Raw genomic sequence first — 144,179 nt, 5'->3', positions numbered from 1 at the left:
AGGAAAGTTACCCTTATGATTAGTTGCACTCACATAATGCAATGTCTGATTGCTAGTCCCTGTCCTCCTTTGCATCTCTGAGGGCTTGTTTTGTGTCTTAATGCCTCATAAATTATTTTCACTGGAAGATCATCAGAGAGTGCAAGAGATAGAGAGAGAAAGTCCCAGATAAGGTGACATAATTGCTTTCTCTGCAGGGTGAGCTTTAGTATAGCTGCCTAGTCACTGGCATCGTTTAAAATTCTGTATAAAAATCCTCACTGTCAACAGAAGAAAAAGAGAAAAACAAATATCTGGCATAAACTTAAATATTTCAAAATAAAGGGAACCAACAAAATAAGTGATTGGGCAAAAATAGTTGGTTGACCCTTCTGAGGGTATCATCAAACATATGTGAAGATATGGTACTGGATGCGTCTGCTGGTGCTATCATCCAACTTCTGTTTAATAGGCTCTGGCTAGAATGCTCATGCAGGAAGTGGGAGATCTAGGTTCACTGTTCTCCATAACTTGAGGAAGGACTCAAACTCATGTTTCTTACTTCCCAACTGTGTGCTTTAACCATTAGTCTAGAGGCAGGGCTAGATAGGGGCACTCTTTAAAGTTGTGTGAAATTTCACCTGCTGTTTTGTTTTGACACTGTTTCAACTCATTTTTGTCACAACCCAAGGGTGTGATTTTGTGTGTGTGCGCTTTGGCACTGCTAAATTATTTCCCGCCACGAGGAGCTTTCTTTGCAGGGTGCATTTCTCAGTTGCAAAAAGAAAACCCCGGTGCAAAGAAGTTCCCGCCATCCACATGCAAATTTGTGTCCCACTATTGGCCAGTTCTAAATTATTCCCACGTGGCGGCTAGCGATTGGCTTGCTAGCCGTATAAGAGGCTTGAGCGGTCTCTGCCCAAGTTGGAGGACTCCACAACCATCAGGAGAAGGAGGACTTCACGTCTCGTGAAGATCTCTAAGCGCTGCGGAGCCTATCGGACCCAGCGTGTACCTTGAGAAGGCTATAGGGGTCTGATCAACCTCTGGCCTCTCCCCATCGCCAAACGATCCCTCGACGAACCCCTTCCCTGCGCACAAGTTCCACGGAGCCTAGCAAACTTTGTGTGAGTGTATCCAGAGCTCTTCTCTGAGTTGTTTTCTTTGGTTGACACGATGGGCTCACGTTTTTAGAGCCTTCAACCGGAATGGGCTAGAGTTCGCGTGGAAGGAACTCTTGTCCGCTTTTCTTCTTTCCTGTCTGTAACTGCAACTCAAGCAAGTTTTCCTGCCTGCACCGCAACCGTCTACGGTGTAAGTAAAATAATCTTTAATCAACCGCTACGCGTCCGTGCCTAATTCTAGTCCGCTGGCCTGCATTCCCCGACCCGCGTGCCAGGGCTGCTGGCCACAGCCCGCCGCGCGCCCCCGAGGGCCTCGGAGTGCTCCCGGCCCACACAATTTTGAGCTTGAAACAGCAAAATCAAAATGAAACAAAGGGCTTTGAAACAGCCTCGAAATGAAATGAGGGCAGTCGAAATGTTTTGAAACTTTGGAAGTATTTTGAGTTTCAAAGCTGAAGCTGGGCTTGCCTGCAGGGAAACAGAAAGTAAGGAGAGGGAGTGGGAAGATGGGGGAAGGACTGCTCTGATATTGACTGTGACTGTTTGGCTGCCTGAGGTGCTGCTGGTGATACTGTGCTGCTTACTAAGTTTTTACCTGTTGTCATTTAAAGTGGTGGACTGATCTGAAGCTGTAGGGGAGGTGGAGACCTCATTAGGGTACACTACCATGTCATGTAGAGGCCCCAGCGTCAGTGAGGGCATGCCTTAACACGCACACACAGTCACACGTCATGACTTTTGCTTGTCATCAGCTTGAGGTGCACTTTCCCAGAAACCCTAGTACCTATCTCCTTGAATCCTGGCAGACTTAATGGCCTCAGCAGGGGCTACCATGACTGCAGTTTTCACCCTGCTGTGCCTTAACACACACGTCACATGAGCTTTGCTTGTCAGCAGCTTGAGGTACAGTTTCCCAAAAACCCCTGTACCTATCTCTTTGAAACTTGTCAAACGTTGTGGCTTCAGCAGGGGCTACCATACTTGCTGTTTTCACCCCCCTGTGCCTTCACACTTACAAGTGACACAAGTTTTGCTTTCAAGATTTTGAGGTGTAGTTTCCCAGAAACCCCTGCACCAGTCTCCTTGAACCTTGGCAGCTTTTATGCCTTCAGAAGGGGCTACCATCTCTGTTGTTTTCATCAAAATCTGACAAAAACTGACAGTTATATACAGTTTTGAGCTTCCCCACTATAACCTATGGGTGAAATGTGGAAACAGCATCAAAACGGTTTTGATGAAACGAAATAGAACAGTGCTTCAAATGAAATGAAACTTGAAAAATGACACTGTCCCATTGAAATGGTGAAAAGGAAGTTGAAACAAAATGGTGCTGTTTTGCACAGCCCTAGTACTGTTTACTGATCCTGTTGAGACTGTGCTACTGTGGGTAATAGAATCAAGTTCATGGGGACAGAAAGAAAAGTAGCAAGATGGGACCAGGCTCTGTAATAAACAATGCCCCTGGGTGGGCAAGTCCTGGCTTCTAGTCTTTGCTCCAGAGACTATTTATGCATTTTGCTTTAAAAAATGTCATTAGCTAAAATACATTAACACTGATGGAACTGGAGCAAAGGTGAGACCCAGGGAAGGACTCTCTACTACAGATGTCATGGTCCCTATAATTTGTTTTGTCTCTGGCCCTGTGAATGTTGTGCTCTGAGCTGCACATTCTTTAGGCTCACTGAAACATCTAGCTAAACAAGTTGATGAAACCTCTGGTTTGAGCAATAGCAAAACTCTATGCACCTAAACAAATGTATTGGCTATGATTAGGCAATTTCAGCCTTTAAATGGTCAGGTAGGAAGACAAATGGTATGGACAACAAATGGCTCCTACATTCCAACAAAAGTGCAATGTAAGTACCTCAGTGCTTTTTTTTTTTGGGGGGGGGGGGAGGGGGATCTTGCTTTAAGAGGGCCTGATGTCTACATTCTGAGCTATAGCATTTTAATTCATCATCCACATACCTCATCCACCTCTCTTGTATTTCAGAGTACCTAAATTCTATGTAAGCAAGGCAAGAAATCCTAGCCTGTGATTTATCTGGAAGTGTCACAAGTGTTCACTAGTATAGACAAGAATAGGAATAGCTCAATCTGCTTATTACTTCAGAATAATTTATTAGGAAATATTTTTTGTCAATTGCAAGGTGTCACACAAGGACTTCCTAAATTAGAGGATTTTGCTCATTCTAAATGGATTCTAGGTCTTCCCTTTGTTATCTTCTTGTCAGCTTTTTAGAGACATTTGCAGAATTTTTAAGAATTCTTTAGGCCTCTGGTATTTTACCTTCTGGCCCTGCAGGTCAGATGAGTGGCAAGGGGTCAGTCCACAGGCTGGATCCCACACACTATTCCATTTGCCAGCCTGACCACATATGTTACCTGATCCTGCATACCAGATCCAGGCATACACTGACCCAATCCCATATTCCAGATCTGGTCATGAGCTGGCCTGATCCCATGTGTCAGGTCCAGCTACACATCTACCTGATTCTGTGTATCAGACTGGGCTTCATGCCAGCCTGATCCTGGGCACTGAATTGAACCACAGAGTGCTAGTTCCAACATGGACTGGTGATCTAGCATGCAGGGCCACATTGTCCCACCTTCAGGGCTTCCCACAGGGTAGGAAATTAGACAGCAGGGGGAGCAGGAATGGGGCACAATTTATGCTGCCACAGCTTCCCTGCTGCCAAATTCCTAGACCTATCAGAAAACTGTAGGCTGGATGACATGGCTCCACAGGCTGTATTTGGCCTGTGGGCCAGGGGTTGACCACTACTGCTTTAAGCCAGTTAATTTGTTTTCAGCTTTCACATAGAAGGGACTAGTCACCAAATGACAAACAAGCTGATTAAAAATGACCAATCATCATTATCCTTTTGGTTTTCAGAATACTGTATTCTTCTTGCATTGGTATCGAGGCATTTAAAGTGTTCAGCAGATGGACACAATGGTCGTGTCCACATGAGCGCTCAAATAAAACGAGCATTTTAAATAAAATGCGAGGGAAAGGAAAGTAAAACAAAATCAGTTTTAACTTAAGATTGTGGGGCTGTAGCTTAGTTTTTTAATGAGTATAGCAGAACATGCATGATAGTGGGCACATCTACTTGTTCGATTAATTCAAAACAATAGATTTCAGTGCATATCTCAGTGGAGTTTATTGCTCCTGGGTGCTGTCAGGATGTAGCACATTGAGCTGGCAGGGGGCCCAGGGTTTCAGTATGCCAGCCCAGGCCTGCTCTGACCTGACTCAACGTGCTGCAGAGTGGGTGACTGGGGCATAAGGTTGCTTCAGTGCAGGGATAGCTGGCAGGCAGCCCCTACACTGAAGCACCCTCTGGCCCCAGCCAACATCTGCACGTGCATTGTTGTGTACTAAAATGCTCCATTGCTGTATATTACTTGTATTTACAAATACTACCCTGAGGCAGAGATTATTAGTTTACTGTGCCCTAATAGGGGCACATGTATAGACCCTGAGACGTTTACTGCAGAGCTAATTAGGCAGCTCTGCAGTAAACATCTCATGTAGACATGTCCAATGACACTGCTCAGAAGATGCTGCTGCTGTTTGTATAATTACACCTGCAGGCTAATTTTAAAAGTTAGTTTCCTTATCAGTTTTATATTTTATAATCACACTGTAACTGTACCTAGTGCAGAAATTACTGCCCCTAGCATAGAAATGAGGAGATCCTTGTCCCAGAATATATGATTTCTGGTTCATACTCTATTTATATACCTGATTATGCTTAATTTGATTTTTATTTTGAGAGCTTCAAATTTCCCTGGGATCAGTCTGTATTCTTTCAGTTATGCTTATTAATAATGTGACCATTCTGATATATTATCCAGGTTGATGAGAGTAGTACAAGAGCAGAAAATGCTCTAAACGTTTCTCTATTTTCCTTTTGAACCAGAAAATAGGAAAAAGCTGTATAGTTATATGAACTGATTTGAGTTCCTGTAGTCTAGATAGTTGGCTGTATAGCTCTTTCTTTCGTATTTATCAATTTTTAACTTGCTTATTCCCATGGTATCTGAGTGCAGTCATCTGAAAACAGATTTTTAGTCTAAGCCTTCAGAATCAGGCTGCAAGTAGTGCATAGTTTATTTTAACACAAACTCCATCAATATTGACTGTTTTTTCCTCCAGACAAAACTAAAAAAGTTTAAACCTGCGTAAACAACAACAAGGGGTCAGTCTGAGACCAAGGCAATGGTTTAATTCTTTAACTATTTTTTTAAAGTGCTCCCAGCAACATTTTTTTGGGATGGGCCACTACAATTAAAAACATCACCAAGATACAGTATAATAGAAATAACCTGAATCATTTGATGTCTCTAAGAATGGGTATCCAAAAATTTAACTCAATTTACCAGCAAAATAAACAGAAAATTTATGTTCGAGCCTGGATTTTTCTAAACGATCTAGGGGAGTTAAATAATGTAGCTGCCCTTGACTTTCAGGGGCAGTTGGGCATTGTGATTCCCTTTGAAAATCTTAAAAGATGGAAAATGCAAAAGGTCAGGCAGTTAACTCTAGTCCATTTTCACCTTGTGTTTAATTTGTCAGGCCTACTTTACACGCAGGCTTCATATACACTCAAATATTGCAATTTGGCATATGATTTTTAGTGATATAGTTATTAAGAGACAACCCATAGGATGGCAGGAAGACAAAGGACAGCCACTTTCCAAATCTGCTTTCTGTTCCTTCCTACTAACTTCCAAAACTATTGCAAATAAAATCTAGAAGGAAACATGACTAAAAATAAGCCCAGCATACTCAACTCTCCATACCTGTATGCACTATGCCTACTTGAGTAATCTATTTTTTCAGAAGCCAGGATATTCTACCTTTTAACAAGGTCTTATCAGGGGTGACTTGAGAAGAACAGCTCCTTGCAATTACTGTTTCACGAGACAATAGACTTACGCAGAGTGAGACATCCGCTTGCTGAATGTGAGCCTTGCTTGCGAAGCTGGAGTGACCTCTCTAGGGCACAAAAGTGTGGGCAGTGTACATGGAGACACTGAGCAGCCCACATACCAGTGTCCTCCTCTCAGGCTTTCTGGTTTAATCCAAAGAAAAGGCAGGCATCAGTGCATTTGGAACCAGCTTGGTCACAGGAGTACCCAGAGCAAAGGAGATCATTCATTTGTCCATCTATCAGGTCTCCACTCCTAGACTGGCTTCTGACCAGGGTTAACCAGTCCTGTAGCACTGGGTTTCCACTGATTATCACAACTGGACAGGGAAGGCTATCCTTTTCTCCAAGCTATTCCCCTGCATTTCAGATAATCCTCATTTTCTTTCAGTTTGATCCCCATTTTCTTTCACTTTACCTCCTCTTATTCTTGTACATCCACTGAGATAATGATTTATACACATGCTCTTTTATCCCTCCAGTCATCTTGAATTAGTGTGTTCTTTTACTCAAGCTCAGCCATATTGAATCAGTCACTCAGTCATATCACATCAGATTCAGGCTGAGCAGCCAGGCATATTTACTTCCAGACATACTCCCCCTCATATTTCCTGACCTGTTTGCTTACACGCGTTCATTACTGCTTAGCCTTTAAGCAGCAGCACTGAGGAGCTCTAGGGAAAATTCACAGAATTACTTTATCAAAACTATCTTTTACCGAGTAATTTTTCTGAGGCTCTGATGAAGTACAGACTATTTTATTTTTATCTCTTTTGAGGAGTGGTAAACAAAGTGGAGGAAATGCATTTTCCAATTCCCTTTTCTACTTGTATCGCTTAGTGTCACACATATTAACTTTGACGGTGAGAATACTAGCTTTGTCCACAGGTGACTTTGTGATAGTACAGAACCTTGCACAACTGGAACCCGATTCTGACTCGAACTCTGTGAGCACTAGTGTAATATATCAGTGCTAATAAAAAAGGGTAAAGGTTTATCTAAGCCAGGTGGCACACCAGACTAGCAGGGTTAAGGCATACCAATATCTGTAGTCATTTGTATACAAAAGAGTGATTTGGCTACCATCACATCCAGCTGCTTTGACTCTCCAGACTGGATGACCCACTTATGCCTCAGTTGTCTGTCTATGGGCAGCACGAGCCAGAGCAAGACTTCAAACTATGACTTTGGATCCACAGAGAAACCCTCGAACTACTCTGCTTCTGTCCCTCTAAAGTAAATAAATAAAATATTATCAAGAAAGCTACTTTTTTATTCCTGAAAATGTAATCATTTTCTGTTGGTTGATAATGTTTTGAAATGCTCCAAGTCTCCCCCTCATCCTTCCTTTATACCAGCAAAATAATAATAAAACATCTAAATGGTGGAGTTCACTGCCTGCTGCTGTCTAGCACTGCAATGTGCAGAGATGCAGGCCATATGATTGTTGTCCTTCTTTCATCCTTGTGAAAACAAGATGTGTTTTGTGTGAGAATGCTAATTTGCTGTTCTGCTGTTTGGAAAGGATTTTTCCTTCTAAAAGAAGAAATCACTGCAGATGCATGGCACCAATTGTCTTTGTAAAGGCATATCCCAATATATTTTCACTCATTCCAGTTATTGTGTGTACATTTCTTTGAAGTAGCTACTGTGATAGGTGGCAACTGTATGCTAGATTTCAAATCAGCTAAAAGCATAAAATTTTTATTAAATATAATATAACTCGTACCACATTTAGCAGCTGCAGAAGCAGCAGTGATTGGTGATATTTGGCAACTAAAGCCTCTGAAAGCTGCTATCATTTTTCTCTGTCTTGTACTTTGTTCATCTATTTCATCCTGGTAAATGCTGTGATCACATCCATTCACCGTCTTTTGGCATCCTTCATTTCTCTTCTCCATCCGTGGCTGCTATTCTGTGACTTAATTTTGTCCATCGCATGTCCTGTTTTTGAGCTAGCTATGCTATTTAACAGCAATTACTTCTCTAAATATCACTGATAAATAATCTCTTAGTGTTTGATATAAACCCATCCATTGATCTTCTTGACACTCCTTGAAATACCTAATACTTCTTACATTTCTCTATGCTAAAAACATTCTGTAGAGATCTTTATTTCTGCTCTGTGCATCACTGTTAGCAGGATGAATTTATTAAATACCCAAAGAGAGACCAGACTGATTCCTTCAGAAAGTTGTGGAATTTATAGGTGCATTCCACCCTGGTCTTGTCCTTTGATTTTTCTTTTTCTCTAGACCTGTACTCTATTTTCCCACTAGCTACTCTGGGCACATGCATTACTGTTATCTACAGCTTTTGCTAGAGTTCCTTTCAGCAGAATGCAGTATTTCTGATCAGTGCATCTACATTATATTTACTTGCTTCGTGTTCATAGCTCAACCTTTGTACTTCCTTGCTGCAGCTCTCTTATTGTGAACATTAATCCCCCAAGATTATCTCATCTGATATAAACACCAAGGTATCTATATATCCCAAGTGTGTAAACCTTTTGTCATTTTTATTCCATTTGTAGAAAGCTTCATTCAGACAGGCAGTAAACAACTGAGGTGGCATGGTATTTCTCATTGCCTAACTTTTCTCCTTATATTTATTTGTCTATTTTCTGCCTTTCATTGTCGGGCATCATCAGGACAATTAATCACTGATGTTAGCTCCAGTAAATTTCCGGTACCAAACCAGGATGCTTCAAATACATATTTTATAGGATCATATAAGAAAATCACAACCAACAGATTTGCTTGGGTAAGAAAAGCTGTGATTTAAGCCAGTACGTGAGGACCAAGTACAGATGTTACACTTTTACTGGTATGAGTTCAGAAACCTATCTATACCCATAGTAGAACAGAAGTTTGGCGCACAGGCTGGTTTAAAAATAGGAGACCCCAATCTAAGATTTGCAACCCACCCCCAAAGGATGAACATGTGTGCTGTTTGTAGCCATTAGTATGTGTGGGATTATGCCAGGCCCTGAAGCCTTATATAAGAGACAAGTTGCAAGGACCACTGCCAAAGCCAGTCTTTATGGGGATGTTCCTGGCTAGTACATTTTTGTAGCACTAGCTTTCCGAAAAGCTGTGTGGATTACCTTTAAAATGTCAACCATGGGGGTCCAAAAGGGGCACGGAGTGGTAGAATGGGGTAAGGAGTGATAGAATGAGTGCAAGGCAATGGTTGGCTTGTCTTCTCATTACTTAAATTTGAAGTGGTGGCACTTTCAACGAAATACGTAAGCTACCTGGTCTCCAGGAAAAATTCTAAATGCATTCCCCTGAATTCCTCCTGTGGTTCCACGACACCTATTTTCCTGGCAGCCAGATACTAACCAAGTTCCTTAAGCTTCTACATCTTCACTGACTGATGTTCAGGGAACCTGGTTTTCTTTGAATTAAACCTCCCCCCCCCCCCCCCAATTTTCAGTTAAAAAAAGTAACCCCAAATCCACATTTTTCCATGATTTAAATGAAACACCATTTACATATATATATATAGTGGTGTTTCATTTTCGTGACAGAAAAATGTGGATTTGGGGTTATCTTTTTTTAAACCAAAAAACAGGGATTTTTTTTTAAATCAGAGAAAACCAGGATTCCTGCTGATGTTCTTCTGCAGATGTCGATGCTCAAGACAACAGTATTTCTCAGCTCCTTAGGAGCAACTCTTTTAATCTTTGCTTAGCCAATTGATGCTAGAGAAGGCAATCCTTGTCTGTGCTGTCATCAAAACAATCCTCTTTTTTATGAAGTCAGTAGTGAATTAGGGCATTTTTTACTGTGATTTCACTAATAGACTAAAAATGACTGGATACAAGTATACTTGGTACCTTATGAGAACATTAGTAAAACAATGTATTTGTAATAACAGCAAAAAAGGCCAAAAGGATTGCAAAGTATCCACGGGTTTTTAATTTCTTCTTGCCACAGAATGAACCAGCTTAATTGGTCAGCAGCTACAGGGGCATGCAATAAAAATTGTCCAAGCAAGCTGGTTATGTATTGGACTGTTTTCCTGGGACTTTTTAAAAATTGAAATATCTATTCCTGTCCCTAGACGCTTATTAAGACTCTAATTAATCAAAAAATAACTGATTGACTTGGTATACATTATTTTTTCCATTGCAGCTACTAGATATTTGTTGTTTCTTGGGATAACTGGATTATGTCAAGCAGAAGCACTAATAACTGTTGCTAAAAAAACACCTCAAAGCAGGCTAAGATGTGTAAAAAGCCACAGGAAGAGGCTGTAAAATCATTGCTATTATAAAACAGGGGTCTTCTTTCTGCTTGATGGGGATTTTGCCATTATGCCAGACAGCAGTGGTCAGAAACTGGTGAACACCCCTTATAAACTTATAGGTGGCCATCAGATCGCCCTTGAGCCTGTGCTTTTCCAGGCTAAAGAGTCCCATAGCTCTCAGTCTGTTGTCATAAGGTCTGTTTTCCTGACCTCTGATCATGTGTGTGGCTCTTCTCTGGACTCTCTCAAGCTTCTCTACATCCTTTTTGAATTGTGGGGCCCAAAACTGGATGCAATACTCCAGCTGCAGCCTCACCAAGGCCAAGTACAACAGGAGAATGATGTCCAGGGATTTACTTGAGAAGCATCTATGGATGCAAGCCAGTGTTTTGCCAATTCCCCAGCCAGAAGATCGTAGTGGACCCGAGGCCACAGTTGGCCCTATTTGCTAAGAGGTGATCATGGGATACCGGATTAAAGGCTTTTTTGAAGTCAAGATATATGACATCAATCTCCTCTCCCTTGTCCAGGTGATAGGTCAACTGGTTGTAGAAGGAAACGAGATTGGTCAAGCAAGATCTACCCACAACAAACCCATGCTGGGTATCCTTCATGATATTGCTGTCAGCTAGTCTGTTAAGGATGGCCTCCTTGATAATCTTTTCCAAGATCTTGCCCAGGATAGAGGTCAGGTTGATGGGCCTGTAGTTTGCTGGATCCACTTTCCTCCTTTTCTTGAAGATAGGCACCACGTTGGCCTTCTTCCAGTCTTTGGGCACTACACCAGAGCGCCAGGAGCTCTCAAAGATCCGTGCCAGGGGCTGGGCTATGATGCTCACCAGCTCCCTGAGTACCCTGGGGTGTAGATTGTCAGGGCTGGCTGACTTGAAGGTGTCCAACCTCTCAAGGTGTTCCTTCACAAGGTCAGCATTGATGGAGGGCAGGAAATCTCCCTTACCCTGGCCTTCCTGTCCTGTAATGGGCATGGGTGTCCCGTGGGACTGATGAAAGACTGATGCAAAGTACCCATTTAATAGGTTGGCTTTTTCTCGGGCATCGGTTGTCAGTTGTCCCATCTGGTTTAGAAGGGGTCCAATGTTGTCCTTGCTTTTCCTCCGGCTCCCCCCATATCTGAAAAAGGACTTTTTATTGTCCTTGATACTTGTAGCTAGCTGGAGTTCCGTTGCAGCCTTGGCTTTCCTGGTTCGCTTCCTGCAGGTCTGGACCAGTGCGGAATATTTCTCCTTGGAGGTGACTCCCATCCTCCATCTTTTGTATGCCTTTCTTTTTAGCCGCAGGAAGTCCACTAGTTCCCTGGAGAGCCAAGGGGGCTGCTGTGCCCTTTTGCTGCCTTTCTTCTGAGACAGAATAGCCTGAGCTTGTGCATCAAGGATCGCTCCCTTGAGAAACAACCACTCATCCTGAACTCCCCTCCCCTTGGGGTTGTGGTCCCTTAGGGCTCACCAACAAGCCTCCTGAGCTTGTCAAAATCAGCTTTCCTAAAGTCAAGGACTTCTGTATTGCTGACTGACTTGCCAGCTTTACGGTGGATGGTGAAGGTGATCAGCTCATGGTTGCTGTTGCCCAGCTTCCCATCGATCGTTAGGTCACTGATTAGGTCATCCCTGGTTGCCAGTCCCAGGTCAAGCAGCTCTTTACCTTTCATTGGCCTGTAGACTTCTTGAGTCAGATAGAGGTCATCCATGCATGAGAGGGAGCTTTGAGACCACTCGGATTTAGTCAAGTGCTCTTCCCACGAGATGTCTGGGTAGTTGAAGTCTCCCATGACAACCATGGATTGGGAACATGCGGCCTCAGCCAATTCCTGGGCGAACTGCTGGTCCAGCTCTTGACTTTGGGTTGGAGAGCTGTAGTAGACTCCCACCATCATGTCCCCTGTGCCGTGTTCCCCACAGTTTTTAACCCAGAAGGTCTCCAGCTGTCCACCCTGGTTGCCAATATCAGCTTGCAGGGACACATAGCTCTCCTTGACAGAGAGCTACACCCCCGCCCCTTTTGTCTACTCGATCTCTCCTGTACAGGGTATAGGTATCTATACCCATGGTCCAGTCATGGGTGGAGTCCCACCAGGTCTCCATTATTCCTATGATGTCATAATTATTTTTGTTAAGCAAGAGTACAAGTTCCTCCTGCTTATTCCCCAAGCTCCTGGCATTTGTGTACAGGCAGGAAAGTGATCCCTCCCCACAGGCCCAACAGGTGAATGTCTGTTGGGTTGGGGAAGGTCAGTCTAACTCATGGTGCTTTATGTAAAGTGCCATGAATTTGTACAAGGACCTGCATGTCTGTCAGAGCCCTTAGAGTTTCTTCACTTCAGCTCCATTCCAATTCCTTTGAAAGGTCCCCTTCTTTCACCTCTTCTCCTATCCTACCCTCACTGTTCCCATTTCTATTCACTATTCATCTTTTTCTCTTTGTATCCTTCTTTGCCTTCCTTATAAATATACTGCATCCAAAAAATCAAAAACAATGCAGGTACTGAAACAACAGAACAGCAACAAAAACAACAAACAGTCATAGAACTGTGTTGTTTGCACCCTGCTTGTATATTCATCGCCAACCCTTCATCCAACTTACCTACACTGACTGCAAACTCTTCAGCGGTATTATTCTGCCTGCACAACATTTAGCACAACCAAATCCAGATCTCATTTTGGGTTTCTACCTACACCAGCAATACAGCAATGTTCTTATTAACAATATGAAAGCAGTGTGACTATCATATGCTAAATGCAATACAACAGAGCAGTGTAAGAGTCAGTGGCCACATCTACATTGGCATTACTACATAGTACTGTCACCACACAGCTTTTTTCTGATGCTACTGCGCAGTAGCAATGCAGTTAGTGTTTCGTGTAGACACACCCTGTAGGAAAGATAGGGAATGGGTCAATAATGAAAGTTAAAAATCTGGCCTGGTGCAGGGTATTGTTTTGTCTTCTCCTGTGAGTAGTTAGAAAGTGTAGATTGTATGTTGTTCAGGGCAGTGACCATGTATCCATGATTATTCTGTAAAGTGCCAAGCACATTCTTAGGGGCTATACTAAATAATAAAAACAACATTCCTAAAAGCAGTACAAGAGAACTACTTTCAAACTAAGTTATTTATTGTTTGCATAGCATAGGCTTCCATATACTTCCTTTGAGTTTTTCTTTTAAATTATATTGTCTTTGATAATTACATTGCAGGAAAAAGGAAACAATATTGAGCTGACTATAGTGCAAATGTAAGCTAACCTGTAATAAATGAAGCCTTTCTCCAATATGTATTCCCTTTACAGCATCATCTTTACCAGTTTATATGAGGCTGCTGTGCTTGGTTTCTTCTATCCTCAGGTAAATTACCATTGAACAATTGAAGTTCAAGGTCAAAAATCAATTAAATGGAAATTACAGTTTTTTGCTTAAAAAGTTCAAGCAATATTTTAGACTACAGGTGTCTTAGGTGATGGGCCATATGGGTTAATCAGCAACTAGTTTTCTTTCTGGTCATGATTCAAATCTGCTATAAGCAGAGAAAAAACGTGATGAAAGTTGCACTTATAGTCATTGACAAAGCTGTAGGGGAACAGAGGAGGAACAGGGTGGCAGGGAGCACTCTTGAGAACTTACAAGAACCTCTTGATACTGCATGCCACCACCATCATATTTTCTGCAATGCAGTTTACTACACCAGCATGGCATACATTTTAAAAGTACTTGCTTTGGCCTTCTGCAAGATTTTCACTAGTCCCCCAGCCCTCTGCCTATTTAAAGTATTATAAGCAGAACACTGCTCTATACAATCTGATATAATGTATAAACTTATAAATACATATATGAAAAATCTGGAATTACTGAAAATCCAGCATTTTTTAAAACTACACTCCATCGGTGAGTAGCGGTGGCCGGTCCCGGAGCAGTGGAGGGAGAAGCTTGCATGTGGTAGCTGCCACTGCCATCCACCATCCCACGCCGCTGCTCTGCATGCAGCCGCCACTCCGGGACTGGCCGCCACTAACCCCCACCCTCACCCCTGGTCCAGGACCAGCCACTGCTCTGGCTTCAAAAATCCAGAATTTTCACATTTCCAGCAGGTGCTTGGTCCCAAGCATGCCAGATACATGAGGTGTTATACTGTATTTATCTGATATACCACACATTGGATATATTTTTCAGGAACAATGCACATGCTTTTGCAGCAACTACATCTATCATAAGGATGTTTTCCAGGTGAACCTTGGTGGTTGTTGTAAAAAAACCCTCCTAATTTAAATGACCTCACTCTTCTCCATGCACATTCCAGCCTGACATTCCCACCTATTGTTTCTGCAAGCACATTTAGTTATGGGACATCTGTGATAACTCTAGTTACAACGATCAATATCTTTAATTGTAAATGCAGTATGAAAACATTCAGGGCATCCACATTTAAGAGTCATGGGAATGATCCTTAATGTATTGCTTGTTTTGAGGGGGAACTGCATCTAATACAGAGTTTTCTGGAGGAAGTGTAGGAACTCTTATCTTCCATGCAAATTTAACTTAGAACAAAATATGCAAATTGTTTTCAGAAGTGTCCATAGCAAATATAACAGATTGGCATGGGGTACTGTAACTACATTTTGACTATCTAATCTGTAAAAATAACCTTTCTGTTTAAAATAAAGGGTCCAGCAGTACACCTTCTAGCATTTTTTGCATAGATCATCCTCAAATATTGTGTATAATTTTATTTAACATAAATACCTACATATACATTTTAAAGGTAAATCACACAACTTTTGTTTATGATCTTAGGCATTTAGGGACAAGTGCTAAACTCAGTGCAGAGCTCTGCTAATTGGACTGGGCTTCTGGACGTTATCTCACAGGGGGATGAAATCTTCCCAGACAGCCTGTGGAATAGCAGCATAACTTCCACACAGTAGTCACTGCAATACATAGTATAATCCATAACATTTAATGAAGCACAAAATCAGAACAAGAAGATTAAACAATATCGATTTTTGGAATAACCACTATTTATAAAAATAAGTCTTGTTTAACAAATAGCTCATCAACTCATCCCATAGACATTAGAAATACACCATAGGCCAAAATAAACTCACCCTACCATGATACCTTACTTACATAAATAAATGAGTTTGAAGAGTGAGAGAGGCGGAGCAGAATATGATCCAGTTTAGTAAATATTAAAATTATTGCTGATGCCATAGTAACTGTAGGCAATTGATTCTCATCTGAAGGTTTCTTGTGTGTGCAGGAGATATTGTGAGGTTCATTTTTGTTACTTTTTGTCAGGTGGTCATTTGGAAAATTATTGAGGAGGTACATGATGCAATATTTTCAGTCTCCTTATGTCACCCTGTTGTGTATGTTTATGTTGTCTGACTCAGATGATGCAGTTCAGTGCCTCACCCAATGTCTGCAACAACTAACCAAAATTCCCTATGTGGGATGGGGCCACATGGAGCTAATACATGTTTCCCTTGTTTTATGTGGGTTCTTTATATGCAAATTTGCTCTTATGAAATGAGCACATTTAAACCCATAATTTGTTATATGTGAGGTAAATTCGCTCTTATGTGATCAGCATAGACCCCCCCCACCCAAGCAGATAAGTCTGTGGGGGAGGGGAAAGGGCTGTGGCCCCACTCACCCCAGTCCTGGCTGCAGTAGCTTTGGGAGCTGCTGAGCTGCACTGTGCTCCGCTTGTCCCCCCCATGCCTAGCCTCACCCCAGCTCCTGGCCTGCACTGTGCTGTGGTGCAGGCAGCTGGTGTCGACTGCTCCCAGGGCCACTCCAGCATGGGTTGGGAGCCCCGGGCAGTGCAGGGTGCAGCATTCACCCTAGCCCCAGCTGCAGCAGCCCCAGGAGTGACCAGCATCAGCTGCCTGCAGCCACTGGGCTGTGCTGTGCCCTGGTGCAGGCAGCTGGCATTGGCCACTCCCCTGGCTGCTGCAGCAGGAACTAAGGTGAGTGGGGACAGGCAGAGCCCTGGGGGGGTTCGGGACATGGTGCAGCCCAGCAGTTACAGGCAGGTGGTGTTGGCTGCTCCTGGGGCTGCTGCAGCAGGGACTGGAGTGAGTGCTGTGCCTCTTGCCACCTGGGGCTCCGCTTGCCCGCACTCACCCCAGCCCATGCTGGAGCAGCCGACACCAGCTGCTTGGACCATGGCATAGCACAGCCCAGGAACAGAGGTGAGTGGAGACAAGCAGATCCCAGGCATGGGGGACAGGTGGAGCATGGTGCAGCCCAGCGACTGCAGGCTCTCCCTCTTCACCATGGGAACCTATCCCTATTTGTTACATTGTAAAGTGGGTTCGCTTTATGCAAATTTGATTTATGCGCCATTCTCCAGGAACGCATGTATAACATAAATTGAGGGAAATCTGTATGTGTTCTTTTTCATAGTTTTGACTCCTAAAATCTGGATTTTTTTGAGGGAAGAGTTTGTTGAGAACAGAGTAGTCCCACTCTAGTATCCAAAATATTGCATTTAGGTAGGTAGATTTGTGCCTCTTTCCTTTGTCTCATTAAGGAGACATTGGATATCAATAGCAATAATTACTTAGCCTTTGTTAATTTAATTAACTGCACTATATGAAGCCACAGGACTGTGTCAGAGGCTTATTACCATATTACATGCTCTAAAATAAGACATTTGCCTTGTTTTTGAAAGGCAGAACGAAGAAAAAAGATTTGTCCTTTTACTCAAGCCATTCAGAATTACTTTCCTCATTAAAGACACTCACCCCAAATTTCAATGTCTAATTTTTGGGGGAAAGGTGAGAGCAGTATGTGAATAAATATTTTTTTTTAATTTTACTTAAGTTTTAATAAGAGAAGGTAAATGTAAGAAAACAAGTAGCAGTAATGATAGATAGCTAGGTGTCCCACTATTACAGTTATAGCTGTAAAGAAATCTTCGGAAAAATAAGTTCAGCATATTTGTTTATTTTTGTTGGGGGATGGGGCAATATTGTGAAATGTTAATAATTTTACCAGAGTGTAGAGAATGAAAAATTTGGTATCCATTGCTCCTTTTTATATGTGGGCAAAGCTGAAGTTGACTTGGTAAAAAAGCCATTCTAGTATTTTTCCACATCTTACATTATTCCACGTCTTCCACCTTTCTATTATTCTCGCCTCCACCTAGGAGAAAAGAAAAACTAGAAAAAGGAATGGAGGAAATAAATTGGAGGAAAATAAATTGGGAGATGTATGAGACTGTGAGAAAAGAAGAGACAGTGGAAACAAAAAAAATGGAAAAGTATAGAAAATAAGCTAGGAGCATATGAAAGAAGGGAAGATGTATATTTTTCAAAGAAAAAGGGGAGCCCTGATGCGGAAGAGAAGACTGAAATCAAATAGCCATTGTAACTAGGAGACTCACTGTAACTATGTACACAACCACCAACACCATTTCTGAATCATCCTTATGGGATGAACCGCTAAACTCACCATCCATTTACATGATGACCTCTTTACTCCTACAATGAATTACAATCCTGATTAAATACTAATATAACTCCTTACTCCTCCAGGAAAAAAAAAAAAAAGAAGAAGAAGAAGAAATGAAAGGGAATGTTTTGGAGAAGAAAGACAGCTGGAGCTGAGAACAAAGGCACAGTAAGAATCTAAGAGCTACTTGATGCATCAAACTTGAGCACCCCTCCCCCTGCCAAATATGAATTCTGGGGCATAAATAAAATTATACAGCATCTGCCCAAGTGGAAATATTATTGCTCTCTAAAAATATATCATAGGAGGTTGGGGGGAGTGAAGTTAGTAAACAACAGGGAGGGAGAAGAACTATTTACACTGAAGGACAATGGTAGAATAGGAGCAAATGGGTATTAACTGTTCATGAATAAATTTAGGCTGTAAATTAGGAGATTTCCAATTTAGAGGAGTTGGAGCTATTGAGAAAGGGAAGTGCTGAGCAATATTTTAGTTTGGAACAGTTTTCTGTCTGAAAAAAGAGACCTAACTTGTTTTGAGATGGATCATGATAAATATAAGAAAGAGATTACATTCACTTGCCTGTCTGGATTAGCAGGGAACTAGTGACCTAGGATGTTTCTTCCAGTCCCAGGTTCCTTTAACCCATGGGTGGGCAAAATATGGCTCATGAGCCAAATCTGGCCCACCAAGGGATTTTGTCTGGCCTGCAGCAGGTCCCTCAGTCCCATCCAGCCCAGGCATGAGGGGCAGCCCAGTAGGGCTGTGCGAAGCTTCGGTCCCTGATTCGATTCGGTGACCGAATCTCCAAATCCAAATTGAATCAGGAAACCCTTTAATCTCTCCAAATTGAATTGGAACCCTCTGAATTGATACAGAGAGATTCAGCAATTTGGGCATAGGCATGGCTTTAAATGTTTTTTCTACACATCTCAAGGTAGCAGGTGGCTCGGGCAGATGGGGCAGATGGAGTGTCCCACAGGAGCGAGGGGGGGCTCCCCAGCGTGCTTGGCAGCAGACCTGGAAATGAACCAGAAACACTTCCGGTCCACTTCCTGGTCCACTGGGGAGCACATGGGGGACCCCCCTGAAACCCTCTGGCTCAGCAACTGGTGCCTCCTGGGTCCAGGGGGGGTACCTGGGGTCCCCTGTGAGCCATTGCCGGGCGGTCAGGTGTGGAGGGGCCCCCCAGCATGCTCCCCAGTGGACCTGGAAGTGGACCAGAAGTACCCCCTGCACTTCTGTGGGATGCTCCATCCGCCCCAGCTTCGCAGCATTCATGAGCCATGCCTGGTACCTTGAGGTATGTAGAAAAAACATTTAAAGATGTGTCTATGGCTGAATTGCAGCTTCTCCAAATCAGCATTGAATCTTCAGATTTGGATTCAGCTGAATCGAATTGGGACAGTGATCCGAATCAACGAATTGAATCAATGTCCCCGATTCGGGCCGAATCCGAATCAAATACGGCCCGTTTCACACACCCCTACAGCCCAGGCCATGGTGTATACGGCTGGTTCTGCCACTCCCAGGCACATGGCAGGACTGGGGCAGCATAGCGGTCACACTCCATTTCCCAGCAGCCCAACAGTGGTAGCAGCTCATTCTGACTGCCGTTCCTCGACCCAACCCTGCTGACTGGGCAACCCTGTCTATCCACCCTACGCCCACCCCGGGGGTGTGGGACCCACGTGGACAGAAAGCTTGGTCAGGTGACTAGGATGGGGTTGAGAGCTAGCGGGAAGCACTGTCCAGGAGTGAAATGGGAGGGTGGGTCTGGGGAGACCCTGGGATCTTGGGATAGTGACAGCATGGAGCTAGGGCCCAGGGCATAGCTACAGTCCACTGCTCTCATGCCTCTGAAATGGGCACCGGTTCCATGGGCAGGAAGGTGCAGGAGTGGATCACAACTCTGCCCCAGCCCCAGCTCCACACTGTCATGACCCCAAGATCCCAGTCCCAGCCCCAGATGCAGCACCCCCACCACACAGCCCTGGTCCACGGCTCCATTGCATTGACCCAGCAGAGAGCTCCCTGCCCATGTGACTCCTGGCCAGTCTGCATGGAGACCTTGGGATCATGGGGCAGTGACAGCATGGAACTGGGGCAAGGGCTGGGGCACAGGCCTAGTTCTGAGGACAGGGATATGTGGGGAGTACATCATACCTTTGCCCTGGCTTTGGCCCCACACTGTCACCACCCTGTGATCCTGGCCTCGCCCACCTGTCCTGTTTCTGGCCTGCCTGTGGTTCCTTCCCACATAGGGAATTTTGGTGAGTTGTTGCAGACATTGGCTAACATGGAGAAAATTGCCTCTTTCTAAATCCTAGGCCTACTTTTGTTTTGTAGCAGAACACATTGATACTGCCACTTTTTAAAAATAATCTTCAATGATTAGAAATTCTAAAATCTCTGATCAGTTAAAAGAGATGGATATGAGGTAAGCTGAGAAGGACAGTACTTGAGATGGCCTTGTGCCATCCCAGGATGCACATCTGTCACAGCAGAATGCATTTTTGGTTTGTGCTAACACCGTGAAGTAAAGCCGAGCAAATGTAAATGAACATGGTACATGCTTAAAGAACACCCTGTGCACCAGACCATGGAGAGAACTACAATGAACGCTTTTTACATGAATTCCGAATACAGTAGTAGATATTAAAAGTAATCATTTGCAGGACTCCTGACAGGTGAAATACAGTAGCAAAATGAACCCATTTAAAGAAACACCTGAAAAATAAACTGTACATTGCAAAACAATATATATTTCACATAACAGGAGGGGAGTCTTTAATGAAAATCAGTTTTGTGCAACATGCCTCTATGTAGAATAAGTTTCTACTGTACTCTGGCTTTAAAAACATTATTCACTGCCTCCCAGTACAAAGCCCCAGCAGGCATGCACTTGGCTAACAAGTGAAGAACTCTGCCCCAGTTTTCCATAATGCATTCATGAAGGGATTTGTAACAACCAGTGGTTACTGCAGCAGAAAGACTAAAATGTTGTACCATGGCATTTTTGAAACCGACACAAAAGTTCAATCACTACAGCTCTTACGGCCTAATGATGTGCTATAAACACTGGCATATTACTAATGAGGTATAATCCATGCTCAAAGCAGCTGCTTATTAGAACTCATAATTTCACTTTTATATACTCTTGCTCTTCAGGCTAAAACTATTGATTACAGAATCTTCTATTGATGACTCAGCCTCACTGTAGTAAGCACTTTGCCCCCTGTAGTACTTAATTTACTGAGATTTATTTCTTCATCAATCTGCCTACCCACTTCTTCTGATTGGAGCAGCTGTTGTCTAAGCATGTGTGGTGTGGCCGTGCATGGCAAGGAGGTCATTCACTATGTAGTCTTGGATGTCAAGGACAGCAAAGAAAGCAAGCTGGAAACTGCAGAGAGCACCCAGTGGTTATGTTAAAGTTGTCTAACTTAAATAAGGGAAATGTCATTGCTAAATGTAATGCTCATTGCTTTAATGTGAAGAACAGCACAACTTCAGTCCCAATATAACTTGTCAGAATTTACATCCACTCCTATCCTTATTTCTCTCTGCAGCCTGGCAGACATTACACTTATGATGCTGTTAACTTGTTAATTGTGCCATAAGTAATAATACTGCCAGACAACTAGTGGGAAAAGGAGAAACCAGCCACAATAATATTCCACATCATCTGCACCACACGGCTGTCAGTCTGCTGGTGGACTCTTCCTATCATCGGCACTCTGAAAAACACACAATGCACCCCTATCGCACAGCACCCCTACCTATGTGTGGGGAGGGCATTAGCTGATGGGATACCTGGGAATTGGCGGGCATAAAGGATGGTATCAAGAGCCAGTCCCTGATACCATGCTTCTCATTGCATCCTTTGACTGTCTGGGACTCCCACCCACCTGTTGAGTGATTGAGATCTGATGAATCTTATACTAAATCCAAAAAAATCCCATGTCCTGCCACGCACATGCTTGGGATACTGTCTGAAACTATACCTCTAGTTGGCACTGAACAGAATTCAGAGGAAGGAGTCCACGGCTGGCAGATATGGCAGGATGCATGATTTTTAGGATCCAGAATAAAATTAATCACATCCCAATTATGCAATTAAATTAACATCAGCCAGTGGCCTCTGTTCAAATTTGCCATTCTATAGTCCTCCTCCTTTCTCGGTCCCATTTCTCTTTCCAGTATTTCACAAACTCTTCATCCTGGCTTTCAGACCTTTACTCTACATAGACCTCCTTCTGTCTTTTTAAATTTTTCTCCTTATTAAACATACCTGTGACCTCAAACCCAGGTGGGAGTCAGAGGAAAAATACAATGCAGGAGATTATGTCCACATACATTACATAAGAAAAGATGCACACCCACCCACACATACATACACAGAAATAGATGTCTTTAATGTTTCTAGATTAAATTTAGACCCTTCCCTTGGGCTCTCTTCTCCAGATGCATCTCCGGAGTCAGAAGAGGCAGCTAGTAAATCCCTAGAGAAATGTTACAATACACAGAATTATAGGAATACTGTCTGATTTTGACATGCTTCATTAGTGCAACCTCAAATAGCTCAGAAATCTAAGAGTTGATGGATAGCTGCTCCTCCAAAAGTAGTTACTGGAATTTCTAGCTATCTTCTTAAGTAACAGAATAAGAGTAACATTTCCTTCCCAAGGGAAGATTTGGCCACTACTCACAGCTGTAAGAAATCAGGTTTCAGTAAGACATTATTGACTAAAAGCAATGTATGGAAAGATATGATCAAGTTTGGGCATACTGTAAGTATATCGTTGCCCACATTAGCTTACAGTCATCAATTTTTATTGGATCAGCTTTATTTTAAAAAAAGGAGAGGCTAACAAATAGCATAATATGATGTAACAATAGGAGGAAACAGTCCAGATTTCCTGAAGCAGGGGGAATAACTTTTTATGACTAGGGACATACTTAATTTGCAGTTTCACAGATTTCGTAGAAACCACAAAATCCAGGATTGGTCGTGAAATCCACGAAATCCACAAAATCCACAAAAACAAAATTAATAAAAATGAAATGTTGGCTCCCCAGCGGGAGCCAGGAGTCCTCACTGCTGGCATGGGAAGGCACCAGCAGGCAGGGTGGCACAAAGGGCAGCAGACAAAATGGCGGCTGCCCCCTTGTCCCTCTTCCTCCCACTGGGACCTCTCTGGCAATCAGTGCCAAGTGGAGAGAGGTGGCTCAAAGGGCAGCCAGCAATCAAAATGGTGGATGCCCCCTTGTCTCTCCTCCCCTCCCCCCTGCCCATGGCTCCCTTGGCCAATCGGTGCTGAGTGTGGGGCTGCAGCAAAATGACCACAAAATTGGCTCTGCATGCCACGAGAGGACTGAGAAAAACATTTTGTCTGATAGCAATTTAAATAGGTCACTGTTTATCCACTTCCTTATATTTTTCCAGGCCTCTCCACTGAGCAATGCATCCAGATCAATTTTGCTCTTTCAAATAAGGAGGGCTTACACATAAAATGTACATCTGTCTTAGATTAACCCTGGAGAAAACACTGCACATCAGGTGGCATGTTTTCCTTTTTCTTTTTATGGAGTAGATCCACTGTATTGTAAATATCTTGAGTACCTGTTACCTATCCTGAGCACATAAATATATCAAAAGATGTGGAAGCATTGCAATCTCTTCTGATTGGTAATAGAACAACAACAAATACAGAAGTCCAAGTGTGATCAACAGAAAAATCTAATATAGAAAATCTTTCCAAGCGCTGCAGAAAGAAGTACTGAATTAAAGAAAATTGGGCCAGTGATATTCCTTTAAAATTTCTTAAAAAAGAGCCTTTTTTCCCCCCCAAAGAGATGAAATATATGCCTACAGAAACTGATATATGGAAGTTATATAAGTAATAGATTTTTTTTTCCATATTGTGCGGAGGAGGACTCTTTCATGAACCATTATAAATGTGTCCCTTTTATATATTTCAAATCACTCACAAAAATAACCTCAGATGCACTAGTTGCACACATATAGAGCAACTATCTCTTCTGCACAGCTGTTTCACATCTGATGGCTATGTATCGTTACATCTTTTATTTTTGTGGAAAAATGAGGTTTGAATCATGGTATAAAGCAATGTGTTGGGATATCTGTATCCAAATTTTAGTCATGATGTTCATAGGGGATACCTGGAAAAAGTATTCTCAGCCCAGGAGACCCATTTGGGTCCTCTTAGTGTTACTGTAATACAAATAAATAATAATGATAAAAAATGAAGTCGAGAGAGTCCTATCCACAGCCAACCTAAATATTTAAGAGTTTGATTGGCAATCTATTAAAAATCCAAATAAACCTAGAGGATCACCAAAGTCCAGAAGTACTAGACAAAGGCATGTAGTAAGTCTATAGTCCTGGAAATGTGTATCCCTTATGACTGCTAGGGACTTACAGCCACCACTGCAAGTAAGGTTAGCTAACCCATGCATAGCTATCCAGACATCTAGGTGCCATCCTGAACTGAACCTCTGAACCTTTGTGGTTTGCCACAGCTCTTGATAGATTCACTTTAAAGCAATCAATGGAAGAGCATAAAATCCATCTCCTAGGGCTAGAGAAGATGAAAACATAAGGAATGATTTCCTGCTTGCTTAATTACTTATTTCTGTTCCTCCCTTAGTGGGTCTGAAATCCGCTGATTGACACTTGAGAGTTTACTTCTCCAAATGAAACAAAGAATCCCTTAGTTCTGCAGCTCAACAGAAACAACAAAAAACTGGAATTGGATTTTTTTTCCCTAAAATTACTCCTTACCTTTATGCTTCCCACACAAATAGCTGTGATATTGTAAATATGACAAGCTCCTCTATGTGAGCTGAATTAATTGATTAGGAGCAAAATAGCTATGTGGGCTGTCCTAAATTGGCTTATTAAGGATTCAATAGCTAATTGGCTGCACAGTGGGACAAAAAGAGGAGGAAGAAAGACACACAGAGAGAAATACATGTTTGTTTGTGGAACAGTCAGTGGGCTTCTGGCCAGGGCAGGCTGAAAAAGACTAAGAGCTTGGGATACTGTGTGAAACTATACCTCTAGTTGGCATTGAACAGAATTCAGAGGAAGGAGTCCACGGATTCAAGAGTCTGGAACCAACTCAGTTGTGGTTCAAGAGTTTCTTTTTTATGCCTAGATTACAAATGCATTATAATAATAATTAACAGTAATTTATACTGGTTTAGCTCCTTTAAGCTAATGATTTCTGAGCACTGTAATTTATTGAGATTAGGATGCTTTACTTGAGAACAAAACCTAGGAAATGGTACTCCCAAATCCCCATTCATAACTGGGAATGAAGAGCAGCTGAACAAGTCAGATGAGACACAATGAGGACTTGTTTAGTAGTTTCCCACCTTTCCCTTTACCATCCAAATGCGCATACTCCTACCTTGAGGTGAGATGCTCAAAGGACTAATGCCAAATTTGACGACTTGCTTTGAACATGAAAGGGTGCTGTGCACTTCTTAGCAGATTGAAGAATGTCTTACCCCGTTTAACAGAGAAACAATTACAATAGGCCTTTCCGTCTCTAGGGGAAAGGTTTAGACATAACTCCCTTCAGCTGTATCTAAATTATGACATTGTTCAACCAAGCTGCAAAAAGAAAGGAAAAAAAGACCCTGTGCTCCTCCCACCATTCATTTCCCTCATTCAACTTTCTCTGCATCAAACTAAAGGCCAAACACATCCATCTTGTGGTGTGCCTGGGTGAGGGAATAGATTGATTAATTAGTTCCCAACAGGTATGCAGAGCTACTGTCATGTGAATCCTTTCACTCAGGGCAAACAAGAGTTGTTTTTCTCTTAGGCGAATGAATGAGTGATGGAGTTAACCCCTTCCTTGCCAGCTTCTAGTCAAGATCTGAGATAGTGAGAAGGAACAGATTTTACTAATCTGTCTAGTAAAAATGAATAAACTAAAAAGAAAGTCCTTTAACAAATAGGAAGGGGAAAAAATGATACACGGGTTGCTGAAATATTTTTAAAAAACAAACAAACAATTATCACAAGGAAAAAGAAAAGAACTCTATACAATTAAGAAGTTACGTAGACTTTGAAAAATGAACTGTTGCAGGCCTGTCAAAGATACAGCTTGCATGCCATGTGCAGCATGTACTAGCCCCAGCCCTTCACACTGTACAGCAACATGGATACATGTTGGTCTGGCACACATTGCACACAGTACACAGGACCGGCCCCTGTGTGCTGGATCTGGGGTCAGGATCAGTGCATGCAGTACACAAGGCTGGTGCTGGTACACTTCAGTGTGTGAGCTGCCTGTGGTGCACAGGTCTAGTCTGTGAACTTAGTCTGGCCCATGGTCCAGACTGCAGGACAGGATGAGTTTGATAATTGCTAACCCCAACAATAAATGCCTGGGAGAAGTCAGACAGCCCCATAGCCCTGGTGGCTGCGGGCTCCCTCCAGCAGGGCTGGGGGCAGGTGGCTGCAGGTCATGAGTGAGGGGCACTGGGTTGGGGCGCTGTGGGTTGGGAGTGGGGAGCAATAGTAGGGCTGGGGGGAGGGCAGTCTGTAGATAGGAAGTAAGGGGCACCATCAGGGCTGGGAGGACTACAGGTCAGGAGCCAGGGGCACCAGGAGAGCCAGGGGGCTGTGGGTTGGGAGTCAGGAGCCCCACAGGGCCGGGGGCTGTGGGTCAGGAGTGAGGAGCACTGGCAGGGTTAGAGGGCTGTGTGCTGGGACTGAGGGGCACTGGCAGGGCCAGGGGGGGCGGGGGGAGCTGTGGCTTGGGTGTGAGGGGCAACAGCATGGGCAGAGGCAGGGCACCGGCATATCAGGGCTGGGGGAGCTCTGATTTTCCATGATAGAAAAAAACCAAAATCAAACACCAACATATATAAGTATTGAGGCATTGATGAGCTTCCACATTGCTTTAAAATTGTAAACATATCAATGAAACATTGTGTTCAACTGAAACCTATATATATATATAGTGGTGTTTCATTTTAATCACGGAAAAACTTGGATTTTGAATCTTTTAATCAGAGAATTTGTAATTTTTAAAGAGAGAAAACTAGGATCCCTGCAGATCAGTTAGTAATCTACTAATCTGAAACGCCTATATCCTCAATGTTTTGGGAGATACAAACAATTTTTGAAGAGCATGGGGGAATAAGGTAAAGAAAATATAGAACCAATCTCCCAGTATTAGTATTCTAAGTGAAGCCCTAGTTTCTTCACTGAACTACTCAGTCCCAATGAAGCCACTATTTACAAAAATAAGAGAAAGTAGGGCTTAGTCAATATACATGTAACTTTATTCTAATTTAAATTATGAAATGGCTACTAAGACAAAAGTATAACTAACAATATAGAAGACAATAGAGTCATGATAAGTTGAGAAGATGGACTTGTAAACACTAGATGCATTCAAAATTCTGGGGGGTTGCTTCTGCTATTCGAAGCTATTAGAAGATAAAGAAAATTCTCAAAATGTAATATTCAACTTTGGGACTTTAGTCAAACATTTAATACATTGCTAAAGAAATCTTACCTAAAAACTATTCCTTATTGTAACATTGCTGTTGAGTGAAAACCAGCAGACCAACTTAACAGATGGCAGTGGTGCCAAACTACCAGGAAGGAACCCGGCAGAATGGGAAGCAGCCTGAGGAGCAGGGCTCTAAGGGAGATACGTTATCTCCTAGATCAATATGAATCAGCCAGTTTTGGTGGATGATTCTAAGTGATGGGGGAGAAGAATGCTTCTTTCAATGCAACAGGTAAAGAGGAAATGCACAGATAGATCCTCTTCGTGAGACCCTTCCTCTGTATTATTCTATGAGATTAGTGGAGGTGCCGTTGGGGAAGATTCCCCTCCCTGTCTACTCCTGGGGTTCCTGCAGACCATGCCGCCCCTGTATATCCAAATCTAGCCCCTGTCAGGTCCTGCAATTGAATTGGGGGTATGGGGGGTGGGGGATAACAAGCTGCTGGGCAGCTTCAGGGCCTGGTGAAGGCTGGATCCAGGTGTGCAGGGTGTGGGGCAGGCATGGGCTGAAGGGAGTCCAGGATTAGAAAGGGAGGGGGATCGCCATCCTGCTGCTGCTGCTCTTGGGCTGATTTGGGTGGCAGGGAGGTAATCTGGAGATGGACTGGACAACTGGAGGGTGAGGTAATATGGGGTAGAGGGAGGATCTGGGGATGGGGGCAATGGGCTTATTTGGGGGAGGAGAGGGGGGTAATCCAGGCAGTGTGGGGGACCCCTCCCTCCCTCCTCCCCAACGTATACTGTGGCAGGGAAATAACTATACTACGTCCAAGGAAATAGCAAAGCAGGGCAAACATGCAGCTGCTAGTCATGCCCCTGCTCACCAGCCCTCTAGTAGCAGGTTTGAATAATGCACATTAGAGAGGGTATTAACCCTGACCTTGTTAACCTTAATACAGAATAATATTCTTTAGAATCAGCATCTGTTAACTCTAACATAATCTTACCCTGACTTAAAACACTGAAAATGTACTAGTATTGCAGTTTTTCATGGTCAGGTTTGTTAAGGGTATTCTGCACATAACTGCATCTATTTAGTATACAAAATTCTGTTCGGTCTTATGTTTTATCTGGTCAGTTTCTATCACTGCATTAAGTCTACAAATATGTTTTTTATCTCAATATGCTATAGTAAAGAGACATTAATTCATAATAAATTGCAGTGGGGCTTCTGTAGAAGTGTGCATTATATCTACATAACTACCTAGGGAATTCACTGTGGTTAATAATGTTATTGAAATGAATAGCAAAATAAGTAATGTGATTTGTTACTAACTATACATTCTTACCAATGGTTTTGTAGCAGCATTTTAAACTGAATTCTTATAAGCCACATTCCACTTTTTCCTTCCACTCACCTGGAGTGAGGCAGGTATGAAAGTGGTGGAAAGAATATCATTAGTTCTTCAATCAATCATCACTGTTATTATGATAAAATGGGCAACTACTATTATATTTTTATACTGATTCTGGAAGTCTAAGTTATAATTTCCTGTAACTCCTGAAAGCTCTTTTGTGATGTAGATGATGGAGAATATTCCCAGTAATACTTATTGAACTATTTTTAATACTTTAACTCCTCCTCAATGAATTTTATTTTACCTGGGAATAGGCACTATTGATTGGGATACACACATGTACATTAGGAGCCAATATAACACCTTACCCTTCTGTCAGTCACTTTTACCAACACAATTATCATAGCTGTCTACTTTTCCAAGCAGAATTAGGCTCACCTCTTATTCACTATTGGTAGATATTGTTTTTTATAATGGTTACTACTAGCCAATGGTGTGTAATTTATCAGCCCAAACAACAAGATTAATGAATATAACTGGTTCATTAAAAATATAAGTTCTACAGAGAAAGATCATATTGGATCTTAGGCTTATTTATTTGTATATGCCCATAATTGTTCAGACCATCATTAAAGTGGGAGTGTAGTTATAGCACATATCTGTAAATTAAGCTGGCCCTTAGGCTCCTAAGTTTGAAAAGCTTGGGATTTTCCATCTTTTTGGAAGCTGAAGAGGATGCAGAAGACATCTTATTTATCTGCTGGAGGTTTCAAGTTATCATAGTGCTAGTTCAAATATTTCCATAAAATGTTTCCATATCCAGGGAAACAAGAATGCAGGCAGCCAGAAAAGTGTTGACTGCATGGGCTTGCCCAAATATTTGTTATATATTATCCATATAAAGTTGGCATGGCATTTAATAAAGCAGATCTGTTCCTTTTAAGTACACAGTTTTCTGGGATTCCTTGTGCTTGCATACTGTATCAATATCTAGAACTAAATCATGATTTATTTTACTTGTCAGAGAGTTATAAGATTTGCTCCATGTTTAAAAGGCTTGCATAGATTTAAAACTATACTCTCTTGTATAACCTAAGTATGACTTTCCATATTGTTAACTGATCAGAAATCTTTGATAATCACATAGGAACAACTCCCAGGCCAGTATCAAAAGCAATACTTTGCCATTATTTTATAAGGACAGAAACTGATGGGATGCAATATATTTACACACTAAGCAGAAATGGCAAATAAGGTTAGACAGCAGATGTAACTATGTATACATGCCAACAATAATCATTACAATAAAATCAGACAGCGAACAACCAGTTATTATTTACAAGTATATGCCATTGAACAGATCCAAGCTCCAGGAAGATAGTCTATTCATATCCACTCTTTCCTAGATATCACTGCCTCTGCTTCTCCTCTTTCAGAGGTTTCTGCTGTTACTGATGGTCTCCTCTCCTTCCCCCACCCTCAAACGTTGGCTCTTCTGACCTCTATTGCTAAAAAGGGAAATAAATCTGATTGCAACAAACAGGCTTCTTCCATCTAGAAAATGGTTCATCTAGAACCAGGTTTGTAGCTACAACCAGGATACCACTATGAATAACATTTGTGAAATAAAAAATCTAAGGCCCTCACACAAGCAGTGTGATGTTGCTAATACCTTAACATTTGTATTAATCTGATAGAATGTTCAAAAGGCCTTCTATCTGTCCTCTAAGTACAAACAGCCTCTTCACCTACATAATGGGCTACACTCTGGGCTGTGTTTCTTTGGGGTGTCAGTACCTTCAAAAATTCCTTGACAGTTCAGTCTTCTTTTGCAAAGCAGTCACTGACCTTCTACCCATTCAATACCTTACTGACATCTTTGGAGACAGCTGCCCAACCATGCCTTGTTCTGCAAAAAAATAGCCATCTGACTTCTACCAGGCATTTATTGTTGGGGTTAGTAAGACAGTCCCACTCCTTTCTTTAAAAAACAATCCAGTTAAAGAGGGCTTTTATTGCATACAGGGTGCATCTACACGAGATGTTTACTGTAAGTAGACTAATTAGCTCTGTAGTAAATGTCTCATATCTACATGTGTGGCCCTATTAGGCCACAGGAAACTAATTAACTCCACAGCATGAGTAAATACAAGTACTATTGTGCTGTGGAGTTTACAGGAGCACATGTGTAGAGGCTGATGCAGCTGGCTGGAGCACTGGAGCACCAGCCCCTCTGCAGCATGTTGAGCTGGGTCAGAGCAGTCCCTGCTGGCAAGCTGACTCCCTGGACCCCTGCCAACCAGACCTGGTTTAACATGTGTAACCTAGGCGGTACTCCAAGAGGTACCCCCTCTCCAACTGAAGGGATCAAAACAGGTGCACAAGTGCTGTGGGAGGTGTAGGGACTCTCCTCCTCCTATAGAGAAGAGCCAGACCACCAATGGAGACTTAACCATATACCTTTTAATGAGAGAACAGTACTGGAAACATAACCAGTATAAACCAGGGGGTATAGGGAACACTACAATGCCCCGAGGGGCAGGATTCAACAAAGGTTAGACACTTACAATCATAGACATATTCATCCAGTTAACAAAAGACAGGGTTAACCAAAGGGTAAAACACAAACAGCAGAACAAACAATACTGGTTGGTGAAATATAAAAAGGCACAAAATACAAAATGTCAAATGACAAGGAATATAGGGCCTAAGCACCTGGAGGGGGAGAAAGGGGGAAAACACAATGGCCCCTTTTTATTGCAAGAAAAGTTTTTCCCCATTAGCTTATTCAACCCAACTGGGACTTGAATCTTCCACATGGTAAGCAGAAACCTCTACCACTCAGCCACCAGTGCTAGCACTGCTCTAAAATGCTGGGGGTCTTGACCTGCCTGGAGCCCCGGCCTCATGTCAAAACTCTTGGCCTCTTATTGGAGGAGCTGGAAGCAGAGAATATTTTCTGCAGGACAAATTTGCAGTGTGGGGGCAGAATTAGACCCCTGAATACCCAGGGGTCAAACAATACCCTGGGGGGAAAAATGGGGCAGGAGATGAGCAGGGGGCTGGAGACCAGCAGGAGAATGGGCAGGGGGCTGGAGATTAGCAGAAGGATGGAGAGAAGCCCCTGGAGATTAGCTGGGGACTTCCCCTGCTGTCTCCAGGCTCCTGCTTGTTCTCCTGCTCTCTCCAGCCTCCCAAGGCTGGAGACGAGCAGGGGAACAAGCAGGGGGCTGGAGATCAGCAGGGGAATGAGCAGAGAAACAAGCACCTGGAGATGAGCTGGAGACTTCTCCTGCTGTCTCTAGCCTCCTGCTCATTCTCCTACTTGTCTCCAGCCTCTGAAGACTGGAGAGGAACAGAGGAATGAGCAGGGGGCTGGAGACCAGCAGGTGGGGGGGGGCTGGGGAAGCTGTAGCCCCTGGGGTGGGGCTGGGACCCTGCAGGCAGGGTAGTCCATGTGCTGGGGAGGAGCGGGGGGCTCTGCCCTGTGGGGGGCAGGGGACCCGTCCCTCCTAAGCAGCCCTCACACCCACAGTCCCCCCACACCTATCCACACACTGAACCACATCCACCTCACACACCCACTCACCTGCTAATGCACAGTAGCAAAGGCAAACTTTTTTATGACAATGTGCGGTAGACTAATTCTACTGCATTAGCAGTTTTTCCCATGATCCAGTAATTCTCAGTAAATAGGCTACTGTGCTTTACAGCGTTTCATGTAGACATGAACAGTAGGGCTGTGCAAAATTTCGCCTGGTGTTTCAAAGTTGTTTCAATGCATTTTGAGCTCGAAATAGTGAAATCAAAGTGAAACAAAAGCCTTTGAAACAGCTTCAAAACAAAACAAGGGAGCTCAAAACGTTTTGAAAGTTTCTAAACATTTTGAGTTTTGAAGCCAGGCTTACTGGCTTCAGCGCTGGTCCCAGATGGCAGTGCCCACCTCCTGTCATCTGGCAGGCAGATTGGGGGCTTGCCCACACCCCAGGAGGTCTGTGGGGGCTGTGCTGGAGTCCTCTCAGGGGTGCAGGCCCCCAATCTCCCTGCCAGATGAGAGAAGCCGGGTGCTGCCACCTGGGATCAGTGCTGGGAAGATCACTGCTGCCGCTGGTCCCAAGTGGCAGCACCCAGCTCCTCTCATCCAGCAGGCAGGTCGGGGGCTCACCCACACCCCCAGGAGAGCTGCAGGGTCTGTGTCAGAGTCCTCCCAGGGGTGCAGGCCCCCGATCTGCCTGCCAAATGACAAACCAGCACTGGGCACAGCCCACACCCAGCACCGGGAAGATCAGTGCTGCCACTGGCCCCAGGTGGCACCACCTGACTCCTGTCATCCAGCAGGCAGGTCAGGGGCACACACCCCCAGGAGGACTCTGGCACAGCCCCCGCACCCCTCCCAGGGGTGCCAGTGGGACCCCAATCTGTCTGCTAGCTGACAGGAGCCAGGTGCTGCCACCTGGAGCCAGTGGAGCCAGGGAAGATCAGCTTGTGCAGGGACCCATTGCCCCGATCCTGGGGTGGGGGAGGATCCCTGTATGAGCTGATCTGTCCCGGGCCCCACACCCTCCTCGAGCTGGCTCCAGTATGAGGCTGGGGCAGATTAGCTCATGCGGGGATCCTCCCCTGCCCTAGGATCAAATTGACATTTTCACCCCTGGCAAGGAGAAATGCTGTGGACTATATTTTAACTTTCTTCCCAGTATCCTAATTTCTGGGATGCTTATTTGCTTTCCTGGCTCATAGAAGCAGTAGTCAGCAGTGTACAGATAAGCATTAACAATCATCTAATTTTATAAAACTACCAGAGTGAACTGATGAAGGTTATTTTATTATTGTTATAAAATAGTCTGGTTTTTTTTCTTCCCTTTGGTAAAGATCTTGCATTTTTTGAAGGAAACTCATCTCTGTCATTCCTGATAATAGTCCCTGACAATTAGTAGTTAAATTTTGGAGAGACAGTTATCCAGATGTCTGCTTTTTGGTTAAATTTATCTAGGTTTCCCTCTACTTACATGTATTGTTCCTTTTATAAAGGTAACAAGATGTGAATACAGAAGAAAAACTAACCAAGCATTTTTTATCTCTAATGTATCTACAACATCAGGTCAGTATTACAGTATTAGAAAACAAAATCTGATTTTCTTGCTGGAGTTATGACACGGATTAGGCCATTGAAATCAAGGGATGAAAGTCATATTCACTTGAGGTACAGTACACATGAGATGGATTTTGTCTACTGTTCTGGGTAGCCATATTAGTCTTTTTTATTGAGATTCCTTAGAAACTTGTGACCTTGGTAGAACAAGGTTAAAAGAAAACTTCTGGAGTGCAGTGATGCAGTAATTAAGAAATACAGATCAGCCAAAGTATTCAGATTGTTTTCAAGATTTATAGTTGTAAAATCTCTGGTACTGAAATAGGACATGCAGAGAATCTACAAGATTTGCTTCCACATATCTTTTTTATTTCTTCTGAGGTGAACTCAGTATTTGTTAGCCCTATATAGATTAGATAATTGTTACTTCTTAAAAAAGAGATGCACTAATTTTTTTCCCACCATATCTTAAAAATTCTGATGGACTTCAAGTAAGGTACATATCTTACTTTTTACATTATGTTTTTAATGCGAGCAAGTTCTGCCATGTTCCTTTAATATTATGCAGTTGCCTCTTCATGTCTCAAATTTCATCTCACTTGATAAAAAATTCACTTTCATTGACCAATAGGTTAAGAAATGCCCAAGATACTTTTAGTCCCCAACAGCACTTTCCTCCCTGAGCTTTTACTAATGGCCTGACTTATTAGCAATTATTAAAAGGGTGAGTATGTATACTATAGATGAGGTAAACAACAACTAAAGAGGCACACAAGGGTAGCATACATATTTGAAAGGTAAGGATGTATAGGAATTATTTAATGCGATGAAAGGGATGAAACAAGAAATAATTTGAGGCTGATTATCAGGAGACATTACTAACAGGGAGACTTTCTAAGCAATGAAATAGTCTTTCAAGGCAAAAGACATGAGTGCTATCACTTGACACTTCTAAACATGACTGAACAAAGCACTAAAAAAATATGTTGTAATGAACAATTGTACACTGACAGGGAGATGGATGTTGTGCATCTTTTTCTGTTGCTAAGTTCTTTGATTCTGTGACTATTCTCTTCATAGGTTATAAAGCAATAGAGCATCTCATTTGCAGTACATAATAATTATTCTATTGGGTCCCGTTCCATTGGTCCAAAAGAACATTAGGTCATTCTATTCTGTATTTTGAATGGGTAAAGCTGTTTGTCCACTGTCTCAACACAACCATTTATATCCAGGTTTGAAAATATAGACGGTGGTCTACATCAAAGAAAAGCTTAATCTGTACCTCATTGGTTCAACCACAGGAATACAACTCAGGTAATATAGCTTCTTCATATCAGCTGCAGTCATCTAGCCTTGAGTCTTACCTATAGTAATGTAGAAGTTACAGCCAAAGACATCAGAGCAGCTCTGACAGCTGGCTAGCTCTGCTGTAGGGTCTAGCAGCCAGATGGCAGATGCATTCTAAATTGAGACCAGGTGACTTTACTTTATTGGTTATACAGATTAAGACTAAGCTAGATCTCCTCTTTCTACAGCAAAGCTTGCAAGAACAGTATTTTTCAAGGAGATGTAAATGTTAACAGTGAACATTGGCATAAAAAACTTAGAGCCCCTCTAGAGGCAGGAGGCGTAACTGTGGGATTCAGCGTAAGATCCTAGCATGTCCTATTGCTGGTACAGGTGGAGCCCAGGATCAACCCTGTATTGTCAAGTGGAAAGCCCCTGAAACTGTGAATGATAGGACTCACAGCCATGGTAGTGCCCCATGGCTGTCATGACTGAGAGTCCCACAGCTGTAGACTCTGGGTCCCAGTAGTGCTCCATGGTGGCTGGAACTGAGAGTCCCACAACTTTGGACTCTAGGCCCAGAAGCACCTCAATGCTGCTGGGACCAAAATCTCTGCAGCTGTGGGGCACTGCCAGGAGGGAGAGTCCTATCAGCTGCAGCCTCTGGAGCCATGCAGAGCTGCCAGAAGGAAGAGTCCCAACAGTTGCAGGACTCTCCAGTCCAAAAACCCTGTGGCACTGCTGGTGCTGAGAGTCCCATCAGCTGCAGGACTCCCACCCTGGACTGCACATGGTACACTGCAGGTGATAGGGCTCCCAGCCACAGGGGGAGACCCTGCTACACATACAAATTAAAGCTGAATTGCACTCAACTATAAAGGTACACATTTTCCAGCTCTAACTTTATAGCTGATTGGAACATTTTAAGGTGTGATTGTTAATTTGCACATGTAGCAGGTCTAAATTAATTGTGCAATTAACTTGGTAATTGTGTGAGACCAATAACATGTAGAGGAGGACTTACTGACATAAAAAACCCTCTCTGTTTTCAGAAATTACCAAAGTTTAATAACATGTTCTGTGTTTTCTCTATGCTACAGCTTACATCTCTCCTTTCAGCTTACATTTTTACCTTTATTGCTCAAGTAAACTATTTACAAATATGAAAAACAGTGCAATTTTTTAGCCATCTCAAGAGCAACTTATCATTGTCATTGGAAGATAACATGCAGTGTTGCATCTCTAAGTTGTTATTACCCTCAGGAAAATCAGAAGTAAACTTAAGTATTTGCCATGTATGCACTGCCATGTATAATAATGACAGAGCTACAGATAGGAATTTAAGGGTTCAACTGTGCAAGTCCTTTACATGTTGTACTCCACTGAAATGAATGACCTTTAAATGTGTAAACAAAATTACTGACCCACGTCTCTTAACACCACACCCATATCCATAATTTTCCAATGTAGATCTGACATTGCAAACGACAGGATTGCTGACACAACAATCATTCTTTATATCCAGAATGGAAGACACTAATTAAGAACTAAAAGGTCCGCTGGTTACCAGAGGAAGTATTGCCCTCAGGATTTCAGTATTCAAAATCATGGTGTGGATGGTATATTCCTACCTATAACTCACGTATAATTCAAGTACTTCATGGCTCCTAGGGGTCTTACTTGATACTCCAGAGACAACCAACAACTGTTATATAAATAACAGAAAAGCTTGGGTACTTGTGGTTTTGTGCAACTCACTGAGTTACCTCCTCTAACTCTGCCACATTTATTCAGCTTCTAGAAGTTATGTATTGGTTGATATTGAATAAGACAGAATATTTACTCTATAGATTTTGAAATTGTGAAGCAAGCTTAACTATAATCTTTCTATTATTTTACAGTAATTAGAGTGGTGACTATGTCTATGTAATTGTTAGTGGTCTGGTAGTATCTCAAATCACAGATTGATTCCAGTGCCTTATTTATTTTTTAGAAGTGGACTCCCTGAAATTCTTAAAATAAAATATTGTAGACATAAAGAAACTGGGGCTCAAAAAAATCTGGATTAATATCAATGTCATTAAGAACCTTGTTATATGTTACACTTTGAGCTGCTGAAATGTTGATTGTTGTTAATGCTAGCTGGAGTTTGGAGCAGTCACACCTTAAAGCTAAAACATTTTCCCTGACTTGCACACTTGTGACTTGCCACTAGAGGGCTTGTAAGCAGGGGCCAGACTAGGAGCTATAGCTGTAAGTTGCCACTAGAGAGCTGGGGAACCAGGAGATACTTCTATCCCTGCTCTAGATAGGGGTGGGGAGGCGGGAGCAGAGTGAGAAATGTGGGTTGGGAGGACAGGAACATGAAACTGAGAGGTGAAGAGTTAATGGGATGAAAGGTTGGTAATGAAATGAGAGGTAGAAGGGGATGGGTGCTGAAATGAGGGAAGTCAGCCACTGAAGGATAAAATAAAAAGAAGTAAAACAAAATTAAAGCAATAAAGAAGTAAATTAAAGAAAGTCTTATATTTTAATGAACTGGGATTGGGATTGGAGTGTGGTAGGTGCTTGTCATGCTTCCCAGGATGGTTGAGAAGTGGGAGTGGTGAAGGAAGGCCGTTTTGGGGAAGTTATTACCCCTGCCTTGGAAGAAGCCCCAGGTCATGGGGACCAATCTGGCCCCCTACCTTGTCCATTCCATCCCACCCCCTCCACCTAGACCCTACTCCTAGACCTATCCATGCTCTGTGACTTTGCTAGCTGGCATGTTCTCTATAGACTGTTTACACAGGGTTGCACCCCTGGGGTTGGGAAGCTTACCCCTGGGGGTGGGAGGGAAAGTTGGCTTGGTGCCAGAACCAGTCTCCCCCACTCCCCCTGACAGTCGAGTTAAGGGATAGAAAGTTTGTTCACACAGAACAGGAGGATGGAAAAGGGAAAACTGTATCCTAGGATGCTGGAGGACTGCAGTTTAGGTGGCTCATCTGTGAGGAGTGGCCACACATTAAAGGAACATGAGCTGGGTAACACAGATCAGAGATAAATCTGCTCTGGAATGGCATAACTTTAAGCTTCCTAAAGTGTGCTTAAAACTAGTTTCAAATGTTAATGTGTGGACAGTTCAGGGGTTTAGACCTCCACAAGCTACCTAAAATTAATGTGTAACAAGGCCCTTAGATGTATAACAAAATGATTGTGCCTACAAAAAAGCATTATAAGAATTGTTACATGGCCTATCTAGTCTGGCATCATGTCTCCAGCTGTAGCTGCTCCCAAGGAAGGAGTAAGTGTTCCAAAACATACAAGTATATAATTATACCTCTAAGTTTCTTCTTAACCTCAGGCCCTTAGTGATTTTATCTTAGCTAATGTAACGCTGAATATTTTTAGTATTCATATAAATGTCTAATCCCACTAACTAGGTGCCCTCAATAATATCAGTAGAGCTGATCAGGAATTTTGCCAATTCAATTTGTGGTGCCTGAAATGTTTCACAGAAATATGTTGGGTTCACTGAACTTTTGTTGAATCACAGGTGGTTTTCTGATGGAAGCATGCCTGAGAGCCAGGTTTTCAACAAAAAAGTGCCTCATTTTATGATGGGCTGCCAAGGAGGCCAAGCATTTGATTCTTGGACATTCCTATCCTACAGAGAGGTCTGGGGCTGAGGATCTCAAGCCTTCAAGGACTGTAGTTCTGGGGCAACTAACCATGGCAGGGCATCCAGGCTCTGTGATCCACTACAGAGAACATAGAAGCCTTCAGGATGGCAGCTTTAGCCTACCTTTCAAGGGGCCTGCGTTTCTTGTCACTGAGCCAGAAGCTTGGCAGACTGGGAAACCTTGGGAAACTTGCAGGGCGTAGGCGTCTCCAACTGCATAAAGGAACCTGAGAGTCCCACTTGTACAGCAAGTCTTTAACTTCCAGCTCTGCATCAGGGATACTGGAAGGCCCGAGGACCCCAAACTGAGCGGGGACTTTCAAGGCTTCCAAGTTCCAAGCCAGAGAGTTCTGGGATTAGCTATCAGGGTCTTTCATTCTGCTACAGCTACAATCAGATCAACTACCCTGGATAAATTACTTCAGAGTGTCTAGACTCCAGGGTCAGTTCATTCCCAGGACTGCTTGATTAGGATTTGGGCAGTGCAAGGACTCAGCATTTGGGCAGTGCAAGGACTCAGGAGTTCAGAAACCCTGAGGTCACCAGCCTGGGATAATTGCATGGAAGGGCTCTTCCAGAACATTGGGCCTGATCCCAAATCTGCTAGCGGGAATAATTTTTTATGCTTTTCAATATATTTAAAAAAAACCCCTAAAAATTGGCTTAGCTTTGAATTGGGATGAAACCAGATTTTGAAATACTGAAATTTCCCATGAAGCAGGAAACTCAACTTTCAAAAGCGCTATCTACGGGTTAATTAATTATTGTATAGAAAGCCTTCTAAATGTGTGACATTTAATATCACTGGGTATCCTCCTGTTCTTGCAATATGAGAAAAGGTAAGTAGGAACTGCTAAGCAAACTTTAATAGGTATTACATATTTCATATTCATTTATCCACCATTTCCCTCTCATCTCCCTTCCAAATTAAATAGGCCAAATATTTGAGATCTCTCCTCCCATGGGAAACACTGCATGCCTGCAATACTGTTACTGTTATATCTTTTTTTTTCCGGGCTTGGTATGCAAAAGTGAACAAAATATTCACAGTGAAGGTGTGCCACTGGTGAGGGACACCAGATAATAACATAGGTAACACTGATAAATTATGGAGTTTAAAATACTAGGATCAGATCCTGAAAAAAATGGTGTCAGGCATAGGTGTTTACTTATTCTTGTTATATAGATTATTTATTACATTTGGTTTAAGGCCCTGATCCAGCACTGGTCAAAAGCACTAGCATAACTTTAATCCCCAAGTACAATGGGATTATTTGTGTGCTTGAAGTTATACACTAGTTTAAGTGCTGAACTGGATTCTGTATGTGTATAAAATCAATGTTTCCTGCTTTCTTTTTGGATATACTCTAGTATATTGTTTATTTTTCTGAGACCTTTACACAAATATTTATTAGGCTTCTAAGTTATAAAGCTTGCCCACAAACATGCATGAACAGAAAGGTTTGTTTAAAAAATGGGGGCCTTAATATCTAGTTATTTACATTGCCTCCAGAAAAAATCTGGGATGCAAGTGTGTTGACTACTATGAGAGATTTTTTTGAAGAAATATTATTTAAATTATTTCATCTGGTTTTGATATAGAGAGCCTGCTGGACAAGGTTCCATTTTCTTTCTTTCTTTCTTTTTTTTTTCCTAGCTAAGTTGTCAATTTAAAAAAAATTTTTTTTCAAAATTGGAAGTGATGGACAGGTGGAACCTGGACGATTATGGCCCTATCACCCTTTCACCATTCATGTCCATACTCCCGTTCCTGTCTTTTCATCCTTTGTCTCACACACTCCATTGTTGTACAGTTAGTGGCCTCCCTCTCACCACTGAGGGGGGCTTGTAGTCTCATGGTGTGCCTAGACCCACCATGCAAATATAACAAATAAACCTGTCTCTCATAGTGACAAAACTGAGATATTTTGCAGAACGTCAATTCCAAGTTGAATGTATTTGAAGGAACTTGCATTTCTAACACCAAAAAAAAAAAAAAGAGAGAGAGAAAGAAATGCAAAAACCTCCCATAAACCCCCCAAACAGTTGCCACCTGGCCAGAATTTTTTCGTAGCTCAACTGAGTTTTTCTACATAAATGCCAATGAAGCTAAGCAAAATCATAAGATTTTTGTTTGCATTTATTGATTATTGATTATTAAAATCATTTTAAAGAAAGAAACAAAGACTCTGTAAGTGAGCAGTATTATATGGATGTTTTTAAGCTTTCCAAAAATAGTCTCATGTTAATGTAATCAGAATTCAGATGGAAAGCAGCCCAGTTGGGATCCAGTAGTGTTGAACGTGCAAAATAAGACCAGTGTACGTCCCAGACTGAGGGTGTGTGGAATGGAACTACGTGACAGACAGGAGTTTCAAACAACTCAAGTTGCAGAGGCCAATAGAAAAACTGTTCAGCGACAGAGCAGACAGGCAGCTAAATGTAAAGGAACTCTGAAGAAACAGATATAGCTCTCATCACAAAAAAAATTACAGGATAACCATGCTCACTTATATGGGAGACCCATGTCTTTTAGAGAGCTCCCCAGCATACAGATCAAGAGTGCTTGTTGCACCATTTCTTAAGATTGCAAAGTATGCACAACTTTTTAAACCTGGATACTTAGCTCCACTGATGTATATGAAAGGAATGTGGAGCCTGTCTCTTCTTCACACTCTTTGGGATGGTTTGTGTTACTATGGAACTAAGGAAAATAGTCTGTCCCCCCTCACGCCCCCAACTCCATATTCCAGGGGGTTCAGCCCTGTATTGTGAACACAAAAGGGGTCGAACAAAACTCTTTTTGCCATCTTTTAGCCCAATGACCCGTACAAAAGCAGGGCAGAATGTGGTAGGAATGGTCAAAAAGTACATCTGAAGCATCTGTTGCCTGAATTTCTGATGACTTAAAATCAAATATTTTGCAGACTGAGATGAAGTTCTGATCCCCTGCCTGCCAGGCAGATCTGGAAAACTACCTACCTGGTTTTCTTGCAACTTGGCCATGTGGTTCCTCAGCAGACTCCTTTTTGGGCTGCTGGAGAATTTTTAGTTCCAGCTCCTGGTTCCTTGGCAGCCTATCTGATATATTGTTGGGACATCTAGAGGTCCTGGAAAAACTAGCTAAAAGGTTTCCAGCTTCTTGCCAGCCTGGGATGGCAGGGTCCACAGCTTCAGGATTGACGGTGCAACTGACTGGTTCAGAACTAGGAAGTAGGGCTGTGTGAAGCTTCAGTCACTGATTCGATTTGGCAGAGATTTGGCCCAATTTGGTGGCCAAATCTCTGAATCTGAATCGAATCAGGAGACCCTTTAATCTCTCTGAATTGAATTGGAACCCTCCGAATCGATTTGGAGAGATTCAGAAAGATTCGATGATTCAGACATAGACACACCTTTAAATGTCTTCTCTACATACCTCAAAGTACCAGAAGGCTCTTGAATGCTGAGATGCTGGGGCGGATGGAGCGTCCCATGAGACGTGGGGGGGGGGGGTCCTCAGTGTGCTCGGCAGTGGACCCAGAAGTGGACCAGAAGCACTTCTGGTACACCTCTGGGTCTTCCGGGGAGTGCACAGGGGACCCCTGCTCCCCCCCTCCTCCCCCCCCAGCTCAGCAACTGGTGCCTCCTGGGTCTGGGAGGGTACTTGGGGTCCCCCTGCAGTCAATCACTGAGCCGGGCAGGGCCCAGGAGGGGTCCCCCATGCACTCGGTGGTGGACCCAGAAGTTGACCAGAAGTTCCAGTCCACTTCCAGGTTTGCTGCTAAGTACATGGGAGTTCCACCCCCGCACTCCTGTGGGACTCTGCATCCACCCCACCATTGCAGTGTTCATGAACCATGCCTGATATCTCAAGGTATGTAGAAAAAACTTTTAAAGCTGTGTCTATGGCCGAATCACTGATTCTCTGAATCAGCATTGAATCTTCAGTTTCGGATTTAGCCGAATTGAATTGGGACAGTGATCTGAATCAACAAATCAAATCACTGTCCCTGATTTGGGCTGAATCTGAATCAAATATGGCCCATTTTGCATATCCCTACTAGGGCGTCCATGGCTTCTAGAGTCATGCAGTTCTGAAACAATCCTCCATGTGCACTTCTTTGTAATCAGGTCTCCATTCCCCTTTTTGATAATTTCAAATTTGGCATTGCTCTGAATCAGAATAACAGCAGATTTTGAAATTCTGAAGTCCTCTGTGAAATGAACTTAACCTTTCTCCTTACAGCTCTAGCATTTAGCATACAATAGATTGCAAGGGTATTGCAGAAACTAATTGCAAAATGGCTGTCCACACTGTGGCTAAGTACAGACAGTCAAAAAGCCAGCGGCTGAATGGATTCAATCTTCACAGGTTTCTCTAAGATGCATAGATTAAACTGATAATAAAGAAAACAAATATTTACTTTTGAATCTGGAAAGGAAGCCAGACCCCTGCAGAGGCTCAGACCAGAAGCCAAGGGGTGCTAGACCATGCCTCCCAGCCTGCTGCCACTACCAAGAGCATCTGAATGTAGCTGAGCAGTGCCCATTCCTGATTCATTGCCCAGCACATGCCCCCCAGCTTCCTGCTGTCCCCTCAAAGGGGGGAACAGTACATCTAGCCCAAGGTCCAGCCAGCACTGGGCATCAGTCCACATAGGGTTTCTCCCACCTAGGTAGGGTCCCCCAAACTGTGCCAAAGTGGGAATTTTCTCCCTTTTACACCTCAGCATAGTCCAGTGCTGGATAAGTCCCACCTCCACAGGTATGCGAAAACAGTCCCTCCAGCCTAGACTGCACACCAAGGATCCAGGCTGGGACTGGGGAGGGGGGGGCTCTGTTCCCCACCTCCCCCACCACTCTCACCCTGCCAGGCTGACAGGTGCAGGCAGGATCAGGGCTACAGAACAGGGGTCTTGCTGCCAGGGGGTGGGGCCAGCCCTGCTCAGCTGGGGCAGACAGCACAGCCCAAGGCTATCCTGCTCAGCCTGTGAGGGGTAGGTTGCAGGGGTGGTGCTGGGATCCTGGGAGACTGAGTTAATTTGATTTGGGAGGGGATCTGGGACAGAAGTTCTATAGACTTGTTTAACCTAAATCAGTTAAGTTTGATACTACATTCATCCGGGTCTATCTTAAACCATTTTCAGCCATTTTGAAACTGATTTATGTACACTGAATTTCTGTTCTGTTGCAAATTTAAACTGGTTTCCAATCACTTAACCCAGTTTATGTGTATTGTCTGTCTCTAGCCTGTATGGGTGCTTATGGACGTGCCCTGGGAGGTGGGGTGGGGGGAAACTTAAATTAGCACAGCTCTAAGAGCCACTTTAATTGAAAGTGCCTGAAACATCATGTGTATAAGTGTCCTCGCATTTAAAAATGGCAGCATGGCACTTTGAACTAAAGCTTGTTGAATGAGCTTTAGTTTGAAGTGTCCTGCCACCATTTTTCAGTTGAGGGACACTGATCCACACGATGCTGGAGTCTGCTGGAGTGCAGTAATTACCACACTCCAGCAGACTCAATTAATATAGTCAATTAATAGAGTAATTACAGTGCATTGGAGAAGTATCCCTGCACTTGTATAGGAGTCCAGTGTCTGTGTAGTTTCCCACTTGTTCTCAGCAGCAGGGAACACTGATGGCAATACCATCAAATGACTATGACTATAGTTTAAAATTATGTAAAAAATTGATATGGTCCAGTAAACGGTCATTGTGCACAAAATGGTTTTATTTTGAAATTGCCATTTGTTTCTGAAATATCGTTATAGATTATAAAGTAAAACTACATTGTAAATGTTCATAATATAATTGCATAAACAGATAGCAATGTCATAATATTACATTAAAATACTGAATATGAATATGAATATGAAAAGGATATTTTGCATATATTTATCTATATATTTTGTATACTATTTCAGTATTGTGGTGGGAACCTCATTTTCTGAATACCCACAACATTTCTATTTGTATTGCAAACAAAAATATATTAAATAAATCATCCACTTCATCCTGACCCAAAAAAACTGCACTTTTAACAACTGACATTCCCTCTAAATCACAGGCAGAGCTATGGGCATAAAAATGGCCCCTAGTATGCCAACTTCTTCTTAAGCCATTGGAAGAGTAAGTCTAGGTAAGACATTTCTGTTACCTAACAGGCTGACTATCTGCTGGAAGCTTTTTAAGACTTTAGAATTTAGAGAAATGAAGATTAGTTTCTTTCAAATATTAATAAGATTTTTTTTAGATAAATAGTGTCAGAGTGATGCTGTATCTCTGTCTGTTCCAAGGATTTCTTAGGGTGGTATTTGTTATTGGACTAACAATGTAGTTGGGATAGAGTTAGACAAGCTTTTGAATACAAGACCTTCTTTCTCAGGTCTCATTATAAGGGTACTGATGCTTTGCTGAGCTCATTGTGATCACGGCCTGATGAAGAACGTCTTTGCATTCAAAAGCTTGTCTAACTCCATTCCAACTACATAGTTGGTCCAATAAAAATACCACCTGAAGAAATCTTTGCCTCTTGCATTTAGATAAATGCATATTTTATCAATTCTAATAGTTTGTGTGATATGCCTTACCCGTACTGTTTGGGCATTTATATCTTATCTGTATTTCATTATTAAATTCACTATTGATTTTTTTTTTACATTTATGTTTGTGAGTATTGAATTTTGGTGGGAAAAATTGGGTGTTACTTTGAATCTTTCTCAGTTCCCAAAATGCCTCTGTAGGGAAACAGTGGATTAAACAGGACAAAAACTAATTTCTAGAATGAACAATAACAGGAAAAAGATAATGGACAGAGGCATAAGAACATGGGTAAGAGAGAACTTTTCACAGACCCACCGCTCCCTTTTTGACCTCTCAATCTCATGCTCAAAGATAATCAAGAGAACATCTTCAGAAGAGGAGACTGGGAACAAAAATTCACAACCTTACTGGACACTACAAGCAAAATCAGGAACTAAATATCAGATGATGACTTTATGGCTCATTACAATCTACCTGTGATCTCTGATAATTCTCTGTGCTCTACAAGTAATAATAACCCTCTTCTTTCTTGAATGGTCCTGATCTTCTGTTAACCAAGCTATCCTTCCTACTACATTCCTTTTATCTTTTGATACTCTTGACAATTGCCTCTTTTTTTTGTAGGCCTTCTTTTAGCAGGAATGGTTTGTTTTTACTTATTTACATATAGATTTGTACACAGGCCATTTTCTGATCTGTTACTTAACTCAAGCTGTGCCTTCTTTTTTTCCCAGGCCTGAAAAAGGATGTCTTGTGTCCAAAAACATGTCTATGATCTCTCCCAATTATGTAGTTAGTCCAATAATAGATATCACCCCCAAGAATCCTTGCCTTTCACAACTTCTTTGGTCAGTGTTAAATTCAGGAATATATTACCTCTGGAAGTCAGGCTTTTAAATTTTAAAAAATTGGACGATACATATATAATCCTAAAGTTAAAATACATTTGTGCACATGTATGCATGTGGTGAAAAGGGTTGAGTGGGATGAACTCTACCCTGCAGTTCTCACTGAGAGCATTTGGTGGGGGCCAGGGGGTCAATGTGAGTATATGTACTGTATTTCACAGTGTATAAGTTGAGGTTTGAAGTCCAATTTTTAACTCTTAAAATTCAACCTCGAATTTTACGCTGTCTCACTGTCCCCTGTGAACAGCGCTGGGTTCAGCTCTCGGCTGGTGCAGCCCCATCCCCTGCTTGCAGCACTGGTGCTGCCCAGGCAAAGCTGCTCGCAGGGGATGGGGCTTATTCATAGATTCATAGATTCATAGATATTTGGGTCGGAAGGGACCTCAATAGATCATCGAGTCTGACCCCCTGCATAGGCAGGAAAGAGTGCTGGGTCTAGATGACCCCAGTTAGATGCTTATCTAACCTCCTCTTGAAGACCCCCAGGGTAGGGGAGAGCACCACCTCCCTTGGGAGCCCGTTCCAGACCTTGGCCACTCGAACTGTGAAGAAGTTCTTCCTAATGTCCAATCTAAATCTGCTCTCTGCTAGCTTGTGGCCATTATTTCTTGTAACCCCCGGGGGCGCCTTGGTGAATAAAACCTCACCAATTCCCTTCTGTGCCCCCGTGATGAACTTATAGGCAGCCACAAGGTCGCCTCTCAACCTTCTCTTGCGGAGGCTGAAAAGGTCCAGGTTCTCTAGTCTCTCCTCATAGGGCTTGGTCTGCAAGCCCTTAGCCATATGAGTGGCCCTTCTCTGGACCCTCTCCAGGTTATCTGCATCCCTCTTGAAGTGCAGCTCCCTGCGGGACCCCACTGCTCACACCCTTCCAGGTCAAAGCCGACCCATCCACCATGACTCTCTGGGTGCGACCCTCCAGCCAATTCGCCACCCACCGGACTGTGTAGTCATCCACGTCACAGCCTCTTAACTTGTTCACCAGTACGGGGTGGGATACCGTATCGAAGGCCTTCTTGAACTCTAAGTATATGACATCCACCCTTCCTCCTGTGTCCAGGTGTTTCATAACGTGGTCATAAAAGGGGACTAGATTAGTCAGGCATGATCTGCCTGCTACAAACCCGTGCTGGTTTCCCCTCAGCATAATTTGTCCTGCCGGGCTCTCGCAAATGTGAGCCTTGATAATTTTTTCAAAGATTTTGCCAAGGATGGAGGTGAGACTGACTGGCCTATAGTTGCCCGGGTTCTCCTTCCTCACCTTCTTGAAAATGGGAACCACATTGGCCCTTTTCCAGTCCTCCGGGACTTGGCCCGTGCGCCACGAGTGTTCAAATATTCCCGCCAGTGGCTCTGCAGTGATGTCGGCCAGTGCCTTCAGCACCCTCAGATGGAGCTCATCCGGGCCTGCCAACTTAAAGGCATCCAGTTCTTCCAAGTGAGTCTGCACCATCTCAGGGTCTATGCATGGAAGTCTGGCGCCTTGCTGCTGCCTCTCTACAACCCCAGTGAGAGACTTGTCGTGCCCCTCACTTAGGAACACTGAGGCAAAGAACTCGTTGAGGAGTTCAGCCTTGTCCCCCCTGTCCATCACCAATTGTTTCTGCTCATTTAGCAGGGGTCCTATTCCTCCCTGGGCCTTCCTTTTACTCCCTATATATCTAAAAAACAATTTCTTAGATATATGTGCTCGGGCTCGGGCTGTGCCACCCGAGTCCGGCACTGCTTGCAGGGGACAGGGACAGGGATGGGCTCAGCTGGGCATGGTTTTTGGGTGGTGTGGCCCCATCCCCTGTGAGCGGCACTACCTGGGCAGCACCAGTGCCACTCACAGGGGATGGGGCTGCACCAGCTGAGCACCGAGCCTGGCGCCACTCACAGGGGATGAGTCTGCACCAGCCGAGTGCTGAGCCCAGTCCCATCCCCTGTGAACGGCACTGGGCTTTGCACTTAGCAGCACTGCTCACATCAGGTAAGGCCAAGTTTGGTGCTCAGCTGGTGCAGCCCTATTCCCTGTGAGCCCAGGGCTGGTGTGGGGAAGGGGTGGGGACAGGGACAGGCTGGGTGCTCATCTGGTATGGCAGCACCGCTCACAGGGGTTGACCCAGCCAAGTGCCAAGTCTGGGGCTGCACCAGCCAATTGCCAAGCCCGGCCCTGACTTATACACTATGTCTACGAAAATCTTTACCTTTCAAATTGGAAAGCTGGGGGTCAACCTCTTCATCATGCTGACCTATACACTGTAAAATGCAGTACATGTAAATAATTGCTGTAAATAGTTATATACACAGAAACACCTCTTGTGGCCTATTTACCCCCAGGGGCAGATGGCAATCTAGACCTGGCAGGAAACCGCAGAGACTGCTCCTTGATTAGCTCCACATGACAAAAAGTTTCCTTGCATTGGGTGAGTCTTGTCCCCAGGTGAATACTATATTTTGGTAACTGTTTTGTTGCAAATGTGGCTAAGTGGGCCTGAGGAGGATGAGTAGGGCTCTGAGAGAGCTGGAGGTGGAGAAGTTTCCAGGGCGGACAGGGGAAAGTTCCCAGAGAAGACAAAGTGGTATCCGTGGAAGAACAGAGGCAACTGGAATCACATAATAAAGACTGTTTGCAGCTGACCGTCTGCTATGCCATTTGGGCCATAGACACTCTGACCCCTCCTCCTAAAAGAAGAAAACACACCCCATTCCCAGGAGCTGACCCAAACTATGGAACTCTCTGCACTGGGGGTCCTATGTATATCTGGAGAAGCCAGAGATGGAGAAGAGCCAGATTTCAAGGCCAGAGGCTTGCCCCTTGTGAAGCCATATTACGGCTCACTGCAGGAGGTTCTCACAGGAGAGGGAACTGAATAAGGCTGTTTCCTGGGAAGTCCCAAGGAAGAGCTTTCCCTTTCCCCTCAAAAGGGGCATTTAATTCTGTGTGATAATGCATACACATACAATGTATAATTAAAGATTTTACCAAAAGTATATGCACAAAGGGACAGAGTTAAGGCTGCAATTTCATTCACAGCTTGGAATTTCCTGACTGTGGCATATTTCCCATGCAAATTTACATTGAATTCATCAACAATTGTTGCATTAATTTTCCTAATTTTTTAAGGAGAAAAAAAAAAAAGAAAGAAGGAAAAAAGACTTAAAAGCCAGAGCTATAGTTTCCAGGACTTTAAAATTCATCTCGATGCAAAATTTTTAACTAGAGTATGAGTTCCTTTATCTACAATTATATGACTAAGTAGCACCAGACTCCTCATGAAGGCCACCAAAACCCAAACCACCTTTGACCTTAGCCTTCTGTGTAATAGAGACAATGTGCTAACTAATCTGGCAATTAACAAAAGATCAGGTTGTAGAATGTCACACCTGTGTAACACCTAACAAATACCTTGCACTAGCTAAATATATTCTAGTCATCTTGGTTAGGCAAACAAACATTATCTTATAGTTTTACTAAGCTGAATTATTTTCCTCACAGATATCCCAGTAAAACAACTGTCCTGAGATACCATGTCTCAAGGAAGCAGCATATACTAAAATAAGATTTTACATTTATATAGCATGTTGTATCCGAAGCCACTTGATAGATTTTTAGGAGTTACATTTTCAGAATGGTGCATTTGCATTGCATGGCAATGTGCACCTGCAAAATTGAGAAAAAAGCCAGGTCTGAATAGGGCTACAGTAATCAGGGAGTGATGGCAGCTTCTGGGAGAGAAAGGGAATAATGAAATGCAAGAATCTTTCCACTCTTTCATGTTTCCTCCATTCAAATTGATATATATGAGCTTGCCTGCACTCATGGAAGCAGAAGGAAACACTTACTCACTGAGACTTGTATTTTACAAATGGATTATTCTGCCTGCATAATATCTATTTTAACAGCAAAAGCTAAACCTTGAGTGTTGTTGACAGTAGCTCAACTATGTGAGGTTAACAGGAACCTTTCTATGGGCAAACCTATTTTGGACAACCATAACAAGTGATATGTTAGCGGCCAGGAGTTGGTAGGCTGCAGCTGTAAAAGTGAATGCACACCGGAAATCCATCAAAGACAGAAACACGCAATTACCGGTGGGGGCACATTTCTCACAGGAGGGCCACTCTCTCTCCAATCTCTCAGTCCTGATCCTCAAGGGAAACTTACACAACACTTCCCAGAGACGAGCCTATGAGCTCCATTTCATCAACCTCCTGGATACTAGAGATCAGGGACTAAACATAGACATTGGATTTTTGATACATTACAATCTGCCTGGCAACTGACTCCCCAGCCCAGCCCAGCCCAGCCCAGCCCAGCCCAGCCCAGCCCAGCCCCTGGCTTCTTTACTTGTCATTCCATCCAGGAAGAGCACACACCAACTGCTGCAGCTTCCTTAGCCTGACGAAGGGTTTTTGAACCCGAAAGCTTGCTTAATAACTATTCTCCAACCATTTGGGTTGGTCTAATAAAAGATATCAAATTCACCCAAGGAACCTTGTCTGCCCTTGTCTCATGGGGAATTTACTTTCTGCATATCATATGATGATCTTAACATTCTTTAGCAGAGTCCTTTTATGTGTGTATTAAGATTAAGCTTATTTTACAGCTTTCAAATTGAGTGCTGAAATAGCAGAGAGTCTGCTCACTGGAAAGGTTCTGTTTATTTGTTGGCATTGGGTTAGATGACCAACAGGGCTGGGCAAAACGGCACCATTCCATTTCAACTTGAGTTTCGAGGTTTCGACAGAACAGCGTTTCGTTTCGAATTTCATTTAAATTCGAAACCGCTATTCCATTTTGTTTCATTGAAACAGTGATGCTGTTTCGACGCTGTTTCAACATTTCACCCATACACTATAATGGGAAAGCTTGAAACAGCCTCTCTCATCCAGCAGGCAGCTGGGGACCCACAACCCCGGGAGGGCTGCAGGGACTGTGCCAGTCCTCCTGGGGCTGCAGGCCCCCATCTGCCTCCCAGGTAAGGGAGGGAAGCTGGGTGCTGCTGCCTGGGATGGGGGAGCTGGGGAAGAGAACTGAGCCTGATCACTCAGTTCCCTCCCCAGCACTATGATCGATCGGGCTGGGGAAGGGAACTCAGGCCAACTGAACTGAGTTCCCCTTCCCAGCACCCAATCATAGCACTGGGGAGGGGAACTCAGCTCAGCTGGCCTGAGTTCCTTTCCCCTGGGCTGTGATCGGCTTCCCGCAGCCCAGCCATGGGAGGAGGGGAGAGCCAGGGCTGCGGTCCTTGCTGAGCCACATGGGGCTGCAAAGCCTCTGGGAGCACAGCCCGGGTTCTCCCGTCTCCCACACCTAGCTGCTGGCTGCTTTGAAACTCGAAATGTTTTGAAACTTTTGAAATGTTTCAACTAGCCTCGTTTTGTTTTGAGGCTGTTTCAAAGCCCTTTATTTCGATTCAATTTTGTTGTTTCAAGCTTGAAATGAGTCGAAACAGCGTTGAATCGAAACAGCCGGTGAAATTTCACACAGCCCTAATGACCAATGTCTAATCTAACCCATGCCATCAAATAAACAGAACCTTTCCAGTAAGTGGACTTCCTACTATTTCAGTGCTCAGTTTGAAAGCATTAAGAGTAGCCCAATTTTAATACGCACAAAAAGGGACTTGGCTAAAAGAATGTTAAGATCATCAGGTAATATGCAGAAAGTGTCTTCCTTATGAGACAAGCACAGTTTTACTGCTGCTACCTACCAACTTAGTTTTTGTATAGTACCAACTCATTGTTTGTATAATAATTTTCATCTAAATAAGTGAAATAATAAGACAAATACTACTACATGGAACAGTTAGTGAGTGAGCCCTCAGTTGGGATTTAGGATACCTGAGTTCTATTCTTGGTTTTGCTGCTGGCTTACTTCGTAAACTTGAACGTCATTTTTATTTTTGCTGCCACACTTGATCTATCTTGTCTTTTTAAACTGTAAATATGGGCAGGAATTTTCTCTTGTTATGTTTTTTGCACAGGGACTAGAACAGGTGGTCCCAGTTTTGGCTAGTGCCTCTTGGTGTTACTGTACTACTATTACTAATAAATAATGGTTCATATTGTACACTTATTAATATTTTGTCCAGTCTAATTGAAACAGACCAACTAATGCATTTTCCATCACTTCCCTTAAGAAACTATTTCCTAGCCTAAGAGATTGCAGTGTCAAAAAGATTTTCTTTATACTTAAAAATGTGCTCAGAGTTTTGCTCCTCTGAAGCAGCTAGCTTGCAGGAGTGGGGCTAATTTTGTAATCCTATCCCCAAACATTCAAGTGTATCTGTCAAGATTTATTCTTTGTAAAATCATTCTGATTACCACTCATGTTCCCATTACCCCTTGGATGTTTTGGAATCTTTCCTTCCAATATTTGGTCCCTTCATATTCACAGAGGAATAGAATTCAGATTTATGGGTTTTATGTAAATAGATGTAAATAAGGAATTGAAAATGATTTCTTGCTAATTTGAATTTTCCCAAGAATGTTTAGTACAGAAGAAAATTATTATTATTAGCTATTATTCTTTGGCTTATTTCAAGTTACAGTTTTTTCTAAATATGAGTTGTTTAGGCTTTGTATCTTTCTCAGTTTTATTTTGGATAGGCTAATTAACTTTAAAAATAGTCTCCCTAACATTGCAAAGCATGGGAAAAAGGATAATGGAGGCCAAAGGGTTGACTACAACAAGAATTAAACTCCAGCAGAGAATGAAGCGTGTGTACTGAGAGAGGAAAGCCTCATTTAAAGGGTGTGCCTTGCTGTGCATCCTCTCTAAATAGGATGAACATTGGTTTCAACCTAATTGTCTGTGGCAGTTGTTTTAACAACAAGGGTCCCTTACAGCGAATAACTTTTGCCCTGTCATTAGTTGAAACCTGGGTTCTTTCAACCAGTATGTTCTTGTTAATCCTCCTCTTCACTTCCCTCAGGGAATTAAGAATTCTAAGAGTTAGTCATACAATTCTAGATAAAGGAATGTTATGTGGATAATAAAGAACACTTTCTGGATTTGTGGCCCTGTTACTTTGTTTAGGTAGCTATGCTTTTTTTCTGAACCATTTAAAATGTGTGGAAGGAAGGAAGGAAGCAAGCAAGCAAGCTCCTTTCTATAGATAATTTTTGAAATCTCAGAAAGGAATACCAAGAGCAGTTCAGAGGTTTTGTAACAATCTGAACGAAAATAATCTTTAGTGCTAAAAATAGGTGGACACTGTTGGATGATAAACCTTTTATGGGGAGTGTACATGTTTCATTTATGACCATTCATCATTAAGTGGCTTTATATTTAAAACATTTCCTAAAGGAGTTACAATGGAGTTGGAAGCCAAAATATAGATGGTTTTCAGAGCTGTTTGATTAATGATGCAGCACTCCCATTTAAATATATACATGCATTCTATGGCCTGATACATGAAGGGCTCAGACTTAATTTTCTTTTGAATGTGTACCTTTCTGCCCCCCCACCCTCCACTGCGGTCATTATTCTCTATCATGTCAATGATCCAAAGATTATGTGGACATATCACATTTAATGGACCCAATAAACTTTCAATAGGATTATGTTTTCCATTTATGTTTTCCATTTATGTTCACCATTTATGAAAACAATCATATGACTAAAATGCGAAACAGAAAACGTATGTTACTTTTGATATCTGGTTTCTGACCAATGAATTATGTGTTCTGTTATATGAAGTGTTAGATTTATTACACCAGAGCAGGCTGAACTAACTATAATATGTATCTTAATTTTGTAAGTCAGGTTTGTAACCTTAAGTAATAAGGTTAGTTGTGATGGATTCTATATGTATAGCATTTATAATCAGTAGATGTTATTTACAAGTATATATTTTATATATCAGTATACTCATTACCTATCTTCTCCTTTCTTGCCATTGGAATCATACAACACATATTTTCAAGCTCACAGCATGACACAAACTATCTGATCTCTCGGTCTTTTCGCATTGTTAATAATAGTGCTGCAAAGAGGAAACACATGGTCAGCAGGTTTAGATACTTGTAGCTGAAGATGGAAATACTTAGCTACACCACTCACAGGCTGCTCAGGGAAGGTACAGACTATGCAGGAGGGATTAACACCTTGCTGTGATGAGGTTTACCCTTCCTCATATGGAGCCTTGGCACGCAACCAGCATGTTGTACAGTGCTATATCAAACATGTTTCAGATTGCTCAAAGTAACCTTTCAGACACGCTGGAGATTACAAACTAAGCTCATCCAATGATCTGAAGAAACTGTAGAAATTTGTTGATCAAGCATCTTCCTTTTCGTGATGTGTAAACAGCCAATCAGCGTAGCATTACTGCAAAAACATGAGCAAAAATGGATACTCAGGGTAGAAAATAATTTGTACATGTATCTGTAAGTGGTGCAGCATAACAGATTAAGGAAGTCATCAGACTGATGAAAGATTGGGTTAGTGAGATTCCTGTAAACACTATGTAATGTATGTAGATAACAGACCTCTTACTTGGCCATGCCACTGAAGCTAATATGCAGTCCATATTTTCGCAATAAAAACATCCTCACATTCTCAGCCCAGGACAGTTTAAGTAATCACATTTTAAAGACACAGGTTGCTTATGTTATTCATACTTAAGCATTTGCACTTCTCAGTTCCTTCATATAGAGCCCAGATTGGCAACCTCCCAGCATGCATGCCAGAGCGTGGCACATGAGGTCACTTTGCTCAGCACACCATGGCTGGCCCAGGCTCAGGGCAACTGCTGACCACAGAGCCTGGGATGCTTGCAACAGGTGACAATGAGGCTGCAAGCCCTGCTATGAACAGTCTGGGCTCTGCAGAGGGCAGCAGCTTTGGCACCCTGGCATGCGAACATCTTTCAAATCCAGGTTGCAGGGGTTTTGTGGCACTTGACCCAAAAACATTGCTGACCCCTGATATACAGAAAGCAAGAATTGTACTTCCCTGAACTCAGAAAAATAACTCTGCTATATCTGATACATTGGCAAATGGTAACTCCTAATGAAAACATTTTGCAATGTTCTGTATGCAGTGATGTGCTTATATGGCTAGAGAACTGATCCTTCTCATTTCACTCCATACTATGGTGATATGCAACTATTAACTCACCTTATCTCTTTGAGCTGCCTGTTGTCAGATTCTTGACTGTTGAATGGAGACACCTGTACTCTGTGCCATGTACATGCAACAGTAACATTAAAAGTTAGAGGAGTAGGCTGATGTGAATAGTCACAGAAGTCAAATAGAGCCACATCTAATTTTATCTTGCTGTCATCTTGTGGTACATTCCCAGTGATGCAATAATAAGGAGCACAGAGGGAAGGCTCAGAATAGACGAGAATGATAAATTGTTTTTTGACAGCTGGCTTCTGACTTAAGGTTTCACACACCCTTTTTCCATCCCCAGTGAATGTGTACGCATTGAACTTAATCTATGAGAAGTTGAGGCAATGTTTTTCAGAAGCAGATAATGAAATAAGAAGCTGCACCCAAGGTTATAGTCTATGGAAAAGACCAATAGGAATTTTCATTGCCTGCATTTTTTTGAGTGCTCTCCAGGGATCCTGGTTTCCCTGATAAAAAAATCGCAAATTTTCTGATAAAAAATTGCAAAAATTGCCCACAGCAGGGAGCGGTGGCTGCTGCAGTGGACCTGAGCACAGAGCCCAATTCCCCCTTTCCTTCCTACCTGCTGCAGGCTCAGGTGGGGGTGGACTCGGCTCCCCACGACTGTGTGTACTCCAGGGGGACAGGGGGAAACCGTGTCCCCCAGATGTGTGTGTGGGGCTTGGGCTCCCACCCTGCTGCCCTCTCCCAGGGCCTCCACATCCCAGTGGGTGTGACCTGGCACTGCAGCAAACAGCGGAGCTGCACAGGAAAGCTGCTTGCCACTGCAAGCTCCACACTGCCCTGGCAATGTGTACCCTGTGCATGCAGCTACAGTGAGAGGCACAACTCCACAATGCTGCACTCACTGCTGCTGCATGGGGACGTGTTGGCAAAGCAGTGCAGGGCTTACTGCGGCAAGCAGCTTTCCTGCATGGACTCACTGTTCGCTGCAGTGCCGGGCTGCACCCACTGGGCTGTGGAGGCCCTGGGGGAGGGCAGTAGGGTGGGAGCCCAAGCCTGAAGTGGGCAGCCCATCCCACTCGCACCCCATGCACAGATCAGGGGGCCATATGCCCCCCCATCCCCAGAATTGTTCACCACAGTGGGGAGCTTCTCCCCCTCCCCACTCTGCCGAGACGCCTGCGACCCTGTCCCACTCCCCATGGGGGCCCTGAACCTGTGCATTGCAGCCCTGGGCCCCAAGCGGTTTGCGCCATCCAGCTGGGCAGCAGCCTCAGCCCTGCCCAACTCCCTCTCTCTCTCCCTATGGGGGCCTCAATCCCTCTCACTTACCTACGGGAGCTACTCTCCAGGCTGCCTGGCAGCCATATGCAGGTGCATGCACATTGCACCCCCTGCCTCAGTGCCCTCCTCCTTCTTCCCCCCAGTCCCTTGCCAGCCGGAACTCTGGCAGCCTGCAGAGGGCTCATTGCAAAACTGCAAAATCTGTGAGTTTCTCTGCTAAAATGAGATATCCATAAGGGAGGTAATCCACATTTTACTCTGTTTTTCTGTGGGAAATGGAAAACCCAGATCTCTGATTGATCTCTTCATTGTTTTGTGGTTCTTTATTGAGGTCTATTGCTCCTCCTCTTTTAACCTTTAATTTGGCACTGAGGGCTTTATAAATGTTCCAACAGTCCCCATGAGTGTTGGTACAGTGAAGGATCTGGTTGTGTTTCTATTATAAACTTAATTTCAGAGATATTAGTAATTCAGCCATTTTAATTTGGTTCACAGGTTGGGGGAGAAGCACTTTTTGGTGGGTGTATGTGCATGTTTGAAACAGCAGCTTTTAGCCAAGAGCTGTTTACAGTTCAGAAGCATTTTATCCTGTTTCAGAAGCTCTCTGGATGACAAACATCAAACAAAAAACATTCTTTTTTAAAATGTACATGTTGCTATGATATCACTGTGTTAAACATGTTGAAAAATGTTTAATCTTACTATAAAAGCAAATTGCCATGCTTTTGTAAATATCTATGTAGCAGCATTAACAATGGGCCCATCTAAAGGAGTAGGAAGGGCTGCCCCGCAGAGGGACAGAGTGCGAAGATACAGAGTTTGTCCCAGTAGGGACATGGTTTGCCCTGAGGGCAACTGAAGCTGTTTTGGAGGTAGCCCGCTTGGAAGTAGGAGGAGTGATGTAACCCATCAGGGTTTGAATGAGAGATGTTAGCAAAAGCCCAGGAAGAGTCCTGGCTTGGGATTGGCTGAGAGGCTTGGTTAAAAGAGGGGAGCAGTTCTCCTGGGGTGGCAGGGAGAAAAAAGGACACCACGGAAAGGATATCCCCATGGCAGTCCCTCCGAGAGGCACTGGCAGAGTCCTGCAGAAGTAGCAGCAGAGGCTGCACCGAGAGTGCTGCACTGTGTCTGTTCTCCTGCCCTTCCCTTCCAAGCCCTGCCGGACCAGGCGCAAGAGTGGAGCTGCGTATGAAGAGACTCTGAGCCCGGGAAGACCCTCCTGCAAGCCCTGTGTGGCTGAGTGAGCACAGGAGGAGAGGGGCAGGCTCAGGTGCTGGAGGGATCCCTGGGCTAGAGGGGCAGGGACTGCTCCAGCCACCAGAAGCCCTGGGGCAAGCAGGGCCCAGGAAGGGGCTGCATTTGCCAGGTGCTGTGAGGCTGTGCTGGGCAGGGGAAACTATTACAACCTGCAACCCAGACACTGCTTCTTGCTGAGCCAGGGAAGGGGTCTGGGCAGGAATCAGCTCTCTGGCAGGGACTGCAGTGGAGGAGCCACCACCTGCTGCATGGAGACCCCTGGAGCTTGTGCGAGGGACACCAACACCAGGGACCACCACAGATCCTGTGCCAGGGACACAGACACAGTCCTGCTCCCTGAGGCACCCTGCCAGGGGCAGCGCACACAGGGTCCTCACTACACAGTGTACAAATTATAGACTATGTAAATAATTTCTTGATGGTTTATTAGTTGGAGTATCAATTAATTTATTTATTGGTTCCTTATTTATTAGAGGTAATTTGTATACCTTCCCCTACTGTAATGTGTATCCAACAAGCATTAACCCTTAAGCTACCATCACCAGGTCATGCAGTGTAACATTTGTTCTACTGCATTGGTTATATGTTACCTTGTAAATAATTAAATCCTGAAAATAGTTTTATAGTGGTCTACAAGGTTGTTTGATTGTAAGGGGAGGCTCTCCACTCGGGGACCCTCCAGTATCTACCCAGGGGGCCACTGGCTACCAGGTACCCCAGGATCCTACTATTCATGTGAGGGTGTGGGTAGTGTCGCACCCAGGGTGACATCTAGATAGGGGAAAATAGTCTCTACTTACTGGGTGCATTTACATGCGCAATTAAGGTGGAGCAGTTTGCACCAGAGTCACCTGCTCCTGAGTGCAGTGTCTACATGTGCACCCACGCTGCACTTTGACCCAGGATGGGGCAGCCCCAGGCTGGCAGAGAGCATAGGGACTCAGCCCGGGCTCTGGGTGGTGACATCAGGTGGTAGAGGGGCTGGCAGGGGTATGAGGGTGCTAAAGTGCAGGGCTAGGTGGCTGGCAGCCCCTGCACTTTAGCACCTTTGTGCCCCAGCCAGCCCCTGTCACTGTCTACACATGTGTTTCAGCTCATATAAGTACTACACCATAAGACAGTACTGTCCCCAACAGTGCTACCTTACCGTGGAGTTAATTTACTGTGCCCTAATACTGGTGCACATGTAGATGGTAATGCTTTACTGCAGAGCTAATTAGTCAACTCCACAGTAAAGCATACATATGGATGCACCCACTTTCACTAAATTTATTTCAAGGTTCAGGAAACTGCTTTAATTTTACAGAAGTTTTATACAATTTAAATCAGGAAAATATTCACAAAGGATCCATGGAACAAATAATATGAGGTCATAATGCATAAACAGGAGGAGGTAGCATTAAATTATTAAATTAAATTAAAGACATTTCCTGTCTTTTGAATATTTTGCCAGTTTAATAACCTTCTTCTATGTAGTGTTGTACATCTGCTTCATAATGTGTATACAGAACACAGTTCAAGGCATAGAGCATTTCAATATAAATAATAATACATACTGAGGGAAGCAAAAAGAAAAAAAGTTAAACTAAAAAAAAATTATTTGTGTGGAGGTTTACTTCTGGATAGTTAGGAAGGATTTTTGGTGTTATCTTATTTGCAACATTCTTCCAAGATCTTGCTTGAACATTAAATGATTTTGCCTTGCAGGGAATAATATTTTAACTAATTTTATGTTAATTTGCTTAGGTGCATAAATACACATTTTAAATGATGCACCTGCATCCAGCATAGGTAGTACTTAGTATTGCACAGCTCTTAGAAACACTCACAAACATACACATTTCATTTCTGTCTTTAATGGTATTAATTCTGTCTGGAATTGTATTGCCTCCAGTCTTTCCAGGGCACTCTGAACACTCTTCTCTTGTGCTTGACTACCAGTCTTTCATACAGCTCCTTCTTCAGCAAGTTGCACCACCTTACTACATTTTTCCCTCTACTAGGTCACTGCTCTATAAACTAAACAAAACTGTTTCTAATGGTTATCCTTGTAGCAGTCTGTTAGTTACATTCTGCTTCCTGAAATGTTACCATCCTTTATTAACTTCCATCAGTGTTCAAGCCAGTTCTGAACCCAGATAAATATCTTTTCCTTTTCACCAAACATGCTGACCTTGTAGATGACCTTTTCCCCCTGGATACATAGTGTCCCCTTCTTACCATTCCATACCATCTCTTTTTGCTGTATACTTTAAAAAAAGTTGTTTTCTGTGTTAGGAATGATTTGTCATTTCTTAAGCCATCTTACCACTTTCTTAATTTTGTAGATGTTTCCCTAGTCTATCCATAGGTTTTAATTCAGTAACATACTTGAGCATCTGTGTGCTTCCTTTAAAATAAATAAGTTTATGGATATGCTTAATATAGTCATCAAGTACTTGGCTGATTCAGGGCAGCTTTCCACTCCAATTTGCAACCTAATTTGTCATTCTCTAACCTGGATTTTTTGAGAAAAATTCATGCCAACCAACTTGAGTTCCTTCTTTGATACTGTAACTGGTTCGTGGATATAATATACTTGGACTTTAGTAAGGCTTTTGATACATTTCTTTGTGACAAAAATTTCTATATAAACTAGAGAAATGTAGGCCAGATGGAATTACAATTAGGTGGATATGTTATTGGTTAAATAACTTTAAGCAAAAAGTAACTATTAAGGAATGAAGGTCAGAGTGGTTGAAAATCTTAAGTGTGGTTTCAAAGGGTCTGTTTTGTTTCACATTTTTATTAATGACTTTAATGAAGAAATAAGCTGTGTGTAATGATCAAATCTAAAGAAGACTCAAAACTGGGAGAAGGTAAACTCTTTGTAGGACAGAATTCAAGTTTAAAGGGATCTGGATAACTAGAGAACTGGCCTTGAGATAGCAAAGTGAAACTCAACAAATAAAAATGTAAGGTGCTACACAATTGCAGTAATATGGAATGAGACATGGCTTAGCAATAGCAATGCCAAATAGGATTTGGTAGGTTGGGGGTGCATCTACATGTGTGCATTTACTGTGTAATAACCACAATTACTATGCAGTACAGGCACGCATTTACATGTGCACATCTGTACTGTGAAGTAAATATGGGAACTTACGCTTACTTGAATATAAATTTGATACCTGCATCATGCAGGTATCAAACTTATGTATGGTTAATTACTGCTCAGTAATGCACATGTAATGCTGTGAGTATGGACTGATTTGGGATTAACTTTAGTCCCAAATCAGTCCACACACAGTATTAATGTGCTTTAAGGCCTGCATGTGTAGACTGGCCTATTCCTGATAAATATAAACCAGTGTTAATGCACATGTAGACACACCCAGGGTGTATTGCAAACTCAGCATGTATCAGTAATGTGACTTTATAAAAATAGCAAGTGCAATTTTGGGTTGCATTAACAGTTGTTTTGCACATAAGACATGAAAAGAGAAACCACTCTATGGTTTTGGTTAGGTCTCAGCTGGAATGTTGTATCCCATTTTAGGCACTGAATGTTTAGGATGGAGAGAAATCATAGATGACCCAGAGGTTAGCAGCTAAGATGATAAAAGGGTTGGAAACAAATCATAAGAAGAAGGGTTATGGGTAACAGGCATATTTAGTTTGGAAAAAGGAATGTAAGGAGGACATGCTAGCAGTTTTCAAATATTTGAAAGATTGCCATAAAAATGATAAAGAAAAATTGCACTTCCTTGCTACAGAAGTCAGGGAACTTAGCAATGGATTTAAACTATAAGGAAGCAAATCTAGAACAAAACCCTGGAAAAACTTTTGAATTATATGAATGAAACAAACTGCACAGAGAAATTGTGGTATCTCTGTCCTTGAGCTTAAAAAAAGGCTGGTTACACATCTGTCTGCGATGTTTTAAGAGCTGTAGAGGCAACTTCTGTACATAGATTTATAGTACATGCCCTTGAGATCATTCCCAACTCCAGAATTACATAATTATTCACATTAGTCTAATTGACCATAAAATATGTCAAATGTATATTTAAAATATATTTGAAAATATATACAATATTTCAAATATTAGATTCATAGATTCATAGATGTTAGGGTCAGAAGGGACCTCAATAGATCATCACGTCTGACCCCTGCATAGGCAGGACAGAGTGCTGGGTCTAGATGACCCCAGCTAGATGCTTATCTAACCTCCTCTTGAAGACCCCCAGGGTAGGGGAGAGCACCACCTCCCTTGGGAGCCCGTTCCAGACCTTGGCCACTCGAACTGTGAAGAAGTTCTTCCTAATGTCCAATCTAAATCTGCTCTCTGCTAGCTTGTGGCCATTGTTTCTTGTAACCCCCGGGGGTGCCTTGGTGAATAAATCCTCACCAATTCCCTTCTGTGCCCCCGTGATGAACTTATAGGCAGCCACAAGGTCGCCTCTCAACCTTCTCTTGCGGAGGCTGAAAAGGTCCAGTTTCTCTAGTCTCTCCTCATAGGGCTTGGTCTGCAGGCCCTTAACCATATGAGTTGCCCTTCTCTGGACCCTCTCCAGGTTATCCGCATCCCTCTTGAAGTGCAGCGCCCAGAATTGCACGCAGTACTCCAACTGCGGTCTGACCAGCGCCAGATAGAGGGGAAGTATCACCTCCTTGGACCTATTCGTCATGCATCTGCTGATGCATGATAAAGTGCCATTGGCTTTTTTGATGGCTTTGTCACACTGCTGACTCATGTTCATCTTGGAGTCCACTAGGACTCCAAGATCCCTTTTCACTTCTGTGCCACCCAGCAGGTCATTCCCTAGGCTGTCGGTGTGCTGGACATTTTTCCTCCCTAGGTGCAGCACTTTGCATTTCTCCTTGTTGAACTGCATCCTGTTGTTTTCTGCCCACTTGTCTAACCTGTCCAGGTCTGCTTGCAGCTGTTCCCTGCCCTCCGGTGTGTTCACTTCCCCCCATAGCTTTGTATCATCTGCAAACTTGGACAGAGTACATTTCACTCCCTCATCCAAGTCGCTGATGAAGACATTAAAGAGTATCGATCCAAGGATTAGAATTAGAATTTATAGTATAAGAATATATTTTAACTGTTTATAATTTAGTATAATTTAATATAATTTGATATTCAATCAGTTATTTAAACTTTTGGCTAATTTTGTAGTATTTAGCTACATATCAAATATTTGCAACATATGTGCAATCTATCTTACATAGTTAAGAACCAATTTTCTACTTTAAGTTTATGCATATGAGTATCCCAGGATCATAGGATTAGGGTTGCCAGCTGTCCATAAATTTACAGACAGCCCATTAAAAAAAGGCTAAAAATGCTAGTCTGTACAGTCCATAAACAAAAAAAACCTAGGAAGCCCTGGGCTTGATTGAAGAGCCATCATTGGATTGGATGCAAGTGTTGAAGAACAGACAGAGCAGAGCAGCACCACTGTGTGTCTAAGCAGGAGCACAGTGTGGTGTCCTGCTGGAAGCTCTCCCTCAGGGTTTAGTGGCTTATGGAAGCCCAGTCATATGCTGCAATTATGTCCCATCAGCTGCTTGTCTGGATGGTAGCAAGGTCACCCAGTCCTCGACAGTCTGAGAGCCAAAAATAGAGATGGGACATGTGGTCAGCATGGATCTGTGGTGCTGGGAGGGGAAAGAGATGATGGGTTGGGGTCCATGCAGGGCTAACAGTCAGCATGGCAGGGTAACCTGGGGGTACAGCATCATGTGGGGTATGGTTGATGCTACTAGGGTCTGGAGTGAGTATGGGAGCCCTGGGGTAGGAGCAGCCCAGTATAAAACCACTGTTGCAGTCCTAAAAGACTTTGGTTCATATTAAACTCCTAAATTTAAATTCAGCCCTTGTTACTGCTATCCAGTTCCTGGAAGAAGGTTTACATTTACATTATGTAAAATTTCCATCAGTAAAAAAGTTTGATTGTCAGTAAAAAGTTTATAGATTGTCATTAAAAAAAATGTTAGGATTTGGCAATCTTGTGTATGATCTTCCTCAATCAATATGCATGCTTGCATGCATATGTTTATGTGCACATACATGCACATGTTTGTATATCTATAAATAAAAGTTTATATGCAGGGTGTTCTCCTTCCAGATAATTGTTAAACAGAAATAGCATCCACCAATTTCTAATATCAGATTTTAGGGATATTAGATATTAGATATTTTACCTTCTTTAAAGCTTCAATCTGGTAAAGAGATAAATATTTAATTTTAAGCATGATATTTGTTAACATATGCATATTAAGCACACAGATAAGAAGAAACAAGACCTATGGTTCCATTTATCCATTGGAAAAATGAAGCTAATAATGAGAACTTGTCAAAATTAAAAACTTGCGATTGTCAGGAAATCATATCATTTTGAAATTTCATCTCTATTGATATGAAGCACTTTTACTTTGATGAAATGAAGTACTTCAACCTTATGAAAACAAATATTTTTAATTAAAAATGTCAACAAAATTGATGAATTCCCATGCTGTGATTTTATTAAATCAGCATTTTCTGACAGAAAATTGATAAGGCATTTTCAGCCAGTTCTACTTACAGTACTTCATATATGCATTGAGAGACTACCATTGTTTCCTTTAATCTCTTTAAGTTACTGGTTCTAATTCCAGTGAAGACACTAATCACTTGACTTTTTGTGCTTTATCTGAAAATGTAGCGTAACTGAATTTATTTCAAAACCATATGCTGCATCTTTGCTACACTTCCCTGGTACATTAATGACAACAAAGGTCATGTTATCTTCATTCCATCTCCAGTTCATCAGCAATTCCCATGTCCAATGAAGCTTCAAAATCTTTTTCTTTTTTTCTCCTTTCTTCTGAATTATGATAATAGACTTTCAAGAGTTTTGAAAAACCTTGCCTTGGCAGACAGCTTTCAAACAATTAAATTTTGCAGCATTTCTCAGATGTTCTGTCCTATTGTAATTTCTTCAGCATTTTCCCCAGCTGCACAAAGACATTAGGGCGTAAAAAAGGAACAGATTTTTTTTTCCTTAAAAAAAAACTGCCATCTGTGTTTCTTTCCCCTTCCATGACTCTTCTTTGAGACAACGCCCTCTTTCTTACTTCCTGACTTTAATAAATGGGTCTGTTGTTAGTGAGATCCATGTCTAATGAATGAGTGGTCTGTATTATAAATTGACACTACTGTTAAATTGTCTTGAAGAAGATCAAAAAAGTCAAAGAGGGAAGAAAAGCCTAATGTATGTGTTTGAAGTTTCTATAATGTGAATAATCATGGAAGAATAATTTAATGTAGCTTCAATAAAATTCTAAGGGTTTTGACCTCCAGAAATGATCTAGTAGACCACCCAGGATCAAAAAATATACCACACTGAGCTGTATGAATTCTATCAAATCCTTACAATGGGGATGCTTTTATTACAGAAGCCCTGGCCACAGTGAATCTTGTTGTTATTTTCATTTACTCAGATATGCATGTACATAGGAAAAATTAGTTGTGTACAGTACAAACTATGCTGGGGGGAGACTTGCCCAGCTGATGTCATTTGCAGTCTTATAGCCCCTAAATTATTCAGGAAGTTAATATTTAAACAACTAGTTTCCATGAATATCAAATATAGTTTAAACCAAACAAAACAATTAAAATAATATTTATTACAATACAGAAATAAGGACTCACAACTATACTCACTTTGTTTCAACATCTGAAACAGGAGGCATCATGTTCTGTATTGATAGATACCCATGATATGTACTGATACTCAAGCAACAAAAGAGAACCAAGGAAAAAAAGAATGAGTGAAAAAGTGTTTCATTTAAAAGTAAAATAAGCTTTCACATGGCTGTGGAAAGAAATACTTTGAAATGTTACCCCATCTGAATATTAGAAGACTCCTCCTCTCCACCAAACTCCTTGGCAGTAGCATTCAAAGTTAAAAGAGATGGAAAGGCAGCAAAGTATTGATATCCTGGGAACCAAACTCACCCTCAAAACTTAAGAAAAATACATGATTGGCATCATGTCTAATTGCTAACAGAAAACAGAATTACAGATACATGAAATTCTGGTACCAGCTGGAAAGTGGGAACACACAACAAGCAAGCCCTAACCCACAAGAAACTCCTCTAAATCAAACACACGTGTCTGAACAGAAAACTTGAGTTATTATACCTAAATTGTGTCACACAGAGAGGGAGAAATTATATTTTTCCCATTTTAAAATGCTACCTTTCAGCAACAACTGGTTTACACCTTGCAGATGTGTCACTCCAGAACTCCCCTGGTCCTCCCCCCACCCTTATGTACAGGGTCATAATGACATCCAGCTGATGCTCCTAGAAGGATCATGGACAGGAATTCCATTTAACAAAATTCATTCTAGACACCTCTTCTCAAATGTAAGATATATGCTATTGGAATTCTTTATGCATTTAAACAAATGGAATCTACCAGTACATGTTACCACAATAGTGTTCATACTTTCTATGATATTTCTATAAAGTGGCCAAATCACACTTCTGTTTCTGTTCACTGATTCATCCCTTCATAAACTGTATTGTATCCATTTTAATTTTAATTTTCTTTTAGCACTCATCTCTTTTAAACTACCTCACTATTTCCTGAAACAGATTTTTACTGATTCAAGGTCAGGGTATTTTCAAAATTAGTTTTGCCATTCCTGCTAGACCACATGCACCATAATAACAGGTTCAATAATAGAATCCCACAAAGAGTGGAAGACTGGGAGAAATCACATTGACTTTAGAAGGACAAAGGTTTCACCTGTATACTCAATTTGCTTTGGTTTATGGGATTACTGGTGTCATTTCTCCTGAAGAATCAAAGATGCTGATGAAAAAAATCCTGTATACCAAATGCCACAGTGCTGTGCCTTGCTGTATGAACCCTGAAAGTGCCTGGATCCCAGCAACCCCATTGAGACAACTGTATCTCTGATCACTGAAATTGCTTACCTAAATCACATAACTCCTTCTTTCATAAATACTGCACTGGAAATGCTGTATAAATAACCCTGACCTTACATTTTCTTGTTTAGGGCTTACTTTCTGCTTTACCTATACTTTCGATTGCAAACATATCTCATTTATATGCCACTGACCATGTGCAACTGAAATGTGCATTAGTCCAAGTGAGATAATAAAAAACAGAATTTTTCAATGTCCTTGCTGTCTTCATTTTTCATTACATCTTCAACCAAATCTTCCCTGTCAGGGTTGCAGTATCCAGTTATACCTTTTTTTTTCCTTTGCACATTTGGACTCTCTCTACAGAAAAATAGAGTAGGCCAAGGAATATCTAAAATGAACATAATATTCGGGCAAAATCCATCTTTATGATTAAGTTGACTTTGCTGCTTGTATGTGGCTCACTATTCAAATGTGTGATAATAGCGCAGGTAGGATATTTCTGGAAACTAGGGTAAATTAGACACGATATTTGAGCAGTAATTCTCAACTAGGGTACCACAGCAGCCAGGGGGCTATTGAGATCCTTTCAAGGGTCCCACAGGGTGCCAAGCAATGTCAACACATTGGGAGCAAAAAGAAGGCACAGGGTAACATAGGACCCCTACAAGACAGGCTAGGGCAGCTGGTGACAGACTGGAGGGACAAGGCTGAACTCTTCAGTGAATTTTTTGCCCCTATTCTTGAACACGGATCAAGACAAATATCCCAATTGCATTATAGATAGGCACAGGAGGAACACCAGCCCACTAATGGTCAGCATCGATCTAGCAAAGGGACACTTGGAGGGGCTGAATGTGTTTAAGTCAGCAGGCCCAAACAATGTTCATCTAAGGGTGCTGAAGAAATTGACCAGTGTCATAGCAGAGCCACTGGCACAGCCGTTTGAGCACTCATGGTGCTCAGGTCAGGTCTCAGAGGATTGGAAAAGGGCCAATGTGGTCCCTATTTTCAAAAAGGGGAGGAAGGAGGATCTGGGTAATTATAGGCCCGTTAGTCTCACCTCTATCCTTGGGGAAACCTTTGAAAAAATTATCAAGGATCATATTTGTGGGAGCCCAGCAAGAAAAATAATGCCAAAGGGCAACCAGCATGGGTTCATAGCAGGTAGATCCTGCCTGACTAACCTTGTTTCTTTTTATGATTAGGTCACAAAATGCTTAGATGCAGGAATCAGTGTAGATGTCATCTACTTGGATTTTAAGAAGGCCTTTGATATGGTATCTCATCCTATTCTCATAACCTTCTGACCTTCTCAGCAGCACAGTGGCAGAAAGGGATCTCAGAGTCATAGTTGACTCCAAGATGAATATGAGCTGTCAATGTGATGAAGTAATCAGTAAAGCTAACCACACTCTACCATGCATTAGCAGGTGCAGGTGCATCATGAACCAGTCCATGGAGGTAATACTTCCCCTCTGCAATTCAAGAGGGATGTGGATAACCTCGAGAGAGTCCAGAGGACTCTTGTATGGTTAGAGCCACTTGTATGGTTAGAGGCCTGCAGGTAAGGCTGAGTGGGGATCTTGTGGTCATTTACAAATTCATTGGGGGGAGTAAGAAATAGAAAATGCTCTGTTTACCAGGACACCCCTTGGACTAACCAGGAACAATGGCCACAAACTGACAGAGAGCAGATTTGGGTTGGACATCAGGAAGAACCTCTTTATGGTAAGAGCTTCCAGAATCTGGAATGGGCTTCCAAGGGAGGTGGTGCTCTCCTACCTCATGAGTCTTTAAGAGGAGACTGGACAGGAACCTGGCTGGGGTCATATGACCCCAGCGCTCTTTCCTGTCCAGGGCAGGGGGACAGACTTGATGATCTATTGAGGGCCCTTCCGAACCTAACAAATATGAAACTATGAAATGCTGTTAGGTGTGCAGACACAATTTGGGCGTGTCTACACGTTGCTGTATGGCAATGTAGAGATGCACTACATCGCTCTATGGCATGGTATGGCAATGTAGCAATCTAATGGGTCTACACATTATCACCAGCTACATCACCATAGTGATGCACTCCCCTGGTATAGTGCGCATAGCAGCGAAATCTACAGTGACATAGAGGTGAGATCTAGTGGCACAGAAACTGCCCATACTACAGCATGCCTTAGTACTTCCAGAAGGAAGTAGTAAGCACAGAGCCATAGCAAAGTCGCTGTACAGTGACGTGTAGACACACCCTTCATAACATAAACCATGAGATTTCAAATAGGAATTAAGTGTGTTAAACATATTCTGACCTATTATGGTCTTTCTGAGTTCTTTGCAACAGGAGAATTGCTGTATTTTTTTCTATAGCCAAAAAACAAGTGAAAATGAAGCTCTGGCATTTTCCAAGGGGTGCCTTGAGACTAAAATGATTGAAAACTGTCGTATTTTAGAAAAATGGCAAATCAGGATTGTTTTACCAATTTCTTTCTTTTTGGTGCGCACCAAAATAAAATTAGCCTCAAAACTCAAAGCTGGTGTTTGTGTATAGCTCTCTTGATGTTATAGATATGAAAATTTTATCTGGGCCTTAACAGAGAATCTAGAATAAAAGTGTAAACCTTAAGTCCTCAAGATTGGGAATTTACAAGTTGAGTTTGTCAGAAATTTTTCAGTGGAACATTTTTCTGTTGGAAAATTCAGATAAGGCATCCAAAGAGAAACATTTAGAAATATGAAAGGCCCACAGTAGACTTCCACTGTATACTAATCCAGGGCAAACCCACAATGTGGACTTCCCCAGAGCAGGGAAATTTGGAGTTTTTCACCAGATGGACTGCCCAAGGGTCCAGGATCCTAGGTTTCCAGACTTCCAGTCCATTTATATCCATTATATTCATTTGTCCGGCAGGACAAATTATGCTGAGGGGAAACCAGCACGGGTTCGTAGCAGGCAGATCGTGCCTGACTAATCTAGTCTCTTTTTATGACCAAGTTACGAAACGCCTGGACACAGGAGGAGGGGTGGATGTCGTATACTTAGACTTCAGGAAGGCCTTCGATACAGTATCGCACCCCATACTGGTGAACAAGTTAAGAGGCTGTGACTTGGATGACTGCACAGTCCGGTGGGTGGCGAATTGGCTGGAGGGTCACACCCAGAGAGTTGTGGTGGATGGGTCGGTTTCGACCTGGAAGGGTGTGGGCAGTGGGGTCCCGCAGGGCTTGGTCCTTGGACCGATACTCTTTAATGTCTTCATCAGCGACTTGGACAAGGGAGTGAAGTGTACTCTGTCCAAGTTTGCGGATGACACAAAGCTATGGGGAGAAGTAGACACGCTGGAGGGCAGGGAACAGCTGCAAGCAGACCTGGACAGGTTAGACAAGTGGGCAGAAAACAACAGAATGCCGTTCAACAAGGAGAAATGCAAAGTGCTGCATCTAGGGAGGAAAAATGTCCAGCACACCTACTGCCTAGGGAATGACCTGCTGGGTGGCACGGAAGTGGAAAGGGATCTTGGAGTCCTAGTGGACTCCAAGATGAACATGAGCCGGCAGTGTGACGAAGCCATCAGAAAAGCCAATGGCACTTTATCGTGCATCAGCAGATGCATGACGAATAGATCCAAAGAGGTGATACTTCCCCTATATTGGGCGCTAGTCAGACCGCAGTTGGAGTACTGCGTGCAATTCTGGGCGCTGCACTTCAAGACGGATGCGGATAACCTGGAGAGGGTCCAGAGAAGGGCCACTCGTATGGTTAAGGGCTTGCAGACCAAGCCCTATGAGGAGAGACTGGGGCACCTGGACCTCTTCAGCCTCTGCAAGAGAAGGTTGAGAGGCGACCTTGTGGCTGCCTATAAGTTCATCACGGGGGCACAGAAGGGAATTGGTGAGGTTTTATTCACCAAGGTGCCCCTGGGGGTTACAAGAAATAATGGCCACAAGCTAGCAGAGAGCAGATTTAGATTGGACATTAGGAAGAACTTCTTCACAGTTCGAGTGGCCAAGGTGTGGAACGGGCTCCCAAGGGAGGTGGTGCTCTCCCCTACCCTGGGGGTCTTCAAGAGGAGGTTGGATATGCATCTAGCTGGGGTCATCTAGACCCAGCACTCTTTCCTGCCTATGCAGGGGGTCGGACTTGATGATCTATTGAGGTCCCTTCCGACCCTAACATCTATGAATCTATGAATCTATGAATTTTTTCAGGGTATTTTTTGTCTCAATTAGGGGCTTGTTTTGGGTGGGGGGTCGTATCCTAGGTAGTTTTAATCACAGAGACTTTCCTCTCTGTTCCCCAGAATGTATACTATACTTCAAAAAGGGCAGAGAAGGCTGAGGACCACATCTAGCTTACGCATAGGGAATAGCATGGCAAGAATAGCATGTTCCATTCTCATAGAGATGTAATAGCCCTGGAAGGAAATCTGCCTTCACTGTTCTTATGACTTCACTTTTAAGCATGCCTTTTATCTTTTTCTCTCAGTTCTGAACAAGTATGCAGCATGACAATCATGTCTGCATCTATGCTCAGCTTGGTGTCAGGCTGGTTACCAGGTTTCAGTGGAGGCAGCTCTAAATAACACCTCAAAAACCTGTATGGACAGAAATAGCAAGTAGCAGGGAGATAAGGTGCAGGGCATGTCCCACTGTTCTAGATTGTTGCCTCCTATTCTTCTTTATCTTACCAGGGCTGGTTAGAGCCAGTGATATACCAGTAATCCAGCTGCAAAACAGCCATTCCTAACCATCTGGTTCTATCATTGGGATGCACATCCTTGGTCTTATGAAGATCTTAAGCATAAGCCCAAGGCAAGGACCCGTTTTGTATATGTTATAATGGTATGAACATGTATGTTTTTTTTAAATGCACTAACCTACATATTAAGTATTAATAGTCATTATTTAGGGGTAGGTCCAAGGTGGAAATACAGGATCCATCATAAATACTTTCATGTTTAAGAATGCTCAGCCCCAGGTTCTGGCCTGGATCCATCTGAGAGCAACAATGTTCAATGTCAGTATGACTTAGCAAAATAAGTTTTCAAACTGTATTAAAATAAGTCAGTGGACACATCTGTTACTAAAACTCCCAACTTTAAAAAGAAGGATGGGTTATAATTAGAAGAAATAGTCCCATCAAACTGCAGATCCATTCTGTTAAAATTATGCTAATGATGAGTACTACCTTAACCACTTAATAGCTCTTTCAGAAGTATTCTTTTCCGTCAGAGCACATTCTTTTTTCTACCAGCTACAGCTGGCTGAGAAATATATTACTTACAAAGAGAGAATATACATCACTGGTTTTTATAAAGGTGTTAAATGTCCTTTAATTTCTATTATGTCTTTTCCTATCACTTTGGTTGAACTGAGTGTCTGATCTTGCTAGCCATATGACCAGTGGGATTTATATCATAGCTTGAAAAGCACATAATACTACTTATAATGTCAGTAGCAATGCTTGAACAACACGTTCTAACCTACAATTGTTTTTTTTTTATCATATGGGCTCTTCTTTTCTTTTGTACCACTCAGAATTTTTACATGTCTAATGAAAGAGCAATTTTCAATGCCTAGTGGTTATTCAACTATTCTTATTTGAATAAAAATACAATAATATAGTAATAGGGAATGGATGAATTCATTATGCCTGAATGCAAATTCATTTGAATACTGTGCACCTAGTTTTCTACCTTCTTCCATTTTGTCATCATTTATACCACTGCAGACTCAGTTCAAAATGGGTGAAAAATTTTACCAAATCAGAGGAGTCTCTGGGCAGCTATTTCTTGTCTACTTTAACACCCTCAGTTCCCACTGATGCCAAAGAAAACTAAGAGTCCTCAGAACTTCACAGGAGTGGAAACCACTGTAATTGTCTAAAGATGAGTGTGCCCTTGAGAAAGGCATTGCAGAATGTCTGATTCAGTAAGTACCTATGATCAAAAATTGTAATATGCATAACTTGCATAATTTCAAAATAATTGGAAAGATGATTTATCTCCTGCCAACTTAGAAAGGTTTTTATATATGTATGAAATGTGTCCCAAAGTATAGGGAGAAGTACTAAGGCTATTCAATTTTACACATTTACATTACTGAAATAAGTCCTAAGGCCTTTGCTTTTGGATATTTTTTAAATGTTTGATTTTTATCTGTTTCATTGGTTTCTATGCAGATTCCTAAAAGTATTCCTGGAAGTACTTTCAAATGAGTCCAAGAAAATGCCCTTTTGGAAATAGTACATCTGCACGTGCTATTAGTGTGATTTAGGCTTACTGTGCAATAAAATAAGGCACAGTAAGCCTTCCCTGGGGATTGCATCTACCCATGAGCTCTGTTGGGTGCAGATTTGCTCCGTATGGGCACGTCCAGACAAGCATATGCATGTGCTTCTTGTGGCATCTCAAAGCAGTTTGAGACACCGCAAGAGACACACTGGGAAGAAAAAAAATGTTCTCTACTCCCCCACCTGCCCCCTGTGGCACTGGCAGCAGCAGCTAGCTGGGCTTGCCCAGCCCATACATGCTGAATGGACCTGATCTGGTGTGGCCTGGCCCATTAGTGCATGGCTTTGGACTGTGGGCTTGTGGACTGAGCCATGTGCTAGTGGGCTGGGCCATGTCTGTCCAGCACAGAGTCCATGTCAGGCAGCACGGTGCCACTGCAGGGCTGTGCCAGGGCTGCCAGCACAGTGGGTGGGTGGGGGGAAGGGCAGGCATATGGCAACCCACACTCAAGGCCCCCCCACTCCAACCCACAAACCACACATCCCTCCCACACACCCAGTGCTGGTAGCAGCATCCAGCTGTGCCATGCCCACTGCAGTGCTGCCTGACCTGCAGTCCATGCTTAACCTGAGCTGGCCCAGCCTACCCTGCTAGCGTGCTGCAGGGAGTGAGGGGGCATGGCAGGGGAAGGGGGCGGCAGTGTGTGGCAGGCGTGTGGTGCCCCCCCCAAACCTCACATCCCTCCACACCCACCCACACACCCCATATGCTTTGACACCTACCCACATGTTCCACTCCCCCCACATACACCACACCCACCCACGTCTCCCCACATCCACCTACACACTGCACATCCCCCCCACACCCACCTACACCCCCCCTCCTACAAACCTCACATCCCCCCATCACACACCCAGCATGCCCAGCTGCCAGACAGGATGAGACCTGCTGGCAAGAGCTATGGTTGCAGGGGCAGCTGTCCCCACATCCTTGTTATTGAAAGGGCCAGGGAGAGCTCTTGTTTTTCTATGAAAAGAAAGCCAAAAGCCAACATCAAAACATAAATATATTTAGAATTTATTTTATTATGATGATAGAGACACTGGTAGGTTTCCAAATTGCTTTAAAATTGTAAATATATCAACAAAACATTGCCCAACTGCTGTATGTGTGTGTGTATGTGTGTATAGTGTGTGAATATATATAGTGGTCTTTCATTTTAATTGTCGAAGAACATGTATTTGGGAGTATTTTTAAAGAGTGAATTTGGGATTTTTTTATCAGAGAATTTGCAGGTTTTAAATAGGGAACACCAGGATTCCTGTTAGTGAGGCAAGTGGCAGGACCCAGGCAGAGGAGCCTGCTCAGGGCTGGCACCTGGGACTCAGCTGGAGGGCCAATGAGGTGGCTGACCTCCTGGCCATTTGGGGTCAGGAGGACATGCTTTGACAGTTCAAATCAGGCCGCCACACTGAGAACATCTTTCAGGCAATAGCTGCCCAGATGGTAGGGCAGGGGCACACATGACAGCAGTGCTGCACAAAGGCCAATTGTTTAGCCACGGCCTACTGGGAGCTGGTCCAGAGGTGCAGACACCTCTTCTGCAGTGCCCATGCCAGAACTCAGGTGACCATGCGGTCTCCATCTGGGTCAGGCAGGCATGCAGCCTTGGGGCTGTGTGCTGTTGCAGGTGGCAGCAGGTCACAGCCAGGCAGCAGCCCCCACTGCCAGACAGCTGCAGTGGGTAGAAGGTGCAGGGAACTCTAGGTTAGAGCTATTTCAGCAGTCCATCTGGCACAAGAGGCTAATGTCCTTGGCACAAGAGGCAGATACCATTTGGCCAGGCACCAGAAGCTCCTGTTTATTTGTCCATTCAATTACCATGAGCTTTACAGCCCACCCAGCTAACTAGTAGCCCCTACTGTAGGGAGGCTAATGGATGAATGTAACAATTAAGTTCTTGGGACAAAAAAAGCAAAAAACAGGACAGGAGTGACATGAGGGTCAAAGGGTCAAAATGTGAAAATGAGTTCTCCTGAGGGGGATACCAAGCAGAGCCCCCTGGGCCGCATCCACTGGTCCTCAAAAACATCTAGGGAGCCAGTGGATGCTGCCAAGTGGTGCTCCACTCAGAAATGTGCGCAGACCAGTGAGAGGAATGCAGCCCCACAGTCCCTGGGCACTCTGCTGGCCTGGTCAAGTACAGTACCAACTTGGCCAGGGCCAGGAGGAGGTTGACCAGGAGGTCCTGGGACTTGGTGGGGCTGTGGATGGAGTGTCCAAAAATAAAAAGGTGGGGGGTGAAGTTCATCCAGAACCTCAGAAGGAGGTTCTGGAGGTGGAGGGGCTGCAGCCTGGTGTGCTCAAGTGCCATGAGCACCCTCTGCCAGCAGAAGGGGCAGGAGACCAGGGTGTCTGTAAAGCTCACCACATACATGCCCGTGCTGACAGCTCCATGGAGGAGCCACCAGCTGAGGTCCCCAGTGGCTTGTGGGATGAAAGTGGTGTACAGGCTCAGTCACTAGGGCACCCCAGCTACGCCCTTGCCCCCAAAAGCTCCTGTCTATTTGTAACACTCATACTGTGGGCCCTAAGGCTCACCTGGCTAACTGGTAATCCCATGTAGGGCTAATGAGTGAGCAGTACAACTAAATTCTTGGGACAACTAATGAAAAAAGCAAGATACGAGTTTCGTGTGGGTCAAAGGGTCAAAATGTAAAAACGAGGGGGACACCAAGCAGAGCACCCAGGGCATCCAAGGAGCCAGTGAACATCACCCACTGGTGCTTTGCCCAGAAACGTACACAGACAAGTGAGAGGAAAGCAGCCCTGCAGTCTCAGGATACCTTCCCAGCCAGAGCCTCCTTTCTGGTCAAGTACAGGGCCCACCTGGCCAGGGCCAGGAGGGGGTTGACCAGGAGGTCCCGGGACTTGGTGGGACTGCGGATGGGTTGACCAAAACCAAAATGTTGGGGGTTAAAATTCAACCAGAACCTCAGGAGGGGGTTCTGGAGGTGGAGGTGGAGAGGCTGCAGCCTGGCACACTCAAGGGTCATGTGCGCCAGGGTCTTCCTCTGGCCGCAGAAGGGGCAGGAGACTGGGGTGTCTGTGAAGCTCACCACATACATGCCCATGGCAATGGCTCCATGGAGGAGCTTCCAGCTGAGGTCTCCAGTGGCTCATGGGATGAGGGTGGAGTACAGACTCAGCCACTGGGGTACTGTAGCCACGCCCTTGCCGAGCTGATCACACCATTTGGTGTCTGGGTGGGATTCGAGGGCAGCATGATGAATCATGCAGTACATGAGCATGTAGAGATGGAGGCGATGGACAGTAGAAAAGCGGACCAGTCTGGTGACCTCCAGCCAGTTCAGGTGGCGAAGCAGGGAGCAACGCAAGGTCAGGCGACATGTCAGCCCCATGACAAACTCTTGTAGGCTGGAGCACACGGTGGGGTGGGGGCAGGGCGGGGACCACCACCATGCAGGACCTGATCAAAAAAGGCAAGGGCATCAGGAGGTAGGGCAGATTTCACCTCCTGGACCAGACAGTAGGTCGCATGTGTCATGGGTAGACCAATGAGCCAGGCCAGCACAGCGGGGTCCACCCACTCCTGCCTATCATATCCAGGAGGTCTCCAATATGGGTGACACCAGCCAGGATCAACCTCTGTCACAACCAGAGGTCCTCTGCCATCCGCACCTCGGGCTGGGGGTTCCAAAGGAGGGGCTCGAGGAGCAGTTCGGCGCCCTGGGCAAATGCCGCAGGAGACCTGGAGGCAGAGACCAGCCTCTAGGCCTGGAGGACTTCCTGGCAGCCCTTGCAGGTCCTGTAGGGAGAAGCCCTGTAGGCCAAGGAGCTATCAGTCATATTGAAGCCCCCAGAAGTGGCGGAGGAAGGTGCACCCCAGGTGGCCAATGACAATGTATAGCAGTTGCTGCAAGGCCCGAAGGCAGAATATCAGGACCTGGCTGTGCAGGCAAGCCAAGCCCTGGCTGTCCTCCTACAAGGGGAGGCTCAGGACCTCTGCAGTGACCCAGTGCGGTCCTGGCCAGACAAACTCCAGTGCCTATCTCTGGAGCCCTACCAAGACCTCAGAGGGCACAGGCAGGTTGTGTAAGCAGTATCAGAACATGGAGGAGACCAGCTGGTTCATCACCAGCACTCTCCCACACAGGGAGAGACACCTCAGGAGCCCTTCCATACCCAGAGCTATTCCACCACCCTTGCCTCCAGCTGGTGCCAGTTCTCTGGTGGGATGGGGTCTGTGGGGCACAGGAAGACCCCCAAGTAGAGCAGTGAGCGTGCACTCAAGCAGATCCTGTGGAGCACAGGTGGGAGTGAGCCTACTTGCCACCCATCACCCACCATCAGCCCAAATCTCTTGACCCAGTTGACCTGGGCAAAGGAGGCCACTGAGTACAATGCTTGGCAGGCTTCCACCTGTGCCAGGTCACCTAAGTCCTGGACCGTAAAGAGTTTGTCATCAGCGTACACTGACAAAACAAGCCATACTGCTGGTTCCTGGAGCATCAACCCCATTACCCGCCTCCACAGGGGGAAGAGGAAGGGCTCCAGGGCCAAAGACCTGGACAGGCTCAGCAAGTGGGCGGACGAGAATCTGATGGTGTTCAACACCGATAAATGCAAGGTTCTCCACCTTGGGAAGAAAAACCCGCAGCATCCTTATAGGCTCGGCAGTGCTATGTTGGCTAGCACTAAGGAAGAAAGAGACTTGGGGGTCATCATTGACCACAAGATGTACTTGAGCCTGCAGTGCGATGCTGCGGCTAGTAAAGCGACCAAAACGCTGGCTTGCATCCATAGATGCTTCTCAAGCAAATCCCGGGACGTCATTCTCCCCTTGTACTCGGCCTTAGTGAGGCCGCAGCTGGAGTACTGCGTCCAGTTTTGGGCTTCACAATTCAAAAAGGATGTGGAGAAGCTTGAGAGAGTCCAGAGAAGAGCCACGCACATGATCAGAGGTCAGGGAAGCAGACCCTATGATGACAGGCTGAGAGCCCTGGGGCTCTTTAGCCTGGAAAAGCACAGGCTCAGGGGTGACCTGATGGCCACCTATAAGTTTATCAGGGGTGACAACCAGTATCTGGGGGAATGTTTGGTCACCAGAGTGCCCCAAGGGATGATGACTAGGTCGAATGGTCATAAACTACTACAAGACCATTTCAGGCTGGACATAAGGAAGAATTTCTTTACTGTCAGAGCCCCCAAGGTCTGGAACAGCCTGCCACCGGAGGTGGTTCAAGCGCCTACATTGAACACCTTCAAGAGCAAACTGGATACTTATCTTGCTGGGATCCTATGACCCCAGCTGACTTCCTGCCCTTTGGGCAGGGGGCTGGACTCGATGATCTTCCGAGGTCCCTTCCAGCCCTAATGTCTATGAAATCTATGAAATCAAAGTGTACAGCTGGCCTGAGAGCGGACAGCCTTGACACACCCCTCTCGTGAATGGGATGGGCTCTGTCAGGGTCTAGTTGAGCTTGACCAAACACTCTGCAGAGGTGTACAGCACCTGAAGAGCCCACACAAAGTGGGGCCTGAAGCCAAAGGCCTGCAGCATGCCTATGAGGTACCCATGATCCACTCTGTCAAATGCCTTCTCCTGGTCCAGGGACAGGAGGGTGAAAGACAGGCCCTCCCAGCGTGCTAACTCCAGGAGGTCCCAAACCAGGTACAGGTTGTCAAAGATGGAATGTCCAGGCACTATGTACATCTGGTCGGTATTGATCTTGTCCATCAGCATGGACCACAGGTGCAGCAAGATGGTCTTGGCTGCCACCTTGTAGTCTGTGCAATGGAGGGACATGAGACACCAATTCCTTAAGTCATAAGGATCCCCCATCTTTGGCAGGAGGATCAGCATAGCCCTTTGGCATGACAGGGGGAGTTCTCCACTTCCCTTGGATTCGGCTTTGACTGCAGCAGAGTCTGAGCCAAGGCTGTCCCAGAAGGCCTGGTAGAACTTTATGGTCAGCCCATCGATGTCTGGTGCCTTGTAGCCAGGCATCAGGTGGAGGGTGGCCAAAAACTCAGCCAGAGTGAGAGGACCCTCCAGCCATCCCCGGTCACCCATGCTGACCTGTGGGAGTCCCTTCCACATGGTCCGACAGGCTTTGGTGTCAGTTGGATCCAGAGAGAAGAGCTTTTCCTAGAAGGCCCGTGTGCACCGATGCATCTCACCTGAATCTGTGACAGGGGTGCCATGTACTTCTTGGCCCCCCGCCTCCTCTCCAGGGCATAGTAGAAGTGGGAACTGAGGTCCGTCTCCTGAAAAAGCTGGATACGCGAGCGGACAAACACACCACAGGTGCGGTGGTCATCCAGAGCACGAAGCTCTTCCCACCTCATCTGACACTCTCCACAGAGGGATGGGTTGGTTGGGTCAGTGGCCAGGCACCTCTCCAGCTCCAGCACTTCCTGCTTGAGCTGCTCCCAGACCGCCTCCCTCTGCCATGTGTGCCCCCGAGTGTAGCTGTGGCAAAAAAGCTGGATGTGCACCTTCTCCACATCCCTCCTATCTCTGAGCTGAGGGGAAAGCTGCCCGTTGATTCTGCTGGGCCAGTCAGAACTACTCCTGGAAAGCCTCCCTGAAGCCCACATCCTCCAGCAGACTGGCATTGAAGTGCCAATAGGCCAACCCTGGATGCCCAGGTCCTAGTGTGGCCTGGGCCCAGACAGGCGGTGATCGCTGAAAGGGGTTGGCCAGATGCCAGAGGAGTGGGCCTAGGCAAAGTGTGGCAAAGAGATATAAATGCAGTCTAAACAGGAGTGGCATGCCAGCTCCTCCCCCACCCTCACATAGGTGAAGGCAGGGGGGCCAGTAGGATAAAGGCACACCAGACATCCACCAGGGAGTAGTCCATCAGGATCTCCCCAAGGATACCCACGGTGGCCTGTTTCCATTCCCTGCCTGACTGGTCTCAAACATCTAGGGTGATGTTCAAATCCCCGCCAAGGAGCAGGCATTCACAAGGGTTGAGGGTGCTGATGTAAATGGCCTCCTGGCAGAAAAAAATCATCAACTCTGGGACTTTCACAGGGGTGTACACATTCAGAAGTTTTAGGACCAGCCCCTGCACTTGGATCTGGAAGTGCAGCAGGTGGCCTGGCACCACCTCAATGTCCTGGAGAACCTCCGGCTGTAGCCCTGGGGAGAACAGGGTGACCACCCTGCAAGAGATGGCTGAGAGGTGATTAAAAAAGACCCTGCCTCCTCACTCCAGCCACCAATTAGGCTCATCAGCCTGAGTTGTCAGGGTCTCCTGCAAGAATACCACAGGGTACCCCCATCCTGAAGGAAGGAGAGCACCCGGCATCTATGGAGACCCTTCCTGCAGCCATGGACATTGAGGGTCACAATCTTAAATGACCTCATGGCTGTGGGGTGGGGCAGAGTGGGTGGTTCAGCAGGGGCCTTGCGCATCTCAGTGCCCAGCATGGGGTTCACTGGCTTGCACTGCACCCTCCCATAAGTATAGAAGGCATCTATGAAACTGCAGGTCCACCTATAGATCTGGGCGTTGCAGCTTTTGGGTCCCTTGCCTTCCCTCCAGCAGTGCCCTCACAGTGGTGAGGACACTGTCAAAATCTCCCCAGTGGTCTAAGGTAAGCTGTACCTTGCTGGCAGACTACCGGGTGTAGACATGGTCAAGAAATGCAAGTAGCTCACCCCTGGGGACCGCCAGGACCAAGAAGTCCACAGGTTCTCTGGAGCCTGCCAGTTGTGGAGCATCCTCCTCCTAGTCCTGGGGCTCAGCGGGCTCTTCAGGCATCATCTTATCCCCCCCAGGAGAGGGATACAGTACCTGGGGGCCAAGTAGCTCGAGGCATGGGCTCCAAGGTCAGGCCAGGGTTCTGGAGGCCAACCTGGGCCAGCTATGGAGAAGTTCCTGCCATGTGGCTGGAGGAACTCCCAGATATGTGGCTCTGCCCTAGGCAGAAGGCTGGCCCCCTGCTGGTGTAGCTGACTGGGAACAAATTTGCTCCCAGTCAGCATCTACTCATGTGCTACTGCATGGTTAATCTAGGACCTGTATCTGCAGATATTAGGTAACTGCACAGTAGACTAATATACTGCACAGTAAATGCTGCACACATGTAAACAGTGATACTGCACTGAGTAGCAGATTAGCTTCTTGTGTGTGTGAGAAAGGGAGTAGTAAAGCAATTCTTTCAATTTAAGTCTCAAAAGTCTCTGCATGATATTCAGGGAATCCAAATGTGAAAGTGGTACTGAGCAAAAAAGAATAAACAGAATGCTTCTTCTGAAAAGCTTTCTACCTGTTCAGCCTAGGAATCAGAGAAACTGGCTCTGACAAAATAATCCTAACCCTCAATCCTGAGCACTAAATTAATCTCTTCAGAGGCTACAAAAGTTGAATTAATGTATGTTACATTTTTTGCCCATTTTCAGGTATCTCAGACTTCCATTCAGCAGTGGTTAAAGTAGAAGTACCAAAAATCTGCAAGAACATCTCTGTTCTATACAATTTATATTATTGCCTCCTTCACTCATCTCAAGCTGTGTGTGTGTGAAACTTGGATGACGTATTGGAAACACATGAAAGCTTTACAACACTGCAGTGACGTCTTCAGAAAATCCTCTATATCCATTAGGACAGAAAAATGAATATCAGCATTCTGGCTCAAGCAAACACCACCAGGACTGAAGCCATGTTTATATGGCAGCAGATCCACATGATGGGACATGTCATAAGGATGCCTGACAAATGGCTCCCAGAGCAGGTCCTATACTCTCAACTTAGATTGGTCACTTTGAGGTGAGCAAAAGAAGAAATTCAAGGCTATCTTGAAGGCCAAGCTGAAGAAATGCAATATTAACATCAATACCTGGGAGACTCAAGTACTAAATTGCCCTAGTGGAACTGTGATGTATCAGCCATTGATATATTTGAACAAACTTACCTCATTATGGAGGCAGATAGATGGGCGAGACAAAGGAAAAGAGCTGTGATCCGACATCACTGGGGGTCTTTAAGAGAAGGCTGGATAGGCATCTGGCTGGGGTCAGCTGAGCCCAGCACTCTTTCCTGCCTAGGCAGGAGGTTGGACTCGATGATCTGTTGAGGTTCCTTCTGACCCTAGCATCTGTGAATCAGTGGGATCTACTGTATCCTCCCAGAACTATTTGCCAAGTCTGTGGTTAAACATCTGGATCTCAGATCAGTCTTCTCAGTTATCTACAGATCTACCAATGGCTTCCCTATTTACTGGAAACTGCCATCCCTGTAATGAGGGACTGCCATGAATGCCAACACTTAGCTGCCTTAAGCTGCTTCTCCTGTTCTTTTCCTCATGTCTCCTTCAAAGGAGTCTCTCATGCCTGGAACTCCCTTTCTGACTTGATACATTATATTTCCACTCGCTTTTATTTCAAGTTCTTTCTCAAAAAACTTTTCTTCCATAAGACCAATAAACCAGTCTTCCCATCAAGTTCTTCAAAGAAATATTGATAAAAATTAAACTAAATTATTATTTTTTTAAAACGCCTTATGCACACAGGCCCACTTCTCTTTTCCATGGACCTACTAAGACATGGAAATGTACCAAACAACTGCTTGGCTACTTTCCCTTTTGTAGATTTCTTCCCTCAATATGGTTCTATTTTTTATCTATCTAAATTGCAAGCCCCTCAAAGCAAGTTCTTATTTTACATCCACAAAAGACCAAGCATCCTTTTGGCACAAGTCATAAATATTAATATTTTCTAATCTCTCAACCAAGGCCAACAAGTACTGAAAAATCTCACAAAACCCTGTTACCCCAAGATTTATATCATAAATGATTGTATAGAGAAATCCAGATAAGTGTCTGAACTTTTGGGTTCTTCTTGAGACAAAGGACCAGATTCATTAGTACACTCTGGCTGCATCTAAACAAGCCGCAGTAGGGTCTGCATCTAAACTCTGTACAGTAAAGTCACTGAGTGGCTTTTAGGTGACACCGATTGTGTGCTAGCTTGTTACTACTGCGCAGTAGCGTTGTGCCACACTTCATGCCACTCAACGCTACTGTGCAGTAGTAACAAGCTCCTGAGCAGTCAGCCTCTCATGTAGACGCAGCCTCTGCTGCTTAGTGACAAAGCAGCCTTAAAACCTGCTTTTCTGGCCAGTTAAACTGTTCTACAGCTGTTTTGCCAGAGTGGTACAAAGCAGCCAAAGCATATGCTTATATCTGGCTCCAAATCACAAGATTTAATTTAGACATCTGCACTTAAACATTTGCAGATTTACAATTGCCTTTTAAATCTGTGGAAAATTAACCTACATGATCCCTCTTCTTTCTCCAGATGAAAGTTAGCTTAGTTCATACAGCCTACTCACAATTTAAGTTCCTCTTATACCTCAAAATACCTTGTAAATAAGACTTAAGCCTTGTATAGCATTTTAATAGACTTTATATTGGTTATTTGCATGGTGTGAATATCCTCTAGGAACTCAAGCTTTGGATTTCACACATGTACAGAATACAAGCTGGATGCAAACAAATATGTTTATTGACTCATCACTCTAAGACCAACAGGAGAAAGTCCTTTCATGGTCTTGAAATAAAGAGAAAATCTGAAAGGCAAAAACACTGCTGGGGAAAAAAACAAATTGTTATCTGCATGTTAAAGGTATTCTGTCATTCACCTTGCCTATTTCAAAAAGTGGGTTAAACATAGTTATGAATCATACCTAATTCTCACTCCTGATTCTTACTTGACAATTTGTGTGTGGCTTTAATGTAATATTTGCTCATTTAAAAAAATATTTTTTCTTTCCTCTGTTTTTGTACAAAAAGACCCATGGAACAAAAAGGAACACCTAAACAACTAAATATATAGGAAATTAAAGATGGCTATGTGCAAAATGCGATCAAATTAAAATGGAAGCAAACCAAAATATCTTACCAGTTAGAGACATCCCAGGCACCATTTGTGAGATTAGTTGGCACAATATTTTCAACCAGAAGTTTTATTGTAAGTTGATTGTTACTCTTTATACACCAAACTGCTTATTATATTATTAAAAGAGAAAATGTAATACATCTCTCTCTCTTTTAAGGTTCAGGAATCTTGGGAGCTTGGAAAATCCAGTCTGCTACACTTCTAGCCTGAACCAGATCAGTGGTGCACACAGTTACAATTTCAATGATCATTTTCTGTAAGGTTTCCAACCTTTTCATGATTGGAATTCCATTACATGCATGTAAGACATTCAGCAGTTTCAGACCAATTTGGATAATTATGTCTATGTTCTTGGGCTTGATCATTCCTTCATTGCTTGGTTCACAAGCATTGACCAGATAACGGGAAGATATTTTTCACAACTTTTTACTAACCTGTTAGCCTCAGTGCAGAAAAAACATTTTCTTACTTTGCCTCTTCAACACATACCTAATGGTCATGGGTGACTGGTGCCGCCTTACTTGGGGGGGGGGGGCACATGACCCCCCAGCAACCAGTGAGTGACTGAGGGACCCAATCTCACTCACCAGCTTCTGGAAGTGGTGCAGCACTTCCAGAAGTGGCCGTGGCACTCCCACTCTCCAGCCGGCGCTTGCAGGGGGGCCACCGGTGCTCCCACCAGCCCCCCCTGCCTATCACCTAAGCAGGGAGCACAGCTTGCCTGGGGGTGCACCAGCACACTCAGGGAGTACACATGTACCCCCGTGAACCTCCTACATGTTGCCAATGCTGATGGTTGCACCATTTCTCAAAGAACAAACACAAATGACAGGGCAATCAGTCCCCAGATGTTTATACAGAACGAAAGTTTTTGACAGTTAATTCAAAAACTTTCTAATAAGGAGAGAAAACTTTGCCTCACAGTCAAGTCAACTGAAATCATGAAGTACAGACATTCATATAAAAAAGTTAATTTTCACCTCCTAACAAGTTTTTTGGGGGGGTTAAAGTTCTAGTTATTTTCTATTTTCTTTCTAATCAGCATACTCACCCATTCTCAGAAGATCTCTTTTTCTTTCTGTTTCAGTCTTATTTTTTTTAAACACACTCAGAAGATGAAATGTGGACCTTGTCCAAAGTTGACTGTGTCTGAATCAGTGGTGGATCTTAAAGCACCATTACAATATTAGAAGGGAAAAAAAACTGAACAGAGGTCAAATGAAGGCTGAAAAGATCATAGTTTCCCTCATAAGCATCCTAGTCACAGTCTACCATTGATTGTTGGCCAAACATATTCCCGTCAAATTTTGACATTGCACAGAAGGCTGAGTTCCTCATATAACTGAGTAATTGGCCTGCCCACCCTGATAATTGTCACTCTGTCACATCTATCTTTAGAAGCTGATGAATTTATATGGCAATTCAAAACACCAGTTTTAAGGGAGAGGTTGTTTACAATTATGGACCAACTGCTTCAGCCAGCTGACTAGTCAGTCTACAGACTGTCACTGGCAAACTTAACTGACATGGTATGCTCTTTGTAAAGCTGGTTTTCAAAAGAATTTACCCAATCAAAAGGTACCGGGAGAAGAGAACTGGGAGCAGTTAGTATGTTGCGCAACTGAGCTGCTAGATCACATACCACAAAGTTAAAAAGAAAACTGACACCTTATTAAAAATGTGTATGCGAAGAATGTAGGGCCTCATATTCCCTTTCCTCCATTTCACCTTCGTCCGCTCCACTTCTCCCACTCTTTTCTGTTTAATTACCTCTGCATAATATACCTCTTTCTCTTTTCTTTTTGGGTTGCATTTCCATATAAAAATGTGCTTTTTAAACACCTATTAGAAACACATATATTGTTCACTTATATAATAAAGCCTGCTCTCATTTATATCAAGATAAGTCCATTGTCTTCCCTGGGCTTGTAATGGCTTATCTGAGAGCAACATTCAGCACAATAGATTATGCCTGACTTCTGCATGTATTTGGGCTAAGCACAGACAGTCAAAAAGCCCAAGGCTGAATCAATTCAGTCTTTCCAGGTTAGTCTAAGCTTCAGAAATTAAACCAAGAAGCAAATGAACAGACATTCACTTTTGATTCAGGAAATGCTGTCACATGCCTGCAGTGGTTCAGGCCAGAAGCCGGGGGACACTAGGGCATGTCATCCAGCCTACCAGCCATTGGCAAAGGGAAGGGGTTGAAACTCCAAGGCTTCCCTCTCCTCCCCCCACCCCACCCTGCCCCCTGGGTCCCTGCTTCAGTGGAAGGGCATGGCCAGGCCCCAGCCCTGAGCTAGCACACTGGAGGGTGGGAGTTTAAATCCCCTCCCTGGCCCCAGGGTTCCCTAGCCTGGGTCTGCCTGGGAGGGGGGCACTGCCCACTAGACTTCTACCCCCTCCCTCCTTCTCTCCCACCCTCCCTCCCTGCTCGAATCTGCCAGGCTGAGGAGAGGGTGGGTGGGTAAAAAGGTAGTGGCATTGAATTCATAAAAGCTTGAACAAGAATAGTCCTTTCTCTGAAGTGAGCATGTATTAAACATATCAAGTTGCAACCTCAAGCACACAATAAAGAATAACCAAAAACCTTTGCCTACGCTAAGATATAGCCCAGTAAAACACAGTGAGAGCACACACAACTTAGTATAACTTAAAATGTGAACTAAAACGATGAGAAAAGGTCTTGCATAAGTCTTATGTAATCCTGAGGGCAGTATCCCCTTACAGCCAGGTATTTAGAAAGTACTTCTTGGGAAATCAGCAGGTGGTCTTAGGTGTTGGAGATCCCACAGGCCCCATCTCTCAAACAGAGTGCAGGGAGCATAGCCAGCATACTGAGCTGGGGAAGGAGAATTAAAGTCCCTCCAAGACTCCAGACCCCAGCTAGGGTTTGCCAGTGGGGCAGTACCTCTCAGGCTGTTGCCTGCCCATGCCCTGCACCCTGATGAAGCAGAGAGCAGAGGGCATGGCCAGCACAGAGCTGAGAAAGTGGGAGATTAAATCCTCTCTCAAACCCTACACACTGTGCGCGCCGGGTCTGACCCCGGGTCGCTTACGTCACTCTGCACGCGGGCTGTGGCCAGCAGCCCGGGCAGGCCGGGTCGGAGAGGGCGGGCGCTGAGCTAGAATTAGGCACAGACACATAACGGTTGATTTTAAGATTATTTTACTTACACCGAGATGGTCGTGGTGTAGGCTGAGAACTTGCTTGAGTTGCAGTTACAACAAAAAACACGAACACACGTGGAGGTTGCAAGGCTCCACGCAGACAGAACACGAACAATCACGTGGAGGTTGCTAGGCTCCACGCAGACAAACTCCGGATGTCCAGGACAAGCGCGCATTAAACTCATCGTTACATCTTATAATAGGCTCCGTTCGAAGACGGGAAGAGGTGGGCGGTGGATCAGGCTGCCAAACTCCTCTGAGCGACACACAGGGTTTCTATTACCCTGCCGCGCACACCCAGAGTCCCCACGAGATGGATGCGGAGTCCTCTTCGGCTTGGGCGGAAACTGCTCAAGCCTCTTATACGGCTAGCAGGCCAATCGCTAGCCGCCACGTGTGAATAATTTAGAACTAGCCAATTGCGGGGCACGAATTTGCATACGACGAGCGGGAAACCTTTGCACCGTGCATTTCTGTGTTGCAAAGGAAATGCACCCTGCAAAGATCGCTGCAAAGTGGCGGGAACACTTCCCTGCACACGGGTTCTCTGCACAGCAGAACTCCTCCGCGCAACGAAGTTGCAAACCCACGGGGATAATTCTTAGTGCCGAAGCACACACAAAAAAAATCAGACCTTTGGGTCATGACATCCCCCCTTGCTGAAGGCACAATAGAATTATACTTCAAACCTATCATCCGGGTTATTCATAGCTCTGCCAATGGTTCGCGAAACTAAACGAGCAAAAACAAAATCAGTCAACAATAAAAGTTCGTCCTCAAGGGATCGAATCAAATAATAGCCAGCTCACACACGTATACATAAAATCAGATTCATAACAAAAAACTGAACGATCATGACTTCGGTGGGCGTCATGGTGGAATCGCGCGTCAGGCCTTCGTTCCTCTCGGTGATGTTGTCCCTCTCGGGGCCTCTCTCCACCACGCACTCCGAATCCCAGATCTGTAAAAGAACTCTCTTAAAATGGTTATTCAATACTATCTATAAAATCACACAGGACTGCATGATAATGCAGTCAATTAAACTTATCAGTACTATTAAATACAAATACATAAACACGATTTTATACTGGACAGCTCTCTTCTCTTTTCCGACTCAGCAACTCGACGAAATTGTCGATGAGTCGTCGTCGCCTTCTTCTAGATAATGAAAACCTAACTCGTAGGCTAGCTGCCATTGTCTCGCATCTCCTAAAATCCGAAGCTGTCTCTTATTAAGTCCAGAACGCTGCAGGAGGTATCCAAACATATATCTCTCCTCCTGTGTTCTCTGGCGTAATACTGGACGCTTGGATTCACCGTGTTTTGTGTTCTGAGCCTCAGTCGGGCATTGACACTCCCGATCACTGGATAGTCTTGGGTCCATGAGGACACGCAGTCTTGACAACTGATGAAGGAGACTACTCACAGGATGATCGACCAGTGGGTTCGGCACAATTCGCAGAACCACGATGTTTCTTTGCCCGTAAACTTTAAGGCAACTATCTATGCTGTCGAGAGTCACTAGAACGGTTCCAGGGTCTCGCAGGTGACGATGAGGCCACGGTCGCATTCGTTGGAGTGGTGTCAGTCCCAACGTGCATTCTCTTGGGTTCCAGGCACAGTATGAAACTCCGATAATAGCCAGTACAAGCTGTTCTGCACCGGTGTGCTCTGGTCGGCCATCATGCCATGCATGGGCCTTCTGTTCAATCACTCCTGCCACAAGCGCTGGAATCAGAATAGGCCAATGGACACTAAACGCCACCATGTCGATGTCGGTGACATGTCCCCTACTCCATGAAGCTTGTCTCACCAAGAAGCTTGCTTCTTCCTGGTCCAGGAGGTCGGACCCAAGTTCCACGACTAGACGTCCCAACCACACAGCCAGAGTTTCATCGGATCGGATCCTGGATTCCCTACACAAATTCTGCAGTTTGGCTCTGGAACGAGCGTAATAGGTGGTAGCTTGAACTGCATTCTGCGGACCGATGACTGGGCTGTTTGATACTGCAGGCTGATCAATTTCCTCATGAGTTGTCGTTGCTGTTACTGTTTCTGTCGGAGCTGCAGTCATTGTTACAGTGGGAGTCGTTGCTGTCTCAGGCGGGAGGGGCGGATGCACTCCTCCGCTTGACTCCCCCTCCCTTTGGTAAAGGGGCGTGGTTGGCGGAACCGGCGCTGCGTCACTGGGCGGAGTCACCAGCCGAGCCCTCGCGGGCTCTCCCGAAGCTCCATCCCTCACTTCCAGCTCCTCCATGCGGTCTTCCCTCTGCTCAGCGCCATCTTGTTGGGGCTTTTCAAGATCCCCTTTCTCAGCCGCTTCTCTGACCGCTCGAACGGCCATATGCAGCTGGGTCTTTAAACTTAAAGTTTCAGTCATTAAATCAGCCATAGTTTGAAAGGCGGCATTCAGTTTTCCCCCCTTGTCGCACCGTAGGACCATTCTCTCATTTACAGCGCGGTCCTCCATCTCCGGGTCTTCGCGGAGCTCGGACGGACGCTCACGACCCCTCAGTCTAGGCACCACCATACACGGGGAAAACCAGCCAATTGGCATCGTCTCTCCCATCTCTCGGGCACACTGTGAGCAACGGACACACTCCCAGGTGGGGGTCGGGCTTACTGCGCTCGCCGGATCGACTTCGGCAAGGGTCACAGCTTCGAGGGGCTTATACAGGACCCGCTCATCGCCCATGATACACCCGAACGCCGCGGGGTGAAGATATATCTCTTTCCCTTCCAGGGCTCCGACTTCTGGAGTTCCCTCTTCTCCCCTTAACGAAAGGTATCCACGGACACATCTCCGGCCCGTTCCACCCGCCTGGTGGTACGCGAGGTGCACCTCCAGTTCTCCGACGCTTGCTACGCTGCGTCTCCCACTTCTCCAAGGGCAGTTCTCAACTAATTCTAACTCTAGCGAGCCCTCTCCTGATCCCATTGGCATGTGCCACGGTGATCCCGATCCCATCATGGGTCGCGGTGATCCTGATCCCATCCTCGTCGCCATGTGTGCGCCGGGTCTGACCCCGAGTTGCTTACATCGCTCTGCATGCGGGCTGTGGCCAGCAGTTCGGGCAGGCCGGGTCGGAGAGGGCGGGCGCCGAGCTAGAATTAGGCACAGACACGTAACGGTTGATTTTAAGATTATTTTACTTACACCGACATGGTCGTGGTATAGGCTGAGAACTTGCTTGAGTTGCGGTTACAACAAAAAACACGAACACACGTGGAGGTTGCAAGGCTCCACGCAGACAGAACATGAACAATAACGTGCAGGTTGCTAGGCTCCACGCAGACAAACTCCGGATGTCCAGGACAAGCGCGCATTAAACTTGTCGTTACGTCTTATAGTAGGCTCCGTTCGAAGACGGGAAGAGGTGGGCGGTGGATCAGGCCGCCAAACTCCTCTGAGCGACACACAGGGTTTCTATTACCCTGCCGCACACACCCAGAGTCCCCACGAGATGGATGCGGAGTCCTCTTCGGCTTGGGCGGAAACTGCTCAAGCCTCTTATACGGCTAGCAGGCCAATCGCTAGCCGCCACGTGTGAATAATTTAGAACTAGCCAATTGCGGGGCACAAATTTGCATACGACGAGCGGGAAACCTTTGCACCGTGCATTTCTGTGTTGCAAAGGAAATGCACCCTGCAAAGATCGCTGCAAAGTGGCGGGAACACTTCCCTGCACGCGGGTTCTCTGCACAGCAGAACTCCTCCGCGCAACGAAGTTGCAAACCCACGGGGATAATTCTTAGTGCCGAAGCACACACAAAAAAAATCAGACCTTTGGGTCATGACACACACCAGCTGGGGTTTGCTTGGGGGGCAGTCCTTCTCAGGCTGTTGCCCCCTCCACTCCAGCAGGGAAAAGTCCAATAGGGGCTTCCCCCACTAGGCAGACCCAGCAGTGGTCCCCAACTGGGTTTTCCAACTCCACCCACTTGTCAGTCAGCTCTCATTGCTCCAGCTAGAGAGCAGAGGGGTGGGGCCAGCCCTGCTCTCTGGAGCAGACAGCATAGACCAGCTCAGGGCTGTAAAGCATTCTGGGATGTTGGGGGACTGTGATTTAACTTGAACTAGGAAGGGGTCAGAGAGAGAAATTTCAGAAACTGGTTTGACACAAATCGGTTAAGTCTGATACTAAATTCAACCAGGTTTATCTTAAACCAGTTTCAGACATTTTGACACTGATTTAGGTGTAGTGAACTTCTGTTCTGTTACAGGTTTAAACCTGTTTCTAATAACTTACACCATTTTATGTGTAACTTCTGTCCCTAGCCCTGGATGGGGGAGATACAGTGCCTCATGTAAGCACAATCTCAATTCTGACTTGCTGAAATGCCCCATGAGATCCCGGTGGGGTCATCTGGGGTTATGCTAGCTCAAAATGACTTAGTCTTGGACTGTCCCTCCAAATTGGCTATGCAATAATATTGAAATTTATGGAACAAAGATTGATGCTGCTACTTGCTGAGGGATGAAAGAAACTTATAAAACCTCCCTCTGAGCCTTGCATCTGGTGAACATTTTTCCTGCTTGTTCTTTTCATCTGAGGGAGTCCTCCCAGTTCTATCCATTGGTAAGTTTGGTAACATATTTCCTTTTTCACTTCCAGGTCAGTCTTCATGTTTTATACAATAAAAGGCTAGAGATTCTGATCATCTAAAAAATCTAATAATGGTAGCTATAGACCATCTGCTGCAGACTTCTAAGCCTCAGGAACTCAACAGCACCTGCTCACCTGTGGGAAAATCCAAGGTTTTGTATTTTTATTTTTCACCAGATACACTGCACTTAGTCCTGCACAACTGTTGTACTGAAGCATATATGGGAATTATGTGTCATAAGGTTCACTTTATATTTCAGATTCCTTCTGAAGTAAAGGACATCTTTTTCTGTCAATAGTCATTTATTCAGTCTGAGAAATACCCTAAAAACTTTCCTAAAACAGTCCGAAAAGCTTTCACTATCTGGTCATAACTCTATAAGCATGTGGTGAAGCCATCAACTATTTACCCTACTTTGATATTATATTTTTTTACCTACTTGTTCTCTTCCATTATTCTTCCTTCTATTGCATCCCTATAATCCATACATTAAATTCTCATAGCTGGCATAAAAGCACTCTTCTCCATTTCAGTCAATGAAGTTGGCATCTTGTACTGACTGTCTTATTATATCACATTATGTCTGAAGTCATAACATCCATGAAGTTACTTCCATAGATATACATTGGGGTAAGAGGGAAAAGAAACAGCCTATTTTCAGATCTCGTGTTCACCTGTTAGGCCCAGGTTGTGCCTTATAAGCATTAGTTTGCATTGGAAATAGAATAGGTTGGAAGTAGGATTTCTAGCTCACAGGAAATTTCTATTTTGTTTACCCCAGTTCGGAGCAAAACTTTTAAAAAATTCCTCCAAAGTAGAAATTTCCCCTGGTCCCTAACACCGCTCAGAGAATTGATATTCTTCACAGTTTCATTGCAGCTAGTGGTAAAGAATGCCACTTATGCTGAATAGCTGTCTGTGGTTCTGGTTTGAGCCCTGAGAGCCTGGAATCTCTGGTCTGGTTGACTTCCCAAATGCTGGGGATTCTGGAGTCCCAGGACATGTGGCCAGTCTGTGTGGTGGGTCTGCCCCTGAACAGGGAGTCCTAGAAGTGTGTATGATGTGATGATCCTTCTCTGGGAAGATACTGGATACATTTGGGGCACAATAAATTGACATTTTTTGTTGGAAAATTGCTGACCAACTCTTAAGTGAGAGTAGTGTGGATATGTACTTCCAACGGAAGTTCTGGGAGAAAACTCTGTGTACAACATATAAAGCAGCAGCATGCTCTTTCTTTCCCTGACCTAGCCTTGTAATAAAGGAAGGGACTATCTATAAGGAGGGCTAATAAGAGGAAATGCTTCATGTTATAGGTCTCAATCATATTTCATGGATCAGGGTTACAAAAGATTATGCCCAAATTCTATTCTTCCACAGATGATGGAGTCTAGGGCTTCTATCACATGCCCCAACTCCTCCATGTCCTTTTTGACAGCTACAGGAAATGCAATTGTGATAAAATCCTACACAAGCAAGGACTGGAATAAAAGATTTTTTATCATTCCCTTCCTTTGTTTACTCATTTAGGAGCCAGCCATAATCTGGACTTCGATGTTTAGAAATGAAAGCAACAGAAATGATGTAAGGCTCACATTATTAATTGGACCAAGAATATGATTATTTATTTACTGATCACTGTCAGTACATAAAACAATAAGATATCAGGTCAGGGGCTGGGGTGGCATGGGCACTAAGGTGACAGATCATAAGTTTGAGGCCATAGCTCATGGAGTGGCCCAGTCAGATTCCAAAGAATCTACAAATTCTGCTAAATACCTTGTCACACAAGGATGCAAAAATGGAAGGAAGATAACAGGTCTGCCTGGGGAGAGTCCTCATACATTATTATTTAGTTTTATGGTCAGAGCATTTAGAGGTCCCAGCCAGGGTCACATTTTGTGAGGCAGTGAACACACACAGATTTAAACAAAGAAGCCTCTGCCTCAGAGAACTTACAAGCTAAATATCTGAATAGGGGCAACAACTACTCCTACATAGGAAAGAAAGGAGAACGCAAGAGAACAATGAGATGATCCTGTTTGCTCTTAAAAACAATATTGTTGGAGTCATGTTGTAGCTATGATGGTCCAGGAAATGAGAAAAGCAAGGGTTTTTTGGTATTATCTTTTACTGGAGCTACTGAATAGCTGAGAAGAGATGTTAGACAAGCTTTTTCCTCCTAGACCTGAAGAAGGGCACTTTGTGCCTGAAAGCTTGTCTAACATCTTTCCAAACTATTCAGTTGGCCCTATAAAGGTATTACCAAAAGGCTGTTCAAAATAGCAGTCATTTATCCCTATGTGGCATGGGTATTTTCAGAAAGTACAATGTCAGCTTAGCCTCCCCTTTTCTCAGATGCAATCTCTGCTAGTAATTTAGAACTTCATTTAAACCATTGAGCAAACTTGGATTATTTGCATTTATAACAATCTCATTACTGAGGTGAATTCGGGAGCTTGAAGCAGAAGCCCCAGTTTGTAATAGTAGTTCATTCAGTAGGCAGTAAACCTACAACATCTGCACTTGGGAAAGAGGGAGGACATGCCTCAGTGTGCCTGAAGAAGTCATTCATCTTTACTACATTTCACATTGTCCATCTCGGAACAGAAAGCACAGACATCAGAACAGCAGGAAGTTCATCACCCTTGATATGGAACTTTATGAGATACTGTTATATATTTTGAAGCCAACATAAATTCCATTAGCAGATTAAAATGCCACTGAACTCACCATGCAGCATGGCCAAGATTTAAAGTAGCCCAGCTATATTCAGATTCTCTCCTTACTTCAAGGAGATGAAGAGATGCCTAAATTGCTTAATATCTTTCAACATGTTCATTTATTGAGCTGTTTTATTCTTTTTTAAATGATGTTTGAAAGCATTATTCAGTTTTAGTGTAGTTTATCCTTTCTTGAAAAATATCAAGACCTGACACTCTTTTCACCTACAAATCAGTAGTCCTACTGATTTTAGAAGAGTCCTTTTTGACATATACCACAATAGTTACATTTTAAGCATCAGATCCAGATACAGTGGGTGCACATTTTTCACAAATTAACCACTCTCTCTCCGATGTCTCAGTTCTAATCCTCAAAGGGAATTTACAAAACACCTTTCGTAGACAAGCCTACAAACTTCACATCATGGATCTACTGAATACAAAAAAATCACGGAATAGATACAGATATTGGATTTATGGCATATTATACTGCCATCTGAGAACCCCAGGTAACCTCTCTACAGTTTATTAGCTGCATTATTTCACTAGGTCAACAACCCCCCACCCCTCCCCAAACCTATTGTCTACCACACATTTGCATTTTCACAGACCTGTATTTTTGCAGATTGGCTTCTAATCTTCCCAGGAGAGCACCCAAACCAACAAGAGATTCTCTCTAGTGCCTGAAGAAGGGTTTTGTGCTTGAAAACTTGCAAAGAACAATTTTTCCAACTATTTAGTTGGTCTAATAAAAGATATCTCATTTACCCAAAGAACCTTCTCTGCCCATGTCCTTAGAGCAACACGGTTACAACCAACAACTGGAAGCATCAGATCCAGAACTGTGTTAGTTTCTAGGTTCCCTCAACAGTACAGGGGCAGAATTAGGTGTCTTAAAATAGCATCTATAAAAATTACATAATGGGTGGGGCGTAAGTAAAAGATGCATGAGAAGTCCCAAAATATAGCCTTCAAAAAAACAATAAGAACTGGGGTACATTGAAAAGCCACTCATCTTGGAAGTCTAGGTGCCTAATCCAGTGTTACCTGGAAGTGCCTCCTGCCCCTTGGGGCTCACAGTCTCAAACCTTCCCTGAAAGACAATTACCTATAACATTTATTTCTTCTTTTTTTTGAAAGAAGGCTGGAGGATGAGGTACTATTACCTCTTTCCATGTAGTAGTTCAGTTGTTGAAAAACACATGTGGGATGTAGGAGACCACATTCAGTTCCCTTCTCCATCTGATGGGATTCAAATCTGCTTCCCAGGAAAATGCTCTAACCACCACGCTCTAAGTGAACATAGAGGTATGTGGGGAGGACACTCTCAGATCCTCCTGTTCAAACTATTCTATTTCACATACAAGAATGATATATTTTATTTATCCAGAAAGCGAGCTCTAGGAGCATACTCTAGGGCAGAACTGTCTAACTGACAGCCCATGGGCTACATGCAGCCCTTGAAAGGTTAGCATGTGGCCCTTGGACTCCCATTGCCCTATTGTTCTGGTCTCAGCAGCAGCTGAGGTCTCAGGGCTCCTGTCACGGTGCAGGGTCCTGCAGGAGGGCCGTGATCTCCTCAAGCCCCCCTTCCCGTGCCAAATTGGCCTGAGGGCACCCTCAAATTCTCGCCTGCCACGTCTTTGATGACACCATATATTTGGGAGGCTGCCTTTTACACCCTCTTGGTCACATCTTGCTGGACAGTTGGACCCTGTGATTTCCTGGACCCCTCATGGGTCCCACTCTGCAATGGGTGCTTCCGGGGCACCCTAGCCTTATGGGCTATGTGTGGCTCCAACCAACCCTATACCACACCCCAAGCCTCGCAGATGGAATAGATGTTGTTCAGTCTTGGCCTTGTTATAACTGGCCCCTACCTCTTTTGATCTGCACCCTCTCTGGTGCTAGGGCTCTCCACAGCCCTGTCTCACTCTGCGCCCTCTCCTGGGGCTTCTCCATGTGCTGCCCCCTTCCCTGGGGCTTCTCCACAATAACACTGCCCTCGTCTCTGGAGCTTCTCCACAATAACGCTGCCCTCTTCTCTGGGGCTCACCATACCCGCACTGGGGCTTCTCATCAATGTCCCCTCGCTGGGGCTGGGGTCCCCACACTACTGTGGGTCCCCTATGAGGCCTCCTCCAACCCCTATAAGCCTCACCTAAACCACTGGTATTTAAACAGCAACACAACACAAGCCCCTGGGCTATAACATAAAAGGAAGCCACCCAGCTATAACCACGTTCAAGCCTACCGGGGATACTTCATCCTGCAGCAGTGTCAGATGCTGCTCCTGCATTCAGGCTTCTCCTCTCTTCCATGAGAGAGAGAGCTCCTTCCTCCTTGGCTGCTGGCAGGGAATTGCTAGCCTGGCCTCAGCCCCTGGGCTTTATATGGGAGCCAGACCCTGCCCCTTCTGGTCAGCTGACCTTTTCGGGTTTCCCTGGAAACCTGCAGCTGGGCTCGTCCCTCACTGCTAGGGCTCCTTCCCTTGCAGTTTTTTCCTTCTTAGGAGCAGTGCACCTAAGTGCTCTGCGACAGCTCCCCTTCCCTTCCCTAGCTTCTTCTACATTACCACCCCCATTTCAAGGAGGTAGAGAAGCAGAGCACAGTTTTCAGTGCTGGGGAAGCCAGCAGCTCATAGGACCCATGGGGTGCAGTGCCACGGGGGAACCTGCAGGGAGCTGAAGATGTGGTGGGGTGCAACACCACATGCTGTGCCCGCTCCTGGGCACATGAAATGTGTGTGTGTGGGGGGGGGAGGTTCCTGCCCTCATGCACATGCAAGGCATGCAACCTGGGACCCCTGTGGCCCTCACTAGTACTGCCCCTGAGGTGTGCAGCATCCCTTTGCTGCTGGCCATGGGGCATGTGGCCCTCAGCTGCTTTGCCTATGCTCTCCAGCCTCCCTCACCTCCTATCTCTCACCTGCCACAACTTAATCTTCAGGTCTTTTAACTGGGGAAGCTGCCTTCAGAGGCTGTGGTAGCTTCTTACTGGGTGCCTTTCTTTTTTGTACCCTTGGAACTTCTCTGCTCCAAACTCTACCAGGTGTGTTTCCCCTTTAAGATAGCCCTCATTGAGACTTATGGACTATAATCATGACCTATGTCCTCCCCTATAGCCACAACCATGTCTTGCAAGTAATATTCAGTATTTGGAGGGGACCCCCTGACCCTGAGTCTGCATGTGTCCCTGCAGGCCTCAAGCCTTTGTTGGGGTTTAAACTTTTCTGGCTTTGGCCACTTTTCTCTGGCTGTGCCCCCAGCCCAGGTCCACTGCACTGGACCTGAGCTTCTGGGCCCCAGCCTTGGTCTTGTCCTCTCAGGCTCTGGGCCCCAGCCCTGGTCTCACCCTCTTGACCAGTTTTAAGCATAGCAGTAATATAAGCAAACTGCTTGCACTAAAGTTCTACCTCACTCTGGGTCAATGCATCACTGCAAGCTACACCTCCCCCTTAGTTGTCTCACTCTCATGGGTAGCTTGGGTGTCCATGGGCCTATTTCTTGTAGCCAGCATCCCTGGGAGCTCCTTTTCCTAGAGCATGCAGGGTCAGACTGCCCCTCCTGGCTCAGGTCCTGGCTTAAAGGGAAATTTTTTATTTCAACTAGGATCTCAGAGTGATATTAGTATACAACTTTGATTTAAGCCTGACTTTCTTGTTTTGCTTTTGCACATAGTCACTGTTATAGTAAATGCAATGTTAATATAAAATGATGTCACTGACAAAAATGAATGGTTACTTCTGATGAGATTATTTTTATCACCCTCTTCTCAAGGAACTTGACAGCTGAGAAAAAGTCTAGAACAGTCCTCCCATCAAGTTGATTTGTGTCTATCTATTACTTTGTATAAGTTAATACAATGTAAAATTATTTCTTGGTGATGCATCATAAGCAAGCCACTAAGATTTCTGAAGCAATTATAGTATTACATTCTGTAAAAATTCTGTCTGATTTTCATATATGTAACAGTTTTTTAATCCATTTTTAGTTATACAGGTACAGAATCCCTAAAAATATTTTATTTATTCATGGACAAATTCTGCTGTCAAGTCCCTTCAGAGGCAAAGGGACCCAGGGACAGAAAGTTATTAAAAAAAATTAGAGAGCACATCCATGTAGAAGATAGGTCAGAACCTAGAACTAAATCTCAGCACTCCCTAACTGCCTAGGAAATAGTTATGAAACCCAGTGGTGCAAAGTATGAGTCTACATCTTACCCAATGATAGGTACAAGTGCAAGATAACAAGGTTCTACTACTACTACTACAACTAGCTCTGTAAATGACAGAAGATTATGCTATGGATCTAAAGAGCAGACCAGCTGCTTCAAACACATGGTGGATCAGTATGGTTCCACATTATTAAATTTGTAGGGTTTTTTTCTGCAGAAAAGTTTTTATTCAAATAATTAGGAAATTACACTATGTTAAAGAACTTTATATTTGAAAAGTCTACTTAGGAAATGCCTGAATTATGAAGATTGTGATTCTGTCTAGTTTAGATTATATTGCACATTCTCCATCTGAAAAAAAAAAAATCAGTGAGATGACTTCCAAACCACTGGAAAAGAAAAAAGTTTAAAGTAACCTCAGCTGCAGGCTGGTGGATATTGATAGTTAGATTTGGGGAAGGACATATTTAAGAGTTCAGTTGGAATGGAGTCTGCCTACTGTTTTGGATAGAATAATTTAGCTTGAATGATTGGAAAAAGGATGCCTCTCTTAATATTCAGTGTTCTCTACCCTGTGATGGGTGAGACCTAACAATATGTCATTTTAAATCCCAATAAATTCTTCAGAAATCAGTAATGACCACATTTGGCTTGGTGAATAACATTCCCCCCTCCCCCCTTCATCTTTTCTCATATAGAGTGAGGAGGTTACAAGGAAGGACAGAGTGCAGAGAGAGACTATAGAAAGACAGTTTAGAATTTATGTGTACATTATATAAAGCCAGGGAAAGGAAGAGTCAAATTTCTTAAGACATTTTTTGCAGGTCACTTTTATGTTATTTTTAACCTCACTCCTTTTATTATGACCCCTCCAGAAGGTTGAAGCCTGTCTCCTTACCCATTCTTTTCATTCAATAGAAAACATGCATGCTGAGTTGTTGTTGGCTTTTATGTTTTTGAAGTGAAGGGAAGCAGGATGTTAGGGGAAAATGTATTACTGAATCATTAGTTGTTAAAACACATATAAAGACTTGCATGGACTTTGCAGATAGATAAAAGTAAAATAGCTCAAAGTATTGACCTTCCAACCTTTACTGTAGTCTCAGTAGGTTCTGCCGCAGAACCTGGAACTGTCTGCTTCTGACTGCAAGCAACATCACAGCAGACATGGATTGTAAATTGTATATTTTGTAAGACACATCCAAACAATGAGGTCACCCTATACTTGTATATAAAAATAAGTGTTTTGAAGAGAGGCCCCGTACAACCCTTTAACCTGTTAATTTTACTCAGTCAAGACACTTTTGAAACAAGGAGGCACTTTTGAAACCACTTTTATAAGGGCATGCCATTAAATAAGAAGATAACGGAGCGAGTTGCATATAGAAGAAATAGAGGAGACCATTTTGACAACATATTGGTGAACTTCTTTAGATGTGAATTCCAAAAGCAGCACAGAATAGCATCAGTCACAACAGGAGATCAGCTCAAGATGACCTGTTAAACTGTTACACTTACTTTGTATTCCATTTTGATTACCAGAAGAGACCTGGACTGTCTGTATCAATAGAATGCCTGCCCCTTGCCTGTTTTTTCCCTTGCCTGCCCCCTGCCCCTGCTTTCTCCCCACCTGACCCCTGTCCCTGTTTTCAGGCCAAGATCCATGACATTATTCCACCCATATTCTACCCAAACTATAAGAGCTATTGCAAGATTTCTTTGGTGGCTAAAGTTTAATAAAAGTTTTCATCCAGCCCATAGGCCTAGCCTTCTTGCTGATCCAGAGCCACTTTTCCTTGGGGATAGTGGATAACTGAATGAAATGTGCACAGTGATTATTACGACCCCGTCTACAGTGACTGAACCCAGTCCCATGTTTAAAACCGATAAAATGACTACTTCTCCAAGGGTATGAGGATAAACATATGCTTAAAAAAAATGCCTTATTTAATTAATTAATCTCAAAGGGGTTTCCTCTGTTCACCCTGGAATAATGTTACTAGAGTTTGGGTTTATGTGAACTCAGATGGGAACCTGGAGCTATGTGCCTTTGCAGAAATGCCTGAATAGAGCAGGTATGGAGAGTCTAAGAAATCTTGCCTTATGCTTGCAAAAGACCACAGTTTACTTGTTAGGCCAGAAGTTATGGTTACTGAGCTATATAGATGTAAGTCCAAGATGAGGGTCCAACCCCCCTCCGCCTCCCCACACACCCCGCCATTTATCATGGAGAAAACAAAGCCCCATCTTAGAATCGAGTGTCACAACTGAGAGCTGTAAGAAGTGGCTGTGCAGGAGGCACAGCTGGGGCAGGGTCAGCATCAGCAGAATGCAGATTCCTGTTACCAGTGTCTGCTCCTTTCCTGGATCTCCTCCCCATGGTTTCCTCATCTGCCTCTGTCAGGGAACCAGACAGGGAAGGAGCAATCTTCAGGTTGCTGCTATGATTTCCAGCCAGCTACACTCCCTGCAGAGCAGCCCGTCACAACTTTTAACTGGAGTTCAACTCAGGTGTAGCAGGCACAGGGGAGGGAAATCCAGAGCCACTTTTGCCCCACACTGCAGACAGCAGCTATGCAGAGGCCTCAGTTCTGCAGTCTGCAGACTCCTCCTTTGAGCCTGCTCCCAGCCAGCAGGGGAGACGGGCAATAGGAGAGGGAACTGGGCAAAGAAGGAAGAATCTGCCAGCTGCTGGTTCCCTGTGCCCGGATCAGTGGGGAAGGCAGAAGAAGGTGTCACAACCCAAAGTTGTGATTTTTTGTTTGTGTGTGAGCTTTGGCATCGCTAAATTATTTCCCGCCAATTTGTTGCTTTCTTTGCACGGTAGAGCTCTCTGCTGCTAGAGAGAACTCTGGTGCAATGGGGGATTTCCCGCCAGATTGCAGCTTCTTTGCAGTGTGCATCTCTTTTGCATCATAGTGATACACGCTGTAAAGAAGTTCCCGCCATTTGTATTAGGATTCGCGCCACATTATTGGCCCATTCCTAATATAGGCACACGTGGCGGCTAGCGATTGGCTTGCTAGCCGTACAAAAGGCTTGGGTAGTTTCCGCCCAAGCCGGATGAGGGAGGACGGGAGAGATTCTGTGTGAAGATCTCCAAGCGCTGCGGACCCTCGTGGACCCGACGCGCCTCCCCTAAGCAGGCAATAGAGGCAATAGAACCGAGCCTACAGAGCTTTCGCTTCTCACCTCTCCCCGTTGCCGAGCACAATCCTAGGCGTATCCCTTTCCTGTAACTTCGGACCCGCGGAGCCTAAGTAACTCCGGGGAAACTTTTCGAACCCAACTTAACCGGACCCGTGCAGCCTAGCAAACTCCATGGGAGCAATTGATTTGTCAGAGTCCTCCAAAGAGGATTCAAGCGGGAGCTGTGCCTGGAAACCTGTCCAGCCTACACCAATACCATCTTTGGGTGTAAGTAAACAATCTTTTCAATCAACCATTATGCTTCCGTAACTAATTCTAACTCGCGTGCGCTAAACCGCCCCGCGGTTCTCTCCAGCCCCGCGTGCCCGGGCTGCTGGCCACAGCCCGTGTGCAATGAAGACAGGTCTGGTACGATCCCGGTTTTCCCCCAGCTCGCCCATGGTGGCCAGAATGGGATCGGAATCACCGCCGCACATGGCGACGAGGGCGGGATCGGGGCCCGGCCCGCACAGAAGGGAGAGGTAGGCAGGAGGTGGGGAGGCAAGAGGTAGGAAAGTAGGTGGGGGCAGGCACCTCGGAAGGCAATGGGTGAGGGGGAAGGCTGCCTGCTCCCCCTGCCCCCACTTTCCTCTTTGTCTTTCACCCACCTGTCCTCCACCCACACTATCTGCTCCCATTCCTCTGCACCCCTTCTTTTCTGCTGCCTGTCCCCACCTCTGCTTCTCCCCCTGCCTGCCCCTTACCCCTGTTGTTTCCCTTGCCTGCCCCCTACTCCTGCTTTCTCTCCATCTGCCCCCTGCCCCTGTTTTCTTGCTACAGCAGTGAGGGAGACAAATTTAAGATGATTCTCCCATAATTAGATTCTGGACATGGAAAATAATACCAATTTTATAATTTTCCATGTCTCAAATCTAATTATGAGAAAATGGTCTCAAATTCAAAATCATCTTGGATTCAGCTAAATATGGTATAGTTTGTCTTGTTGAACTAAGAAGTCAATCAGCAGGGAAAATCATTTGAAAACTTGCTTATGCTTCCTATGCTTGCACTAGGTTGGAAGAGAAATTCAAGGCAATCAGGTTCACACTCAACAAGGGAAAGGCAGACTCACATTGTCCAAGTAACAATCGTAAAAAAAAGAATAATGTAACTACTCTGGAAACATTAAATATAGCTAATAGATAAATTTCTCAACAACAAATTTTCCACTTCTGATTTCTATGTGTATATGCATTAATTAACAAATAATTGACATGCCAGTTACCATCCTAGAAGTCAATGATAGCCAGCATCCTCTGATATTTACATCATGTCTTCCAGCTTCTTTTGAAGACAGGAAAATCCTAATGATACATAATCATTGCACAGAACGGCAGTCATATTCAGGCTTTGGGAGATGTGAAACAGGCAAAATGGTCTCTTTTTCTCCAACCCCTAGCTTCCAAGTCTATGGCTAGTCTGAATAGCCAGAAGTTTCAGGGTCAAGCAATAGGAAAGCACATATACACAAGACTCCAATAAAATCAATGGTGTTACTTACTCCTAGCTTTCAAACAGTCCAGAGGATTCTTAGAAGTGGTTAGAAGGTATAGGCAACCTGAGTCCAAACAGATGTTTCTGTTTACAAAGTAGAACTGAGACAAAGAGCATGTTGTTAAATGTATATTTGCAGGAGGTGGGTTGGGTTAAAGACTCTGGAGAGGAAGTTGTGGTATAGACTTATTTTTTCCCCCAAAAAGCAAACTTTTTAGTGAATTCTGGTTGCTCTTCTAACTATTAATATTCTGTAGGTGCCTCAGGGTGAAGTTCTTTCTAGCAGGGATGATATCTTAGTGCCCAGGGTGGGAATAAATGCATTGGAGATAGTGAGATCATAAAGCATGCTGCTCAGATTGCTGATAGAGTTTTAAAAAGGGGTTCACAGGCATTCCCATTGGCACATACAGGGACCTTCACAGCATTACATCCTAGTGTACACAACAGCTGTAATAAAGACTCCTATTTGAACCTTAAACTTAGTCAATGGGATTTGGAATGGAAAGAATAAACACAGACCATCACAGAGCTCATTCCCTGACCCTGATACACTTGGAGATTTCTGACTCAGGCTTTGCAGGATAGGTATTGCTGTATGAGTTTGACATGCCCTTTTATAAAAAGTTCAAAAGGTCTTCTGATATGAACTGGATGAGTGTATGGTTATGTGCACCCCCACACTTGCCAAACAAAATCACTCCACTGCCTCCCATTACTGTTGGACTGCAGGCACAAAGTTCATACCCATACTCCATGGTCGATAATGCCATCCTTTCAAAACATTGCATAAAACCTTACTCAGAGCTTGTGCAACACAGATAAGAAACATCCTCCAAGCCAAGGAGCTTCCAGTTTAAGTAATGAATACAAACACAAAGCAAAATGATGTACATCAGAGTAAAAACATATGGGATGAGAGGTTGCTTAAGGTACATTGAAAAAAAGACAAGGTGGGAGACACATGGGTGCTCAGAAACCTAAGGTGGTTTCAAGAGTTGTGAGGTAGATAAGGTCTTTGAGATTTTGGCTTAGCCCACTATAGAGAGACTAGACCAACTGCAAAATTGGAACGATATCTGAGTTTGAACTTCAACCACCCTGAGAGCTTGGGGTTGTCAGGCTATAACTTATTAAATTATATTATATTAGATATTAAAAACCTCTGGCCATTCAAAAACTGACATCCATTATTCACACCTCAGTTTTGTGCATCTGTTATACCAGTGGTGTTCAATTGCCAGCCCAGGCACCAGATTCAGTCTGAGGAGTTGAATCATCTGGCCTATAGGACTCCACAGGGGTCAGAAAATTTGGCACTGGGGGATCAGTGGCAGCATTAATTACTGCTTCCCTGCTGCCAAAATTGCTCCATGGTAGAGTTGGTGTACAGGGTTGGGCTGGCACATGGCTGGATCCAGCATGTAGGCCCAGGCCAGCTCATGGCCAGATCTAGTACACAGGATCAAACCAGCTAACAGCTAGTGAATGTAGTTTCACTTGTGTACCAGTCCCACATGTGGGATCCAAACCACAGAGTGGCCCCATGCCACTCATCAGCCCACAGGGTCAGATGGTTAAGTACCACTGTATTATACTGATGGCAGGATACAACTCTGACATGCCTATCTAAAAGTGTCTCCTTATGTGTACCTTATACATTAAAACCCATGAGATATGAACCAATAATTTCTTGGTTCACATGCAGGTAAGCATTGGCCAGATGAACCTAAAAGGCATCTGGCCATGCTACAGCTTTTATCTTAACATGAAAGCCACCCTTGTCTACCACCCTACTACAAATACCAGGTTTCAGTGAGCAGAAGAGGACATAATATCCTCTCTGCCACTTTTTCCTCCCAGAGACTGAATGCCTGTCATTTGCAGTTGTCTCAGTGAATTCCTCCTTCAGTTTGAAGCTGATGTCTGTGATTTCAAAAGTACATTGTACTTCCAGCACAACCTTTTGATTCCCTGAATGCATCTACACCATATGTTTACTATGCAGTAGACTAACAGCACAGTAAATTTCTGCATCTACACATGTGCCCCTATTAGGGCACACAAAAATAACAAACTCCCCAGCAGGGTAGTACTTGTAAATACAAATACTACTCTGCAGTGGAGCTTTTTTGTGTACAACAGTGCATATGTAGACAATAGCTCCTGCCTACTGGCTAGTTCCACACAAACACCCTCATGCCCCAGCCAGTCACTCTGCAGCACATTAAGCCCAGTCAAAACAGCCCCAGGCAGGCAGGGCTGCTCCAACCTAGCTCAATGTGCTTCAGTCCTGGGTGTACATGTAAACCATGTGCCTGAGAGCTTCCTGGGAGCAATAAACTGCAGAGTAATAAGCTGCAATGTATTGCTGTGCACTAATGGCACATGTAGTCATGACCCCTGTATCTAATGCTGGTGGTCTTGGTCAGATTTACCATCTGGGATTTTGTTATGGCAAATCCCATGCTTACAGCACAGACAACATTAAAACTACTGAGTAGGAGCTGTGGACTGGTGAGACACCAAAATACCATCCTTGAAACAGCAGGAGGACCAGATCCTTGGCTAGAATAACCTGAATGCATCTGCCCTCATCAAACTGCATGACCATACAGTGCAGCAAACTGCATGACCATACCATACACCCAACAAACTGCATGACTGAACAAATGCAGCCTGGAAGAGATCCAGAAGGGATGCAATGGCATAGCTAGACCCCCATCTCAGGCTGGACCACAGACTTCTTTGGTAACTGTTTTAAGAGTCCCCAAATCAGGTCAGAATTCCTTCTTCCTCCCCTCCATGTTCAGAGGCATGTCCCTTTCGTTCAGTTTCCTGCTCACCTCCTCTCCCTGCTGCTTTCTGTGTTGTGTCAGGGGTGGGAGAAGCTTTAGAGCCTCACCTGCCCCACTCCAGCTGGGCTAAATTGTCCAAGGTGGGTCCTAAACTCTATAATAATTGCCATAACTGCTGAAACTATTACCACTGATTACAATGTGATATATCTCTTGGGTAATCCCTTCCCTTCCATATCTATAAAAACTGTTTGGATGAAAGAACAGCATAATTTTATGATCAAGAATAGTATTGGTAGTTATGGATGCTAGCATAAAGGTAATCAAATCTTCTGGTCACTGAATGGAATTGAAATCACCATTTTATGACCTTGGATGTCTTTATGCATGGTCTATGTTACGACTTTTACTATTGATTTATGCAGCCATGAAGGACCTGGCAAGGTCTTTAATATGACTCCCCAATCCACACCACCCCAAACTCTCTATTTTCTTGTATTCCCCCAGTCAGTTTCCTGTAAAGACAAAGAAACATGATGCTAACTCCACACAGTACTTCTCTGCATCAAAAAGAATCCTCAGTTGACCTGAAAGGCCATCTTTCTAGATGCTTTGGCACTGTCTCACAGCACAAAATAGCCCAATCAAAAGTGAATGATAGAGCCTCAGATCTCTTACCATTTTCAAGAAAGTAATGTTCCTGTACTACTCATCACACAGACACCTACAAAATAGTAAGAATACCACAGTAACATCAATTGCATCACAGCCATAAGCAAATACATCTAAATTGGAAGGTCCCTTTGTATTCATTATTTTCTTCTCATTCAGTATCAGTGAGCGTGTCTACACATGCATTTACACTGGCTTAAATTTACTGCACAATAAATTACTGTGCAATAAGTGGGAATAGGCTGGCATCTACATGTGCAGATGACATGATGCAGGTATCAAATTTATGTTCAAGTTGGTGTAAGTCACCATATTTACTGAACAGTACAGGCATGCACATGTAGACACATGCCAATACTGCACAGTAAATGTGCACTTGTAGATGCACCCAGTGTCTCTATAAGGCCTCAAGCCAGCAAATACTTACTGACATGCATAATGCTTATTACTGGGTATAGTTGTATTGTGGTAATGCAGGATGAGGCCTTAAGTTAGATTTGAAACTTTAATGTTTAATGAGGAGAAACACAATATCCTGAAAAAGAAAATCTGAGCAATTACTCCTCTTCATATATAGCTCCTCATGGACAGGAACTCTGTCTCCTACTTGAATTTCAAACTTTGTTATGAAAAAAATATTGCTTTCCAGTATAGCCTTGAGAGCTACAGTATGTTGTTTCCATGCAGCTCCTTTGAGAGAAGAGGCAATTTGTACATACCAAATACAAGTTGCATCACGTTAATGAATTCATAACATTCTAAAGTACTCTATACATAATAGATCTGAAAAGGCAAAATACATAACATTAATATATTTTAAAGTAAAACTGTGGTAAGAACTTGTAAGCTGTCACCTAATTGCATGAAGCAAGCTAGACAGTCTCAGAAGGATGCTTTAACATTATTTCCTAGAAACAAAGATTTTAAATAAATGTTTGTATGTTATTTTGTCAAGATAATGGACAACCTGGTGTGGCCATCAGTATCTACCTTGCACATGTGATAGCAACTTTTCAGGCCCTGAAATAGACCAGTTTTGGGGTAATTATTAAACCAATTATTTAATAATTTATTAATTATTAAACCAATTAATACATTATAAATTGGTTTGAGGCTCTATCAGCAGCTCCATACTCTCCATGATAATCAGTTGCCATATGACCTCATCATCTCAATTAAAGCCCTGGGCAGGCATGAGTGCTGGGATTATAATACCCCAGCCAGATATCTATCCATCCTCCTCTTGAAGACCCCCAAGGTAGGGGAGAGCACCACCTCCTTTGGGAGCCCATTCCAGAGCCTGGCAGCCCTAACCATAAAGTAATGCCTCCTGATATTAAGCCTGAACCTGCTTTCAATCAATTTGTGGCCATTATTCCTTGTTATCCCAGGTGGTGCCCAGGGGAACAGATTTTCCCCGGTCACCTATTTTCCACTGGTTCCCCCGGTTAGTTTACAGACGGTCACCAAATCCCCTCTCAATTTTCTCTTGTGGAGGCTGAATAGATTCAGGCCCTTTAGTCTATCTTCATAGGACCTGGCCTGCTACCCCCTCACCATGCGAGTGGCCCTCCTCTGGACCCTCTCAAGCTTAGCCAAATCCCTCTTGAAGTCCGGCGTCCAGAATTATATTTAGTACTCCAACTACGGCCTGACCAGTGTCACATAGAGGGGAAGGATCACCTCCCTATGGGGCCAGGGACCCACTTCCGCAGTCCCCTGTCCCCAGCAGGAGGCAGTAGCTGCTGCAGTAGAGTGGAGCCTGGCTCCCCACAACCTGCTGCCTGCCTGCTGTGGGTTTGGGAGGGGTGAGGCCAGCTTCCTGGTCTGCGCACACTCCTAGGTGGGCAGAAGGGAACCCATGACCCCCAGATCTGTGCATGGGGTGGGGGCAGGGGTGGAGCAGACTGTGCATTGCAGGCTCAAGCTCCTGCCCTGCTGCCCTCCTCTGGGGCCTCTACAGTGCAGCAGGTGTGACCTGGCACTGCAGGGAATTGTGGGGCTACCCATTGCAGGCTGGAACTCTGCTAGCCTGCAGAAAGCTGCTTGAAAAACTGCAAAATCCATGGGTTTCTCCAGTAAAATGAGAAACCTGTGTTTGCCTCCAGTAAAATGTAAAATCTGCAGTTTTCTCTATTTTCCCATGGGAAATGGAAAAGCCAGATCCCTGGTAATTAACAGGGGAACACTTTAACTCTACTTGTTAAAGTAAGAGAAGTAAGAAAGAATGCACTATATACATTGTATAACTGATCCTATTTCTTCTAAGAGATTTTATTACTTTTATCTAAGAAAACTATCACTGTATAAAAAGGGAATTTAGTGAAAAACAGCAAGAGTCCTATTATAAATGAGTCCTACAGTAGATCAAGAATCATACCCCTTTGTCCTTGAAGATGATCTTCATCAATGTTCTGCATTCATTTGTGTCAGCACATTAGTCCTTTTTGACAACCAGTCTTTAGCCTCCGGTAAAACTCAGTTTCTTGCAAAGTTTTAATTCATGAAACTCATTACTGATTATGAATTTTAGTGTAAAAAAATCATTATTTTTTGTTATGGACAGATTTAGTAGCTATATGCCAAGAAATTGGACAAATTGGAAATACTTTATCAATAACTGGATTTTTAGACTAGGGACAGAAATTACACATAAACCAGTCTAAGTGTTGGAAACCAGTTCAAATTTGTAATACAATCAAAGTTCAGTGCACATAAGCCACTTTCAAAATGGCTGAAACTGGTTTAACATAAACCTGGATGGATGTAGCATCAGACTTAACTGATTTAGGTTAAATTGGTTTATTGAAATTCTGTCCCAGGTCCCCTCCAGATTCAAGCCGTCTGCTCCAGCAGGGCAGGGAGATGTGGTTTAGCATCCCCTGGCTTCTGGTCTGGGCAACTGCAGGCATGTGGCTTCATTTCTGCAATCAAAAGTGGATGTCTGTTCACTTGCTTATCGGTTCAGTCTATGCAGCTTAAGCTAACCCGCGAAAAGTAAATCAATTCAGCCTTGGGCTTTCTGACTGTCTGTACTTAGCCTTACAGACTATTTGCATTTGGTTACAGACTTCACAAACTCTACAGTTATTAGACCAAATAATTAGTCTGAATCAAAAGCTCTCACTTTAGACTAGTAAATAGACCATTTTAAATAAAAGTTCACAATTTAGTAATTAAGAATGTAATTAAGAATATAAGAACTGGCACACATGAATGTAAGTATGACACTGATACCTTTACTTGCATCAATTCATACCACTCAACTTGTTTATGCTGATTTATTGACCGTTGGTGTTAGTACTTTCCACTGTTGTTATATCTCATAATCATTCTTGCATTGTTTTCCTGATTTGTATGGGTGCTAAACCCTCACCATGTCTTTTCGTTTGGCTGAATCCAAGGTATTTTTATAAGAACATTAGAGATACTATCCTGTGTTAGACCACAGATCCATCTAGCTCAGGATCCTATCTCTTGCAGTAGCAGAGAGAAGCTGCTAAAGGGAAAACATATTTATGCAGGGTATATCTGTCACTTGGCTGTGCCCTTCCCTATTCCCTCCCTTTATCTTTCAGATTTAGGAATTCCTTATTCTGAGATTGCATCCCTATCATGTTTAATATCCACCAATCTACCTCTCCTCCATGAATTTGCCCAATCCCTTTTTAAACCAGTTTAAATTGTTAGCTTCAGCATCGTGTGACAATGAGTTCCACAAGTTAATTATACACTGTGTGAAAATGGGCGGCTTTTTATTTGCTTTAAATAAGGCAAATTAGTAAACTATGACATTTGCTACTTAATAATGTCATGGTATATCCTCTAATTCCAATGTTATGAAGTATAGTAAATAGCAGATCCCTATCCCCTGCTCTGAAGTGTGTCAAGGGCTGCAGACAGTAGAAGGTGGACATTCAATAGGTTTTAAAACATTGCCAGTGACAAGGAAGGAGTACTGGCATGACTAGACAATGGTGAGGAAGTTTTACTCTCCTGAAGGCATTCTGTTTGTTCATATTATACATCAATGGGAGCTCTTTTTTAGTGAGAGTACAAAGCATATCTTGACACCATTGCCATTGTGGATCATAAATGGAGTAATCTCTTCCTCTTTATTTATAGATAAAGAGCCAAATCCTTAGTTGATACCAACTGATAGTTCTACTTATAATCACTAGTCAGTGATCTAGTGTATACAGCCAAGGCATTAGTTTATATCTAAGTCTACATCTGAAGGCCTAAACATTTTATCTTTGTTTATTTCAAACCTATTCAAATACATCCTCACGAAAGCCTATTCATAATCTGTGCAGCTCTAGGCAATAGCATTAAAACAGTAATTTGGCTGCTACCATGGGAAATCCTGTCAGGTCTAAAACCAACATTCTCTCTAATTAACATAAAAAGGTATGGTAAGATTTCATGATTAGTTTCTCAACAAGACAGTGAATTCCTTTACTTAGTTCCATGTTACCAGTATATTGTACCAGTGTATTGTGGCAAAAAAAGCTTTGAGCCAATATAATTCTATTCCCCCAAAAGATGGAAGTTGGAAGTAATATACAAGTATAAGTCAAAAAAGATAAACTAGAGCCCTAAGTTTACTAAAGACTTGGCATCCATCAAGCTCTGAGTGGGTGGATGGTATCTCTTTATGCACTAGGAACATGGAGTAATAATTAGGCTTCTGTTTTCTTCACTCATTTATGCTGGCTTGTTGGTACTGAACATGTGCTAAAATATGGTGATGCTTTAACCATAAGGAGTCACTTGTGTTTGTTAATCTCTGTGTCGTGTCACAGATGGCACATGACCTGGAATTTCCCAATGTAGAGTCTCATATTATGGCAGTTATCTCATATTGTGGTTAAAGACTAAAAGAATCAGGTTTTCTGTTACCTTCCCTTCTGCTGCTAAACAAATATAATCAATGGCACCCAATCTAACAAAGTACTGATTGATACTGTAAAAAACTGCTATAAGTAATAAACTCACACAGAATATTCACCTACCCAAAAGAGCTTTTACTTTTCATTTACATTTTCAATAGAGGTAGACAACAACTGGAACTGATTCTAACTTCCTTTGCATTTTAAGCCAAAGATCTGAACTTTTCTTTAAGTTATAGGTTTTAAAGCCAGAAAATACGCATTTTCTAGTCTCAGGTTAGTTCAGTGGTGACTGAATTCTCAAAAGAACTCATGAGATTTCAGTAATGCTAAACCCAGTTCTATTGGCCACCAAATCCTAGATCTTGTGCAATCCAGAAGGGGATTTGAAAAATCAGCCCTTATGACATCCCTCTTAATTTCAGGTGACTTTTTAGAAGTTGACTTTTTTTTATATTAAAAAAAGTGACAGGAAACAGCTATTACTAGCTAAACTGTGTTCTGATTATGGAGCATACACACAACTGGGATGCCTAGTGAGCTGATACTTAGGTGCCTATCCTTGCCCCTCCATAATTCTCTGTCCACCTTATTCTAGAATTACACACTATTTCATCAAGGTTTTAGTACCTAATTTAATGTATTGAGTTCTGATTTCAATAACATTATTCTTTTAGGCTGATGAACACCAAAATTAGGTCACTGTTAGTCCAGCAGGGAGTACTACAGAGCAAAGATACAAGCTGACTTTTTCATATTATTTTATCCTGTTCCTTTGTTCTTACATCCTACACCATCTATAGATAAATTGATATACAAAGACAAGACAAAACTGTTGGCTGTGCTAGCCAAATGTTTCTTCTGATAGGCATAGTTTTTGACAGGTTAAACTCACTGATACAGTATTTACTGTATGCTATTGGGTTCCAGGGATGGGGTACTCACTCAGACCTCCATACCTTTGGGGTTCTGTCCTCAAGTCACCATTCAGCAGAGACCAAAAGGGTGGTAAACAGCTTTATCTTTATTAGGAACAGGATTCAGCAACTCATGTGCTCACAGCATGCAGGGAGAACTACAACTACCCACCACCACAAAGCACACCCACAGGGCATCAGGGAGTCATCCCATTGCTGGCCCCTTAAAGATACATTCCATATACCACAAGTGAAGCCCTGGCTATGTGTAGTTTTGAAAGTCTCTATTATGCAAATACAAATTTGTGACTATGACTGCAGATGGAACTGCTTACATTGAGGATGAGGGTGCTGGAATTTTTGTTCTCATTACCATATATACCTCAGTATATTAATGAGATATTATTCTGCTTGAAATCACAGAGCTAAATCAAAGAAAGCTATATGATGGCAACCAATAAGAAACAGACTGATGGCAAAGATCAGGTACTATCATAAGGAATACCAATGGCCTTTGGGGAAATAACAAGGCAGCTATAGATTCAAAATAGTTAACACTTTGCAAAGCTGAGCTCAGGTTTAGTGAAATGCAAGAGGCTTCCCAGGGAACACAGAAAACCCACAGAAAGCGGGTGAGGATGTACAACAAGCAGGCTAGAGATACAAATTTGCTGGATCTACTGCATATATAGAGAGACATTAACTTTAAGTAACATATAGGACCTTGTTGTTTTAATCCAGTTTCCTAAATATAATATTTCTTTTGGCTAAATCTATGTTCCTTGGAATAATCTGTTTTTAGAGGCAGCAGCAAATTAAAGGTATAAAACCTAGCTGCTAGGTTGTCAAGGTTGAGAAAGGGCTTCAACACAAAGAGTTGAATCATTGCCTGAAGAAGGGTGTTTGTGCCTGAAAGCTTGCGAAGAACTTTTTTCCAACTATTTAGTTGGTTTCATAAAAGATATCACATCTACCCAAAAAACCTTGCCTGCAACACAAAGATACACTCTCAGAGCAATAGAACTGCATTTCCATCCAGAGAGAAGGAAGGTAGTGATGACTATCCCCAGAGGTTGCATTCAAGAGGGACAAGTGGGGTTGAAAGTGGGGTTGAAAGTTATAGTTTACCTGGTAAGTGGGGAGATTGATTAACAGGGAAAATTGTACTTCTGCCCTCACAACCACAGGGACTTTTTGCTGTTTCTGGTTGCAGCTGATATTATCTTATTGCTGAAGGAAGACAACAGGATTCTATAAGGCAAAACTTTACATGAACCCACTGAAGAGTAGCACACACAGAAAGAGAAAGGGCCATAAGTAAGGAAGAGAGGCAGGGCCAGGTGTCATGGACCAATCTAGTCCACTATTCTAACTATGTTTTGTAGTATTCATGCAACGTCATGCATGTTTCCCTGAATTTGTTTGATGGATATAGAGTTTTTGGTATCTATAAATAGCTAAAGATAAGCTATGCCTAATTTTGTTATTTGTGTGTTTACGTGAGTTATGATATGCATTGGATATAGTTCTATAGCATTTGTATGATCGCCAGTCAAAGGGGGCAGATAAGACTTCAGGAGGAACAAAGGCTATTCATACCTAGAGGACCAAAGCACAAATGGTTGGGACAAGTAAACAATGACATTTTACATTTGCATACATATGCATATTGAGTGTCAAGGTCTGACCCAGGCAGAGGAATTGCTTTTCAAGGGAAGTAATTTTCTACCCAGATAGTATTAGCTTAGAAGTGGAAAATTGGACTAGTAACCTTTATGACTGAAAGCATGTAAATATTCCTCCGGTCATAAATGGGTTTGTAAAAATGCCTGACTGGTCGAGTGGATATACTTTTGAGGGGGCACAAGGTTATATGCACAATATTTGATCTCCAGGAATTCTATAGAAGAGTGGAATTGGCTAGATAAGGACAAATACTTAAGCCTGGCTGTGGGAGCCAGAGTTTGTTTTTGTTTTTTACGGACATATGGAAATGCTTTAGGCCCTCAGCCAGTGGGCTAAGTATTCTGGCTGACAGGAGAAGCAGCAGGAGGCCCTGAAAGAAAGGTCAAAGGCAGGAGCCACTTTCTAATCTGTTGAGCTAAGTAGAAGCTGTATTCTTGGGTTTAAGATGCAGGGTAAGATCAGATAATTGTTTTAATATTTTCTTTTATCTGTTTAGACTTATATCTCTGTAGCTTAACATATGGTTATTGATTTCTTATGTTTGCTTTTGTCTTAATAATAAATCTTTTTGTTAACTTTTACAACACACATAATCAAATGACAACTATGATTTAAGAGCATTTGACAATATAGGCAAGCCTTTTTCAAGGAGGGGTATCTATGCATCTTTTCTGAGTGAATGACTGGACAAGGGCGTGATTCTTTTAGGGTGTGTGCAGATGAAGCAGGGGCCCTAAATTGAAGTGGTGGGTTTTAAAAAAACACCACTTCAATTTAGGGCTGATTAAGCCCCCGTGTCATACACATACCCCGCTGACTTACTTGCCTTTCTGGTGGGGAGGGGAGGGCGAGCTGCCAGTGGGCAGAGTTATCCCTGGGCTGCCGGGGGCAGGACTGCTGCTTCCCTCCATGGCGGTGGTGACCTCCCCCCCACCCCAGGCAGCACTCACCCACAGGCACCTGGCTCAGGCGGTCCCAGGGGGCACCGTAGCCATGGAGGGAAGCACCAGGCCCCCGCACAGCTCAGGCAGGCAGGCTCCAGGGGGGAGGGGGAAGATCAGGCTCACCGCTTTTCTTGGGCAGAGCCTGCTTTCCTGGGCTGCTGCCTCCTCCTTGAAGGAGTTTTAGTGTCCTATGCCCCAAGTCATTTAAGGTACATTACACTGCCGAATTTCCTAGAGCAGCTGGAATTAATGTGCAATATGCTGCCAAGGCATGCAAACACCAACACCATTAAAGTGGTGCAAAAGCATTTGGCCCACTTTAAAATGCTGTGTACACACGCCTCTCATTTCATCTACACACGGCCTTAGTTAGCAAAATCCCCTCTGCTAAGGGCAGGAAAGACCTGGTAGAGGCAGTTACAGCTGAGGAACCACATACCAAGGAGTTGACTCCTGGCACATCTTAGTCTGTTCTCAGTATTAAAGCAGCAATTGGCAGGGAAGGATTTGGAGCTAAATGGTACCCCTGGGCTAAGTACAGACAGTCAAAGACCGCAAGGTTGAATCAATTCAATCTTTCCAGGTTAGTCTAATCTGCATAGATTGAACAGTTAAGCAAGTGAACAGACATTCATTTTTTATTCTAGAAATGCAGCCCCATGCCTGCAGTGGCCCAGGCCAGAAACCAGGGAGTGGTAGAGCACACCTCCCTGCTTGGCTGGAGCAGATGGCTTACGCAAAGACTATACCAGCCACCCTGCAGAGGGGCATTTGCAGGGCAGGTACAAAGCATCCTGAGATGCTGGGGGCTGAGTTAACTTAAATCTGGAGTCGATCTGGGACAGAAGTTCAATAAAGTGATTTAACCTAAATCAGTTAAGTCTGATACTACTTCCATCCAGGTTCATCTTAAACTGCACATATCTCTACAGCACACAGACTAGCTGCTCAGACTACCTGGCTCCAGGGAGGCAGAGGGGCCCACCCAGCCAGTCTCACCCACCAGGATACAGCTGCCCAGGCAACCTAAGACATCCAATCCTGCAGCCAGACTGAGTCCCTGCATCCTCCTTAAGGGGCCTGGAGGGGCAGCCCTGGGCACTGCCCCACCTGGGCACAAATCCCTGAAAGATATAGTCTTCCATCCATAGATCTATATAGAACCTTAGTTGTACCTTTCCAACACTATTAACAAATATTTATTAACACATTTTAATTTAACTGATTTGGAGGTTTGGGTTCCTTTAAAAATATATTGTTCTGAGTTTTTATATTTGTTCATGCTAACTTTTTTTTTGTTCATTTTATTGCCTTTCCCTCTTTCAGGCACTGCCTTTATTTCCTGCTATTTACCCAGAGCACTGCAACCATTTTTTGCGACTCTGCCTCCTCCTCTTTTCTTGATAGTGAGATCTCTAGGGTGGCCCTAGTAAAAAGGGAAAGTAAATGAACTCCAGCAGTGATGTTGTATGTGGAAATTATTAGGCTGATAGCTGAAAACTCAGATCTTTCGGCAATTTAAATATTAATGAAGAGTTCTAGCTTCATTTTATACATTACTAAAAGAAAGTGGAAGCATTAAAATCCATGTGTACACCATAATATATGTTTTTGAGCCCCTCCCCCTTCAGATCAGCAACAGTATGTTTTATTTTAAAGTACTGAATAGGATTTTAACCATTAGTTTTAGTGGGAGATAGGACAAAAAGAAAGTGAAGTTTTACATTAGCTCAGCTTAGCTGTGGCTAAAAGCCAAAAGGGTAGTGATCATTTCTTAATGAAGTTCACTTGATCATATTCATAAATGACCACTGTGTAAAATAAATAAGTGCATCAAAAGGAACTAGTGGATTTTCCTCTACAACCTGGTGAGGCAGATCAGCATTTCGGAAGCAATTGGGCTGCATTAATATTTCATTGCTCCCAATTCAGTTTCTTTCATAGAAAGAACATTTTAAAGGAGTTCACCTGCCTGCGAACTGCACTAGCTAGACTACACAGGAAACTGGAACAAATTATTATAAAGGGCTTTGGCTGATTTTAGGTCTAAATCTTAAAACATTTGCAAATCAAATCCAAAGAAGGTGGAATATAATTTTATTCTTCAGCACACACACATACACACACACATATCAATCACATGCAGTTTGACTACACTTTTTTCATTTTTATACAATATTATTTGTACAGATTTTCCTTATTCTTAAATTGATAATTCTCCATTTGTGCAATTTTAGGCATTGATGCATGACTAAAACCCTCCTAAATAGTTATCAAAAATCAGCTTTGGACCCTCAGGAACACATTTTCTAAATGGCACTGATGTTTGTAAATGAAGGAATTTTTGTCCAAAGCCACCCTCTAAAATACTGTAAAAAGAAAAAATTACTGAAAACGAATGACTTGCTTCAAATAAAAAGTATAAAGGGCAAAACTTAAAATCAGTATAAATGTAACTTAATGGAAAAAAACTGAGAAACCATAAAAAAGCATCAAACTGAAATGAATGAATCCATGCATGATGTTTCTACTGAATACATTTTTAAGACTATGGACATACCTTTGCAGCGATAGAAAAATAAAGCATTTCACAAAAATATAGCACTTCAGATATAACACTCTGGCTGAAGTGTGGTGGCTGCCCATGGGTGGGCTGTCAAGGAACCAGCTGCTTTCCCTCCCTCCTCCTGGGAAATGGGGGAAGGAAGAGCAGAGGACTGTCTAAGAGATCTCCTACAGCACTACATTACATATGGCACTACAAAATGTGGCACTACAGAGAACTTACTCTTTTATCAGCAAATGCACCATCTTGGGAGCAATACAGATAGTGTGAAGATATGGACACTCACGTTTTGTAGCATAAGGGCAAATGTAGCGCTACAAACGGTGTGGCCAAAGTCTTAATAAACCTTGGTATGTCTCTGAAATCATAGCATCAGAGACCCAAACAGGCAAAATGAGTATTTCATGGATATTAGTGAATTGAGCCCATGTATTCCAGTTGAGGATTTGGTGCTATAATTGAATTATGTTTAATATAGCGAAATTTAGTAAGAGGTGTTTTTAATGTTGTCTTAACTAATGTTGCTACTTCTATTAAGCACTTAGTCTGTAGCAGAGAGCATAAGAAAAAACAGGAAACTTTCAGATCTTTTTGCTCAATTTTGAAAGAAAAATATTATTTAAACTGACATTCTTTTACACATTCTGTATTTCTATGTTTTAAATACTTTCTCATCTTGCAAAAATGAATAAATCTATTCTGTGTATTAAAGATTAAATGGATTAAAATGTTTAAATACTAAAGAAACAGAAGGTGCCATTTGGCTTGCTAAAATAAGTCAGGCTACTCATACTATTCATTATGTGAACTTCTTGAAAAAGTTCACAACCTCAGATTTTGTGACAAGTAAAATGAGATTTGACACATGAAAACCACATTAAGGATAGAGATTTTACACACTTGTTTTTAAAGTTATAAAATATGTACTCTTATAAATTCACCATAAACTAAATTAATGCATTCTCTCTCTCACTCTCTCTCTTTTTTTGCTTTAGCAAATACCAGAGCAAACAATTATGCAACTCTGCAGCTTCTGTCTTGTAGGATTGTTAATTAGGGTTCTGGTGCTGCAGACCTTGCTCACATAAGTAATTCTTACTCATACATACTGGAATTGGTTTCAGGCAAAAGAGTCTGTTACGGAAACTACTTCCTTTCCCATATTAGGAATATGCCACCACAATATCTATTAATTACAATAAAAAAATTCCCTCAACCTAGTTTATTTGTCCCATGATATTAGGGTGATTTGGCTTTCATTACTGACAGTCTTACCTCCTCCCCCATCTACTATTCCAGATACCATCTCAACCCATGGATCGTGATCCAGAAGTGGGTTGCAAGAATATATTACAGGGTTATGAACAAACTTGAAAAATAGATCCTCCTTTAAAGGAGAAAAAGGTGGGAAACCATAGCTTTTCCCTTGCAGACTGGCTAAGTTCTAGGCTGAGAGGTGCAATTTGGGGCTCCCCATGTCTCACACATGCCCCCCTTGCCCCATATACCCACCCCTGGCTCCACTACTAGGGGGCTCAGGGCAGGGGGGTGGGGGGAGGTCAGGAGTGAGGGGCAGTAGGTCAGGACTGGTTATTGATGTTCACAAATGGGCCCTGGTACAAAAAAGGTTGAGAACCACTGATATATGTAATAGAGAGATACCTATAAAAAATAAAATAATAACTAAAAAAAACCTGACAGCCATCAGATAAATTCCTTCTGAAAACCACTACAAACACATGACTGTACTCAAACCCATACATCTGGAAAAAGCTTGGGATAACTAGCTATCTCTGTAGTGTGCCCTGAAGATCCTCTGGGCTGTGGGGAACCAAGCAGGGAAGTGAACTCCAATTCCAAGAACTCAACTGAGATTTCTTTTGCATCAACAACCTGCTTCTTTGCAGAAGGATTTATCATTTAAATGCCTCAGATTATTACAACTGTCATTGTTTCAAACATGGAGATACCACCCAGCATTTATTGGCTTGTTTGCAACTGCCTCCATTGTGTACCAGGGACTGCCAATGCAAAAGAAGCCCTATATTCATCTCATGCCAGAAGCGAGCGTAAAAGACACTAGCAGCAATATCTATCACAGGCATTCTGTCTAACTAGCCATTTTGTGACATGACTGAACATGCTGTTACAGGTTAGTTTGAAAGAATTTTAAATCTGTGGAATGCTATGCTGTCATCAAGTTAGAACAGTTTCAGAGCAGTCATAGTTTAACACCTAATGCCATTTCAGACCTGCAAAACTGTGACTTGCCATTAGAGGGCTTGGCAACCGGGACCATGGATAGGACCCAGGACTCTGGGGTATGAGAGTGGGGAGGAAGATGACATGTAGTCAGAAGCAGGGAAACTACTGTAGGGCTGTGGGTGGGAAAGGAAAAGCCTTGAAAAAATTGTTTGAAGTGAATGACCCAGAGGGAAAGGTAAAAAGAAAGAAGTGAAAAAAAGAATAATAATAATTTTTTAAAAGACCAGAATTTTGCACATGTTTTACTGAACTGGGATTGGGTGGGTTTGGGGTGGGATGGGGGGTGGGTGGGGAGGGGAAGGTGGGGATTGGGTTAGTACTCATACCAGGCCAGAGCTGAGACCCATCTGAGAATGGTTTCCATTCTCTGGCTCATTCTCTTAATGAAAGTAGGTAGTAGGACTGCTGTTGCTGTTTGCATGAGGGTGCTAAAGCAAGCAGCCAACTGGTGAGCTGCACCTGGGTGCTCAGAGTGGTTAGGGTGTGCTGGGGTTTCAGAAAGGGGTGTTGGCTTGGGGCCAGCAACACCCCTCCGGGCAGGAAACATGGAGGGAATAAGTGGGAAGGGTCAGGAATGGTGTATGCTGGGATGCTGAAGGAATTCAAATAGAGATTTTTGTCCGCAGAGATGACTAGCAATGTCTTGGAACAACTTAGGTAAAATAGATCAATGGTAACCCTCACTTGAAATGAACTTTAAAACATTTAGAGGGTACTTAGTACAGGGTAACACCCTTTAATGGGTGAATGCTCCTGTCTGAAATGCCTTTTTAATGGTTTAAATGTAACCTGTAATAAGATCAGGGGCTACAACCGGCATGATCCTTGTCTCGGTTGTTTATGCCAATACATGTATTTATTTCAGCCCCTGAAATTTAGACATTTGGGAAGTGGCTGTTTCACTTAGGCCTTTTACAGTAAATAAAACTTGCAATTATTAAATAAAATGGGAATGACAAGAAGTGACAATTTGATCTTGATTCCAGACTGCTTGAACAGACTTTGGTGAAGGAGGCAATTAGATGAACTAGAGAATAATTAATTTATGTCATTAAACTAATAGTGGAGTTTTCTATAACTAGAACCTACCTTTATTATGGTTATGCCCTCCAATCAGCCTCTGTAGTTGGGAATTGTGAGACCATCTACAATGTTTTGTATTTACCCCATTACTTTGTGGGAAGTGGAAGTACACAAAAGCTCTGTTTTTCACTCCACAGTTCTGTAGAGAGTTCTTTTTAAGATCACATCTACAAAAGGCATGATCCTTGTCTCTGTTGTTTATGCCAATACATTGGATGTACCCCGATACATTGGTCCCATAACAGATCAGCATTAATATAGGGAAAATCAACAGTATTGGAAATTGGGTTTTTTTGCCTGATGTGGCCGATAATGTGGCCAATAAATGCCCCATGCATGTGCATAGCTGCAGCATGCACATGGCCAGGAGTACAGCCCAGCAGCTTGGAGGGCAGGATCAGGCTAGTAAGTCTGGTATGGGGGAAGTGGAGGGACAGAGTGAAACCTCTGCAGTGAAGGAGGGAGTGAGGCAAGGGCAGGGGCAGGTGCTGCACAGCCGGGGCGGGGTGTGGGATGGATCACAAGCAGCTCGTCTGGGGAGCACAGGGAGGGGGGATAGTTCCTGCTACTGTGCACACCCCAAAAGGTCATGGGGGTATGTGCCTTTGGATCTGCGTGCGGGGTGGGGCGGGCTGTTGCTGCAGCCTGGGGCTGGGGGCTGTCCAGGCTCTTCCCAGTGGGGGTGTTGGGCTGGGGCTGTATTTGGGATGGGCAGCGGTGGCTCTGGGAAGAGAGCTATGGGGTGGAGGTATGGTGAATTTTGGAGTTGCTGCAACCCCCCCACTCCCCTCCCAGTGCTACTTCCTGCTCTAAGTGCAGCCTGGCCCAGCCCCCAAACTGAGAAGGGCCCAGCGCAGCCCTGGCCTCAGCCCACAGTGGCAGCCCACCCTGCCCCACATTGATCTGAGGGCTCATGCCTCCCATGCCCTCCCGGGGTGCATGCAGGGTAGGAGCTATCCCCCCACCCCCAGATGAGCTGCTCATGGCTCCGTCCCATACCCTGCCCCACCCTGGCTGGGCAGCGCCTGCCCCTGCCCCACTCCCTCCCTCACCATGGAGGCCTTAGTCTTGCCCCCCCCCTTGCCCCTTCCGTCCTCCCACCCCTTCCTCCACACCAGACTTACCAGCCTGATGCTGGTCTCCAAGCTGCCTGGCTGCATATCAGAATCAGATCAGTATCAGCCGATATGGCTCCTTAAAAATCAGCCATCAGTATTGGCCCAAAAAGTCCCTATCGGTGCACCCCTACAATACGTGTATTTATTTCAACCCCTGCACCTAATAAAAACTGTCTTTACATCTTGGAAAGACATCTTCACCACTGTAAGTGGATGGACTTCCTTCTTTCCTCTCTGTTTATTTTGCTGGCTAAGTAGAGAAAGAGCGGATGTTTCAGTTATTGCTGGATTAAAGGTAAAATCCTGACTGGAAAGAGACAAGCCTTACTAGTAGTGTGTTTGTTACACCTTTTTCAAATAGGATACGTTTATATTTTAACACTGAAGCAAAACAAATGCAGACAGACCAGATTCTAATAGCAAAGATGGAATATTTTCAAATTATTGACAAACTGATAAATACAAGCAGAAAAGAACAAACTGTGCCTCATTAGGAAAATAACCAACTGTCAAGGTAAGAGTGTTTTAAATATATGTTTACCAAATACTGCCACTCTAACCAACTGAAGAGTAAGCAGAGATTTATTTTCAGTTGGTATGATTTTCTTTCCACTTTTTTTTTTTTTTTTTTTTTTTTACCTTTTGTAAATGTGTACTTTTCTCCCTCAAACACCATGCACGTATATCTATGGTTTCAGTCCTATGGACACAACACTTGCCTGATTTAATGCATTTAAATAGTCGCACTGAGCTCAAAACTTATGTGTGTAAATTTACTCGCCTACACAAAGGTTTGTAGAATTGGAGTCTATGTTAGGCCATTTCAAAATTTGAGAAACTAGATACACAGTAGTTAGGCAAACAAAGGAGAGATATTGATTATGTACTAGAGGGAAAAAACTCAGTAATCGGAGAAAGGTGAATATACGTTTCTTCTGCATCTCCAAGAATGTGCATGAGTTTTCTTTAACAGTCTTTTGGATTGAGTCTGCACTGGGATTATTGTTCTTATTCTAGTCCTTATTCAATTTACTGTGATAGGTGCACAACAGTGTAACTCAATGGAAAACCAAATGCCTTGTGCCTGTGAGAATTAGCTGGACAGAAGCATCAAAGACAAACAGAAAGATATATTAAACAAAGGTTGAATGAAATAGTTACTGGAAACAGTGGAGATAATTCAATTGTATCCATTCCATTAGTAAGCCGCATATCGAACATTATTAAAAATGAATAGCATGGTATTGGTTACCCATCAAAAGCAACACTTTCCATTTATTAATATATTAATCAATTTTCTAATTGATTTAAAGAATGATGAAAATTTATCAAATAACATTTATAAATCGCTATATATTATATTAGGAACCGTTTTTCCAATTTGAGCAGTGGTAAAGCTGAGTAACGGGGTTTAAGAGCTCCATTCAATAGAGAATTTAGATGCTCTGTGAGAGATTTAGGTGCCTGAAGTCAAAACTGCAACACTGACAACCACTGCTCAGCTGCTACCTTAATTACAAAGGTCTCTAAATTCCACATATACCTCTTCTTTTGACCTTTGCATTCCCCAGTCATCTAGGCCGCATCCACACATGGTGTGGACATTTGGTTCCCCAGAGACAAGTGGCAGTGCATCTTACACCTCGACTAGTTGTCCCCAGGAAATGCACATGCTGCGCACCCTCTGGCATGCAACAAGTTACCTCAGGGGCAGTAGGGGAGGCTGGGGCCAGCACTGGGCTGGCCCCAGCAGCCTTACCTGGGGTCCTGAGGGCCTCTCAGGGCTGCAGCAGTGGCAATTCTGCCACTTGGAGCCTGGCCAGCAACCGCAGTGCAGATCCAGGCAGCCCAGTTTCACTTTTGACTGATGTGTGCTACCTGTGCATGCACCATTCTGCCTTTTTTCTCCACAGGTTTTTTTGACCCCTGGATATCCGCAGGGTTTTTTGACCCCTTTCAGTGTGGAGAACAACTGAACAGTGACATGCTGACAAGCCATGCTTGTCTGGTCACAACCCTAGAGTTGCAACTCTAGGCATACCCAAAATAGCCCCGGCATTGACAAGGCTGAGCAGGTTGGTATGCTGCTCACAGCTAAGCCAACCGGACTCCAGAGAAGGAACGTTCTTATGTCCAAGTTCTCTGAATGGCTTGATCTGGTAGGTATAGCCTGAGACTATGTACACACATTACAAGGACTGGTTTCCTTACACATGTAGTGGTTTCTTTTTAAACACTGATGCTGCTGCTCGCCTTTATTACCATAGTCTAGTGAGTCGTGAATTCACCTAGGAAGTGGCAGACCTGGATTAAATGCTCTTGTCACACCAATCTATATCTCCCCCTTCCCTGGCCAGTGCCTTAGCCACCAACCTACCAGCTTGCAGCATCTTTATGGAGCATCCTCCTCCCTTCCTGATGAAATTGTGCACCTATGCAGAAAAGAATTCAAGATTCAATACACCAGAGAGAAAGTGAGCGCATTTAAGAGGCACTGTTTTGGAAGCTGATGGCTATGGCACTCACTGGGTGGGAAGGTGTCCTGGCTTCTAATCTCCGCTCCAGAGACTCCTTATGCATTATACATTAAACATCATTGAATAACATTCTATAAACTCTATTACCTCCACCTCCTCTTCCAACAGTCATGTTTTATAAAAAAAAGAACTAAACAGTTTTTAAGAGAAAGGTTTTAGGTACCAACCTTAAAGAAAAAGCTCCATGCTGCTGATGCCAGGGGATGGAGACATCTCCTTGTAGTTCTGAGCAAGATCTCCAGAGTGGCAAGACTTCAGAGACAGTTGCCCTCCACATTTCCTGATGGCTAGCTCAAGGTAGCTTCCCTCTTCTGCATACCAGTTACTTTGGATTCCATTCTCTCCTAAGTCTTAAGTGACTCTTGTAAGAAACTTCCTCATTGTATTATTGCAATTCAGTGGCAGAGTTGAAGGTTGAACCCAAAATATGTAAATCCCAATTATGTGCTTTAAACAACATTTAAACTTGTATTTAGGGGGAATTTTTTCATAGCCAGTTTGACATATGCTCACAGAGTCTGTTGAGAGACAATGATAGAAATCTTTAGAAGATTTTATCTGTTCAATTAGAATTTTTTTCCCCAGGAAAAATCCAGGGTTTGCAGCACAGCTTACAGCTTAGAAGTACAAAACCAATAAGATAGAATGCCCTTCATTAAGAGAGGAAATACAAATGCAAAAATTACCATTTGCTTGCCATTAACAAATGGTACATGGGAAGCTCTACAAAAGAGAATAATTAACTGCCAAAGCAATTTATTAAAACAGGGAAAATTCTGACATTTGCATAAATACTTGTTTACAAATGTTACCTAATATGTTCACATACCTGAATCTAGCTTCTTAGAGCCAAAATTAATGCAGCAAAAGCTGTGTTAACTGGCATTTTACTAACCGGAATACTCTATTATCCAGCATGCACATGAAGCATTTCTTGAGCAGGGCCAGCGGGGAGAGGGGAGCAGCTCCCCTTTGTGAGCTGCACAGGCACCATCCGACTGGCCGGATGCGGGGAAGGGAAAAAGGGGGGAGAGTTTGCATGTGGAGGCAGTGGCCATCACCATCCACCACCCTGTGCCGCTGGCGCATTAATTCCAATAACCAGAATTTTTAGATGCCTGGCACCCTCCTTACCCCACTCATGCCGGATAGCAAAGCTTTTACTGTATCTGTTTTTGCAGGAAAGATTCTTGGCAATACTTATTTTGTTCGTCTTTTTATTAGCTACAGTAAAGAGCAAACTTCAGACCTCAGCATACCACTCAGACTACAATAAAATAAAGCCACCATTTCCCTGAGTTCAACTCAAAACACAGCAACAATATAAATTCAATAAAAAAATTATCAACCTCTGCACACTACCCACTCTTCCCAGAGTTCCCCTTTTGCCATTACCCATCCATACGCAACACCTATTTCCTCACAGATAAGGAAGAACAAATGAGACTCTGGGGCCCTAAAAGAAGAAGATGCCAGTTGCCTTTTCTCTCTTATAGTGAAGTTGATTCAGCTCAGGTACCTCCAGTAACTGCTACTGCAGCAGCACATCCTGGAGAGACAGAGAATCTCTTAGTTGGTAGGTTCTGAGTCATTTGAGTTTTTACCTATCAAAATCTATCTGTAACCAAGCAGCAGCCAGCTCAGATTATGGAGCACAGGTTCCATACACTTGCAGAAAATGTGTTGCTTAACATGTAAGCTGACAAATTCTGTAAAACCTGGTACTCACGTCTTGGTTAGGATCCAGCCTTGTAGTTCAATATTTTTTGTGGATGTAGTTTGTCACATGCCCTGGGTATTAGGACTGTGCAACGCTTCAGGTGGTGATTCAATTCAGAGGAGATTCGGCCTGATTTGGTGGCCGAATATCTGAATCCAAATTGAATCAGGGGACCAATTAGAAGGTCTGAATTGATTCAAAGCTCTCTGACTCTTCAGAAAAGATTCGAAGAACTTTAATGATTCGGGCAGTCCCCAGACTCAGAACTGGTAAGTACTAGGGGAGGAGGAGGTGGGGCTGGGGGAGGGGACCATGGGGGACCCCTGCCAGCCCCCATCCCCTGCCTGCTCTCCCAGACCCCCTGATCCCTGCCCGCTCCCCAAGCTCCCGCACTGGTGCCCTGCCCGCCCCAGCTCCCATTGCTTTAAAAAGAAGCCCCACTTACTGGGTGCTGCCGAGCTGGGGGGGCAATCCCTGCTGCCCCCCACTGCTCCATACTGCATGGGGTCTCTGCCATGAGCCCCCTGACCCCCCTCACTTCCCCAGTCCCCCCCACTGGTGCCCCGCCCAGGCAAGCTGTTGTCCTTTAAGAAAAAGAAACCGAGAAAAGCCCTGGGGCTTCAGGGGGCTCATGGAAGAGCCCCCCACATGGCCTGGGGCAGTGGGGATGACCCCCGCAACTGGCAGTAGTGGTGAGTCTGGAGTTTTTCTTGGTTTTTTTTTCTTAAAGGCCCAGAGCCACAGTGGGTGGGGCAGCCATGGGGGAGCTGGGATCGGGGAGCTCGTGCAGAGCCCCCCATGCAGCATGGGGGGGGCAGCAGGGATTTCCCCCCCCCACACCCAGCAGCACCCACTGAGTTGGGACTTTTTTCCCCCAAAGTACCGGGAGCTGAGGGGGGAGGAAGGGGGACAGACATTGCCGGGGTTGGGAGAGGGGCGGCAGATGGGCCTGTGATTCAGAGATATGGCAGGAACTGAATTTCCGAATCAGATTCAGCCGAATCAATTCAGGGCAGTGATTTGAATCACCAAATTGAATCACTGTCCCCTGAATTGGCTGAATCTGAAGCAAATACTAGCCACTTTGCACAGGCCTACTGTGCATAAACATACCTCAAAATTCCCTTGCATGCTAAACATGGTCTAACCATTTCTCACATCTCCTTTTGCCATTCAGACTATTATACCAACTATGCTCCACTAAATAGCATTGTGCAGAGCACATTCCTTTTAAAGGAAAGTGGCAGAGATTAGTTCTATTACATTAGATAAATAAAAAATATTTACTGAAATGTATCTGTCTAATATGTTAGAACTAATTACTACCTTTTTGCTTTAAATAAGAATTAAGTGGAAGTGGCTGGACAAAGGGTAATGTTTAAATGGAGTTAAAGCCTTTAAGAGTTAGAGGAGCTGGATACTGTGATTAAACACTGGAATCATATTCATAAAGCAATCCTTGTTAGAAAGAGGTAATGGATTTGTTGGGCAACTTCAAATGTACTATGGCCATTACAAGCAGGTACAAAATAGCAACCAAATTGTGAAAATTATGCAGTTTAGTAAAACCATTGGGCAGGAGGCATAAGACTGCCATCAGAGCAGCTGTTTGTAAAATGGCGTTTCAATTAAATGGAACCTTTGTGATAACTTCTGTTTCAGTTAAAGAAACAGACTTTTTTTTTTTCAAGGACTGAATTTAGAAGTGAAAAATGTTGTTCTTCAGTTGCCATAAATCACACAAAAAAAAGAGAATGGAAAAAAAGTTTCAGTATTTTTGTAAAAACAAAATAATCAGAAGCAATACTTCGACTGACATTAAATATGTTATTTCATTTCAGGATTTCTTTTCAGTGGGGAAAAAGAATGTTTCCCTATTGGCTCTAGTTTTGCTTAGCCCCTTGCTTGTACTTTATCAAATTCACCCCTTTGACCATTCGCTTAATTTTGATCAGGAGTTGGCAACCTATGGCTCATAAGCCACACTAAACCAACAAAGAAATCAGGGTTATTTCATGAAGGTCTGATCTGGTTTGCATTTTACTGATAGTACACTGATCCCCAGCTGAGGGATAGCTATCAGATCCACCCCACATTCCGCGCTGTACTAACAGCAGGCTGATTCTCCTGCTGCCATCCCAGCATCCCTACTCTGTGCAGAGGGGTGCTCTCTTGCTCCCCATCCTCCCAAGGAGCGGCTCCAGGCAGGTGCAGTGGTGCAGACTGATTTCTGCTTCACCCAAACTGTAAAACCATCTGGGAAGGGTAGCAGCATTTCTATTCAGGTAGTTCTGAGAAAGTTGACTGGCTTCATGGCTCATTTATCACTGTCCCAATTTTTCTTAATCTCTTTCCACCCCACAGGTGTTAATGATCCTCTATCCTTTCTAATGGTCTTGATGTTTCACTATTCAAACTATTCTTTCTCTGCAATTTTGCTGTCTATTAGCTGTTCCTCATAATATCTCTCTTCCATTTCACAGCCCTGGAGACTGATTTTAGCTCTGGAAAAACCTCAAGTCAGGTGTGTTAATATTAATTTAGATATAAAAATGACTGACAGAGAAATATTGGAGACACTGTTAAGATGCTGCAGAAGGCTAGATTTTGTGTATGAAACTGAATAAGAATCATAGAGAATGGGCTGCAATGCACATACAGAGGTCATCAAGTCCAGCCCCCTGCCAGAGGCAGGATCATCCCCGTAAGAGATGGACTTTTAACTATGACGACTACAGGACTAATGATACAATATCTTTGGGGTATAATACCTAGTTGTTTGTGGGTTTTTTAACTTTATATATACTCTAGCAAAGTACTGCACATTAGTTATATTTGTTTTTGCTTTGAGCTTAAACTGACATATTAGTAAAGCTTCTAGTTTCTCTTTAACAGAAGAAAAAATGTGTTGTGTTATATGAGATGATGTGCCACACCATCTGCTTCCCTCTTTTAAGAGTCCTAGATCCACCCATTTCAGCCTCTTCAGCAACAAATAAACTGTTCCAAATTGTAGCTCACCATGCTTTTGGGGCATTGGTGGAGCAAGAAAGCAGCCCTCTTCACAAAGCTGGGACAGCTGGGGAAGCAGCAGGTGATCTGCAGCCTGTGGCAGTAGTCTGGTTGGAACCTGTGGCCTAGTTTAGCCAACTCCTGATTTAGCTGATTGGAAGTGTTTGGATAACCCAAATGGGTTTCATTAACATACTGCTAATAACTCATACAGTACAGAAGGTAAGGCATGTATGAAAATACAAGACAGAAGTTTCTCACCAAACTTTTTTCTCTTTCAACCTGGGGTTACAAAGCATAGTGATGGCACTTCCAAAGTTAAGATATGCTCCCAAAGCATGTGCCTGTGTAACCCTTACAGGGGAGATGTGTTGCTATGCAAAGGGGCTAGTAGTTTCAAGAAACTTCCTTGTTCTGTGCAAGACAATCTAAACTGCTTCCTTGCTGGCCCACAAAATATATTGATTAAATAAGACTTATCCTTCTGAGCAAGATTTGGTTCTGAAAAGAAAGGGACTTTTCCTCTTCATTATCTTTTATATGTACACACCTGGAAACCACTGCTTGAAGCTTCCTAAGATGGACTGCACCATCAGCTCAACAAAAATTAATGTACTTATGCTGCACTAATCAAAACTGCACTGATCAAAACTAATTAGGACTTTAGTTTTCCATACCTTTATTAGAAGTGCAGAAACTTCTAAAAAGTTTGATCAAGGTTTTAACATGACAATGTAGTTATGTTATAGCAATGAATAAGCTACATAAAACTGCATAATTCACTAAATGTTTTACATGTTTAAAACTACAACTGTATTATATATGATTTGATTGTTCCTAACAAATGTCAACAATAGTTTCAAAGTAAGGGAGGGACACTGTAGTTATTGCTGTGTGCAATATCTTCCATTTCTGTTTCAGACTGTAACAGCAATCTAATGCTCCACAGAATGTATTCATAGTTTCATAGTAGCTAGGGTCAGGAGGGACTTGAACAGATCATCTAGCCTGACCCCCTGCCACAGGCAGGAATGAATGCTGGGTTCACAAGACCCCAGACAGGTGATTATCCAACCTCCTCTTGAATTTGCCCAAGGTAGGGGTGAGGACCACTTCCCTGGGAAGTTGGTTCCAGATTTTGGCCACCCTAACTGTAAAATATTGCCTTCTGATCTCTAATCTAAACCTATTCTCCACCAGCTTATTACTATTGTTCCTTGTCACCCCAGGTGGTGCTGGGGAGAAAAGGGCTCTGCCTATTTGCTGTTGACCCCTGCAATGAGCTTGTAGGCAGCCATCAGGTCCCCCCTCAGCCTCCTCTTGCTTAGGCTGAACAGGTTCAGGTCCTTCAGTCTCTCCCCATAGGGCCTGTCCTGCTACCCTCTCACCAAGCAGGGGGCCCTCCTCTGAACCCTCTCCAGGCTGGCCACAACCCTTTTGAAGTGCGGTGCCCAGTACTGGACGCAGTACTCCAACTGTGGCCTGACCACAGTCGCATAGAGGGGGAGTATCACTTCTGTGGACTGGCTTGAGATGCACCTTTGGATGCATGACAAGGTATGGCTGGCCTTGCTGGCTGCGGTCTGGCATTGGTGGCTTATGTTCATCTTGGAGTCAATAATGACTCCAAGATCCCTTTCCGCCTCTTGCTTTCAAGAAGGGAACTCCCCAGCCTGATGTATGCTGTGGATTCCTTCTCCCAAGGTGCAGCACCCTGCATTTGTCTACGTTGAACCCCATCCTATTCTTATCTGCCCACTTCTGTAGTCTGTCTAAATCTAGTTGCAGCCTCTCTCTCCCTTCAAGTGTGTCCACCTCGACCCACATCTTAGTGTCATCAGCAAATTTGGACAGCATGCTTTCCACCCGCTCGTCCAAGTTGCTGATGAAGATGTTAAACAGTGCAGGCCCGAGGACTGAGCCCTGGGGTACCCCACTGCTCACATCTCGCCAGGTTGAGTACAACCCATCCACCACTACTCTCTGGGTGTGCCCCATCAGCCAATTTTTTACCCATCCAACTGTGTAGGCATCAATACCGCAGTCGCTTAATTTATTGATGAGGATGGGGTGAGAGACAATATCAAAGGCCTTCGTAAAGTCTAGAAAGACTATGTCTACAGCGACACCATCATCCAAGGATTTAGTTACTTGGTCATAAAAGGCAATCAGGTTGGTCAGGCAGGACCTGCCTTTGGTGAACCCATGCTGATTGCCCCTGAGCATGATCTCCCCTGCAGGCCCCCCACAGATGTACTCCTTGATGATTCTCTCCACGAGCTTCCCAAGCACCGAGGTGAGGCTTACAGACCTATAATTACTTGGGTCCTCCTTCCTCCCCTTCTTGAAAATAGAGACCACATTAGCCAGTTTCAAATCCCCCAGCACCTGGCCAGATGACCATGAATGCTCATACAGCCGGGCCAAGGGCTTCGCGATGACCCCTGCCAGCTCCCTCAACACCCTTGGGTGGAGGGCATCTGGACCTGCAGATTTAAAAATGTCTAGCCTTTCCAGAAGATCCTTAACTACATCTGCGCTGACTGAAGGCTTGATAGAGCTATCCCCAAGATTGTCCCTACTTCTGGTAGGTGGGATATCCTGGTCCCTGTTCAGGAAAACAGGGGCAAAGAAACTGTTAAAAATATCAGCTTTCTTGTCTGGCGTGGCCACCAGATTACCATTTGCGTCTTGCAGGGGCCCTACATTGCCTGATGCCCTGTTCTTGCTCCCAATGTACTTGAAAAAGGACTTTTTGTTGTCCTTAATCCTGGACACTAGCCTGAGTTCAATCTCTACCTTGGCCTTCCTAATAGCCCTCCTACACTCCCGGGCCAAGGAGGAGTACTCCTCCTTGGTGATAGTTCCTCCCTTCCACTGGTTGTACGCCTCCCTTTTAGTCCTTGGGCATTGCTGAATGCCCTTGCTGAGCCAAGGGGGTTTCTGAGCACTCTTACCACCCTTGCTTCTCTCAGGGACTGTTATCCTTTGGGCCTGGAGGATCATCCCCTTAAGGTACGACCATCCCTCAAGGACTCCCATCTCTTCTACCATCTGGGCCCTCAGTGCCTCCCCTACTAGTCTCCTGAGCTCATTGAAGTTGGCCCTTCTGAGGTCAAGGGCTTTAGCCTTGGTGTGAGCCCTAGACACCCTGCATTGGATAATGAAATCCAGCAGGTGATGATCACTATTGCCCAGGTGGTCACGGACCTGCAGTCCCCTCACCAGGTCATCCCCCGTGGCCAGGACCAGGTCCACTAAGGTGTTACCCCTAGTGGGGCTGTGCACTTCCTGGGAAGGTGAAGGTCCTGTAATACAGCCAGGAACCTAGGCGAGCAGTCAGACCTGGCTGTCTGCTCCTTCCAGCAAATGTCTGGGTAGTTTAGGTCACCCATGACAATATCCTCCCTTGACCTAACCACCTCCATAAGCTGACTGGAGAAGTTCTGATCTAGCTCTTCCCCCTGGTTGGGTGGTCTGTAGTAGACACCCACCATAAGGTCCCTTTCACCATGTCCCCCTTGTAGTTTGACCCATGGTGTCTCTGCCCAACCTCCTCTAACCCGAAGCTAATCCTTGATGATGTGAGGTGCTGTTTGACATAGAGCTCAACCCCCCCACCTTTCCTCTCTGTCCTGTCTCTTCTATATAGGGTGTACCCCCGAATGCCCACCACCCAGTCGTAGGTAGGGTCCCACCAGGTTTCTGTGAGCCCTACTAAGTCTGGGTTCTTACTCACAATCAGGAGGCACAGTTCCTCCTGCTTATACCCCATACTATGAGCATTAGTGTAGGCCTCCTGAGGGTGCATGTGCCTTACTCCCACTCCCAGGACAATTGCTTAGGAACAATGTGGTATATAGGACTTAAACCATTATATGAATTCAATCTCTTGTCCCAATCTCCACATGGCTAAGAGACCTATCCTGGCTGCCTAGCAGCTGCCCCCAGCCCCGTGGAAATTGGGATGGATTCTGATCTCCTTGGGGCTGGGAGAGCTGTCCTAGCTACCAGGCCTGATCTCCACATGACTGGGAAGTAGCTGCCTACTAGGGCTGTGCAAAACAGCACCATTTCATTTCGACTTCCATTTCATCATTTTGAAGAGACAGTGTTTCATTTTGCTATATCAAAGCACTGTTCCATTTCATTTCATCAAAACTGTTTTGTTCTTTCGACGCTGTTTGGACACATTTGGATGTTTCACCCATAGGCTATAATGGGGAATCACAAACTTTGTCATTTCTTTCCTGATTTGAATGAAAACATCAGGGACAGTAGCCCCTGCTGAGGCCACAAAGCCTGTCAAGTTTCAAGGAGATAGGTCTAGGGGTTTCTGGGAAACTGCACCTCAAGGTGATGACAAGCAAAACTCATGTCATGTGTATGTTAAGGCAGAGCAGGGTGAAAACAGTAGGGATGGTAGCCCCTGCTGAGGCCATGAAGCCTGCATGTTTCAAGGAGATAGGTGCAGAGGTTTTTGGGAAAATGCACTTTGTCATGGAGCAGGGCCCCTAGAGATGGCTGTGATACCCCTAGGGCCCTGTGACCATGCCAGCTCTGCGCTGTGAGCATGTTCTTCTCTCACGTGCCGCCACGTCTTGTTGGAAAAGATAATAGATACAGAGGCTGCGCTTGAGCTTCAGCTCAGTCACAGTCCTAATGGACCCCACTAAACCCTGTAGGCTCTTGGACCCCTTGCTGGGACCTGCTCTAAATAGGTGCCTCAAGGGGACACCCTAAGCCTTATGGGCTAGATGTTTGGCTCTAATCATCCCTTACCACACCCCATAACTCACAGATAGTATATTGATATCATCCCTGTAATGAAGTCTTGGTCCCACTCTACCTTCTATTGTCCCTGGGCTCTCTATGCCTCTGTCGCTGTGCCCTCATTGGCACTGGGGTCTCTACACAAGCCTATGAACTTCAGTTCATCAACCTCCTGGATACAGAATCTCAAAGACTCAATACATACATTGGAATTACGACACATTATAACCTGCTGGACATCTGATGCCCCAGGTACCTCTCCACTCTTACCTGCTACATCCCCCTTCCCCCACAACCCCAGCCTGTCCCTTACCCCCTGACACCTCCATTTTCATTTTCACTGACAGGCTTTCTTGCCTGCTTTGCATGCCAACCTCTGGCTTCTTTGCTATTATTTCTGTCCAGGAACAACATGCACACCAACTGCAGGTTGTTACCAAATTTGCCCATTACTTTGGGGTGTGCTCATTTATTAGGGATAGTTTCTAGGGTCCTGGTGATTCTGTCAATGTGCTGCTTGTGTTACTATATGGAGCTGTATTTCTCCCTTCTGCAAGCCCTCACCCCCAGTGGAGCTATCTTGCAGGACTCAATCTCAATGGGACTGGGTTCCTCCAGTCACCAAATCAGTCATACACACAAACACACACAAATTAACGTGACACGCCTGACCCAGCCGGGCTGATCAGCATGGACAGGCTGACACCCTCATATGCCAAGAATCAGTTCATAAGAGCAACAATAAAATGCAGTCAGACACAAGCACACAGGTAAACAGAATCCCTCTGAATCTGGCTGGGTGTCCAGCTGACACCCTCATGGGCCAGCATTCAGTTCATAAGGGCACATCTGAGTCAAACTGGGTTAATCAGCCTGTACAAGCTGATCCCCTTATGTGTTTCAAACTCAGCACGTTCCAATCTTTGGCCTCTTGATGAGCAGACCCCACAATATTTTTTGGGCTTCGCAGGGATCTTTAGCATAGGTAAAAGAAGAGTTGCTGCAGAGCCCGGGAGGAAAGAGAAGCAGAGAAGGAAAAATATACCCAATTACTACCAGTTTGACTATAAAAGTTATTTATTGCTAAGCATATGAAATATATAATAGTACTAGTAGTAATAGACATGCAAAAGAAAAACAAACACAAACAATGACAACACTATCCTGGTTTCACTAAGTATTTGGGGAAACTTAGCTCAAGCTTAACTGTTACAGTTCAGGTTCAGAAGTTTATGCCTAGAAAGAAGAGAGAGAACGCTGGGATCTCACCTAGTCCACGGTACTCAGGCTGCAAAGCTGACAGGCACAGTCCGTAGCACAATCCTTGAAGAGAGAGACGATCTGTTCTTCCAGCTTCCCAAGAATGACAGGGGATGGTGGGTGTCAGCACAGGGGTTTTCTTCTTCTTTCTTCTTCTCCGTCTTTCCTCCTGCTTCTACTTCTTTTTCTTTCTTTTAAGCACACACACTTACAGATTTTTATACCCTCAGTTCAGCTGCTTTGAAGCACCCTCAGTAGTGTAAATCATTGTCTTTTCTATTGACAAGGGGTTATCTGGTTTGGACCATCTCAGGAAACTGATTGATAATCAGGAAACACTTAAGATTAGGGAGTAACCCAAATACTTGGGAGCCAGCTTGAAATTCCTATGGATGGCAGATATACTGATGGGATATCTCATGGTTTCTTCAGGAACAATAGATAGCTTGCAGCATCAGGATTTTGGATTTTTACTTGTTGTGCACAAGCCTCAGCTTAGCATGACTTTTCCAGATCTTACTATAGTCTTTTAACAGACTTAAGACAATTATTGGGGTGCTTATAACCTTTTGTGTAGAGGACTCCCACCAGTCGTCTTGGGAAAGATATGACAACACCTGGGATTAGGGCTCCAGCAGGCTGGATCCTGTGATGAACCCTTAACCATTGTTCAAATGTTGCCCATACCCCCTCGGACTTGGTCTCTTGCCTCAGCATTCCCTAACCCGGCAACCGAGTTTTAGTCAATCATGTTTAAATAGGCCTCCCATAGTGGGACCGGGGAATGTACGGCCCGAGATGCCTATTAAATTTAGAGGTGTGTGTGTGTGTCTGGGGGGGAAAAGTCCTTAGCAAATCCAGATTAGAACTGGTCTGATAAATGCTGAGCTGGGTGTGTGTGAACATGGGTTGATTAACATTTGAAGCACAGATTCCCCATCATGCAGTGCTCCCCTGCTTCTCTGGTCCCAGAATTCACTGCAGTCTCTGCTTCAGGCTTTCTGTTCTCCATCTCTCATGTAAATGAATGGTCATCTGGTTCCATCTCGGATGTAAATGAGACCTAGGGCAGTTGTTTCACTCTTATCACCCTTATCTGGTGAGGGTCTTAGGTGGGTCTCTCACTGCATCTTAATCAGTTTCATTTAGGTAGAGGAGGGGAGGGAGGGGGGGGTGAGTCCTTTGTGAGTCAGACAGACTGCATCCTGTGCCAGGGTTGCCCAAGAACACAGAGCTGAGGCGTAACAAGGTGCTTCCTCAGCCTGATGAAAGGTTTTTCAACCCAAAAGCTGGCATCCCAGGCAGCTAAATTGAGCTCACCTGGAGCCTCACGATTCCACTGCAACCAGCAAGCCTCAGACCTGTCAAAGACGAGATGGGTCTGGGGTCTCCCCAGCCAGGACTGTGCACGCATCTGGTGGCTGGAGGTTATAAGGTGCCTCCTACCCACTTTTCACAGGGAGGTCCTTGGTCCTGGCATTTCTTGGGGGATGCCATGCTGCTGGGAGTCCCACCAGGCCTCCCAACCTTGGCAGGGTGCAGCTTTAGTGATCATGCCCAGGACCTGGGGCTTCCTCCTTCCCCATAGCTGCTGTCCATACCTTCAAGTTCATCCTGAAACAGAAGCTCAGCAGGGACACATTCTTCCCTTGCTGGCTAGTGATACAGTGAGTGCCTCCTCCAGTTCTGAGAGTGGGGCATTAAATGGCTGTAAAACCCAAGGGTAAAAAAAAAAAAGAAGGAAGTGTGGACAGGTTAGGGAGGGTGGCACTCACTTCAGCTGCACATGAAGCTTAGGGAACCTTAGGAGTGGGAGGTTCACCTTCAGGAACACCAGCTGCTCCACCAAATGAGGATACAAGCAGGTATGGCAGGAAGTCACTACATCACCAGCAATGCTGAACACCCTCTCACTTGGAACACTGGTTGGTGGACAGGACAGGTGTTCCTGGGAAATTGTGGCTAGATCTGATGACATCTAGATGAGGCTTGCCCAGTAGGCCAAGGGGTTGCACAGCTGCAGTTCCACATCCTCGGCGAGATAGGCAGTCACCAAGGCCTGAGCACTACCTGCCTGATGGTGGGGTCTGGTGCCTCTGGAACCTACCATGGAAGTCATGCCGTTGGCTCACATTGGCAGTACCTGTGGTGGAGGAGGAGACTGGCTGGTGCATGGCATGCTGGCACGGGACAGTAGATCCCCCTCTTCCATGTACTGGACTTCAAGGAATCAAGCCATTTCCCGATACCCTCTTTCAGTCGCCTCACCAACGCCTGCACATCTGGTGACAGTGGCTTGCCCCAGCCAGGAACATTGATCCCCTGGAAGTTCTCCATTTGGTTCTGAAATTCCTTCATTTTAGGGATCACCTGGATAAGGAGGGCATCACCAGCGCTGAGGGTCTTGGTGGCCTCTAGGAAGGGCTTGAGGACCACCAAGATCCAGGAGATGGTATCCAACACCACATTGTTAAGGGACCCACTGTTCCCAATCTCCCCAAGGAAGGCCATCTCATGAATTACCTTCTGTTGCTCCAGCAGCCTGTCAAGCAGCAGGTATGTAGAGTTCCACCAAGTCTCTACACCCTGCAGGATTTTGTGCTGTGGGACGCTCAGCTCTGCCTGTTTGTCCCGCAGCATCTTGCCCCCCTTGATGCTCCGGTGGAAGTAACCCAACACCTTCCTGCATTTTTAAATGAGCTGGCTGATAGTGGTAGTGATGGTGCCATCACCGAGAGCCCTGTCCCCCTCCAAGGCATCCCTGACTCTGAGGTAGAACTTGTGTGCTACACAGAGGATGCCAACAAAGTTGGCATCATGCACCGCCTTGACCATATTGGCTTTGTTGTCGATGACCGTGAACCCATGGGTGAGCTCACCCTGCCCAATGAGCCACCCCTGCACCATGCAGTTCATGGCCATCATGATCTCCCTTGCTATATAGGACTCATCCATCACTTCCACTTGAAGGAGAACCTACCAATGCCCTGACTGATCACACCAGTGCCCTGTGAGATGGAGGTAGGTGTGATCTCCACTCCGGCTGCTCCAGATGTCTGAGGTGAAGTGCAAAGCTACCTGCAGCCCTGCCTTATCCAGCTCCTCCCTCAGTACTCCCTGCATGCCTCATACATTCCTGCTGAAGGTGGTGTGTGCACACACTTGCTAGGATGGGGCCATGAGCACCATGACATGCTGAACCCTGGCCACTCAACAAAAGAGAAGAGCTGGCTATCCAGAGCAAGCATCTCCTAGGTGACCTTGCTCACCTTGGGAACATGCCTCTGTATGCCCACCTCTCCCCCACTGTTCCAGGGTGGCCTGCCTCTGCTTCAGGGGGATGGGGGCTTTTGAGTGAGAGGGGGACTTTTTTTTGGGCACACTCACACTGGTGCCTGGCTAAGGAGGAGCAAGGGCAAGGGGGCGGGGGGTGCCTGCAGAGATGCATCAGCATCCCCATGGTGCTTATGTGTTTCATTTCCTTGCCCTGACTGGTTTTGGCTCAGCAGTGCAATCAGATAGTATATGTGGGATCATCTGCCAGCTCAAAATGATCCCAGACCACAGTACCTCCTTGTATCTGGTTGCAGGTGTATGTGTGGATGCTGCCTTTTCCCCCTCCTCATCAGCAGAGGCACAGCAACAGGAGGAGCGGACTTGAGTGAGCCACTTGCCTCCACAACCTCTACCTCAACCTCCTCCAAAGTGCCTTCTGGGGAAGGAAACCTGGCTCTAGGGGAAACTTGAGGGGTGATTAGCACAAACTGAGATGATTCCCCCTCCTTCCCCAGAATTTCCTTCGCTATGGCACTCAGATACAGCTCCAGCTCATCCTCCAGCTCTTCCTCTGGCACTGGAAAGCTCAGGCTGGGAAGTAAAATGGGGGTGAAGGAGACTGTCATGCTGGTGCTGCTTGTTGTCATGGTGGTGGGGGGGTTATGGGTGGTGCTATTGGAGGGGATGCAGACTCAGGCAGTGGCACCACTCCCTTCTCCTTGCTGCCAGTAGAACCAGAAGCCTCATGCCTACTACTTGTAGGAAAGAGGCTGCATCTCAGTTTGGGTGGGAGGGACTGGTATCTCTCTCTGTACCCCCTCTTCCACCCCTCCCTGAAGGCTTGCCAGCTGCCTTTCCAGCATGCTTCATTGAGTGTTTGGTGTGCTAGAAAATTTGTGTGTTCTTCTGTAATGTAATATGTATTTATGTAATATATGTAGATAATTGTATATATGTATTTATATAATGTATGTATGTACAGGAAACCCTCAGTATTCGTGGGTTCAGCATTCACAGTTTCAAATATTTGCAAATGCCAAACCCACATTTTAAATACACTTTAAACACTTACTGGAGCTCCTTGGGAGCTCCGTGCTTGCTGCCACCGGGCTCCCATTGCTGGTGCTGGAGCCGTGCCGCCTCCCCCTCCCCCCCCCCCAGCTGCCGAGGGCACTGCGTTCATGAATGCAGTGCCCTATTCACAGATTTCTCCATTTGTGGGGATCACGGGAACGTATCCTCCATGAATGGTGGTGGTCACCTGTATTTATGTAATAAATACAATATATAAATGTATGTATGTGTTCCTGTATAAATTGTGTATTATAATATAATATGTGCTTACCTGCACAATGAATGGAATGCACACTGAGAGAAAGCACAGATTTCTTTTCTGGGGGAAAAGAATCAAAATAGACTAACAAAAACAAAGGGGAGGAATAAATTGGAAGGAATGAATATAATAAGGGTATTAGGAAAGGAGAAGGTATTGGAACCCACTTGCTAGGAATAGACTAACAAGTAGGAAGCGATAGCCTTTCCGATGCTGCTGAGCTGCTGGAAGACACATCTCAGTAAGCTGATCACAAGTTCAAACAGTGCTTTTTATGCTGTTTTTCCATCCCTCCCCCAGAGCACTGGGATTGGAAGGGACCTCAGGGAAGGATCACAGTCATTGGCCAGCTACACATGTCAATATCAAAGCAGTCCTTCTCCACTCTTCCCCCTCCCTCTCCTTAGTTTCTGTTTAGCTGCAAACAAGCCCAGCTTTGAAAGTCCAAATGTTTCAAAACTTTCTAAATGTTTTGAGTGCCCTTGTTTCATTTTGAAGCTGTTTTGAAACCTTTCATTTAGTTTTAATTTCACTGTTTCAAGCTCAAAATGCATTGAAACAGCTTCAAAATGAAACACCTGGTGAATTTCACATAGCCCTACTGCCCACCCAGCCAGGACAGTTCCTCCCTCTCCCCCCCACTGGGCCAGCCTGATCACCCCCGAGCTGGGACAGAGCTGCCCACAGTTCTCAGAGCTTGGAGCTAAACCTCTGAACCCCCTGCCAGCCTGGACTGGCACCTAGAGGAGCCTGGAGCTCCTCCTGGCTGCTGCTAGAGGGTGGGGCACAGATCTGGGCAGGAACAGCCCTGGACTGGGCAGCTCCTCTTGGGCTCAGTTTTCTCCTGACAGGGGTGTACATGCACTGGGGAGCACTTTAATAAGCCTTAATTTTCTGTGCAGAAAATTCAGGCAAATTAATTACACATGAGACATGTCCACTACGATCTAAACTTGTTTGTTTCCCTTGAGTTACCAGCATTTGCATTATTTGTATTTGTCTGTACAAAGCTATGTCCTGGGGCTCATCTGATACTTCTATCTGAAATCTTCTCAGGTAAAACTGAGAGACTTAGTACCCTTTGAAAGCTGTACACTTTGGACACTGTAAAAAGTGTAACTACTCCTCCTTAGTATGTGTGCACCTGAGATGTTATAAAAAAATGAGGCAAATCACTGAGCCAAAAATGTAGAAACTGTTGAAGGCATCTTCAATCTCTTCTTCACCTGTTTTAGTCTCCCCAATTTCCACTGTATGCAACTTGTATATGGGCACTTTTACATGTACTCTGGGGGTGGGAGGGGCGGCATTTTAATTACAGCAACTCTGAAAGTGCCGCAGCATCTCTTGTATCAGCATCCCCATGCACAGTGTCTCTTAGATCAGTATCCCTGTGCTTCAAAATGGCAGCAGAGATGCTTGAACTAAAACTCATTCAATGAGCTTTAGTTCAAGTGCCCCTGTCGCCATTTTGAAGCATGGGGACACTGATACATGAGATGTAGAGGCTGGCTGGAGCACATTAATTTCCATGTGCTGTAGTTACTGCACATCAGAGCAGCCTCCACACTCATGAACATGCACCCAGTGAGACCAAGGACTTCACACACTTTTTCCCCAATAATGGGTATTTTTCTACATGGAGCTATGACACTTTGTGTCTTTCAGTCTGAGTTGTTCTTTCTAGGTTCCAATCATTATCTAAGCTGTTATCAGGGACTCAGTTAGTCTAAACTTGCAATACTGTCTCTTAAGCCACAAATTAATCTCAAGTTCTTCTATAGTTTAACCTTCCTTTTGTACCCTACGATGAAAAAAACACTCATATGCTTCATTTCTATGTGAAATACAGTAGCCCTCATATTTCTGTAAAACAATTCCATTGTTAGCCTCTTGCCTGAGTTAACTGACATTTTTTTAAACACATTTGTGCGGGCCGGGCCCCGATCCCGCCCTCATCACCATGTGCGGCAGTGATTCCGATCCCATTCTGGCCGCCATGGGCTAGCCAGGGGTGAACCAGGGTCGTACCGGACCCGTCTTCGTTTCACACGAGCTGTGGCCAGCAACCCGGGCACGCGGAGATGTTTAAAACCTGGCTAGACAAAGCCTTAGCTGGAATGATATTGTTGGGGATTATCCTGCTTTGAGCAGGAGGTTGGACTAGATGACCTCCTGAGGTCCCTCCCAACCCTAATTTTCTATGATTCTATGATACTTTTAAAAGTTATTTTTCCTCTTATTACAATGTGGCATTCAGTAATCACTCTGAGAGGAGATGCTGATATCTGCTCCATTCAGTGTCATGGTTCTGGATAATCTCTCCTACGTCACATGAAAGTCTATATTACAGAACCCAAGCCTCTTCAATACAAATCCAAACCCCTTGCCTATTTGTAGAACATCTACCTATATTTCTACAGATTGTTTACTTATCTGAGGAATGGCTTTTCTGGAGCAAGCTAGAGGCATAGAACTATTCACAATTGTTATCCTGCTGTGTGTTAGGAGATAGTATTTTTTCTGTTTTATGACCAAAGCCCTTCCAAAGAGACAAAGAGTTTTCAAAAGAACTATACAAACATTTACCTCAGGACTACTTGAACAAATTCATATTCACAAGAGAATTGATGGCACTCTTTACATTCTCTTTGCAAACACTTTTGCCAAATCAATGTGTCTCTATAAACATTCTTGGAAGGCAGTTAAAGATGTTCTGAATATCATCAAAACAAATTATAGGTATTTGAGTGAGTGGCTGCAATTACATTTTTTACAATTCATGTATGTTATAAATTGTAAAAAAAGAGGATCTTTTCAGAGCTCAAATATAAAAAGATTAACCCCAGAAAAAATAGGTTTGAATTATAATAGAATAGATTCTTGAGTGTATTCTGGTGACAAATATGAGGCTATGGGGACAGATCATCTTAAGTCCTATTTAAGCACTTAAACCAGGCAAAGCAGAATACCCAGAATCCAGAATACTCCCATTCCAATAGCGTGTGACGGAGCAGCCATTTAATGCTCAGCTCTCTGGGGTGGAGAGAGCAGTTTGAGACCAGCCAGCAGGGAAGAAACATCTCCCTGCTGAGCTCTGGATCCAGGAACATCCCAGAGGTAAGGGTAAGGCTATGGGGAAGAAGGAGACCTCATTGGTCCTGGGCATGACCTGAAACTGCCCCCTGCCAGGGAAGGGTGGCCTGGCGGAGCTACCTATGGCAGGATAGCTCCCCCAAAATGCCAGGCCAGTTACCTCCCCAGTGAAAGGTGAGGGGGGTACCTCAAAACCCTAGCTCTCATATCCCTGTTGGGTTTGAATGATACAGGGGGAGCCCAGGCTCATGGGAGTCCTGAAGCAGGGCCCTAGGCCAGTTGAGGGACCTGGAGCAGCACCCAGGCTCCTTGTGAGGCCCTGAGAGGGGCCCTGAGGGGGGCCAGGCATGGTTAAAGAGGCCCTGAGAGGGGCCAGGCAGATTGCAGCCGTGACTGCAGTCTTACAGGGTGTAAGGGCCCAGGGTTCGGGGGCCAGGCACAGCTGCAGCCACCTGAGCGCCATGGGGTGGAAAATCCCAGAGGAGCCCCAGTGAGAGGAATTGAGGGCTAGGAGCCCAGTATGCATTTGTTTGTTTGTGTAAGGAAAGACCCAGTGTAAACCACTGAAGGAAATATCTGTGAGGCATGGGGCATGTAACAGGTGGTTGAACCATGTAAACACTGCCCCATTACAACTGGCATATTTGAAGGGCAGCCTCCTGCCTATTTAACCTCTTAATTAGATAACAACAAGGCATGGCAGGAAAGCAGGGTGGGCAGTTTGCCCAGAGACAAGGGCAGGCCAGTGCTAACACTGGGCCTGAGGCTGCCCTTGTCACAGTCAGGTACCTGAATTAATTCTGAGATGACATTTTAGACTGCAAAGATCCCACTGTGCCTAAACTTAGGCTTCCCCTCATGTATGGAAACACCCCAGTTCATTCCCATCTAAGGTCCATCACACTCCAGATATGATGCAGAGCCATTTAAACTACGTGTAAGACCACAAAAGGGGTGTGAGCTAATCAGCATGTTCAGAACATTCCTAATGCACATCAGCAGGTAAGAGAGCAGTAAGAAGTAAGGCATCCACAAATCCAAATGCAGCAGTAGGAGTCAATCTGACTT

The sequence above is a fragment of the Alligator mississippiensis genome, chromosome 2 (assembly GCF_030867095.1).
Source record: "Alligator mississippiensis isolate rAllMis1 chromosome 2, rAllMis1, whole genome shotgun sequence".
In the NCBI taxonomy this organism is placed as follows: Eukaryota; Metazoa; Chordata; order Crocodylia; family Alligatoridae; genus Alligator; species Alligator mississippiensis.
Note: the sequence above shows the minus strand (reverse complement) of the source record.